General features: G+C 47.2%; 4 protein-coding genes across 4 annotated transcripts in view; 2 read left to right on the forward strand and 2 right to left on the reverse strand.

Moving 5' to 3' along the window:
- Positions 1-13,024: 13,024 nt before the first annotated feature.
- PLD6 (phospholipase D family member 6) lies at positions 13,025-17,894 on the reverse strand. Its single transcript, XM_083152990.1, has 2 exons — positions 17,411-17,894; positions 13,025-13,511 (listed from the first exon to the last, which is right to left on the reverse strand). Exons 1-2 carry the CDS (start codon positions 17,802-17,804, stop codon positions 13,267-13,269), a joined length of 639 nt encoding a protein of 212 aa, XP_083009116.1. The 5' UTR covers positions 17,805-17,894; the 3' UTR covers positions 13,025-13,266.
- A 1,040-nt stretch (positions 17,895-18,934) lies between these two features.
- LOC146020129 (lysosomal dipeptide transporter MFSD1-like) lies at positions 18,935-51,960 on the forward strand. The gene is made up of 14 exons (XM_083152991.1): positions 18,935-19,086; positions 19,185-19,223; positions 30,884-30,984; positions 33,917-34,044; positions 36,386-36,441; positions 43,422-43,565; positions 43,655-43,813; positions 43,894-44,009; positions 44,229-44,329; positions 47,130-47,241; positions 47,582-47,719; positions 49,729-49,868; positions 50,325-50,436; positions 51,507-51,960. The coding sequence occupies exons 2-14, from the start codon at positions 19,202-19,204 to the stop codon at positions 51,621-51,623; spliced, it is 1,446 nt and encodes a 481-aa protein (XP_083009117.1). The 5' UTR covers positions 18,935-19,086; positions 19,185-19,201; the 3' UTR covers positions 51,624-51,960.
- Positions 51,961-59,052: 7,092 nt separating this feature from the next.
- Positions 59,053-95,036, reverse strand: JPT2 (Jupiter microtubule associated homolog 2). Its single transcript, XM_083152992.1, has 5 exons — positions 94,880-95,036; positions 68,170-68,318; positions 61,552-61,694; positions 61,240-61,288; positions 59,053-60,672 (listed from the first exon to the last, which is right to left on the reverse strand). The coding sequence occupies exons 1-5, from the start codon at positions 94,933-94,935 to the stop codon at positions 60,494-60,496; spliced, it is 576 nt and encodes a 191-aa protein (XP_083009118.1). The 5' UTR covers positions 94,936-95,036; the 3' UTR covers positions 59,053-60,493.
- A 34,061-nt stretch (positions 95,037-129,097) lies between these two features.
- CRAMP1 (cramped chromatin regulator 1) overlaps positions 129,098-144,179 on the forward strand; it is a 39,793-nt gene continuing 24,711 nt past the window's right edge. Inside the window, exons 1-6 of the mRNA XM_083154978.1 lie at positions 129,098-129,358; positions 129,799-130,112; positions 140,023-140,222; positions 140,632-140,785; positions 143,012-143,095; positions 143,733-143,781. Coding sequence (XP_083011104.1) covers positions 129,309-129,358; positions 129,799-130,112; positions 140,023-140,222; positions 140,632-140,785; positions 143,012-143,095; positions 143,733-143,781 — 851 coding nt within the window. The 5' untranslated portion in view covers positions 129,098-129,308. The remainder of the gene's footprint in view (positions 129,359-129,798; positions 130,113-140,022; positions 140,223-140,631; positions 140,786-143,011; positions 143,096-143,732; positions 143,782-144,179) is intronic.

Raw genomic sequence — 144,179 nt, forward strand, 5'->3', positions numbered from 1 at the left:
ACGGCTTGGAGGCAGCTGCAGTGGCAGCACGGTCCTGTGTGCCAGAGGGGTTAGGTTTCCTGAACTGACCCCGTCCACCTCAGTTGGCATTTGACGCACCTCTGGCCCTGGAGCGGAACCGAGTCCCGCGAAAGGACTGCTGGGTAGGCAAGGTAAATGGACGTTTTGGCGCAGGAGGGGCTGATGGAAGAAAAGTGGACTTACCAGCCGTAGCCTTGGAGATCCACTCATCCAGCTCACTTCCAAAAAGCCTCTCCCCTGAGAAGGGGATACTTTCCACGCTGCGTTTGGAGTCTGTGTCCGCCACCCACTGTCGCAGCCAAAGGGCCCTCCGGGCTGAGACCGCCATTGCAGAGTTGCGGGCATTTATGGCCCCCAATTCCTTCTGGGCCTCGCATAGGACCTTTGTCGTGTCCTGAATGTGACGCAGATTTTCACCTATCTGCGCCACCGACATGTCCCCCAGCAAACCTTCCTGGATCTGGGTGCACCACGTGTGAATGGCCTTAGCCATCCAACAACTGGCCAGTACGGGACGTTGAGAGGCCCCACTAGCCGTATACATCGACTTGAGAGTTGTCTCCAGTTTCCTGTCAGCCCCGTCCTTAAGTGTGGAAACACCCGGGACCGGTAGTAACACCTCCCACAACGGGAGGCTCCTCCCACAATTTTCTACCTGCAGGTTCAAAAGGGTACGCATTTGCGAACCTCTTTGTGAGCTGGAACCTCTTCTCAGGGTTTTTCAGGCGTTTTTGAAAACACCCTCTAGTTCCGCCTGCTCTGGGAAACACACAGACTGCTTTTTCTGTGTCATAAAGAAAGAGTCACCCTCCGTGACTTCCTCCAGAGGGAGCTCTAAGACCTCCCTAATAGCTCTGATAAGAGGCTCAGGGCCATGTACTGGTGCCTGTTCTTGTACAGGCTCCTGATCCTGCAACTCCTCCCCCTCATCAAGGATATCATCCTCATCTGTATCAGGGGCCACAGCCGACAAGGGCCTTTTCTGAGGCTGGCTAGACTGTCTGGGAAAAGGAGTGATGACATCCACCCTAGCTGACAGGATGGCTAAATCCTTCTGCACCCTCTAAATCTGCTGTGTATTAGCAGCTAGCTGGGATGAGACTGAAGGGGTGTACACACGAAGCAAATGTGTACTATTTTCTAAGCAATCTGACTAGATTGCTTAGAAAGTAAAGTAAGCACAGATCTCTCCGTGTGTATGCTCCGAGAGATTAAATATCTCTTGCTAACTAAGTCAGTTCATGCAGTCACAATCTAGTCAGATTGCTTCGCAAATGACTGCAAATCTCTCTGTGTGTACAGAATGAGAGATACTGATCACAATCTCTCATTCTGAACCATTAACCTGACTTTTTTTGCTTAAAATTGCTTAGCAAAATCGCTTAGCAAAATCACTTCTCTGCATGTGTATGTGCTCCCCATGGGAGATCTTGACACCAGCAAAATTGCATAGCAAAATTGCTTAGCACAGATCTCTACGTGTGTATGCCCCTTGAGTCTAACAGCGTTTTAATGCTGCTGGCCTCATTATCTCCCTGTGACACCCCACTATATTGTGGGGGCACACCACTAGCCAGAGGGGTAGTCCCACTAGGCATTGAAGACATACAGGGTTCACAGGTAACCTGTGACTGAGGCAGGGATAAACTTGGTGCTGCCCACCATGCAGGTCAGTTTCTTCACCATTGTGAAGCTGGACTCAGCCACACACACACAGCCACACACACACACACTCTGATTTGTAAGTGTTCTTTGGCTATGTGTTAGGGCTGTTTCACACAGTACGGTTCCTGCCGCACGGTGAAATCCCGTACGGCCAGGGAGCCGTGCCGCACTCAGCAGTTGTGAATGGACACTATTGTGTCCATTCACACGGGACGGCCACGGCCCGGCCGCACGGCTGCAGCCGGATCCCCCCACTGGAAGGGACGGCTGCCGGGCTGTGGCCATCCCTGCCATTATAAAATTCTGAGTGCGGCGCGGCTCCCTGACCGTACGGGATTTCACCGTGCGGCAGGAACCGTACTGTGTGAAACAGCCCTTAAAGACTAATATCTTAACTAGCCAGTGTGGGGTAAACAGAGCTACTTGGGAATCCAGGGCACCCTGTAACCTGAGCTCACAGATTGGAGAGAGCTGGTTTACAGCAAAACACACAGTAATTCTTCAGAAAAACAGTGCTATGCAATATTCATATGCTAGGCAACACAATGTAAGTGTTAATTAGTGCAATAACTTGCTGTCTCTGCCGGCAGAAAGATCCCAGATCCACCCCACCGATGAGGAGCTGTAATGGCTACCTCAGCATGCAGGAAGAAGCAGGAAGTCTTGCCCAGCAGAGCCTGGTCCCACTCTGAGCTAAGCCCCGCCCCCAAAACGGAGCTGGTGCTTTTAGCATTAAAAAGCTGGCATTTTTAGGCTTATCTGTGTTTTGTGCAAAAACCAGACATTGCCATAGCCCTGGTGGTCCAGTGGCTATCTGTACCTGCCAGCAAATATATAAAAGATGGGAGTTCGCGCGGTACCTGCGGGAGGTCCGCCGCTACGGTCACCGCCATCTTGCCGCACATAAAGTCGGGGTACCCCCTGTGGGGGACCCCGACCAGTACTCACCACTTGTAGTCTTCAGACCCTGCCATGGGTGAGCGGCAGCTGGGAGGTCTGCTCGCCCCAGCGCAATGCTGTGCGGTGACAGAAACCTCTCTCAGGACAAAGTCCTGCAGCAGGGCAGCTCTGCGCCTGAAGAGGCCGGTGACTGACCCTTCCCCTGGCACCCTCGAAGCAGGACTGCTGCCTAGGTCTAAAAGCAGCGCCCCAAAATAACAAACTAAAACAAAATGTCGAAAAATCTCTCTGGAGCTCCCAGAAGTGCAGCCTCTCCTAAGGCACATTTTTCTAAACTGACTAGTGAAGGGAGGATAGAGTGGAGGAGGCGGTGCACCCACACTGAAAGATCTTATGTGCCTGTCTCTCCTGCGGAGGATCTCTATCCCCATAGTATTGAACCCCAGTATTCCATAATGGACGTTAGAGAAATATCATTGTAACTAGTTTACTTAACAATACTTTATTAACACTATATGGAACTGTTGAAATGCTCTTCTCTTTTCAATGTATACTTAGTATGTACATTGTACAGTGCTAATACTTTAATAAAAATATTTAAAAAATAAATAAATAAAATGGAGATTTCTTACCAAATCTCTTACTTCCTGAATCTCTCATCCTATTAAATTCCCCCCATATACTGTTTAGACCCCATATAGAAATACAGATGCGTTTTTCACCCTCAACATGCCATGCCCCGCGAGATGCCTGGCGTGAATGGGTTGCCAGTTCTCAATGCAACTCTGCTAATGTTGGGCATATTTATTTATGAAAATGTATCTAATATTGATATAAAACTATACACCTGCACAGAGGTATACAGACTGGGGCACGCAGGAACGGACATAGAAACACAGACTGGGGCATGCAGGAACGGACATAGAAACACAGACTGGGACACACAGGGAGTGACATATGAATGCCGACTGGGGCACGCAGGGAGGGACATATGAATGCCGACTGGGGCACGCAGGGAGGGACATGAATGACGACTGGGGCACGCAGGGAGGGACATGAATGCCGACTGGGGCACGAAGGGAGGGACATATGAATGCAAACTGGGGCACGCAGGGAGAGACATTCAGACTGGGGCACGCAGGGAGAGACATTCAGACTGGGGCACGCAGGGAGAGACATTCAGACTGGGGCACGCAAGGAGGGACTTTATGAATGAAGATAGGCGTACTTGCATAGGAGGTGCTGCTGACGGCTACTGGCAGAAAGCTACAGGTGAAGTGGGACACAGAGGTAGAGGGTGCCAGACGTGTTCCCGACAGTCGGGATCCTGACAGTCATTTACCAGACGTCGGGATCCCGACTGTCAAAACGCAGACAACCGGGTGCCCGGCGGCCACCCGCTATTTTCCCTCGTGGGGGTCCACGACCCCCATAGAGGGAGAATAGAATAGGTGGCTCGCGTGGCGAGCCACCGTGCCCGCAGCGTGGCGAGCACAGCGAGCCCGCAAGTGGCTTTTTTGCGCTCGCCATGCTGTCTGACTCCGGGCAGTCGGGATCCCGACTGTCGGAGTCACATACCACACCCGGGGTAGATGTATGAAACAGTTATAAAGGAGAAGTAAGCCAGAGGAGAAATGGCCCATGGTAACCAATCAGCTGCTCTGTATAATTTTATATTATGCAAATGATAGATGTTACTTCAGTGCCCATTGGTTGCCATGGGACACTTCTCCTGTGACTCACCTCTCTTCCCAACGTTTGGAGAGCAGCCGATCGCTTTTACAGAGCTCTTTGTACTATATTTCTATTACTTGTGTGCTCTGCAGCCAATACTTTGGATTGGATTTACAAGGTTTTTTTCCTTTGCATTAGTATGTACTGCCACCTGGTGGCTATAGTTATTATTAATATCTCTGTGGTGATGGCATTTTGTCCACTGGTGTGCAGACCCAGTAGTTCATGGGTAGCTCCGGATAAACAAACAAAAAGGGTTATTCTGGCTGATTACCAGCCTTGCGAGTCCACCAAACCCCACCTTGCAAATGGTGGCCTGGCTGCCACCCATTCGCTGTCCGCACGCACTGGCTGCGAATGGAAGTTTTACATAAACACCCATTCGCAGCCAGTGCGTGGGAACACCCACATCATTTGATGGTCGCGGACCATCAAATGATGTGGAAGGCCTACGCACATCTAAGGTTGCTCAGAGCAACCTTAGATGTGCGTGCAAATTCCTCGTTTCCGATGTTGGGGGTCTGTGCATGAGCAAATATGGCGGCCTCTACTCTGTCTGTGACAGGGGCCTCTGTCCTTGGTGCTTTCCGGATGGCAGCTGCCTCTACTCCACAGACAGTTGTGCAATATGAAAAAAAAACCAAGGTAATTCACAACTATCGATTGTCAGCCGGGTGATGGGCCGCGTCTTAAAGATCGGTAAGCAGCGTTTTTCTCTGCTTACAGAGCCAACAGGAATCAGGCCCTTAACAAGTGATAAGTGAAGATAGGTAAAGTACCAGCCAATCAGCCGCTCACTGTCATTTCTCAATCCTGTAACAGGTAGGCAGTTAGGAGCTTATTGGCTGGCACTTTATCACTCTCCACTATATAATTTTCTGCTCGTCGACAGAAAATGCTGCCGGGATCAGTAGCTAGACTTATGTCCCAACCCGTGCCGGGACCATTTACACCGGCCTCTACCCAGGTCCAAACCATGTCCCACCCAGGTCAGGACCTGGGTAAAGGTCCAGTGTAAATGGACACAGTTCTGCCAGGCAAAAACCTGGGTTTTTGCGGCGGTGTAAAAGGGGTATGGTCTGAGTCAAGGCACTTTGCAGATAGTATTAACATGATGCCAAGGTTAGAGCAGGGCTGGGCAATTGCGGCCCTCCAGATGTCGATGAACTACACATCCCAGGATGCTTTGCATTAGTTTTGCTATGTGGCCATGCTGAAACTGATGCAAGGTATGCTGGGATGTGTAGTTCACCAACATCTGGAGAGCCGCAATTGCCCAGCCCTGGTTTAGAGGGTATGGGGTCATTGGGTCGACCCAACAAATGTCGACATACATTGATTGGGTCGACACTTTAGGTCACATGTATTAGGTCAACAATGGGAAGGTCAACAGTCAACATGTCGACACTGGGTTTTCAAATGTTTTGGTCCCGCATGTCGAAACAGCACCATGGATATGACCGAAAAGGTTCACCGCACCCCCTCGCTTGACTCACCATGCGTTGGGCACTATTATATTCTCCCTCCACGCCTGTCGGTGAATGCCAGCACAAAACAAACATGAAAAACCTGTGTTGACCTTTTGACTGTCGACCTTCCCATTATCGACCTAATACACGTGTCGATATTATGACCCTGTCAAACTAAATCCATGTAGACCTTTTGAAGATGTTGACCTAATGGCCATGATCTCCACAATCCACAGCTGTTTTCGGCAAACCGCGCCCGACTGAGGTAGAAATAAAGATCATCTGTTTGTTACTTATTTCCATTGAGGTATCTTTATTTTTCAGTTAACTATTTATTAAAGTATTTCTATCCAGGGAAATCACTTTCTGATAAGCTTTATTTATTAGGTATTTAGGGTAACCTCTTTGTTCATGTCTTTTGCCTGGTATTCAAAACTAGGTGATTCATCGCGCCCTACGGGCGCTCTTCACACCGGCGTAAGGGGCTACGCCCCTTAATTTGTGAACATTTGTATTGTGAGAAATATGGTTAGAATTGTATGAAAGATGCCCTGTATTGCAGCTTCTGGCAGTGGGTGAGGGTCCAGCGTGGCAGCACAGGACTACCGGACGGTGGCCCTGAGTCAGTGTCTCCTCCTAGTGGGTGGGAGTTAGGGTGCATGAGAGCAGGAGGCTGGGATATGAGGCATGATAGGGGTATGTGGGCAACACAGCGTCAGCGATTACCCAGTGGTGGAAGTTACGGTTCAGGAGAGCAGGAAGCTGGGTAGTGATAGGGGTGTGTGGGCATACGGGGGACTAAAGAGGGTGGTGGACACTGTGCAGCTTCTGCCAGTGGGTGAGGGTCCAGCGTGGCAGCACAGAAATACAGGAGTCAGTGTCTCCTCCGACTGGGTGGGAGTTAGGGTGCATGAGAGCAGGAGGCTGGGCGGTAAAGCATGATAGGGGAATGTGGGCAACACAGGGTGAGCGGGTCTCCACTGGCGGAAGTTACGGGGCAGGAGAACAGGAGGCAGGGCAGTGTCCTCCCACATTGATGGCAAAAGTATTCAACATCGGCCATAAACCATCGATTATTTGAAAATCATTGATGGTCGATGGGCATCCCTAGAACTGGAGGAGGGTGGGGGACAGTATGCAGCTCCCGGCAGTGGGTGAGCGTCTCCTCCCACTGGGAGGGAGTGAGCGTGCATGAGAACAGGAGGCTGTATAATAGTGGTATGTGGGCAAGACATTGATAAAAGTTGTGGCGCTGGTGCAGAGGGCAGTGGGGAAACCTGCAGTGCGGCAGCCAGGGCCGGATTTCCCACCTAGGGGCGGTACCTGCTTGTGGTGGTACAGGATCCCCCATTGTCACGGGGGTACGTGAAATGCGGGAGCGGGGGCCGCGGTGGTCCGCTGGGGGGTGGAATTGCCGGAAGGGGGTCTGCAAATTGCGGGTGGGGGGGTGGTGTGTGGGGATGCGCGGTTAGCGGGAGGGGGTCCGCAAATCGTGGGCGGGGGCGCGGGGGGCTTGAATCGTGGGAAGGGGGGTCCGCAAATTGCGGGAGGGGGGTTGTCGGGGTTAGTGAATTGCAGGGGGGGGGGTTGCGGAGGTCCGTGAATTGCGGGAGGGGCGCGTGGGGTGCCGTGAGTCAAGGGGGGGTGGTGCGGGGGTCCGTGAATCACGGGAGGGGTCATGAATCGCAGGAGGCGGGGGTCGTGGGGGGGCTGCGAATCGCAGGAGGGGGGGTGTGGGGGGTTGCCGTGAATTGCATGAGGGGGGCGTGAATCAAGGGAGGGTGGGCGCAGGGGTCCGTGAATTGCGGGAGGGGGCATGAATCGCGGGAGGGGGGGTCGTGGGGGGTTCCGAATCGCAGGAAGGGGGGTATGGGGGGTGCCGTGAATTGCGTGAGGGGGGCATGAATCGCAGGAGGGGGGGTCCCCGAATGTGTGAATTACGGGGCGGTCGCAAATCGCGAGAGGTGCCGAGGGGGCCCGCAAATCGCGGGAGGGGGGCGCTACGGGGGGTTTCGTGAATCGCGGGAGGGGGGGTCGTGAGGGGTTGCGAATCGCAGGAAGGGGGGTGTGGGGGGTGCCGTGAATTGCGTGAGGGGGGCATGAATCGCGGGAGGTGGGGTCCCCGAATGTGTGAATTAGGGGGCGGTCGCAAATCGCGAGAAGTGCCGAGGGGGCCCGCAAATCGCGGGAGGGGGGCGCTACGGGGGGTTCCGTGAATCGCGGGAGGGGGCGGCGCGAATTGCGGGAGGGGGGTCGCAAATCATAGTAGGGGGGGGGGGTGCCGTGAATCGCGGGAGGGGGGGTCGCGGAGGGCCCTTTTAATGCCGGGAGGGGGGGTCGCAGGGGTCCCGCGAATCGCGGGAGGGGAGGATGCAGGGGTCCTGCGAATCGCGGGAGGGGGCTCGCGGGAGGGAGGGGTCGCTGGGGTCCCGCGATTTGCGGGAGGGTCGCGGGGGTCCCGCGTTTCACGGGAGGGGGTGGTCGCGGAGGTCCAGCGAATCGCGGGAGGGGGTGGTCGGGTCTGGGACGGATATTAGACAGCACTTACATCGACAGCCATTACATCGACACCATTAGTTCGACAGCTCAATAGGTCGACATGGTTTTAGGTCGACATGTCATTATATCGACAGCTCATTAGGTCGACAGCTCATTAGGTCGACATGTTTTTAGGTTGACACTGCCATTAGGTCGACAGAGTCTATGTCGACAGTCAAAAGGTCGACACGGTTTATTTCGCTGTTTTTTGGCCGAAATGTCGACACAGTCGACATGGACACAGTTTGAAGTGTACCGCAGCCGCTCGCTATGCTTCGGGCACGGTGCCTCGCTGCGCTCGGCACACTATTTTATTCTCCCACCACGCCCTAGTGGATAGTAGGGCATGAAATACCGCCTGTCGGCACATGTCGGCTCAATAAACAGTGAAAAAACCCATGTCGACATTTTGACTGTCGACATAGACACTGTGGACCTAATGGCAGTGTCGACCTAAAAACATGTCGACCTAATGAACTGTCGACATAATGACATGTCGACCTAATGGTATGTCGACCTAACACCATGTCGACCTATTGAGGTGTCGAACTAATGGTGTCGATGTAATGGCTGTCGATGTAAGTGCTGTCTAACAATAGTCCGGATACCGGGGTGGTCGCGGGGGTCCCGCGAATCGCGGGAGGGGGGTCGCGGGGGTCCCGCGAATCGCGGGAGGGGGGGTTCGCGGGGGTCCCGCAAATCACGGGAGGGGGGTCGCGGGGGTCCCGCGACTTGCGGGAGGGTGGAAAGCGGGGGTCCCGCGAATCGCGGGAGGGGGGGTGCGGGTCCTGCGAATGGCTGGAGGGGGGTTTCCGAAAATCGCGGGAGGGGGGGTCGCGCAAATCGCGGGAGGGGGGGTCGCGGGGGTCCCGCGAATCGCGGGAGGGGGGTCGCGGGGGTCCCGCGATTCGCGGGAGGTCGCGGGGGTCCCGCGATTCGCGGGAGGGGGGGTCAGGGGGGGTCCCGCGAGTCGCGGGGGGTCCCGCAAATCGCGGGAGGGGGGGGTCGCGGGGGGTCCCGCGAATCGCGGGAGGGGGGTCGCGGGGGTCCTGGCAGAGGGTAGGGATGTGCAGGAGTAATGGTGGATGGTGGCTGTGGAGTAATGGTGGATGGTGGGCGTGTACTGTAGCCCTGGCTGGGCGGGGGGAGGTGATGTCAAGGGGGTGGAACGTCAGACACATGAAAGTGAAACTGTTCTACACAGGAACGTTCTCCACAGGGGTTGAGTGACAGATCTGGCTAAATATATAAGAGATTTGTGCAGTTTCTATGGGAAGCGGTCATCTATTAGAATGAACTTAGGTCTACAGTCATTAGGTCGACCCCACTAGGTCGACTGGCAGGAAGGTCGACCTTAAGGTCGACATGACTTAAGGTCGAATTTGCATAAAGGTCGACATGAGGAAGGTCGACTGGTCATAAGGTCGACATGGGTTTTTCACTGTTTTTTGAGCCGACATGTGCCGACAGGCGGTATTTCATGCCCTACCATCCACTAGGGCGTGGTGGGAGAATAAAATAGTGTGCCGAGCGCAGCGAGGCACCGTGCCCGAAGCATCGCGAGCGAAGCGAGCAATGCGAGGGTCCGATTCTCATTGACAACTGTGTCCATGTCGACTGTGTCGACATTCGGATAAAAAAACCGTGAAAAACCCATGTCGACCTTATGACCAGTCGACCGTCCTCATGTCGACCTTTATGCAAATTCGACCTTAAGTCATGTCGACCTTGGCCCATGTCGACCTTAAGTCAGGTCGACCTTCCTGCCAGTCGACCTAGTGGGGTCGACCTAATGACTGTAGACCTAAGTTCATTCTGACAGATGTACCGCTTCCGTTTCTATATAGCCATAAGATTATATTATGCCTGGAAAAGGAGGGACCGGGACTATGACTTCACTTATTGTTTCAGGGATTCCATCTGCGTTGGGCTCCACAGGAGAGTTGGCAGTCGTTTGACTGCACGGGTAACTATTAAACACTAGATCAGGCATGTCCAACCTGCGGCCCTCCAGATGTGCTAAAACTACACATCCCAGCATGCATTGCCATCATTCTAGCATTCCCTAATAGCCAAATTGTGGCAGGGCATGCTGGGATGTGTAGTTTTAGCACATCTGGAGGGCCGCAGGTTGGACATGCCTGCACTAGATTATACACGGCCTCTCCCAGATGTTATTACGTATATATTTTAAGAAATAATTGCCCATATTGCTATTTCGTGGTTTATTTTTATTAAATATATATTTGAAATTACTATACTTGCACACCTCAATTTTTTTAGTGCAGCTACAATTTCTGTTTATACAACAGAGATCAGGTCTGACTAACCCCCTAAAGCTAGTGTTTCCCAAACTGGACGCCTAGGCACCATGGGCCATATTCTAGTTCACTGACAAAATCCTTCTTAGATTGACAAAACCATGTGCACTGCAGGGGGGCAGATGTAACAGGTGCAGAGAGAATTAGATTTGGGTGTTATTTTGTTTCTGTGCAGGTTAAATACTGGCTGCTTTATTTGTACACTGCAATATAGATCTCACTTTGAAGTAAAACCCCACCCAAATCTAATTCTCTTTGCACAAGTAACATCCGCCCCACCTGCAGTGCACATGGTTTTGTCCATCTAAGAAGGATTTTGTCAGAAAGAGTGAACTAGAATAAGGCCCTATGTGAGCACAGTTGTGCGATTTCGGATGTTTTTGACCAAAAATCGCACCCTATTACATCTCACCCCAGGTATCCACTTTTTCTAACAATGTTTAGCCTAGCGCCCATATACCACCTAGGGCCTTTTTTTAGACATTTTTTTGTTTTTAAGCGTACTTTTTTATTGAAGACAAATAGTTACATGGACAAGTGGTAATTAAGGTGAATTAACATACATACATACATACATACATAGGTGTGGCAACAAATAGTGATGATTGTTGTGTTACAACTTCAATCACATCCAGGTTTAGTTCTAAAAGGCATTGGAAGTTAGTTGTGATTATCCAGTACGCTTGGGTGCATCAGTGGAGTAGGTGGTCCAAAGAGGAATGAGGAATTAGGAGGCCACAAAAGTCCGTTGAGGATGTAACCAATATGAATTTCATAGTGTATGAGGTTGAAGAATAGTGACATGTCCAATTGGTAAAATTTGCAGAAAAGATACAAACTTTTTTCCTTTTATATAAAGAATAAACAGTTCTTGTATAACAGACTTAAACAGCTTGTAAGTATCGTACTGTATGCAATTATTGGTACTTGTTTCCTAGCACGGAGCCCACTAAGCTAATTGCTTAGTGGGCTATTCTACGTAGGGAAATTGCATCGCATCGCATGGGTCATTTTAGTGCCGTGCGATGCGATTTTTTATTGTAATTTATTCACTGCTCTGTGTGCCCCAGGGGATCGCATCGCACCTCCTGCAAAATCACATGCGATTTTATAGGGTGTGCAATGCCATTACATTAGCTATACAATAATATGATTTTATGTCATACAAAGAGGTTTTAGGCACCCCCCCACTATCCACGCCACCCCAAGGCGTGGCGAGCGGCGGCGGAATGCGTCCTCCGACTTTCATACCCCCACTATCCACGTCGGCGTGGAGTAGATTTTATATAGTGTGGCGAGCGCAGCGAGCCCGAAGAGTGGCGAGCACAGCGAGGGGACGCGGAATACATGTAAAGTAATCCGCGTGCGCTCGCCACGCTTCGGGCTCGGTGGATCGCCACACTATATAAAATCAACTCCACGCCAATAGTGGGGGTATGAAACTCTGTGGTGGGTTTTGCTGGTGCAGGACAAACTTGCCCTGGTAGGTTTGTCCTGCCCCAGCAAAACCCAACACGCAAGGGGTTAATATTTGTTAACACAAATTGTATCTCTATGAAATACTGGTAGTGGATGCACCATAGTGTTTGGTAGTAGTGCAGCTATGCTAGTAATGTTACACACCCTATTACATTTGTGAGTATTATACAATTTCTACCCTATTAAATGTGCGCTTTTCGGAAAACGTGCAATGTTGGCTGTTTTTGACCAAAAATCACCATTTGTCTAATAAATCGCACCCTATTACATCTCACCCCAGGTATCCACTTTTTTAACAATGTTTAGCCTAGCGCCCATATACCCCGGGCCCCCCGAAGGCTTAATCCGGCCCTGAGTATCGGACATAGCATAAGATGAATAACCAGTAAAGGAATAGGCCTGCAGGCACAAGCACACGCCTATAGATCGTAGTCACAATGGGCCTTATTTTAGTTCACTCTTTCTGACAAAATCCTTCTTAGATGGACAAAACCATGTGCACTGCAGGGGGACAGATGTAAAATGTGCAGAGAGAATTAGATTTGGGTGAGTTATTTTGTTTCTGTGCAGGGTAAATACTGACTGCTTTATTTTTACACTGCAATATAGATCTCACTTTGAAGTAAAACCCCACCCAAATCTAATTCTCTCTGCACAAGTAACATCTGCCCCACCTGCAGTGCACATGGTTTTGTCCATCTAAGAAGAAATTTGTCAGAAAGAGTGAACCAAAATAAGGCCCAATATTATTGCAGACTAGGATTTCATTATTATTTTTTAGATGAAGATGCATCTGCCTCGGTGTTTGAGGAGCAACCACCTAATTCTTTCTGCCCCATCCATCATCCATTCCAAGTACTGGTACCAAACAAACAGAAAGGGCCACGCGGAGACTGCTGGCAATAAAACACGGACTTTACTCTAAAATACATAGAACTCTTATAAACAAAGATAAATATTAGATTAACATAAGAATAGATTAAATGGTCTAATACAGATGTCTGGCCTGAGAAAGCGAATGCTGGCATCTCCTTCGTGTGCATGTTTTCAGGTAATAGAAATTCACTGTTACAATCAGGTTCTTAAAGTTCTCTGTACCAGCATCTGTAGAACTAATAAAAGGCACTGAGGTCAGAGGATTAGTTCTTGTCCTTATCTGGAAAGAACTCATAGGTAGTGGGATCATACTCGTCCCAGAGATTCTTAAACGCCTCTGAGTATGCACTAATGAACACACTGTCATCTGTGATGAGAAGGTTCTCTTTGTTCATCTGGACGGCCTGCATTGTCCAGTTCATGGATCCGGTCATGACCAGCTCCTTGTCTACTACCACAAACTTGTGATGCATGTATCCGGAGCCTTGACTGTGACGAACTTCAATGCCTGGGGAAAAAAAAGGAAAGCTCATTCACTAACAGAAAGGGCAAATACCCCTGGGCCCTCATTCTGGTTGATTTGGTCCCCTGCGTGTCCGCACCGGGGACCAATGTTTCTGTCCTGCGCATTTTCTCTTCTGTGCGGGTGACTTCAGAGACTTGCCTAGGCTCTGTGATGCCCGCACAGGGATGGAGGTGGGCAGCTGAGTTTCCTGGGTGAACCCAGCAAAACGCTGGAAGTGCCCAGGAAAACACTGGGCATCCCCTTGCAAATGTGGACGGGCACCTGCCTTCACAGGACGTCAGCCCATTTCTCAGACCAGGATGCCCCAAGTCTAAGTCAGCCCAGACTGATTTAGATTTGCGAGCACTGCAGAAATCATTCGATGGTCTGCGACCATCAAACGATTTTGGACCTGCAAGCTACCCTGCAGATGGATGTTTATATAAAACATCCATTTGCAAAGCGGTGGATATATTCACTGGGCGGCGGGCACTCGCACAGCTAGCTTGATCAGCAGCGAACTACCGCCGCTTAGCAAACAAACAAGAAGGACCCCCTGGGCTCTTTGCCTGCACTCCTGGGGTGCTTGATCAGAGCTGGACACAGAGTCACCAACAACGGGGGTCATTGAAGAAAGGGACGACCATGCATACAAGAGTGGATGGTGAGCAGACGTTGATGGAGCATATGGTAATGTTCTGCAGAGGATGCCATCTCACATGTGCAGTTTGTCAGTTCTAGATAATGTGCATTTACCAACCTGAAACTATAGTTCAATGCAAACATAGGCACAGGTCAAGCTCCCAAAGATAGCCTCACCATACCATGGGCCGCATTTATTAAACAATATTTGCGGCTAAATCCCTGAAAACACCAGTTTTCGTGGGTTAGCCGCAAATATTAAGTATCACTGTAATGTACAAAGGGGGGGCTGCAGCAGGAATCTCCGATCCCTGCAGCAATCCCCCTGCACGGCCGCAACCCCATAGGTTTCTATGGGGGATGCAAAGCTGCCCAATATTATCAACATCGAGCATTCCGGCTTCGCATCCCTGGGCTATCGCCATTCTGAGATGGAATGCATTTCACAATGCCATCCTGGGTAGTAATATTCTGCCCAGATCGCATTGTAAATGCGATCAATGATAGATAGGCCCCTATACCTTTAAACCAGGACACTTAAATTACACAGGTTTAGTGGCTGGCTGACTTAACACCTACATTTCACCTTGTATTAGTCAGCCACAGAACCGGTGTTCTTCATGAGCATCCCAGTTAAAAGGGATGGTAAGCCTACCTAAAGGTGTACTAGAGACACAGGCATGAGCTGGAAACTGCACAGTACTACAAGGAGCTTACTCAGTTATTCCATGGATGTTCCAAACCCCCTTCCCCCACCCCAATACTAGACTCCACTCCCTATACCACCTCACCCAAGCCTCCCATACTTGACTCAAACCCCCACCTGCATCAATACTAGACTCTGCTCCCAACCTCACTCATCCATCCATCCATCCCCACACCACTAAAACTAGACTCTGTGCTAACCCTCCAACTACACCAACTCAGCAAATAACCACTTAAGCTCAGCTCCACACCAACCCTGCTTCGCTGATACTTGATTTAAGGACCACCAACTCTAGTCTGGATCCAGTGGACACTGCAACTCAGTTGGGTGCTTTCAAGACTTTTACAATTGAAAATACCCTTTGCAATTCCAGACTTACCTGGCATTTGAATGCAGAGTCATTTTGCCAATCCTAGTCTGACCCGCTTTCACACAGAAAAGCAAATTACTGGGTCAAGCATTTCTACCTGTGTGAAAAGGTCAGCACCGGTCTGGTCAAAATTCCTAGGTCTTCAACCCTGGTAAAGACCTAGGAATTTTGTCCCAGGTAGATCTTTAAAAAAAAAAAAAAAAAAAACAGGTTGAACGGCACATTGGTGAGGATGAAATGATTGACTTTTGAAAGGGGTATAACACTCACACCCACAAACTCATGCTAGACACGACCGCCCCTTCACCTCCATAGCCTGTGTACCCTCATCAGTGCCAACCCCACTGATCACAACATGACGTGTACGCCTCTTATCATTTACATGACCTACCTCACCTCAGAGGCCGCAACACCTGCCAAAGCTGTTACCCCCTGACATTGCCCCCAAAGCAGATCAGCTTCATAACCCCCCACCCCTCCATTAGAGATCCAGTCAGCATCTTTAGAGTGAGATACCCTCCAGTACCCCTTTCACATCGCAAAGCCGGGTCAGAGGTCTGGCACTTTCACATTAAACCCGGGTTGCCCATTATACAGTGGGCAACCTGGGTTTAACCCTTCACCAACCTGGCAATAACCCTGGTTCGAGGTGCTGTGTGAAAGTGTGCCATTTACCTGCAGATCACCCCCCATCCCTGAATAAACTCCCCCTTCATATCAAAGCCCTCTCAAAAGACTAGCTACACCCCATCATATCAACCCCCCCTCAAGGACTAGCTACGCCCCATCATATCAAAACCCCCCTCAAGGACTTACTACTGCCCTTCATATCAGACCCCCCCTTTAAGGACTAACCACCCCTTCACGTCAGGACCCCCCCTCCCCCTTTAAGGACTAACTACCCCCCTCTCATCAGACCCCACCAAGGACTAATTAACTTCCTTCATATCACCCCCCCCCCCCAAACACACACACAAGGACTAACTTCCCCCAGCAGATCATCCCCGCCAGACTCAGTACTTGAATATTATCACGGTGCCCATCGCATCGCATGCCACTAATTAAGGTATGCGATGGGACCCGATTTGAGCCTTTTCCCGGGCGTGAGTATACAATTTTAATATCGCGTCGCATCGCATGCCATTATAATGGCATGCGGTGCGACGCGATCATGCCCGATTTGGGCTTATTCCCATGTTAAATGCCAACCCAGACCCGATTTTTAATTGTATACCCACCCTGATGGGTAATGACTATGTTAAATGCCCCCCCCCCCCCCCACTGTTAACGCCACCCCACTATCAACGCCAACCTGAAGCGAGGGGCTGCGGTACGCGTCCTCCGACCTTTTCAAACCCCCACTATCCACGTCGGCGTGGAGTTGAGTTATATAGTGTGGCGAGCGCAGCTCGCCACACTGACTTAAGGTCAACTTGGACCAAGGTCGACATGACTTAAGGTCGAATTTGCATAAAGGCCGACATGATGAAGGTCGACTGGTCATAAGGTCGACATGGGGTTTTTCACTGTTTTTTTGAGCCGACAGGCGGTATTTCATGCCCTACCATCCACTAGGGCGTGGAGGAGGTTATTAAAGCTGTGGCGAGCGAAGCGAGCCACCGTGCCCTGATGCATCGCGAGCGAAGCGAGCGATGCGAGGGTCCGATTCTCATTGCCAACTGTGTCCATGTCGACATTCGGATAAAAAAACTGTGAAAAACCCATGTCGATATTATGACCAGTCGACATTCCTCATGTCGACCTTTATGCAAATTCGACCTTAAGTCATGTCGACCTTAACTCAGGTCGACCTTCCTGCCAGTCGACCTAATGGGGTCTACCTAATGACTGTAGACCTAAGTTCATTCTGACAGATGTACCGATTCCTTCATATCAGACCCCCCCCTCAAGGACTATCTACGCCCCTTCATATCAGACACCCCACCCCCCTCAAGGACTATCTACGCCCCTTCATATCAGACACCCCACCCCCCTCAAGGACTATCTACACCCCTTCATATCAGACCCCCCCTTTTAAGGACTAACTACCGCCACTCATATTAGGACCCCCCCCCCCCCCCTTTAAGGACTAGCTCTACCCCCTTCATAAAAAAAGGACTTACTTCCCCCAGCAGATCACCCCCACCAGACTCGGATTCCACCCCCGCAGTACACGCTCCTCACCTGCCTGTCGCAGGGCTCCAATCTGGGAGCCGGCCGCCGCCATGTAGTCGCTGTCGGTTATGACCCGGACGCGGACCCCCCGGCCGTGGAGCAGGAGAACGGCCCGGGCCAGCGGAGGGCTGGAGAAGGTGAAGACGCAGAGCTCCAGGGTGCGCCGGGCACCGAGGAGCCGCCGCATGAGGCCGGCCAGGGTGCCATCTGTGTGGGGCAGCGGGCAGGAGCAGCGCGACTCGGGGAACAGCAGCTGCTCCATGCAGGTGAGCGGGGCCGGGAAGAACAGCACCTCCCGCACCGGCCTACACCGCCTCAAGAAACGGTACAGTCCCTCCAGGCTCAGCACGATGGCCGCAGCGGCCAGGCCGCCGCACAGCTTCCAGGACACCGCGGGGACCATGAGGGCGGCGGTAATGAAAATGGCGGGAAGCGGCGCATGCTCCGTCACACCACTTATGGTCAGCACTCAGCACCAGTGTCCGATCCCAACTGTGACATGAACACAAGCAAGAGTTGACGGAAATATAAACCTATAACATGCTCAACTTAAGTTTGTTTTTTAATAAATATTTATAAAATCGTGTGTGGATTGTATTGTTGACAGCACTTAGGTCGACAGGTATCTAGGTCGACACAGCGGTAGGTCGACATGGGTTAGGTCGGAAGGTCGACATGTTTTTTTTTTTTACGGTTTTTTGACCCGAATGTTGACACAGTCGACATGGACACAGTTGGAAGTCTACTGCAGCCCCTCGCATCGCTCGCCACACTATTTTATTATCCCACCATGGAGTGGATGGTAGGGCATGAAATACCGCCTGTCGGCACATGTCGGCTCAAAAAACAGTAAAAAAAAACGTGTTGACCTAACCCATATCGACCTAATGATGTGACGACCTAAACCCATGTTGACCTTCACCCATGTCGAACTTGACACCTGTCAACCTTCACCCATGTCGACCTAGACAGCTGTCGACCGAATGACTCACTTGCCTACCTGACCCTCTCCATTTAGGGAGAAAATGCTCTATTTCTGGACTTCCCTGGTAATGTATGATTGCCATCACCTGTGGGGAGCTAGGTAAAGGTGTTTCACCACAGAAACAGAGCATTTTCTCCAGCATGGAGAGGGTCAGGTAGGCAAGTATGCCTAATGACTGTCGACCTAAGTGCTGTCAACAATACGACCGTATCCCATCTAAAGAATACTGGAAGTATACATACAGGTCCATTTTATGCCAAAATATAATGTAAAGGTCCAAAGTATTGTGGTAATGGCATTATGGTGTTTGGCATATTGTGTTATTAGCGCCCTTGTTTCATCCACGATAGGAAAGTAGCATTAAGATAATGATAAAGTTTCGTTAATTATTTATATTTATTTTCTATTTCCTACACTCTTGCTTTCCATGTCCTCTATTGACCTCAGGTTCTCTCAGGCGCGCCCCCATGTGGCCATTCTGTGCACAGCGCCGTAGTGTAGCTACAGATGAGAAGTCGTCAGGGGATGGTGGGCGGAGCAGAGCATGCAGATTTCCTGTACACCCGTAGGCGGCGCTAGCCGCTGCGTCCGTCACCTGCAGCTAGCGCTGTGGTAGTTGGAGCGCAGCGCAGTGAAAGCGTTTGTTCGCTTGTGTTGCTGGTCTGTGAGCTGGGACGGGACTAGTAACCCCTGCGTGCGAGTAAGTCGCTGGGGTTTGCAGTAGGGCTGCGCATGGCTGTTTATGACGGGTACTGTGCTTGAATGCATTGTAATGGTATCCTTGTGTCTCCTATACAGGGTAACCAGGGGGAGTCATGGCTGTCCCAGCGGAGAGAGGTAAGTACATAGACCTGTCTCCTAAACTGCCCAATAGCAAAGTGCAGCCTGTGTAGGTCCCCTGTCTTCCCCATCACGTGATTTAAATGTCCCAGGGATCATGTGATCTGGGAGCTTCCTCCTGGAATAAGAATCTTTTCTTTATTTACATTTAGTTTGTTTTTGCAGAAAGCAGTAACCTTGCCCTTTATTTTAGCAGTGCAGGTTCACTCCTTGTGCCCAGCTGTTGTATTTATTGAAGCAAATATCACTTCTTCAAAGTTTTACAACTGACATAAAGAGCTGAATGGATAAACTGTGTATTACAACTGACATAAAGAGCTGAATGGATAAACTGTGTATTGCAGCTATGCTTGGAATAGTAATATAAGCCATAGCATACTAGTTCTACATTTAGGTTGTAATTCAGACCCAATTGCACGTCTGTCAATGTGCAGCAGCCAGTGATGAACTAGATGCCGGCCTGCAAAAGTGAAATCCCACCTTACACGTTACTGTGTGTGAATTGATGTTTACGGCATAGGGAAGACTTTGCAGCCGTGCAAATGAGTCCATATTCTATTGCAAGCCACACACCATCGAATGATTTTTAGGTACTTGTGTAGTTTCCCGGCGCCACTTACATAGTCAGCGTAGTGTCCCTGTCAGCATCAGCGTAGTGTTCCCGCGGTCAGCGTCCCTGTTAGCATCAGTGTCGTGTTCCCGCAGTCAGCTTGTGTCTGTGGCTGTGTGTACGTTCGCACCTAACCAGAGCTTAAGCAGTTAGCATAGTCAGTCCGTGTTACGCAGTTAGCGTAGTCAGTCAGTGTTACGCAGTTAGCGTAGTCAGTCAGTGTTACGCAGTTAGCGTAGTCAGTCAGTGTTACGCAGTTAGCGTAGTCAGTCAGTGGTACGCAGTTAGCGTAGTCAGTCAGTGGTACGCAGTTAGCGTAGTCAGTCAGTGGTACGCAGTTAGCGTAGTCAGTCAGTGGTACGCAGTTAGCGTAGTCAGTCAGTGGTACGCAGTTAGCGTAGTCAGTCAGTGGTACGCAGTTAGCGTAGTCAGTCCGTGTTACGCAGTTAGCGTAGTCAGTCCGTGTTACGCAGTTAGCGTAGTCAGTCCGTGTTACGCAGTTAGCGTAGTCAGTCCGTGTTACGCAGTTAGCGTAGTCAGTCCGTGTTACGCAGTTAGCGTAGTCAGTCCGTGTTACGCAGTTAGCGTAGTCAGTCCGTGTTACGCAGTTAGCGTAGTCAGTCAGTGTTACGCAGTTAGCGTAGTCAGTCCGTGTTACGCAGTTAGCGTAGTCAGTCCGTGTTACGCAGTTAGCGTAGTCAGTCCGTGTTACGCAGTTAGCGTAGTCAGTCCGTGTTACGCAGTTAGCGTAGTCAGTCCGTGTTACGCAGTTAGCGTAGTCAGTCCGTGTTACGCAGTTAGCGTAGTCAGTCCGTGTTACGCAGTTAGCGTAGTCAGTCCGTGTTACGCAGTTAGCGTAGTCAGTCCGTGTTACGCAGTTAGCGTAGTCAGTCCGTGTTACGCAGTTAGCGTAGTCAGTCCGTGTTACGCAGTTAGCGTAGTCAGTCCGTGTTACGCAGTTAGCGTAGTCAGTCCGTGTTACGCAGTTAGCGTAGTCAGTCCGTGTTACGCAGTTAGCGTAGTCAGTCCGTGTTACGCAGTTAGCGTAGTCAGTCCGTGTTACGCAGTTAGCGTAGTCAGTCCGTGTTACGCAGTTAGCGTAGTCAGTCCGTGTTACGCAGTTAGCGTAGTCAGTCCGTGTTACGCAGTTAGCGTAGTCAGTCCGTGTTACGCAGTTAGCGTAGTCAGTCCGTGTTACGCAGTTAGCGTAGTCAGTCCGTGTTACGCAGTTAGCGTAGTCAGTCCGTGTTACGCAGTTAGCGTAGTCAGTCCGTGTTACGCAGTTAGCGTAGTCAGTCCGTGTTACGCAGTTAGCGTAGTCAGTCCGTGTTACGCAGTTAGCGTAGTCAGTCAGTGTTACGCAGTTAGCGTAGTCAGTCAGTGCTACGCAGTTAGCGTAGTCAGTCAGTGTTACGCAGTTAGCGTAGTCAGTCCGTGCTACGCAGTTAGCGTAGTCAGTCCGTGCTACGCAGTTAGCGTAGTCAGTCCGTGTTACGCAGTTAGCGTAGTCAGTCCGTGTTACGCAGTTAGCGTAGTCAGTCCGTGTTACGCAGTTAGCGTAGTCAGTCCGTGTTACGCAGTTAGCGTAGTCAGTCCGTGTTACGCAGTTAGCGTAGTCAGTCCGTGTTACGCAGTTAGCGTAGTCAGTCCGTGTTACGCAGTTAGCGTAGTCAGTCCGTGTTACGCAGTTAGCGTAGTCAGTCCGTGTTACGCAGTTAGCGTAGTCAGTCCGTGTTACGCAGTTAGCGTAGTCAGTCCGTGTTACGCAGTTAGCGTAGTCAGTCAGTGTTACGCAGTTAGCGTAGTCAGTCCGTGTTACGCAGTTAGCGTAGTCAGTCCGTGTTACGCAGTTAGCGTAGTCAGTCCGTGTTACGCAGTTAGCGTAGTCAGTCCGTGTTACGCAGTTAGCGTAGTCAGTCAGTGTTACGCAGTTAGCGTAGTCAGTCAGTGTTACGCAGTTAGCGTAGTCAGTCAGTGTTACGCAGTTAGCGTAGTCAGTCCGTGTTACGCAGTTAGCGTAGTCAGTCCGTGTTACGCAGTTAGCGTAGTCAGTAAGTCAGTCAGCGCTTATTACATTTTGTGAGAACCATTGACCATTTTTAACCTGCCTTATATGACAGGTGTGAATATGTTCCTGAAACACCCCCACTATCCACATCAGTCCGAAGCGTGACGAGCGCACGCGGTACGCGTCCTCCCGGCCTGTTCATATCCCCACTATCCATGTCGGCGTGGAGTTGTATTTATAAAGTGTGGTGAGCCACTGAGCCTGAAGCGTGGCGAGCGGATGCGTAAAAACGAGCCCGAAGCGTGGCGAGGGGACCCGGATTACTGGACGTGAATTCCGTGCCCCCTCATGGGGCTTGCTGCGCTCGCCACGCTTCGGGCTCATTTTACACTTCCCCTTGCGGGGGATAGTGGGGGTATGAACAGTTCCTGCGCTTGCCACACTTCGAGCTGGTGTTGATAGCGGGGGTTTGAAATGGAAGCATTTGCCGGTATGTAACATGGACCCTTATTCAGATCTGATTGTAGTACAAATTTGTTCTCAAAATGGGCAAAACCATGTGCACTGCAGGTGGGGCAGATGTAACATGTGCAGAGAGTTAGATTTGGGCGGGGTGTGTTGAAACTGACATCTAAACTGCAGTGTAAAAATAATTCAGACATTATTTACCCTGCACAGAAACAAAATAACTCACCCAAATCTAACTCTCTCTCTGTACATTTACATCTCCCCCCCCCCCCCCCCCTGCAGTGCACATGGTTTTGCCCATTTTGAGAACAAATCTGCGATCAGATCTGAATAAGGGCTATGGAGCACTGGCAAACGCGTTGTTTATTGTGCATGAGACGCACTTGCACCCGCACCCCCCCCCCTTTGTGCACGAGGTGCACGCGCTACTGAACCCCTAACCCTGACTGTCTCCCTAAATGCTCGTGCATCTCAGGCAGATGGAGCGCCTCTCAGCCAGCATCCGCCAGCGCAGGGGATCTGGCAAATACCGGCTCTCTGTGAGAGGCACTAGGCTTGCCGGGGACAGGGCTGCAGCTCACGGGGACAGTACGGTAACTACGCTGCCTGATGGGGACACTACACTAGGCTGACAGCGTAGCGTTAGGTGGGGCCGTGAAACTACACAAGTACCGATTTTTACATAGGGCACCAGTCATTACAGGCGCTTCGTAGCCAAAGACTGACTTGGCGGCTGCAATGAATACAGGCATATCCGGGCTGGAACTGACGTCGCACACCCTCCTCTCAGTCGGTTCGGGACACCAAGCGTTTTTTTGGCTGGCCTGCGTTTTTTCTAGCACTCCCACTAAACCGCCAGTTACCACCCCGAGACGCCTACTTCCTGTCAATCACCTTGTGAATGGCCAGCAATCAAAAACAGTAACGAGTTCATAGCTGCCAGGTGTCGCGCATGCACATTTTAGCCCATACGCATGCACAGTCTATCGATAATCAGCCTCCGTGCAAACAGATCTGAATCGTGCACTTAGTACTCTGCAGCTGTGTAGGTTTTTATTGTGTGTTTGCACTGTGATTGCGCACTGTGATTGAGGCTGTTAATGTAAATCAACTGCACCCTTCTTATCCCAACTGTGTTAAGATCAGGGTCACATTGTCATATATGATATTCCTGTTGCACAATAGTGGTGAGCTAAGTGCTCACCACACAAGGAGGTGAAAGCTCAGGCGTTCTGCCTGTTTTGCCATGTAAGCATCTGGTTACATGGCACCAGGCTAGAGGCAAGATGATTCACACTGATTGTGTCACTTCTGAATGGAAGAAGCCGTATTTTCTCCTTAATACTTTTCTGTATATCTCTTGTGCTATGACTTGTGCATGTCCGTACATAAAGGATGCCTCACACTTATTCCAGTACTGATTCCCTAAAATTAATCTGGCAATGTATGGGAGAAAATGACAATCGATCAATTGCTCCCAAACACTGGAAAATGGATAAAAATGATTATTAGGTTAAATTTGATAAATCAAATGACTTTAACCAATTTATTTGAATTACTATTGTTTGTTTTCCATCATTTGGGTGCATATGATTGAGTCATATGCTCCTATAGATGGCCAGATTTTTGTTCCCACCAGGTAGATTGGACAGATAAATGTATTTGCCTATAGAAAAAGTGGGTTTACTCCAGGCGCTTTGGTTTCCCCCCACACCCCAAAAACATACTGCTCTGTTAAATTGCAAAAATATTCACGTACCGCTGAGCGGCATTGTAGGAAATCATGCTGTAAATCAGTAGAATATATATTCCCATCATACAGTGCTGCGCTTTGTTTTCAAACTGTCATACTTCAAGAACCTAATTTTATCCCAATCTTCTAACCCCTGGCATCTCTTTGCCACCATCAACTCCTTCCTCTGCCCACCCCCACGTCGTCTCCCTTCCTCACTATCTGCATTTCACTTTGCCACCTATTGCACATCCAAAATGGACTCTTGAGGGTTTGTTGGGATGTGATGTACTGCCATACAACCGCCTGCCTCCTCTTTTCCCCAACCACCTTTCCCTTTCACCAACTCTAGCTTCTTTTTCCCCTGTATATGGAGATGAAGTAATGGCCCTCATCCTGGCCTCTACATTAGACGCTATCCCCTCCTGCCTCTTCTGCTACCTCTCTCCTTTCCTGTTCCCAACGTACACACCGCCTCAATCTCTCCCTATCATCTGGCCCTGTCCCCTCTGCCCTTGTCTCTCCCATTCTTTTTTTTATTTTTTTATTTATTTTTTATTATGCTTTCACCTTACAATACATTTGTCAAAAGCAGCATTATTTGTACAATGTAAATGTGACATGTCGATGAACACAGAGTTGCTGATATACATAACATTAGCTTGAATCACAATAAAGGAAAAAATAAATAAAAATAAAAATCACTTTCTGAAATACAAACAGCATTGACTATTAACTTGTGTCCACATCAGTCATTGTTCGACAATTGTTCTCCGTGTCGTTCTTTCCAAGTTAGTCTACGTTATCATAGATCATCAGCGGAGAGACCGCGTCCCCAGGAAATCCCCCATACCTCCCATTTCGGACCCTGTTCCCTGTCAACTGCCTGGGGAAATTGGTGGATCTCCCTGTACCACTCTTGTTTCAAAGTATTCTGTGTTCTGGAGGGTTTGTTTGATCCTGCCCTGGAAATCTCTCGGTAATAAATTAATATAACTCTCCCAGCTGCTAAAGTCATTTTTTGTGAGTTTTTTTTCTTTTTGTAGTGTGGTCTCCAACCAATCCATCATGAACAGATGGTGGAGTTTTCCCTTGAATTGTCTCTCCCATTCTTAAAAAAACCTTGATCCTGACACACTCTCCAACTACCTTCCCATTTCTCTCCTACCTTTTGCCTCCAAACTCCTTGCTCCTTGATCGTATTGGAGAGAGAGGGGGTGGGAGACCCGCACCAAATACTTTAATAGGAGTTTGCAATTTGTGGCTGGAAAGACTGTCAGTCAGGAGGGAACTTTAGCATATATGTTTCCCTACTGGCTTATACTGTTTTCACATTGCAGAAATGGGTAATGACACGGTATTCTTAAATGGGACATTAAAACGGGTCAGAGCCTTGAGACCTTTCACATTGCAGGTGAAAACCGTTTTAAAAATCATTTAATACCATTCAAAATTCAACCCGTTTAATCCCCAAGGGACACGTTTCAAGCCATTGAAATAGAGCCATTCAAACTGCCAAAAAAAACGGCTTTAAAACGTGTAGGACTCTGCTTTTTAACCGTGTTGAAATACCGGTTAACTTTAACCGGTAAATCAACTCTGACACTTTCACATTGCAGCCTTAAACGTTTTAAAATGGAAAAAAACGGCAATATACCGTTTTAAAAGTGCAATGTGAAAGGGGTACAAGGGTGCTGTCTACTGATTTGGATCTATATAGTACACAATGAGAAAAAAAGAAATCAGTTTATCCAGACGCACTACTCACCCACATAGTCTTGAATGACTTAAAAACAACAATGTATCGTACCTAAAAAGGTGTATATTTTATTAGTGTATATTCAACTCTAGCTAGTAGGCCATCAATTTCATTTATGTTTAATAATTGTATTAATTATACATGACCTGGTAATCTATTCCCTGTACCAGGGATTAATGTGGCGAAAATTGTTAAAAAAAGAATGGTAAGTATAGAGAAAAAGAAAAGGTACTTGTTTCCTAGCACGGCCACAACGATCATGATCGTGGGCATCGTGAGGAAAAATCGGGGGCATCGTGGTCATCGCATGCACTAAAAAATCGGGTGCGATGGTACCGACGCGATGCCTGTGATTTCCCATAGGGAACAATGTTAAATGGCTCTATTTACCCAAATCATCATAGGGAACAATGGTAAATGGGCCAGAAACCCCCCAAAACACCCCTGAACAGTGAAATGTCCCCCCAAAAGTAGTTGACGCCACCCCACGATCAACGCGAACCCGAAGCGTGGCGAGTGCAGCGAGCCCGCGAGGGGCGGCGGTACGCGTCCTCCGACCTTTTCATACCCCCACTATCCACGTCGGCGTGGAGTTGAGAATAGAATAGTGTGGCGAGCGCAGCGAGCCACTGAGCCCGAAGCGTGGCGAGCGGACGCGGATACCTGTGAAGCCCGCGAAGGGACGCGTTTACCTGTGAAGGTATCCGAGTCCCCTCGCGGGGCTCGCTGCGCTCGCCACGCTTCGGGCTCGGTGGCTCGCTGCGCTCGCCACACTATTCTATTCTCAACTCCACGCCAACGTGGATAGTGGGGGGTATGAAAAGGTCGCTTCGGGTGTTTTGGGGGGTTTCTGGCCCATTTACCATTGTTCCCTATGAGGATTTGGTGAAATTGAGGCTTTTAACATTGTTTCATATGGGAAATCGGGGGCATCGCGAGTAAATTGAGGCATTTAACATTGTTTCCTATGGGAAATTGGGGGCATCGCGTCTGGACCATTTAAGCCTTTTTTAGCCGCGACCGACGCGATTTTGACTTTTTTCAATGCATTTCAATGGGAAAATCGGGGGCATCGCGTCGGTCGCGTCGCAGACCACTAAAAATGACACCCGATGCCCGCGATTGTGGCCGTGCTAGGAAGCAAGTACCAAAGAAAATATGAAAGATTAAAATAATACCCCTTTCACATCGCACTTTTAAAACGGTATATTGCCGTTTTTTTCCCTTTTTAAAACGTTTAAGGCTGCACTGTGAATGCACCACAGCCGATTTACCGTTTCAATTTAACTGGCATTTCGAACCGTGTAAAAAGCAGAGTCCTACGCGGTTCATTGCCGTTTTTTGTGCAATGTGAATGTGTACAGTTTGTCTGAAACGGTATTTCAGGCAAACAACACAAGCACAAGCACAATTTGTGGCGCCCCCTCCCCTCCTATATGTCAGCAGGCACCGGGGATCGAGCGGGGTAGGCTGGACGCAAATAGCCAGCGGAGGTGAGCGCTGGGGCTTGGAGATCTCTCTCCTCCCCAGGACCGTGCGCGACCCCCGCTCCCCTCAGCAGTCACTCAGCTCACTGCCCTCCCGAGCTAATCCCACGGCCATCCTCCCTCTCCCCGACTGGTATTACAGCATCGTCACCCCGCTCCTCGTCATACCCCCGCCCGCTACATGTAACCGAGGCTCTGCCGCACGCCGTCCCAGGGCTCCATCTCCCCTCCGCGGCTCTGTCCCCCTCTACCCCCGGCTTCACTGCGTCACATTTGGAACCGCGGCATATTACGATATGCTAGATAAGGGCTAGAGATGAGAGGGCAGGACTGTGTCTCGGGGATGAGATTGTGTTACAGTAGCTGGGCTGCAGCAAGCATGTGAGACTTCAGTTACATCAGGACCTGGGCTCCGGGTGCTTCTTAATTCATCTGTAATTACACAGCTTGCGGCTGAGGCAGCACTGCTGGGAGCGTCTGCAGAGGACACAGGGAGAAATATGTTGGCTGGCATATCGCCGCACAGGGAGAGGTAGGTAGAATATGGGGACTGGGTGGGAAATCAGAGCCCCGCTGGGACATAGGCAGCTGGGGGACACTCGGGAGGCTGCACGCATCAACGTGCCCGCAGGGTCAGAGGACAAGTGTCTGCCCGGGACTCGCTGCTGGCCGGCTACCCTGCTCCTGTCACCCGCCGCCCTCCTCACACACTGCCTTGAAACGTGTTCAGAATGAAACGTTTCAACTGCAATGTGAATGACACTTTAACCTGCATTTAAAACGGTAATCTGGCCACTATTAAGGCTCTGACCCGTTTTAATTACCGGTTTAAAATACCGGTTTTTAAAACGGGTCTGCGATGTGAAAGTGGTATTAGTCCCTGTAATCTGTTTATTATTTTCAGTTTCAATTAGGAGGGTTTTGTTCTGCCCTATCAAGTTATGCGTGCCAATGTGAGTAGTCTTACATAGACGTTGTATTGCGTCAATCAAAGAAATGTATTTCAGTCAGGTTCCCCGATGATGATTCTGGGTTTCTCTGTAATATTATCCTTTAATGTGAGTGGTGTATACTCTTCACATTTGCAACATTTGTATCTCTGTGTTTATACTCAGCAGAGATATATTGTAGCTATTGCATAAATGTGTCTAATTCAGACGTAGGTGTATCCTGTGATGATTTTTGCTTGTTTCTATGTCACAATGGGCAAAAAATCTATACAGTATATTGTAATTTGATTTGTGGCTATTACCACATTGCATTCATGCTATAATATTGCCTCCATGCCTGGTATGCACCTAGAGGATACACACTTGTTCACATGCACTTTGTGTGCCAGTGCCACAGATATTTGTAATACATATAAGCACAAGACTGATCTAGTAACAGTAATTCAGTAACTCACGCTATGTATACCATTTCCCCTCCCTAGGTAGGGTGTAGTTTGTATTATATTAGCATGCAATAACCAGAAGTGTATGCCGCTCAGCCTGTCACCCTATAGTCCATCTCCCCCCCCCCCGCTCAGCCTGTCACCCTTCCCTCTGTGTCTGCTTTTTAATAATATATAATGTGTTGTATACACACTGTACAATTTCAAGGCGTGAGTCAGATGTTGGATCAGTATTATGGCATTTACGTGAAGATATTCTAGTACCCAAAGCCCAGATAGTGCAGCAGGTTAGTGCCGGGGCATGGTGTTTGTTTTCACGCATACAGTACTGTGGCATGTACATAGAACCATGTGAGTAGTCACTGCACTGTCCGTAGCAGCTATTTTGCACATTCATAGATGATGATGATAACGGGGCATTGGATGATAACAATTCAGAGCATTAATCCAATGCCCCGTTATCATCATAACCTCATCTCCCACAATTTCACTTTCTGTTGATGGAACAGCTATCTCCTCACTCCTCAAGTATGCTGCCTTGGCGTTACTCTTGATTCCTATCTCTCTTCTTTAAACCACACATCCAACACCTTTCACAATCCTGTCATTTCCACCTCAAATGTTTCCAGGATCAGGCCCCATCTCACCCAGGATGCTCCAATCACTAGTCTTCTTTAGATTGGACTACTGTGTAATCTCCTCCTTTCTGGTCTTCCTGACAAACCCCTCGCTTCACTCCAATCTATCCTCAATGCTGCTGCCCGGGTCATCTTCCTCTCCAATGGACTATGTCCACCTAGGCACCTCCCCTCTCTTACAAGTTCTACACTGGGTCCCTTTCCCTTCAGAATACAATTCAAGCTCCTCACACTTATAAAGTCACCACTTATTCTACTCCCGCCTACGTATCTGAGCTTATCTCTCCCTCCTGGTCTCTATGCTTCAAAAATGCATGCCGCCTCTCCTGCCAACTGGTTACTTCCTCCAAGATTTTTCCCGTTGTGCTCCTTATCTCTGGAATTCTCTACCTCTCCCTATCAGACTCGCCACTTTCCCACAAATCTTTAAATGGGCTCTTAAGACCCATTTCTTCATTAACCTGGCCATTTTTCATCCTAGCCTTCTGTTTCTGCTCCCTTTTATCCCTGCTGTGTCACTCATGTCCGCCTGCCCCTCCCCCTTTAAGCTCTCACGAGCATGGGCCTCTCTGCTCTTGTGCTTTTATTAGAATATAAATATATATTTATTTCTGCCACCCAAAAAATTGCTTCAGCGTCCTGTCCCCTGATGCAACTCTCTTTACTTGCCATGTCCTTGTCCTACAGCATTTTTTTTGTTTTGTTCATTTATGTATTGTTAGGCACTGCAGCACCCTTGTGGCGCCATATAAATAAACAGTGATGATGATGATAATAGTATTAATACAGTATTTAGCTTCTGACCCAAAAATGAACCCGTGTGTGTTTTTTGAAATTATAGTGCAAGCTCCACTGAGCGCTATACCGATGATTTTGGATTTGAGCACATGCCCTAGCACTGAGCATATGTATTAGGAGTGATTGACAGGCAGTGGGCATTTTGTTAGAGGTAACATAAGTGGTGATAGAAAGGCAGAAGCAGTTTTCAGGGCTTTTATTTGACATCACCTGCCATTATTTAGGCAGAGAAACACGATGCCTGATTCGCTACTGCTGCTGCCAGTTTGTGTAAGACCTACTCGAGCAGTTGGTATTTCCCATTGTTGCATAATGGGCTTCATTCAACATCCCCTGCGGAAGTGCGAAAATCGCTATAATGTGATTTCTGCACTTATGCGCAGTTCACACAACACGAAGGCTAGAAGTGCACTTGCACCTAGGAAGGATGTGGCTGTAGATTGAGTGATGGCTTTCATTCCTGGGTGTCGGCTTCACTGGCTAACATTAGCAATTCCATAGTCTAGAAAATCGCAAATGCAGTTGTATTGGCATACGACTTTGAATTAGGCCCAAAGTCCATATTTAGTGAATCATTCATTGTATTAATTCTGTGGCTCAGTACGGAAGCTGGTTCCTTGTGAAATGATGATCTGCCAGCGGCTGCCTCCCTTGTGTGTAGTGTCCTCAGTACACACCCACCGGTCCCAGCGGCCAGCATTGTATAAAGCTTCTACAGACTGTGGTATGTTTGGTATAATCCCTCCCTCTTTTTCCCTTTTTAGGGTATTACCGGTTTGTGGTGCTGTTCTTCAACTGCATGCTCACTTTTGGATCCTACTTCTGCTTTGATATTCCCAGCGTTCTACAGGACCAGTTCCAAGGGGTAAGTGCCCAGTATGTTCCTAGATCACATAGGTTTGATGGAAAACCTACCCTATGCTGCTGCTACCACTGGTCTGTATCACCGGCGCCATAGCCGACTTTCCCCCTGTGCGCTGCCCACCTTCCCCCCACTACTTCTACTGTGCTGCTGCTCCTGCTGGGCTGCCTCGCTGGCACCACTGCCCACCTTCACTCTTTGCTGCTGCTCCCGCTGCTTATCTTCCCCCCCCACCACCCTCTCTGTGCTGCTGTGCCATCTTCCTGGAAACCTGCGCACCACCTAGTACTTGGAGCCACTGCTGCTGTAGCGAGACCCCGGAGAGGTGAGTATTGAAAAAATAGGTACAGAGTGTGCGGTGTGGGCCCCTCTACCCAGGGGCCTATGTGCACTGTAAACACTGTACCCATTTTAGGTATGCCACTGCATCTGAGACAGCCATCTGGTGCACACTGGATAGCTTACATCCGGCAGGATGAAGTAGAACATCCAGGTGTAGCAAAAATATTGCACAATACAGAAGTAAGAAATGGCAGTATTAACACAGGTAACAGCAATAAAAAAATGTGTGGTAAAGTTAAAAATAGTGGGGTAAACTGCAGAATGCCACCTGACCTGACCTGCACCTCCCTTGGGGGGGATGCAAAAATGCGGTAAAAACCCTGTTATCTTGGTTTTTACCACATTTTGGTATGCACTAAAGCCCCACCGCTGGGTTAACGCGACGGGAATATCGCCAGCAAAACCTGGCTATACCCCATAGAAGCCTATGAACGTCTTACCGTGACCCACGCCGCAGCTCCTCTCACCAGCTGTGCTGCCCGTACCAGTGACCTCCTCCCTAGCCCCTACATCCCCTTCCGGGTGCAGGGAGGAAGAGGTGGAGCTGCCCGCAGCAGCCGGCTGGAAAAGGGAGCCCCCGGGGACCCACTGCCATCACCAGGAACATGGCAAAGAACAGCTCTTTGCGATAATTATCGCATATGTTCGTGCATATGTGATCATTATCTGTGCGGCGGACAGGGGCTGCGGATGTTAGTGCACCCTCAACCAGTTACACATGACCAGCTGTTGGGTGTGACCGTACCGTAGCATGACACTGCCCCCAAACCTAGATTCTGTGTGGAGAAAGGGTCAGAACAGCGTCTGCCCTAAAACCAGCCTGTGCGTACTGAAATCTGCCCCTTCTGACCAGACCAGAACACACTGCTGCACATTCCCCCTTTACTGATTATTGATACACTGCGCATGTGTACTGCCAGTAGTACGCATGTGCGAGGCTGTGCTGCAAACCTGCTACTTCTTCTATTCGCACGAGGTTCACAAGGTTATGGACAGGAAGCAGGCATCTGGGGGAGGAAACCGGCATAGGAAATGGGGAAAAAGCTAGGAGTTGAGCCTATTGTTCATTCTAGCACCCGCCATCTTTGAAAACCCATGCAGTTCCTCTTCCCGGCCTGGGGTGTCGCTGTCTGCTTTGGTGTTTCTAGCATAGGTCTGGTTTGCATATCAGTGCTGATATACAGACCACACTGTGCTATAAAGCGACATCCCAGGCAAGGAAGAGCAACCGCATGTGTTATCAAAGATGGCGAGTGCTAGAATGAACACTAGGTGAGCCTGTTACCATGGGTTCTGGATGTATTCGCTTGGCTCCTTAGCCATACACATCCATGTGCACAGCTAGCACATTGATTCTCAAGGCGGGATTTCACTCAAACGGGGAGGCGGCTGAACTGAACGTGGGCCGGGTGAACAGTTCTGAATTACCCCCCAAATACTGTACAAGAGAAGGGTTACAGACTTCCAGAAAGAGACAATGGTACTGTCCTGATGAAACTCCTATGCTTGTAATGACAATGGTTCACCCCATCACTACAGTACTTCTCCATAAGGGCTCCCCTATTGACAAGGCCAAGCAGAAGTATTGGTCTAAATGTTTCCTGTATGTGCTACAAAGATGACTATGAAACAACACTTTGTACTAATAGCATTGTGCTTCCGCAGTGGCAGTTACAGTACATAAATAACATTTATTTTTTAATTCCCTTCAAGTTGTGTGTGTTACGTTCATGTGAAACATTAATGCATTATGTGGGTAGACTTGGAACCAGAGTCGGAGTGGGTCCTACGCCCTTCTCTGGGGATCAGTAACTTGGAGGAGCAGGATCTTGGATTAGCTCGGGTGCTTGGCTTGTGTCTACTGTACGATTAGTCATCCAGCAATCAGACTGGGTGGTCCCATCCTTTATAAAGGGGTCCTGTTTCCATCTCCTTTCTAATGGTTGCCCAAGTCCCTATGTGATGGCTGGCCACACCCCCTACACATTGTAAGCTTGGGCCCCTCCCACTGGTTTCACTAGTGTCAGACAACCCTGTCTGACACTGCTTGAGTCCCATACACAAGGTATCTTATTATGGTATGCTAATATACCATTTATGGATAAAATCCAATATTCACAATTTTGGATATGAGACACTCCGCGTGTATGTATGTGTGTGATAGATATAAATGTGGGGGTGGCGGCACTCGAATAAGAAGACTCAGCAGACAAGATTTACAACGTTTCGGAACACGGCGGTTCCTTTATCAAGATGCTGTGAAGAACAATGATACAAACAAGTGATCTTACCTAAATACCCTGGCTCCTGTTCGTGCTGCCCGGCGTGGGATAGGGAGTAGATATATATGTATGTATGTGTGTATGTATGTATATGTATATATATATATATATATATATATAGCGCAGCAGATTTTGTTGTGCTTTGCAATTGTAGACAGTGATAAAACAAACTGGGTAACAACAGACAGACATGGAGGTAGAAGGGCCCTGCTGCAAGCTTACAATCTATAGGGATATAGGAGGGAAAGGACAGGATATATATTAGTGTTTTGCCCTGACACATTTTCTCTGATTTCTTTAACTACCTTTAGAACCTGACCTGCAACAATGGGAGTCACCCGAACAGTGTGCACAGTGGTAACCACAGCTCGGGCTGCGTGGAGGGGCTAGGCATGACCCCAGAGCAGTATAACCTGTTATATGCCATCTACGCCTGGACGTGAGTATAAGTGACATACCAGATTAGGTACTTGTGTATTTTGGCGGCGCCCATCACATCGCATCGCATACCATAAGGCATACAATGGTATGCGACGCGATATTGTACAATGCCATACAATTTTAAAATTGTATGTCATTGTATATGGCATACAATGCCATGCAATGTGCTTATACAATGTTGCATCGCCCTAATGGGTGCTTACAATGTTAAATGCACCCCCACGCTACCCCTCCACTATAAACGTGAACCCGAAGCGTGGCGAGCCCGCGAGGGACGGCGGTACGCGTCCTCCGACCTTTTCATACCCCCACTATCCACGTCGGCGTAGAGTTGAGAATAGAAAGTGTGGCGAGCGCAGCGAGCCACCGAGCCCGAAGCGTGGCGAGTGGACACGGGATACCTGTGAAGCCCGCGAGGGGACTCCGATACCTGTGAAGGTATCCGCGTCCCCTCGCGGGGCTCGCCACGCTTCGGGCTCGGTGGCTCGCTGCGCTCGCCACACTTTCTATTCTCAACTCCACGCCGACGTGGATAGTGGGGGTATGAAAAGGTCGGAGGACGCGTACCGACGCCCCTCGCGGGCTCGCTACGCTCGCCACGCTTCGGGTTCACGTTTATAGTGGGGGGGGTGGCGTGGGGGTGCATTTAACATTGTAAGCACCCATTACGGTGCTTAAAAGCACCCTTTAGGGTGCTTATACAATCTTTCATCGTATAGGGGCCAAAAATCGCGTCGCATCGCATGCCATCGGGTGCATGGCATGCGATGCGATTAAAGCATTGCGCGATGGAAATCGGGGCCGCCGCTATAATACACAAGTACCCCAGATTATATACACTGCACTCCTTACAGCCCCGGCAGCTCGCTGATGACTCTGTATTTTACTGACCAAATTATGTTTATCCTTTGTTCTTAGCCCTTTGAGTGGCAAGAGAATTTGTGAAAATTACCAAGCAAACATTGTTTATTCATCATAATTACCTGTAATGTTACCTTATATAGGAAATATAATCTTTTTTACAAAAAAAAATATTTGAATTTATATAACAAATGTGAGCGACGCCGGCATTTTTATCAGGTATGTTGCACATCTCACAGATGTTGGCACTCAAAGGGTTACTCTAACTAAAGAATGCTTTAATGTGCTGCGTTGTAGGTGGGCACTATATAAATAATGACCAAATAATTTGAGATATCTGGATGGCGGATCGATGGGGCTGAGATCGACAATACCATGGTCGACCACTAGAGGTCAATGGCGTCTAGTTAGCCATCTATACGTGGTCTACTAAGATTACATAGATAAGTGATGCTGGACCGGCGGGTGGCAAGCGTTGACAGGAACCCGGTCGACATGGGGTTTGGACAAAAGAAGGGGGTTTTTGGGGCACTATGTGTCCCAGGGGGGTGCCCAGGGAGGAGCTGTGTTGCTAAAGCTGCAGTTAAAAAGGTCTGGGTGTCAAGCCCAGGCAACAATACAATAGGAAAAAAGGGGGGGGGTTTAAACTGCGCTAAGCTCATAAACATGCAACAGGTGGAGAATAATGACACATTTATTAGACCAAAAACATTTGGTATTAAAAAGGCAATATTAAATTGCTGGATAATAAAAGGTACTGCTATTGTTGAGCAAGTTCAATTTAAAAGATATATATATAGTCACCCACAGTCCAAAGCTGTTCTCCTGTCCAGTGTCCGTTCCTAGTGTGCTTCCCTTAGTGTCCCAATATTTGAGGCAGATATTCTCCAATCCAGGGGCTCTATTTAGGGAGAGACTGCGCTCTCCTGCCGTAGAATTGCTGGCTGTTTGTAGTCCCAATGGAAGTTGGCTGCTGGAGTATGGGAGCTGGTCCGGTCACAATATGTATTAGGCAGGCAGGGTGGCAATGGGTGGGTAGGTCTGCTGTAAGTCACTGACACGTTTCGCTTTTTAGCTTTTTCAAGGTGCTCACACAGCAAAAAGCTACATAGCGAAATGCGTCGGTGACCTACCCACCCATTGCCACCCTGCCTGCCTAATACATATTGTGACCGGACCAGCCAGCAATTCTACGGCTCAACAATAGCAGTACCTTTTATTATCCAGCAATTTAATATTGCCTTTTTAATACCAAATGTTTTTGGTCTAATAAATTTGTCATTATTCTCCACCTGTTGCATGTTTATGAGCTTAGCACAGTTTAACCCCCCCCCCCCCTTTTTCCTGTTTATAATGGAGCCTTTGGTGTAGTTAGAGGGTGAACTCCACAGTAGCCCCAGTATCTGCCTCTGTCCATGTACGTCCCTGTCCTCTTGTATCAGTATGGGAACTGACCGCTTCCTGTCTTCCTCTCTCAGTAACGCGCTAGTGGTCATCATGGCTGGATTTCTCATTGACAAGCTTGGAAACCGATGTGAGTAATTACAGGGCATGTAACAAACCAGCATCAGTGACACTTATTTAAATTGGAAAACATAGATAACATTACACGCATGAGGTCTTGTTGCCTTACTTATTGTGCCACCCTTGTACGACATGTATTTTATTTACAGCCTACATATGTTGCTCCTTCCATGACTGATGCAGCTTTATGGGCAAAGGGCCCGATTCAGCTTTGTTAGGAAAGCAAAAAAGCAGATATCTGGGCAAAACCATGCTGCACTGCAGGTGGGGCAGATGTAACCTATGCAGAGAGAGTTAGATTTGGGTGGGGTGTGTTCAACTAAATCTAAATGACAGCGTGAAAATGAAGCAGCCAGTATTTATCCTGCACAGACCAAATATAACCCACCTAAATCTAAATATCTCTGCACAAGTTACATCAGCCCCACCTGTAGTGCAGCAGGGCTTTGCCCAGTTATGTGCTTTTTTTGCTTTCCTAACTAAGCTGAATCCGCTCCAAAGTTCACCTGGGTGCAGAATCTGCAGAGGAGCAACCATACGGCGCTGCAGCAGTACAGAGAGAAGAATCTGCAGAGGAGCAAACCATATGGCGCTGCAGCAGTACAGAGAGAAACTCTTGTTGTGCATGCCTCGAAAATACTCTTTTCTCTTGCATGTACTGGCTAGCTCTGATTTACACAGCATTTTGGGGTTCGAATAGGCCGCAACCCCTGCTCAACCTTAGAGGTTGTACAATTTGTTTATCCTGAAGCAAAGGAAATGTTATTTTCTTCTACGATCCCCATGGCAGCCATGACAGTGGGATATTCCCCTCCTCCTACCAGATTAGACAGGACTTTTTTTCAGGGACCGCCCCCCTTGGGTATAACAGCTCACACCTCCCTCTCCTCTGTGTCTTTTTCTCCTGTCTCCGTCTAGATAGGACAGGCAGGGCGTTATTTTATTTTTAAACAGGGCTACCTCTTACATATATGGGATGGCTTCCCGGGAAGAAGGAGAGCTGCGGAGGAGTGTGGCCTTTGAGATACCTGCCTCCAGCAGCTACTAAGGGTAAGAACTGTGCTTAGCGCCAGTTACCTGCCTAAAATCCCGGCAGCATGTCTTTTTGCAAAATCCCCGTTTTTGTGTGGGTGTGTAGCGGCGTTACCTGAAGGCTGTGGAGCTGGGTAGTCACGCTGGGAGACAGAGCTGGCAGGGAGGCTGGCGCGTGGCTGATCGCTGGATGGTCAGCGCGTGTAAGCGTCTGGCTGGGAGCCGACGCTGAGAGCTGCCGGGTGCTGAGACGCGTGCGGCGGAAGTGCGCATAAAACGTCACTTCCGCCGGCGTGGTGCACCAAGTGTGCACCTGAATAATGTCCCCGGAAACGGGGACCGGATTTTTGGTTCCGCTTTGCGGAAATGGGCGCAGAAATCGCCAGACAGAAACGCTGCTGGCATACAAGGAGTTAAGCTGTCCTAAATATAAACGGACATGCTTTGCAGAGCCTGTGGTGTTGTACAAGCAGCAGAACCATGGAGGAAAGCCAGCAGCAGCAAGCACCTTCTTCCCAGCAGCCTGACATTGCCCCTTTGAGGTAAGCCCTTTGGTTTTTGGGCATTAGTTGGTTTATTTTTGCATGATACTAGTTAGGTTTCTGCTTTGTTTCCAGTGTGCCTAAATCACCTGTTCATAAGAAAAGGACAGCTAAGAAGAAATTCCTTACCTGTACTTGCATGAGTTGTGACAAGGCATTTGCTAGTGCCGATAAGAGGACTCTGTGTGAAGAATGTGACAAAATCCCACAGCCTAAGGTGGATAAGTCGGACCAATCGGATGTCCTTAAAAAACTGATGGATTGGATGCAAAAGTCGTTTGTCTCCAAAGAAGAATTCTTGCAGTCTCAGAAGCCCAAGAGGTCTCGGGAGCAGGCTGGAATGCTGACAGAAGGGGGTGGTTCCTCGGAGGAGATAGAACCAGTGGAGGCAGAAGACATTGAGGAAGGTGAAATAGAGGAAGATGTAAGGTCTTTCAACCTCGAATTGGTGGAGAGTGTGCTGAAAAGCATTTACAAATCCATGAATTACCCGGAAGCCTCAGACACCGCAGCAGATCCACTTTTCGAAGATAGATCGAAGAAAGGAAGAACCTTCCCGGTTCACAAAGTAGTCCGTGAGATGATCAATAAGGAATGGGTCAACACGGATAAGAGGATGGCTGGATGGGCGAGAGTGGATAAAATGTACCCTTTCAAAGATGAGGATTTCCTGAAGTGGTGTCTAGTGCCCAAGGTCGACGCAGCGGTGGCAGAGCTGACGTCTAGAACAACCATACCACTGGAAGATGGGGCGGCGTTTAAAGATGCTATGGAAAGGAAGATCGAAAATTCGCTTAGGAAATTGCACCAGACCTCTGCGCTGTCGCTTAAATCCAGTGTGGCTATTGCGTCGGTGGCAAGGGCAATGAGGCTATGGTCGTCGGAGCTCCATACAGACATAACCGAGAAGATTTCCAAGCAATATCTGCTGAGAAGCTTACAGACCATACAGAAGTCTATCGAATACCTGTGTGAGGCCTCTTTGGACGCGGAGTCGTTCTCGGCTAAGGCGATGGCGCAAGGAGTGACGGCCAGGAGGGCGCTCTGGCTCAAACCCTGGAGTGCGGATGCCAACTCCAAGAATCGTCTAACGGCACTACCCTTTGAAGGCGGGTTCTTGTTTGGCTCAAAATTGGATTCGATGATCCAGAGAATTTCGGGGGGGAAGTCCGTGAGACTACCCCAAGACAGGAGGAATAGGTTTCCCATCCCTACCTCTAGCAGGCAGACTTATAGAGAGGCAAGAAGTTATCGGCCCGGTCGCCAGTACTCCCGCAGGGGGAATCCGAATATGACTCGCCAGTCCTTTCGTCAACAGTATCGGAGAGGGGCCAAGTTATGACGGTGGTTCAATGGTGAGAGTTGGAGCCCGGTTGTTTCAGTTTTCGGAAGTCTGGAAGACATCGATATCAGACAGATGGGTCAACAATATTGTGGAAAGGGGCTACCAAATAGAATTTCTAAGGAGGCCTTGGAAGAACAAATTTGTCAGGTCAAGAGTTCCAGTGAAGAAACTGGAAAGAGAGACTCTCACCTTGAAGATTCTACAGCTTCTACAAATAGGGGCAATAGAACATGTCCCGAAAGACCAAGTACGTCTGGGGTATTATTTGAACCTCTTCTTAGTGGAGAAGAGTACAGGTGGTTTCAGGACCATCTTGGACCTGAGAGGATTGAATCTCTTTGTCAAGAAGCTAAAGTTCAAGATGGAAACTATAAGCTCTATCCTTATGGGTCTCAGACAAGAAGATTGGTTAGCGTCCATAGACCTGAAAGACGCTTATTATCACGTCCCCGTGTCACTAGAGGACAGAAAGTTTCTCAGGTTCTCGCTTCTCGACCAACATTATCAATTTACCTGCCTTCCCTTCGGGCTCAGGACATCGCCGAGAGTGTTCACAAAAGTCTTGGTGACACTTGTGGCAGAACTAAGGAAGCAGGGAATCCAAATCTGGCCGTACCTGGACGACCTATTGCTGGCAGGAAGATCAGTGAGAGAGGTCCAGATGAGTGTCAAAATTACAATAGAATTTCTGCAGAAACATGGTTGGGTGATCAACCAAGAAAAAAGTCAGCTGCAGCCATGCCAGACAATCAAGTTCCTGGGTGTCCTTATAGACACAGTAAAGTTTTCAGTGAGCCTGTCGGTAGACCGCTGTCTGAAGATACAAAATCTGACGCAACTGTTATTAACGAAAGGAAGATGCCCCCTGAAGGTGGCGCTACAACTTCTAGGGATGATGACATCATGTATAAATATCACTCCATGGGCCCAGTGGTACATGAGGAAGCTACAGTGGCAGTTGCTCCCATTCATGAAGAATCAGACCCACGAGGGGTTCCAGATAATCCTGAATGCCGAGACGAAGAATTCGTTAAGGTGGTGGAGCTCTGGCTTAAGGAGAAGAAGCTCCAGTCTCTCAAACCCAGAATTTGTGGTTATGACGACCGATGCGAGTCTTCAAGGTTGGGGCGCTCACCTTGGGAGGAGCTCGGTACAAGGGGCTTGGACCACAGAAGAGAGTGCAAGGTCATCCAATGTCAGAGAACTGCTCGCCGTTTGGGAAGCAATCTGTTGCCTGCAAGACAAACTTCGGAATACCAACCTAAGGATCATGTCAGACAATATGACAGTAGTGGCACATATAAACCACCAAGGCGGTACAAGGAGCTTACCTGTACTGAGAGTGTTGGAGAAGATCATGTCGTGGGCAGTGAACAACCTGCAATCAATCTCGGCCGTGTACATTCCGGGTCCAGAGAACACGGTAGCGGACTTTCTAAGTCGCAAGAGGATTCTGCCGGGAGAATGGGAGTTGGACTCGAAGGTGTTCAGTCAAATAGTCGCCAGGTTTGGCGAACCCGAGATAGACCTGATGGCGTCGTTCTCCAACAAGAAGGTGAGCAGATTCTGCTCGAAATCCTTTCACCCACAAGCCGCGGCACTGGACACGTTTTCAGTGAAATGGGAGTTCACTCTGGGTTATATCTTCCCGCCATTCCCCATGATCAGCAGAGTGCTCAAGAAAATCAGAGAGGACCGAGTGGAAGTACTGGTAGTGCTTCCATTTTGGCCGAGAAGAGCCTGGTTTACTGCAGTACTAAGGATGGCGGTGCAACCACCGTGGGTGTTGCCGGTGATACCAGACCTGTTGAAACAGGGACCAATATGTCATCCAGAGCCAGAAAGCTTCTCGCTGAGGGCATGGCGATTGAGCGGGCGACCCTGAAGCGCCATAACTTATCCGAACAAGTGACCGAATTGTTGCTGAAAGCAAGGAAAGAAGGTTCCTCGCTAATATACTACAAAACCTGGAAGAAGTTCATCTCATGGGGGAACTTTGAGGGTCAGTTTGCCGATATCTCTACGGCCAAGGTCTTGCAATTCTTGTATGAAGGGTTCGAGTTGGGGCTGGCGGTAGCCACCATTAAGTCACAGATTTCTGCTCTCAGTGTACTGTTGGACAGAAGATTAGCTGAGGAAAAGCTAGTAAAGAAGTTCTGCAGAGCAATCAAGGGAATACGGCCACCAAGAAAATCTTTAGTGGCCCCGTGGGATCTGAATTTGGTGCTAAGAGCACTAATGCTACAGCCTTTTGAACCCCTGGAACACTCATCGGTAAAGTACCTAACATGGAAGGTACTGTTCTTGATAGCTATAACATCGGCGAGGAGGGTCAGCGAGATTCAGGCCCTCTGGATCAAGGAACCGTACCTAGTGATTTTCCCTGACAGAGTTGTGCTGAGAACTCACCCAGACTTCATGCCAAAAGTCATATCAGCGTTCCACTTGAATCAGGAAATATCCTTGCCTAGGTTTTTCCCTGAGCCGATTAATGACGAACAGAAGGCCTATCATACGCTGGATCTGGTGAGAGCAGTTTCAGTGTATCTGGACCGTACAAAGGAGATCAGAAAGTCTGATCACTTATTCATTATCCCTGAGGGTCCGAAGAAGGGCTCTAGGGCTACGAAGCAAACCATTTCGAGATGGGTACGAGAAGTTATCGTATTCGCCTACAAAAATGAAGATAAGAGACCGCCTCCAATCATCAAGGCACATTCAACCAGGGCAGTGGCCACATCATGGGCTAGAAGGGCCAAGGCGTCAGTATCGGAGATCTGTCAAGCCGCTACATGGTCATCCGTCCATACCTTTACTAACCACTATGCCTTGAACGTGTCTACAGCCCACTTTGGGAATCTTGTAATTGAAGAGGCCTTGTCCATAAGATAAGTCTCTTGAATAAATCTCTGTTACATTCATATTGGCTCCCTCCCGTTTATTGTGCAGCTTGGGTATGTCCCACTGTCATGGCTGCCATGGGGATCGTAGAAGAAATATGCGAATTATACTCACCGATAATTCCTTTTCTTCCTAGAGATCCCATGGCAGCCACTTATTTCCCACCCTTTGTGCTAGAAGTTTTTCAGGGACGTTGGTGCGGAGACACTCGAAAGACACAGAGGAGAGGGAGGTGTGAGCTGTTATACCCAAGGGGGGCGGTCCCTGAAAAAAAGTCCTGTCTAATCTGGTAGGAGGAGGGGAATATCCCACTGTCATGGCTGCCATGGGATCTCTAGGAAGAAAAGGAATTATCGGTGAGTATAATTCGCATATTTCCTGGTGCAAATTTTGCAGCCAGATGTAGTTATTGAGTTTGCTCCTGTAAACTACTATACTGTTATGCTCTGTACACATGCTTCGATTTAGGCTAATTTTCGATTCGACTTTATAGTCCATATCGCATCGAGAATGACCTTGAATCGAACAGTGTTTAGCTGCTTAGATGCAGATTCGATCCCAATACGCGGCATCGGGATCAAAAGAAGAAAGACTTGCCTGGCTAGCCTATTTCTGCTTCGTTCTAGCCGATCGAACGCAGTCCCATTCTGCTCAATGCGGCATTCCTCCTTGCGCCATCTGTCTTCTTTGATGCCGGTTCCCAGTGGCCGTCGATATCGAATCGGCCACTGAATCGAAGCGTAAGTACACCCTTAACCCCTTCAGTGGAAATCCCGAGAATTTTCCGGGCTGTGTCTCAGTGCCCAGTCTGGCAAGCCCTGGAAAATTCTCGGGATTGCCTCTGTTTAGAGCCGGGAAGCGCCCTCCCCTCCGGGTTTTCTATTGAAGGCGCCGGCTTGTGACAAGCCGACTGCCGGGGACGGGGTGCGGGTGCAGCCGCTGATTGACAGTTCAGCGGCGCTGCCTGGACCCAGGGAGGCAGTGGTGGTTTTTTTTAAGGGAGCGCTCCCCATAAAAAACCTCACCCAGTGGGGAGCCCTCCCAAAAAAAAACCCCACCACTGAAGGGATAAATAATGTTAATATGCAGTCCAAGTCTGCCATATGCAACACTGTAACGTAGTGGTTTAAATGACCTCTGTAATAATTCCAAATATTGCAACACTTTCAGTCGGCCTGTTCCTGTTTTCCTTCCTGACTGTCCTGGGCTCCTCCATATTTGCGCTGGGTTCACACTTTAAAGGAACGCCTTACCTGCTGCCGCTGATGCTAACAGGACGCCTGTTGTTTGGCTCTGGGAACGGATCGTTGACAAGTAAGGTCCACTTCTCCTGCTCACACCTGAGCGTGTGGTGCTTCTGTGTCTCACTTCACCCTGGTCTCCCATCCTCCGTGTTTTGCCAGTTGTACAGAACCGGATCACAGCCTTCTGGTTCAAAGGCAAAGAATTAGCATTGGCCTTTGGGCTGACCCTCTCTTTCTCTCGGCTGGGCAGCGTCCTGAATTTTTTCCTCACTCAGCGGTTTGAAGATCACTATGGCATGCAGTGGACCCTTTGGGGAGGTGAGTGGTCGGTTTCACATCTTCCCTGCAACTCTATTCATTCTCAGAGAGCTTTAGAAATGTTCTGTCATCCTGTTTAGGCACGTTATTGTGTGTCCTGGGGTTTTCCTCTGCGGTTACAGTCAGCATATTGGATAAAGTAGGAATGAAGCAGTTGGGTCTCGATGGAACAATCCAAGAGGAGTCCAAGAAAGTGGTGAGTAGCCGCCGTCTCAATTTATTTAAATGGTAATTTTCCCAGAATCCTCTGCCGCTCTCAAATCATTGTGCATTGTATTATAAATGTCATTTACAGAGCGGGTAGTGTTTCACAAGTTCTATCCTATTGGCTAATTGGGGTGGTTATAATAAAATATAATGTTAAAATTGTGGGTTGGGACTGATGATAATCTGCTTTGAAATATCTGATTTTCAGCGTGTGCAGGATATTCGTCGCTTACCTTTACGTTACTGGCTCTTGGTTCTGACCATCATGTTCTTCTACAATGGAGTCTTTCCATTCGTCGCAGATGCAAGGTAAGTAATTGCATTTCTATCTGTAACTTCTACGAAGAGAAGACATGGAAACTGGGGGTGGGTATGGATCATTGGGTAGACAGCAACTAGGTCGACATGGTCATAAAGTCGACATGCTTTATGTCAACATGGGGACGGTCAACATTGGGTTTTTCACTTTTTATTTTGACACAGTCGACATGGACACCGAATTTTAGCACCGCGTCCCCTCGCATGGCTTGCTGCGCTCATCATACTTCGGACACGGTGCCTCGCTACGCTCGTCAGACTATTTTATTCTCCCGCCACGCCCTAGTAGATGGTAGTTTATGAAATACTGCCTGTCGGCTCAAAAAAAAAAGTGAAATGCACCATGTTGACCTTTTTGACTGTCGACCTAATGACCCTGTAGACCTTCAGTCATATCGATGGGGATGGGAATCCTGGGGATTTAGGGCACCAGAATTCCAGGAATCTACTATATATTCTGCACTTGCCCTCTATTGGAGTCAATCCTCCCATGCATCCAGGTGAGGACCTCACCTGGATCTGATATGACATGACATGACAAGCCATATTCACAGAACAAAGACAGTTTGTGCATCCTATTATATTTATTATTACATTAGAGTCTCAAAACCACACAACAAATAACTCTGCACAATACGTTACGCATGGACTGAAATTATATTCATTTATTTGCCAGAACACAGTGGTTCGCAAACTCTGTCCTAGGGGCACCACACAGGCCATGTTTTCCAGATCACCCATCAGGAGCACTGGGTATCACCAACTGTCACATTTTAAAAAATCCACTGGCATTTTTATCGGATATTTTGCACATATCTCAGTGATGTTGGCACTCAAAAGAGTTAAAATCCTATTTTCCGGATCTCCGTGTAGCTGTGAGTTTTCACGGACCAGAGGAGGATTTTCCAGAAGGCAACCTGAGTGCCTGCCTAGGGCCCAGCAGGTCCCGAGGGGCCCCATAAAGATATCCTGGCCATCCAAAACCTTCCAGGAGAAACATTGTACAATTACCTCATGACATCACAGGGACCCGCCCACAATCCCAAAGCCCCTCTAATGTTCTTTGATAGAATGAAAAAAATTGTTACACAGGTATTGAGCTACTTCTAAAAGACCTAGGGCCTGCTCCCGAAATGCTGCCAGATGATATTTTGGCTGGGGGGAGCAAAATTTTTAGTTACACCACTGACTCCAGCTGTTGTTGAGGTTTCAGTATGAAATCCCGGCGGTCGAGATCCCGGCGTTCAAAATCCCGACGCCGAAATCCCGACAAGGGGGGGGATGTGGATCGCCCCCCCTTGCGGGCTCGCTGCGCTCTCCACGCAGCGGGCCCGGTGCCTCGCTACGCTCGGCACGCTAATTTATTCTCCCTCCAGGGGTGTCGTGGACAGAGGGAGAAACTGTCGGGATTCTGAACGCCGGGATCCCGACCGCCGGGATTTAAACTGCATCCCGTTGTTGAACTACTCATCCCAGCATGCTCTGCATCAGATTTAGCATGGCCAAATAGCAAAACTGAAGCAGAGCATGCTGGGATGTGTAGTTCAACAACAGCTGGAGTGTCAAGGTTAGTCATCAAAGCTATATACAGGGATTAGGCAAAAATGCTTTTCTGATACCACCTCTATTTGCAGGGTATAGGAAAAACAATGTAACAATAATTAATTAGGTTTCAGTGCTGAGAACGAACAAGTAGTGTCAGTCTGTCCGGGTGAAATGGAAAAAGACATTTCACATTCGCAAAATAATTTTCCCTCCCCTCTTCATTTAGAGCATAGGGTCCAAGTTTTCCAGATGCCGGCCAATGTCAGACATTTATTAAAGTGGCAATCATTAACCAACCAAGTTGGTTTTGCTTCAAAGTTGATCCAACGTTCTGGGATTTCATCCTGGGTCTTGACCAGGGTTGGAACCGGGCAGTCGCTGGGTCCAGGGGCAGTGTGGGTATCCTGGGTCGACACAACCCGAATCCCATTTACTGGACTGTAAAGGCCCCACCTCCCAATTACGTCACCACCTTTGCTTTATGTTGGGTCAGCGGCTAGTGTGAAAGCCCTTGCAAGCCGGGTTGCAGCCGGGATTTTATACCTGGCTTGCAAGCGCTTTCCAGTGTGAAAGGGGTATATAAGAAGGGTTTGGAAAACCAATCCGTTTTGTGACATAGGGCCAGATGTATCAAGCTTCCAAAAGGGATAAAATGGAGAGTGATAAACAGCCAGCCAATCAGCTCCTAACTGCCATGTTACAGGCTGGGCTTGAAAAATATCAGGAAGGAGCTTATTGGCTGGTGATTTATCACTCTACACTTTATCACTTTTTGAAGCTTGATACATCTGGCCCATAGTGTATAAAATTAAAAATGAACACAGTAGATGGAACCACATCTGCTATGCTGGCGGTTATTTCTATACATTCAATTTTGAACTGAAGATTTTTAAGCAGAGGGTATCCACGTGACCACCTCCAAGAGGAAAACGAGACCACCTATTAAACCAACATCTTTAAACCACAATCTTTGTTATGGGCCCAGTGTGGGATCCCGGCGGTCAAAATATCGACGTCGGGATCCCGACTGCCAAAATCTTGACAGGGGAGCAAGCACAACGCTGCCCCTTGCTATGCTCTGCACACTAATTTATTCTCCCTGGACACCCACAGAGGGAGAATATGTCGCTATTGTGGCGGTCGGGATCCCGGCGTTGGTATTTCGACTGCTGGGATCTTGACCGCATGTGCACGCATGTTATGTGCCCCTCAGCTGACCACTGTTTTATTTTATTTTTTTCCCCAGTAAATTCATTCAGGACAAATACTCCGGTTATGATCAGCAGACGGCATCCTACATTGCTGGGGCTGTGTACGACAGTTCTCTAGTGCTCTCTGCAGCTGTCGGGATATTAATTGTAAGTGACTTCTAATTACCCCTTATATGCTATTCTAAGAAATGAAGTGGTCCCGGCCTTGCCCTCCTGTGGCTCTCCAGCTGTTGTGAAATTACACTTCCCAGAATGCCCTCCCTAATTCAAATAGCAGGGCATTCTGGGACTTGTAGTTTCACAATGGCTGTAGAGCCAGGGGTTGGTCAGGCCTGTGTAACTGGTCTCCTAATGAGTATAGTACAAAGTCACTACAGTGAGAGCAAGTATATATGAAGGGAAATAGTCTCTCCTTGTTTGAACTAATCCAGATGATCATGTATTAAGTCACAAACTGTTTTGTTTTTTTGTCATGTCTCTCTTGTAGGACTATGTAGGGATGAGGGGGGTGCTGGCTCTCCTCTGTGCGGTGTCCACGCTGCCAGTGTTTGCCCTGCTGGCGTTTACCTTTGTCCCACCGCTGGTGTCCACATTGTGGCTCGGGGTCACTTACTCCTTTGCTGCGGTAATGTATGAAGTTCCTATAATCTGTGGAAGGTGTTGTATAATGGGTGTCTTCCACTACCATAGTTAGTATAGGTGCCGGTGAAACTCTGACAGTTGCATGATAACCTATGCATGGTAACCTTACAGTACAGGAATCAACAGGACTTGCATGCAAGAAAGCGGGGACCCTCCTGTTTTACTACATATTTGTTTTGTACTTTGTTCTTTTTGAAGAGCAAGAAAATGGCTTCAATATAATTCAACTACTAGGGGCAGTGTTCATCCGGATCCTATTGGTGTGATTATTTCACCCCTTCCTAAAATACATTGATGTAGATCCTGTTCTCCATGCAGGCTGACGCAGCCCATGTACTGAATATGTACCTGTGTTCATTGTCACTGTAATGGACTGATATTTATGTTACCTACAGAAGCAATCAATCTGAAATCAAAATAATATATTGATGGATATGAATCCTTGATCACTATAATATAGCCTGTAGCTCCGCAGTCATATACTGTGGAAGATATTTTAAGGATCAGGTGAAATCAGGAGGCTCAAGACTTTATTGTTATTGTTTATTAATACGTAGATGAGTGAAAAACAAGATACCCTGCTGTGTAACGCTGTGTAAGGCCAGAGCGCAATTACTCTCTACACATCCTCTGTTCTGGAGCCTACCATCCCCATATACCTCCTCTGTTGCAGAGGGTCTGCTCCCGGGTGTGGATCATTTGGTTTACAACAAGTAGGTCAACAAGCATTGGGTCAACATGGGTCTAGGTCGACACAAGCATTAGGTTGACATGGGCAAGGTCGACATGGGGTTTTCCCACTGTTTTTTTTTACCCGAATGTTGACATGGACACAATTTGAAGTATTTTAGCACTATGTTATTTTCCCACCATGCCCTAATGCATGGTAAAAACAGTGAAAAAACCCTTGTCTACCTTGCCCATGTCGACCTAATGATCTGTCGACCTAGACCTATGTCAACCTGCTGCATGTCGACCTAGTTGTTGTAGACCAAATGACCGTATCCCCTGCTCCCCCCCTCGTTCCCCATATACCTCTGTTGCAGAGCCCCCGTCCTCAATGTGGCAGTTTCTCCATAGGCTTATTTAGTGCTTCGTAAGGCATCTGTCTGCAGAATCCAAATGAGCATTGGATGGGTGTTGAGTATTGTACATATCGGTATAATGGTGGCTCATTTGGATTCTGCAGACAGATGCCTTACGAAGCACTAAATAAGCCTATGGAGAAACTGCCACATTGAGGACGGGGGCTCTGCAACAGAGGTATATGGGGAACGAGGGGGAGCAGGGGATACGGTCATTTGGTCTACAACAACTAGGTCGACATGCAGCAGGTTGACATAGGTCTAGGTCGACAGATCATTAGGCTGAAGGGGTTCCAAAGCTGCTATTTTAGTTGAGCCTAAATCTGCTCTGCTCCTAAGTGGAAATCCCCTTATATGCCCCATACACACAGTGCGATTTCAGCCATAATCGCTGGGATATGGTCGCTGAGTGGCTCCTGTGTAGGAGGCGGCGGTCACTGGAGCGCACTCCCGCGACCAGCCCTGGGGTGGTCGCTGGTGAGAGGAGCATGCTCCTGCGATCAGCATCTTCCACAGGCAGTGTCTCATTTTTATCAGCGACCATCTCCGGTCACTACTGAAAATGGGACACTAAGCAATATGATCACTGAGCAATATTAAGCCAGTATTGCTCAGCGATCATATTGCTCCGTGTACGCTGAACTTAAGTCTTAGTTGCTCAGTTCATTTCCCTTATCCTGGTGGAAAGTGACAGAAAAACTTATTTAGATGCATGCTTCACTGTAACGCCTTTATACATAATGTATGGGCAAAGTACCAGGCCAGTGGCAGGAATAGTTCTGTACTACAGGCTAATCTATCACTGGAGCCATGGATGTTGCACCATGCTTGTGCGGCATCTTGGCCAGGTCCTGCATACATCAGACCTATTTGCAGCACAGCTACTGATTGATCCTTATCTCTACAGGCAAGCATGTGGCCTTCTATCCCTCTCGTGGTTCCACAAGCTACTCTGGGAACCGCCATGGGTCTGGCCACCTCTGTGCAGATGATCGGGATCGGCCTTTCTAACCTTATTGTTGGCCGAATACTCGGAACTAAATCTAGGTAAGTGTGGATTTACATTTGGGGTTATTCTGGTTCACTCACAAAGGCAAATTCACTCTCTAATGGACAAAGCCATATGTGCAGAGAGAGAGTTTAGATTTGGATGTTATATTGTTTCTGTGCAGGATAAATACTGGCTGCTTTATTTTTACACTGCAGTATAGATATCACTTTGAAGTACAAACCCCACCCAAATCTAAATCTCTGCGCATATTACATCTGCCCCACCTGCAGTGCAGCATAGTTTTGCCTAGAGAGATATTTTGCTTTTGTGCACCAACCTGAATCAGGCCCACAGTGCGATCCAATCATTTGGCAGTAATTACCACTTACCTGCGTGTTCAGTGTAATGACGATGTGGAAACTGTTAAAGCATTATATGATAGATTCGTACCAACATTTTCCCTTTACTGCAGAATTCAGATGTTTATTTATTTTTTCTTCCTCCTGATGCAGTGAATCAAAGATCCCACTGTGGCGCTGGCAACAAATGATGATTTTCATGTTGGCAAATACCATCGCCTGCATCGTTTCTTCTACTGTCTTGAACATTGTGGACAGGAAGCAGGTAATGGCTGAGAGAAGTAGACTGGTGGGGGTGGGCCAGGGATACTCTGCTTGTAGTAAAGGGTGGAGACAAGTCCATATTTACCAGGAGGCGTGGCCACCCAGAGCATATGTCAGAGCCATTTACTAGTATGGAAGATGGATGGTGCAGATGGTTATGTTAAGCGCAGATATAGGAGATGGTCATATTGGGAGAGATGAGAATCAGGGTGGTGCTACACATGGACTGTAGTAGTCCTTTTCACAGACAACATATAAAGCAATGGTTCACGAGTCACTGCATCCTATAGTACAAGCATGTCTTCCACGGCACTTAGCACATGTTACTTATACCCCTTTCACATCACACCTAATTACCGGGTTCATGCCAGTTACACCTGGTAATTGGTGTGATGTAAAAGGGGTTACTGTTTACAGCAAACCGGTAGCAATACGAACTGGTTAAAAAGAAGGGTACTTACTGGTTTATTGCTTTTGCGGTGTGAACGAGTTTAATGGGTCAAGCAACCCGTTTCCCCTCGAGGAGGCAGCGCTTGGAGCCACGCCAGCTCTAAGCGCTGCCTCCATCCCCGCCTCAGATGACGCTTCCCCGCACCCACCAATATTGACTGTTCGCTGATGCAATGTGAACAGACCGCACATGCAGGGTTGCACGTTTCAAAGTCCCGGTGCGACCCTGCATTTGCGGTCTGAAAACAGTGTTATTGAGAAATTATCAAAATATTGAAGTACCTTCCTACAGGATTAGATTCTATTTGCTCACCTGTATTATGATTGGAAGTCCCTAGCACTGATTTTGCCTGTTCTGTGGACCATAAATAATTTGGTTTGGTCTTGTCTTGGGAGCAACTAACAACGGTTCTGTACATTTTAAAGACATATTCCTTTTACCCCATTCCATAAAAACCGATTTATTATATTGATTTTACGTAAAGCTGTTTGTGTGTTGTACAAGAAAACAGTAATTTTGTGTGAAATTATAGTAAATGTATTTTTTCCCACTTAAATTTCATTGAGAATAATTTTTAGGAAATAAGGTTTGTGGTTCTAATATTCCTTCTTGCCCCCCAGGGAGGAACACTGAACAAAATGACAAAGAAGAGACCTCAAGCAGAGAGAGAACCTGGCTCTGAATCGGATACAACACCTATCCTAAATGATGAGGATGACCAGCGGTCCATAAATTAGCCAGGAGACTGCTATAGCCGGTGGCTAAATCTGTTTCATTTCCTGGTCACACACCTACCACCAACTATTCAGGCTATTAGTTTGGAACTTTGGGCTCTATAACGGAGGATCGTAGCAGCTTATAACAATGGACACTTTTTAGGAGAAGGCTGCTTGTTAGTGACTTTGTTGTTAAAGTACCAGTTATATACTGTAGGGATATTTTGGTATATAATTGGTAAAAGATTCAGGAATTTTGCACTTTGATTTACATTTTTGTATTAATTTAGACAGATCACTTAAAACAATTACCTTTTAGTATTGTTTGCCGTTCATAAAGGAAAGGTTTTATACTGTAGTTCTCGTGTCTGAAGTGGAATTTGGTCCCAAATATTTTTATAATTACATTTCCTGACTTTATGTAATTTGAATGCTATTATTCTGTGTGCCATGTGATTGCACAGGACCCTTAATTTTTAAACTGTTATAACAAACTTATTACCCAGGGAAGATGAAAAGAAAACTATATTAAAATTCTATATAGTGTAATTATGCCAACAAATAGCCTTTGCAGTAATCCTATCCTGCCACTAGATGACACTGCAGCATCCAAAAGGTTTTGTATGCTATCAAGTTTGCCTGGTGAATTACAGTAACATATTTGGGAAATGGTTGTGTCTATGGGAACGGTTAGGATAACTTTATTTGCTTTAGATTATTGCTATAGTGCATAAATATTCTGAAAATTAGAGCGCAATAGACAGGTTTAGCCTCACTTACAGGCAACACAGATGGTGGAATGGTTAGTGTTAATGAATGATGGCACTGAGGTCATGGTTTCGATTCCCACCATGGCTCTGTGTGCAGTTTGTATATTCTCCCCAGGCTTGTGTGGGTTTCCTCCAGGTACTCACACAATCCAAATATATACTTATGGGTTAATATTTTTAACCCAAGTGTAAATGTGCGTGTGTGTACATGCGGTAGGGAATATAGATTGTATGCTCCAATGGGGCAGGGACTGATGTGATTGGCCAAATATTCTCTGTAAAACGCTGCAGAATGTGCGCGTGCTATATACATAACTGGTAATCAATCTCCACAGTTCAATTTTTAACCTACAAATAGGTCTAAAGGCATGGGAAGAAATAGATATTTGGTGGAAATAACCCCACTGAAGTGAGGTAAAAAGAATTGTGGGTTCCTGAGACCCCTCACTTACAAAAATTGGGATCCTACCTGACCTTTTCTGGGTCCCAATGGAATAAAGCACCCACTCCCACCACAGCACATAAAGAAGCCTCCTCCTCTCCCCCATATCCTGAGCCGAGGGTGGGACTGAACATATATTTGGGTGCTCCTCGCTGTCTATTGTGGATGGGGGGGGGGGGGGGAGAGATTATCAATTGGCCCACTTGCATAAAGCACGACAGACATATAGTAGGTGTAAAAGACTATGTGGAAACAGGGTCAGTGTGCATCCAAAATTTAGGGCATGGCTTTGTGAGGAAGCAGCGTGGCACATTATAGTACCAGTTCACATTACACCACACACTTACACACAGTGCCAGCTAGAAACACTGCAACAGGATTATGCACACCATAATGCCTATTAGACGTTATGCCACACACCAATTTGCCCATTAAGTATTCTGACACACAGTAATGCCCATTACACAAAATGCCAGTACACCTACCTGCTAGGATGTGTAGTCCCACAGAGTTCCTGTACCTAAGATATACCAGTGCAAAGCCAGGGGACTGAGCTAGAACTAGTAATCCTCCCCTGTCCTGCACACGTTGCAAGGCGGGCGTACCTCAGCTTGTGGAAAGGGGTTATGCCGACAATGTATAAAGATGCATGCACAGCCCCCTTCGGGGGTGCCATGGGTACAACTGTCCTGGGCCCTCCCGGGGAGGAGTCTGCCAATGGCACGTACATTGACAGCCTCGGGTCAGGGCATCTTGACATCGCTCAACATCAGGGATGCGTATCTGCATATCCCCATCAAACAGGAGCAATGGCGGTTTCTGAGGTTTGCACTGCAGGACATTTTCAGGCTCGGCCTTTCCACGGCACCCAGGGTGTTTACGAAGGTCATGTTGGTAATGAACAGTACGCTTTGCAAATTCTTCCATAGCGGGATAAACTGTTGATCTTAGCATAGTTGCATGAGGTGTCCTGGATCACCACAGCGGGGTTATCAACTGGACCAAATCTTCCATGCTTCCCGCCCAATCCATGATTCATCTAGGGCAGGCATGTCCAAACTATGGCCCTCCATATGGCATTCTCTAATACCAAAACTGTGGCAAGGCATGATGGGACTTGTAGTTTCACAACAGCTGGAGGGCCATAGTTTGGACATGCCTGATTCTAGGGGCCCTGTTGGACACAGTCCATCAGTGGATTTACTTGCCAGAGGTACGCCACAGGGCTCTGCAGTCCCGTGTTCAGCATCTCCTCCCTCAGGTGTGTCTCAATCCATGCATTTATGAGGGTCCTAGGCTCCATGGTGTCAGCCTTCGACATAGCGGAGTATGCACAATTCCACTCTCACCCTATACAACAGGAAATAGTCAGGAAATGGCCGGGTCGTACTCCAATCTACAATTACACCTGATTGTCTTGTCACCGGCAGCATGGATTTCCCTGTCCTGGTGGCTTCTGGATCAAAACCTCTTGATGGGGAGGCTGTTTTGGATCCACCGGTGGACTCTCCTCACCACGGAGGCCAATCTCCATGGTTGGGGAGCGGACACAGGTCAGAAATCCTTTCAGGGGTTGTGGACTTCACAGGAATCCCTACTGTCCATCAATGTCCTCAAACTGTGGGCAGTCCTTGTGGCTCTCCGCCAGGCGGAGCCTTGGCTTCAGGGTTGCCTGGTGCAGGTCCAGTCGGTGGCTTACATCAACCACTAGAGTGGCACTTTGAGTTGGGCGGCCATGGCGGAGGCCAAGATCCCCGCCTTGTCATCAATCTTTATTCTGGGGGTCCTCAATTGGGAAGCAGACTTTAACTGTCAGACTCTGGATGCTGGCGAATGGACCCTCCATCCAGAAGGCATTCCAGATTTTGGCAGACCGGAGGTGGATTTGATAGCTTCACGCCACAATCACCAGGTCACCCTGTACGGGTCCAGGTCTCGAGACCCAGGAGCTTGCATGGTAGATGCTGTCGGCCCCATGGCCTTTTTGCTCTCATGTATACCATTTCTCTGAGAACTTCGCAAGTTGAAGGTGGAGGAAGGCACATTAATCCTGGTAGGCCCAGGCGGATCTGGTTCTCAGATCTGCAAGCCATGTTAATGGAACCTTTGATCAGTCTGCCTGTGGCCAGACCTACTTACAAAAGGTCTGTACCTCCATCCCAATCCACAGTGGCTGTTGAGACCTCCTTAAGAACCAAGGGCTTTAATTCAAGGGTCATTTTGACTATGCTCAGGGCTCCTAGGCCGCCTTCAGCTGGTGCTTATCACATGGGGCGGGCTCACTTTTCCAGGTGTCGCTCCCGTAAATTTAATCCAAAGACTTACCATTTGTTTCGGATTCTGTCCTTTCTGCAAAAGGGTTTGGAGGCTGGCCTCCGTCTGTCTTCCTTCTGCAGGCGGTTGGCGTTGTTGCAGGATGTCCGCACTTTCTTGCAGGGGGTCTTGCACATCCAACCTCAGTTTGTTCCACCAGTCGCACCATGGGATCTTTTGAACCCTTGCTGGCTTACATTGAAAACTGTTGGCCATTGCTTTCGGCCAGGAGGGTGTCTGATTTGTCGGCTCTGTCCTGTCAGGCTCCTCTCCTGGTTTTTCATCCTGATAGGGTGGATCTTCAAACAGGGTGGATCTTCAAACAGGACCATCACACCTTCCCAAGGTGGTGTCCAAATTTGTGAACCAGAAGATAGTAGGCCGGATGCCTCTCCTGAGCAGTGGTCTCTGGATGTGGTACATGCTTTGCGCATCACACTAAAGCCCTTAAGAATTCTGATTCTCTCTTTGTCATCATGGGATTTCAAAAGAGAGATTGGCCTGTTACCAAGCAGGCTTACTTGGGCGCATCCCTCCCGGTTCCTGCAGGGGTCCAGGCTTATTCCATGAGGTCTGTGGGTGCGTCTTGGGCCGTTAATGGCAGCGCAACAGCAAAGCAGCTTTGCAAGGCGACAACTTCGTCATCTTCTAATACTTTCTTACACTTCTATGCGTCAGACACGTTTGCCTCACAGGACTCGTCATTTGGTCAGAGTGTATTAGCTGGGTGGGGGGCTGCAGGAGAGGGACCATAGCAGAGGGGCACCGCGGGGAGTCATCAGCAGCAGGAGCATAGAAGAAAAATTCAATCAGCGGCCGCCCTGTATATTTTTTCTATTATCCAGCTCGCCGCAGGGTCCGGTGTAGCGGCGAGTGGCGGGAGAAAATACTATTTAAAACATTGAGCTGCGGGGATACTGCTGGGCTGCGCTGCTAGAAGGGCAGCGTGCAGGGGACGCTTTGGGGGACAGTGACAGTGAGCCAGACAGGGGGAGGCGGGAGCATTCGGTGCTGAGAAAAAAAAAAAAAGACCATACAATGAATGGGCAGCCTGTGATTGGCTGAGCGCTCTCAGCCAATTGCTGACTGGCTAAGAGCGCTCAGCCACTCACAGGCTGCCCATTCATTGTATGGGCTTTTTTTTCCCAGCACTAAGCTCCCGGCTCCCCCTGCCCTGCTCTCAGTTACTGCTGCCTCTGTTTCCCGCAGCGTCCGCTGCCTCTGCCCTACTAGCAGCATCCCCCGACATCTGCCACACAGCGTCCCAGCCACCCTGCTCCCTCCACCTTCCCAGAGCACAGCTCCCTGCTCTGGCGTCCCCTGCCCGGCTGCACATAAGATTTAGCAAATCTTATGTGCAGCTGGTCCGACCTCCCGACTCCGATCCAATGCGCGCAGGACCGCGCATCGGGTGTCTGGACATGCGATTTTGCCAGATTTCCCTGCCCGATCCATCTGAATCGGGTGAAATGAGGACCAAATCGCATAGTGTATGGGGTCTTTAGACACGCACAGTAGCCCGTGTCCACCTGCCACTCACTACCCACCGAACAATCTATGAGGACCGCATCCCAGGGGACCTGCCTGTTTAAAAAAAAAAAAAAATGTCCCTGCCTGGCATTTGTGGGTAAAATACACGCTATAGCAGATCTTTGCAAACCCTGAATACTGGGTTTAAGTATATTTTAGACAAAAACCATATTCGAGAACAGTGTATTATAGACTGTAAAACATAAATAATGCGAGAGAGAAAATGGAGCACAATTACAAAACTCGTTACAAGTTGTGAATTTGAAAAAGTATTGTGAAAGTCATTGACCAAATAAAATACACTGAATACTGGGTTTTAGATTTCTCTTCAGTAATCAGTGACTACGACATGGGCAAGCCAGGCACCAGGTAGTCAACATTACAGTACATATATTTATAGGGAGAATTCAATTGTTTATCTCCCACCTAAAGTGACAGGAGATCATGGGGCTATATGCAATTGTGCAAAATGCCAGTAGCCGATTGCTAACAATTACATTACCAACATGACATTTTCAGATAGGTACTAAAGGTAAGTGGCTTACCTTCCATTTAAAACTAGTTTGCTCAGATTAGGTTGATAATTAGTAGCCTACAGATGAAGACTTATTAGGAGGCTTGCAGTTATTTGCAATATGCTGCCAGTGTCCTTGGTTACACGACTCCAGTGGTTCTCAAGCGATGGATCATGTCCATCTTAGCATGGTGTTGACTCTACCCCCACAGTTGCATGCCCAGTCCAGCACCTGGTGACTGCTTCAATACTGATTTGCAACTGCTGCCCCCACCACCTTCTCCCTGTAAACAACATCTGAGAGATGTTACAACAGACTTCTCCTGCGTGTCAACCTTGTGGAAATAGTAGTTGTTTTAATGGTTCAATAAAAAGCAAGGCCTCATTGCATAAGTTTGTTCAACACATACATGGGTAGAATGAATAGTATGGCCTTGGTTTAGCTTTTTTCAGTCTCCATACTTGTATTTGTTGCAATGGTACACAAAGGCATCTATCCTGACATAGAAGAATCTAGTGGTAAGCACCTGAAGCTCATGAGCGATGTGTGCAGCAACCACTGAGATGTTCAGTTTGACAGTAATATTCATTCAGATACATCTGTCCTAGAGAAGTTACTCAATGGGCGGTATTCAATGTGAATACCGGCGATGTGCAGCGAATCCTGTTTAGGATTCGCTGCACATTCGCCACTGGTCGCCGCGTTCCGGAGCCTCGCCGGCTTCGGTATTCAACGAGTCAGGGGCTCGCTGCCCCTGACCGGCGAATTTGAGCTCCTGCGGCGAACGCCGCAGGGAGCCTGAGGACGGTGGCAGGCAGGGAGATGGAAGTCTCCCTGCCTGCCCCAGAACGTTTGTGGGGGGGGAGGTGGGCTCCCTGGGTGCCAGGCAGCACAGGCTGCCCCCCGGGGGTGCCAGCAGGGGGACCAGGTATATTCACTACACCCGATCTGAATATCTAATGAGCGGCTCGGCTCCGGCCCCCTGCTGGCTGCTCTGTGTAAAAAAATAGTAATAATTTCAATTAAATATATATTCATGTGCTTACAGCACATTAATAAAAATAGCATGCCCCTCCTCAGAATAAAATTCCAGATTTTTTTTACACCAAATGTAAAAAACAAAAACACTTTATTTTAAAAGTTCACCTTCCACTTCACCATAAAAAGATAGCGATTGCTACTCGGTGAATCATGGCGAAAAAAAACTTGAAATTTATTCGCCATCTGGTCATTGAATAGGGTGATTCACCGTTTTAGTCAGAAATTCGCCTTACAGCACAAAATCGCCATAAAAACCTGGCGAATCAGCCTCATTGAATACCGCCCAATGTGGCAGAAATGGTCATTTGTGGTGGCAGAGCTTGGCCGGCAAGATCACTGCTCATCTTGAGTGTTTGTCCTGCCGTTATTTAAAGCAATTTATAGAGGCAATGTTAGGGCAGATCCATTCCAGAGAACGGTTTAACGAGAACGGTACACTCCGGTAAAAAAAACAAAACTTGTAGGTACAAGTTAACGGTTGCTCCTTGTGTTATCAAAGGAGATTTTGAATTCCCTTTGCTCTATTTGAGGCAGTAACACGTACTAGGAAGCGGAATGAGTATGGCTCTTGCATCACTAGTACTACAAATAGCAACATAAAAAGCATTATTAAACAGTCAGCCATAGCGCAGAGTTCACGAGTAGCTCAGCTATACCACTACTGGGGGCGAAGTATAAAATAAAAGAGGCGTTACTAATGGTTCTCTGCAGTGGGACTTTCATAAACCCCAATTCTTGGAAAACTGCCATGAATGGAGTGCATGCAATTGTACTATGTTGTTGTAGGTTTTATTATAATAGAAATGAGTTATTCCTAAATAAAAGTTACTTAAAACTCATTAATGTTGCATTTCTTTTTATTTCTTTGAAAATTTACACAAGCCGAAGTCATTAACAAAATACATTGTTTATTAAGAGATGCATTAAAAGGTAACAGTATAAATGGCATCAATTTGATAATGCAAAAAGAGATGAAGCCTGCTGCAAAAACATCTTAACAGCAGGATGTGTACATTCAGTATATAGAAAAGAAACAAAAAAAACACCCCAATAACCTATAACCAGCCCAGGGAGTCTATAAGGCCTCAAACTGAACAGATATGTACCGGCTGCCACAGCTAGGTGGTGCTGTATGCTAGGTCTTGGAAAGGGCTGCTTGTAGTATTGGTAAAGAATTTCCAGCATAGCTACTGAACCCAATGTTTGCTCTTTTCAGGTGATAAATCTACACTTTCTAAAGAGCGTATGCATAGGTTCGCAAATAAATATTTTTTTGCTGGAAAAACTAAAAAAAAAAAAAAAAAAAAGTTACCCCTTATCCTAGCACCATTGCAGCATGCAGGCTTGCTGGCTGTACAGAGATGCCAGCTGACTTATAAGGACTCCTTAAACAGAAGTATCTTGCAAAAAGTCATTCAGTTACTCACGGGGGTGTCTGCGCACTTCCCTGGTGCAGAAAAGGCGTCAGACCAGCACAAAACTGGCTCAATTCTATCTAGTCTCCCACAATGTCTATATTTACTACAACATCAAACTCAGACGGACAGCTTCAATTTCTAAAAACAGAATTGCTAACAAGTGTGGCACCTTAGTATTGGCATTTATAGTAACCGCCATGATTACTCTGTGCAAATGGCCAAGCTCCAGTTTCCTGCCAAGTGGCGATGCTCCCATCTGGAATCACACACATAAGATTGCAATGTCCTTACAGTGTGGGAGGCCATTTTGTAGGTTGAGCCTATAGTTACCGGGACTTTAAGTTCCCTAAGGCAGGAGCTATAGGGGGCCCCAGCCAATGTCACTATGCTCATTAACTATGCAGCACTTTAACGTTAAAGTGTACTTTGGTCAAGCCAGCCAATCAGGATTTCCCAACACTAGGGTAATGGTGCAGAGCCTACAAAATGGCTGCCTACACCAAGTACAGGTCACTTGGGGCAATAACCATGTGTAATTGTCCTAAAACAGATTACACCTAGAAAAGGAGGAAACTTTCGCTATGGGGGAGGGGGGGGGGGGAAGCAAAACACACAGGTCAAGTAATCGATGCCCGTTTACAGCCATAATAAGGATCCCACAACAGAGTTACAGTGTGGATTGCTGGCAGAAATGATCGGATAATCTGAAGGAGTTTTCATTTGGTGGCAAGCATGTCTGTATTTGGAATTGGTAATTTAACAGCTAATTGACCCTATTCAAGCCCTCTAATGATGTGACAGAGGCACAATGCCATAGACATGCGTAGGGTGACCCTGCTAACTTCGTTACACCCCCTGGCAGTTAATAGAAGGTGACACTGGATTTGCCACCTGGCGGGTTCAGAACTCTGTTGTGAGAGCGTGGGATCGGCCCGAGGTGTGGCTCGTGTGCAGCGAGGGCTGGGTCAGGCACCACAACGCGCTCTTCTCTGGCAACTGGTGTCTTTTCTTCTGGTTTAGGTGCAGGCGGATCAGCTTTAACTGCAAGAGCATTAATAGAAAAAAATCCAGCTCTTATCCAAACATAGGAAGACCCATCACTGGGCCGTTATCAAACACACAGCACAATAAGATACTACAGCCAGACACACAAATATATCACCTATATACACACCCATCTGATGCATTCAGGGAACCGCAGCAGAAAACAAACGTTTTACTACAAACAGATGGGGATGTAGTTTTTTACTTCGAGAAGCAGCATTATGGCGGGGGAAATTTATTGTTACCATATGTTATAGAAAATTTACTTGTTCTATACCAAGCATTCCCAACCTCAGTCCTCAAGGAATACTAAGTGCATGTTTTAGTTATGTGTTCACCCATTAGTGCCCACAGTAATACTACAGATCTTAAAGGGTCCTACAGAGAGAAAGCTTAACCAAATGCTTACTTTAAGGTTCTAGTCCTACAACACACTGCTGATCATTGCAGTACATGTAACATGTGGGGAGAAATATATATAAAATATCAAACAGTGATTATGTACCCTATCCAACCCAATGACACATACCTGTGTGCCAGTCATATAAGGCAAGTGGTACCTACCTGGGGTTACTGTTTTTGTAACTTCTGGTTCTTTTAGAGTGATGTTATCCTGCAAAATACAAGGGATTGATATTTTTGAAATGTCGTCACAGAGGAAGGAGAAAAATAAATAAAAAGACTCCAACAGTGGCCCAGTTGCAGGGGACTATGGAGGGAAAACACATACGTCTGCTTGGAACACCAGATAACCTAGTAACATGCAGTACTCTATACAACAACCCTCCGTGTTTCTCGGCATCTCTCAGAGGTCTCACAATCACCATTATAGTGGACCTTTAGAAGGACAGGCATGATGCTACAATAAACTGATACCTTAGGTTTATTTGGATGTGCCTTGGGGCTCGTTGGCCTCTGTCCATCACTAAAGATGTCATTGCCCTTTCGTCCAAGCGGGTTCTGCCGTGGGGCTGCAGGAACCGGTTCTGAGTCCTGAAATATGCCACTAGTTTTCCCACCTATAGGAACAGAGCAAACAAGGGTCAGAAAGTGTGACTTCCTATTCATTATATTATATTACCTTTCCATAATCAGTGGGAGATAATACAGCAAGTTACAAGACCTCTGAATAATGCAACTACAGGCACTTTTATAGACCATTATGTTTCGGCCACATAATATGTAAGTTTCGGGATTACCTCTTTGTGGGGTAGATGTATGAAGCAGTGATAAGGGAGAAGTGAGCTAGAGCAGAAGTGGACCATGGCAACCAATCAGCTGCTGTGTATAGTTTTATATTCTGCAAATTATAGAGGTTACTTCAGTGCTGATTGGTTGCCATGCTTCTCCTCCCTTATCACGGCTTCATACATCTACCCCTCTGTCCTGCTTGGCTATTGGTATTACCATCCTAGCATTCCAACGAGAGGTGGTATCGGTGTGTGGGGGTGACCAGTACCTCACACATTCCAAAGGCTGAACACAGCCCTACACACAGTATACAGATCTGTCCAAGCTTATGACTCCCATGAGGTTCACACATCTGGCCAGTTCCATGCCTGCATAACATTCAACTACACGTGCATAAACAGCAGGCTTTAGGATGCAAAGTGTGTGACATGCATACACTAATGTATGTGAGAAATATACTGCGTAACATCGCCACTACATACCCAATGTAAATAACACTAGCTACACCGCGCATATCTTCCCAACAGAGGAGACGTCCTTGGATTCCTCTATTACTGGCATAAGACCCAGTTCCTAAGGCCAGCTCATGACAAGCCCCAGCTGTCTCCGGCACAACCATTCCTTCACAGTCAGGAAGCCACACACCGAGGGATACCAAACCTCACCTTCCTCAGCAGAGCATTCCTGTGCCAGTCAGTAATCCAGGTGCTCATCCGCCCTTCTTTTTACTTGGACTACCACTGACAGCATGCCAATTAAGCAGAATCACCAAGAGCTGGATGCAAGTATACAGCATTCATCACAATCAGACCCCCAAGTCGGAATCTGAGGCCATTTATAACACTCAAGCGAGAGCACATCTAATCCAAATCAGTGTAAACTCCTTATAACTGGGCAGCACACTACAGGATCACACTTGTTTACTCAGGTGGGAGGACAACGACAGAAAGCAAAAAAAATTAAATAAAATAAAACCCCCCAAAAAAAAAAACTGCTAGAGCAGCTAAAAGCATGCCATTTATTCGAGGGGAAAGAGAGTGGGTGCTCTGCCAAATGCTGACAATTATAGTCCATCACTGACTGCAGTGGCTTCTAGAATAGCCGCTAATACCCGTGGCAAGTTATTGCTATTTCGGGACATAAAATGCTGCTTCTGTTATTGTTTAAGACAACAGAGTACTAAAATCTGCGGGCCTCATACCTTTCTCTGCCTAATCTCCTGCGCCTCTTGTATCATCCTGTCCCATTTCTCAGATACACCGACTACACATCCAGACACCCGGAGACAGTACAGCCCAACCCTTCATCACTGGGACGGGGTGAAGGCTGCGGCCATCTTGGATCTGAGGGGTACTGCGGTATCAGGTGTCATTATTTTACCCCTGCCTGTATAAGCCTGGATCAGCTTACCCTTTCTTTAAAATACAAGACTATTGCATTCACAGTCCTCTACGGGGGGTGCCTGTTGCATTGTCCTGGTATACTGTTGCTTATTTATAGTTGAAGCTTGGAGGTGTGCTAGCCACCACCAAGCAAACTTTGCACTTCTGAGTACTATATTGTTGATAACATTGATATGGCTGACCCCACACAAATGCTCATTAAGGCTATTGAGGAATCCACCCAGAGAATTATTACTAAAATTGTGACCTCTGTACTTATATGCTCTGTGCCCAGGCATTGCACATTGACAGAACCCCAAACTTTCTCCGATGCAGACTGTCAAGCGGAGAGGTCTTCTGTAACTCCAGATGCCGGTAGCGTAGCTCCTTTTGTTTCTTTGGATACAGACTTTGGTGTGTCGGCTCAGATTGGATGGCCTCGTTCAGTCCTCTATTATGTGACTGTCCCGGAATCCTTCCCTGCTTGTCTCCAGAACATATATGCAACGCCTAGGTTCCACGGCATGTGTCTGGACTTCATGTCCCAATATTTCTGCTTTTCATGTGAATATCCTCAGGATCGTGATGGAACAAATGCTGATTACTGTTCTTCCTCATGTGCAATGGCCATTGCTGACTTTCTGACTATCTCCTTCTATGAAGCTGAATATTGGCCTGATTAATAAAAGATAACGGTACTTCGCACGGTTACTAAGAACCTGGCTGTCCTGATATCTAGATCCTATACTCCTGTGTCTATCCTTATTACTTTGCTCTACTGCTTGTATTTTACGTTTTTGTATAATAGGGTAAAATTAGACTATTCTCCTGTTTTATTGAATACTACAAGTTCACTGCCCCAGTGGGTCCATATTGATATTATCCTTCAGCTGGGTCTGGGTGGGGGGGGGGGGGGTAGACTAGAATGGTATAAATTAGCTACGATGTAGAGGTTTCCATCCTGTTGGGCTTGCGGGTATCCTATTGTTCTAGCTAAAGACCACTGGTTTACTACCTTCTTTATCGGGGAGGGAGGGATTATTTAGGTTAGTGTAGTGTAAACGTAGTGTAGTTAATTGGGTGGGTTGAAGCTATTTCAGGAGCTCCAGGTGTGCCTAAGTTGGGGGGTTTGGGGTAGGTTTACTTTGGCATTTAGTTTGCTTTTCTTTAATTTTGAATAGTTGGGCACATTTTTCTTTTATTTTAAGTGAATTTGGTTACTGCAAACATCACTATACGCGAGTCCTACTAAACGCGGAGTATATTAGGCATTTTAATATAGAACTTTTATACCACTATACAATAAACATTGTATGGTCATGTCCGAATGTTGTTGGAGTCCAGGCAGACGGGATCCCGACATCGGGCTAATGATTTTCGGGATCCGACAGAACAGATCAAATGACTTTATTTTATTAAGACTTAATCCCTGCTGGATGGATGGAGGAAAAATAAAAACCCACACACCAACCAAATTTCCCAATTTCATGACGGTTTCCATTTTAAAAACGAATTAAGCCGTTTTCCAGCACGCAGTTTTTAAAGCATGTTGACCAAGGCTATGGCAGCCTAATCAAAAGAAAAAATTGCATTGCCGTCAGGCGCCATCTAGTGAAAGCCATAGGGAAAACAACTGAGTTCCCCATTCTAATGTGATCTGTATGCAGGGAACAGGTATACCTTAGTAGCATCACATTGTATTCTGTTACCAGCGAGTCCGCGTGAGGACTGACGACAACTTGGAAGACTGCGGAGACATTAAATATCATCCTTTGTTCGGCGCTGCGGAAACCTTATGGCACCATATGAAGTACAGAAACAAATGAAAAAAAAAAGTGACTTCTAGGACAAGTACATGGTATATAAACATTGCTGCATCACTGGACAGGACACTGAAATAAGCATCAGGGAGGCCAAAATGGAGCTCTAGGTGCATAGGTAAGAAGTATGGCAATAGTCTAATGCTGGCCATACAATAGTGCGATTTGGCTACTTATCACTGATTCCGAAGGATTGGGACGAGAAATTGGGTGAAAAGTGGACTAAATCACATGTGTTTGACATTAGATCCAATCTGTGGTCCCGTGCGCATTGGATTTGTCAGAGGAGGGATCTGCTTGCACGGTTGACCTCCAACTTGGACAGCTGCCTGGCAATGGGGGAATAAGTTTGCATACAATAGATCACATGTGATCCTGCCGCCTGGGAAGGTTGTGGGCAACTCAAGGGGCATCGGCTGCAACTTCACCCCTCCAATAAGTCACAGTAATATATTGGGCTTAAGAGAAACGAGACAGCATGAGGGCGGTAGGGCCCTGCTTGATATGGCTTATACTGTAAAGGCGAGGGTCAAACAGACATGGTCTTGGGATGAGAGATGAGCTGGCCATACACTAGAACGACATAAGTTTGGTCGAATGAGTGATTGTATGGGTTTTGAAAGCACATGACATATGATCTGCTTACGCCCACAACCAAAGCCGATGGATCATATGAGCAGCACATATGACCTGAGGATCAACCTCTCGACCCACGGGAACGCGCATCGTATCGATATTCCTCACAATTCATCGCACGACCCCTAGAAATTGTATGTTGGAGCCTGATATCGTTCAGGTGTATGGGCACCTATAGATGGGTTTAATAAATAAGTAGGTCTTGAGAGCCTACTTGAAGTTTTGTAGAGAGGTGGAGAGTCTGATGTCTATTCTAATGCTACCCATACACTTATACGATCGGATGTGACATCGAAGTGCGATGTCCATCGAACTGATCGCATCTTAAGGTGCAAAACTTGACCCCTTTCAGCACCTAATATACCATGCCATCTTGAGATTGCACATCGGGTGCAGAGTAGCGTAGCGTTAGCGAGCGGTGGGGGTCAGTGGTGGCAGAAGAATTATTTAAAACATTTAGGCAGCCCTCTGATTGGCTGAACTCAGCCAATCAGAGGGCTGCCCAGTGTTTTAAACAATTCTGCCGCCACTGCTCGCTAGCGCTACGCAACTCCTCTGTTCACCCTCTTCCACGCCACCAGCAATCCCTCCGGTCCCCACTCCCCAAAATCCACAATGCCAAAACAGTCCCCTTTGCCCCCCACTCGCGGATTGCATTTGAGCTATCACATGTGATTAAAAAACAACATGCGATGGCTCCTGCCATACGATAAATATTATGTGAAGCACATACCATCTATCGACGCGTCATTCAACGGCAGGTCCGCACATCGTGTCGAATGGTCCCTTAAAAATGCATACAATCATTTAATTTATCAGCCAGATGTGGTCGAAATCGAATGAATGCATGCAATATCACACAAGTGTATGGGTAGCATAAGTGATGTGCAGCATCATTAACCTTGTGCAGGAGAACAGCGTTTACAGTACTACTGCATGTGCTCTCCCCCAGAGTCACACCTAACATACAGAATTACAGTCTGACAAAAGACCCTTCTCATGTTACTACACAGCTGTACCTGCGAACCAGGCTAGTCCAGTCACGTCTTTCTCATGGAAATCATTCAGCAGTCTTTTATCCAATTTGTTCTGAGACAGGAGTGTGTCATTCATCTGCATTTATATTAACCGGCTACAGGAAGCACCTTTATATACACCTAGTAGCCCCGCTGTAACTATCAGGTGGCTTCCTATGCCATGGTATTCTACAAGAAATATCCAGGGGATCATTCAAACAAATAAAAAATCATAGAAGGGAAACAAACCCCCAAATATTCCATCAAGTAAATCTGGGATTACGCAAACCGCTGACACTTGTGGAATTGTCCTGCTGCCAGTACTGCCTGCTGCTTCATACAATGCACACACAATAAAATATATGTTTATTGTAAACAGTCTACCCCCAAGCAGCATCATGCGATGGGCTAACAAACACACAACTATGCTGCTTGGCCGCTTTTTACCAAGACATCATACACACAATAACAATTATCACCAGTTATTTGTATAGCGCACACATATTCCGCAGCGCTTTACTGAGTATAGTTGAACATTCACATCAGTCCCTGCCCCAGTGGAGCTTACAATCTATATTCCCTACCACATGTACATGCATACACATTCATTCTAGGGTTAATTTTTTTGGGAGCCAATTAACCTACCAGTATATTTTTGGATTGTGGGAGGAAACCAGAGTAGCTGGAGGAAACCCACGCAAGTACAGGGAGAATATACAAACTATGCACAGTTAGGGCCATGGTTGGAATGGAACCCATGACCCCAGCGCTGTGAGGTAGTAATGTATATTTGCTAAGGTCTATGGTGTTGCAAACACTTTCTGAAATATCATGAACAGTTTAGGCTTCTGGAACGTAAAGTTGGCACTAGTGAATGACACAAAAGCCCTTATGCCAGCAGTTTCCCTATATGACCCTGAAAAACATTATCAGAGGGAAGGTTTCAGAATCAGGTTTCATACATTAGTCTAGAGGAACAGCAGCCTCAGCTGTATGTATGTAACCATGCAGTTAGCTACAATCACCTCCCACCCGGACAGACTCTCAGAAAGCCGTACCGCTTTACTGCTACCTGTACATCAAATTGCACCAGACACTAGTGGTCACTAAGCCGACATTTCTCTGTGGCGGTCCTCTTTAACACGCTGAAATGGCACCACGAGATGGCCAGTAAACCTTGTAGTATATGTTGGATAAGAGCGCAGCCAAGCTTCACTGCGACTCTTGGTGGCAAATCACTTGGTACTAAACTCCTCCTTAGTGCCCATACTACAATATGCCCGACAGTGACAAGTGTCAAAGAATCCCTTGACTTAATTGCTGCCAGTAGAGACCTTTTATCTCCATCTGTGAGCAAACAGCATGTAAAACCTCCAACTTTAGAGGGATCCTCACCAGGCAGTTTCCCTGTAAGTCTTGGGGTGTAAGCAGTCTAGAGTGAACACTCACCTGGCGGGTTGGAACGCTTTGGTGCATTTTCTTGTTCTGTTGGTGATCCAAAGATGTTACTGGAGGCCTTCTGCTGTCGTCTTGGTGCAGCCACTTCCTCAGCATTGCCAAAAATACAGCTGGACCCACCTCCTGGCGGCTTCAGCACCCTACACGTGGACAAGAAGGAAACACTGATTATTCACGCTGCAACGTTGGGTATAGAAAATGCCTGAATAAATTCTGCAGACACAATGAGGAGACTGCTGGCACTGCCACAGCATATAAATTAACGTCACGCATTAAATAACTTGTCTTTTACATCACTTGTAGTATGGGGCAATTCACTTCACTGCTGTACTCAACACTGGGACTTAAAAAGGCTGCGTGGGGGTGGGTTTTTCATTAACAATATTGACTATGCGGGGGGCGTGGCTTGACCTGCTGGGTGAGAGGACGTGGATCTCCGGGGCTCCGCAATTATCCTGGTATAACCTCCTGACCCCGGGACCACGGCTCTCTCTCCCTTATCCCTCTTCTACATGAGCACCTCCTGCACATCCTGTGCCACCCGCTGACCTTGCGCTGGACTCCCGTCTACTGCTGTGACAGCCCTGGCCTTCCGAGTGTGGGACGCCCGGGCGCCATCTTGGCACCTCTGACATCCGCTCTCAGAGCGCCGATCCTCTGTGCTCCCGGCACTTGAGCACCTGCGCTGATCTGCCCGGCACTTGGTGGCGGTGGTCTCCTGCAGTACCGCCCTGCACATCTCGGCCAGCACCCGGTCAGAGCGCATCCATTAAGTGACGCTGCGGCGGAGGGGGAGTAGCGGACATTTTGGTCACTGAGGGGCAGCGGGCCTCATCCCTTGCTTTTGGCTTGCACAGACACCCACATAAGCGGCGCTGCGCTGGGAGAACAACTCTGCCCATCCTGGCATACAAGGTACTGCCTTTTATATAGAGACACTACGTTCCTCCTGCCGGCCAGTTGCTGCCTGTCTCCCACTGCGGGGCAGCTGGAGACACAGGCCTATATATTGACATATCACTGTCTGGGCTGTCGATCCCTATTACGTGTAACACTCTGGTGATCAGGTGGTCCCTGGTTAGTTGGTCCTCCTGTGTACATTGGTGGTGTGCTAGCTGCCTCCTTGTGTCCTCTGGGGGACTGTCCGGTTGCTACTAATATCATGGATGATCAATTGCAACTGATACTCAGGGCTATTGATACCTCTGCCCAGAGGATTATGGATAAACTTGGAGACGTGATCGATATGCTTATAAATCCTCAGAATATGGCCTACACCACGTTGGAGTCTACAAATATCCTGGATCCGCCCTGTCAGTTTGAGAAGTCCCTCGCTGTCCCCGAGGACGGGTGCCTTCAATACCGGGTGCCGTATCAAAGTGAGATGTCTCCTGTTCATATTTTGCTTCCTAGCAGAGGATATCGTCCGAATATTTGTCCTTCACTTGGGTTATGTGACCCATTTATATTTATGCCATCCTTTACATCAAGTGAGCCCGCGAATCCCCTGGATATATGTGGCAGGTCCGGGATGTCTTCTGCGCCTCCAGATGCCGGTGTCAATATTTCCTTGATTCCATTCTATCTTACTGAGTTGTCTCATCCTGTTCCTGACAATAGTTTGCCTCCTACCAGATGGTGCTGCTCAGTCATTTGTTACATGACCTTGGTGGAAATTTCTGCTCTCCAAGAATCCTTTTATCCCTGCCTCTGGATCCAGTTTACATCTTCTCGGTTTCACTACATGACTCTGCTCTCCTTGCTGCAATACTCCTGCTTCCCGTATGTGTACCCTTGGGTGCGTACTAGGGAAACTACTATCCATTTGGCTCTGGTGCTCCAGAGGGCCTGGCCGGACTAATTAATATTTCTTACCCCTGTGCTTACTATTCCTATTTTATTTTTGGTATAAGATATATTTAGGATAACTAGTACATTTCATTCCCTTTGACATGGACAATTCTGCTAATGTTTTTCCAATACTGTTTCAAGCTTACTTTACCCATGCAATCTGTGTTCATTCATGTTATAATGTGTGCCTTGCACAATGTGGGTGATAGGAAAATAGAGTTAAGTGTTTTCTATTCCACATATCCTGACTCTCTGAGTACACTCAAAATATTTGCGGCTTTATTTGATTCAGACTTCAAGGGCTCTGCTACTTTACACCCGGACAATATGGGTGGGCTACTCCGAGCAGTGTTGGGGGCTTTTAAATATTCTTATTTTAGCCCCTGTCAGATATCCGTATACATATCCTTCCTTACTTGGGTGGGATGGGGTGGGGTAGGGTAGGTTAGATTAGCGTTAGATGGGTATTATGGGAGAGGAAGGTTAGCTTTTTTCTGGCTCAGCTAGCTACCATAGAAGCTAGAGGCCACTAACTTACTTGCTCCTATGGTCCCCATAGAAATAGATATAGTTGGGTGGGGTACAGTGAAGGGATCCAGGTACACCTCAGTTGGGGGCGGGTAGTACAGGGTTTGGGGGTTATAGGGGAGGTTTGTTTTGGGTTAGTGATAGTGGGGTAAGAGTTAGGGGCTCCAGGTATGCCTAAGTTGGGGGTAGGTTATACAGGGTGGGGGGTTTTAGGGTAGGTTTGTTTTGGGCATTATTTTATTTATAATTTTGGGTAATTGGGCATATAATAGGTACTCTAAAGTCTATTTGGACATTGAACAATATAGCAGGAGTCCCCTACTAAGTGGGAGGTTGATGAATACTCCGATCCGTGATTAATATTATAATATATATACGTTTTTTATGTACATGCTTGGTCATCCCCGAATGGCGCCTTCGGGAAATGTAATACCATGATTGCTCTATATGTATCCTGCTGATGATCACAAGACCACTTACTCATACTGTATTTCTTCATGTCCACCTTGCAAGTTTATGTTGTTGCCCTATTTGCCCCTCTATGTATAAGGGGTGCTGTAGTTTTGTTATATGAAAAATCTCAATAAAAATTATTGAATTAAAAAAAAAAAAAAAACAATATTGACTATGCACACAAGACAATAGGCATGCAATATTAACACGTACATATCGCGCAGGGTGTATTCAACTCTAAGTCCATTCGTAAGAATATATCTATCTATCTATCTCATTTTTATGATCTCTATGATTTAAAGACTGACATCATACCACGTGGGAATGTTAACAGACCACCCATTAGTATGTACCCTAGAGAGGTTCCTTTCTTCTGACCTCTCTCTGTATTGTACAGTACATCGGGTTCTCACTTTTGAAGAGAGACAATCCTGTCATCTTGGAATGACAGAAACTATAAAAGCCACACATTTCATCTGGTGCGCCAAGTCAGCCAGAACAGAGCCAGGAAACGGCCACACTAACTGACATTTCTATGAACCAGGAGCGTGAATAAAGTGAAAGAGGAGTTAATAAAACCATACACAATTCTGGCAAAGGACTGCACCGAGATAACAGCGACATATGAAGTGACTGCAGAGTGATGTGCTGGCAGTCGTGTCACTGTGTAATGGAAGCAGCAGCAGCGAGCTGGAGACCCGCAGCCAATGTACAGCCACTGATTATGTGGGGGAGGGAGAAGGGGCCACAACTCACTGTGCAAATATGCCATGTCCAGGACACAGAGCTTTCAGATACATCATTACATGTTGCTCGTGAGAACTTCTACAACTGCATTTTAGGGCATATTATATACACAATTTTGCCTCTGGTTACTGGCCTGTGCTGGAATGGGGAATAGGGCAATGCGTAATATGAGCGCACTAAATAAAATAGGAGAACTGCAATCATATGCAATTCTGCTAAATGCAGTTTAATGTGGCAATTGAAAGCAAGGTGTTGCCGATGATCACTGGGCACTCATGTTTTACGGTTCATTACAGGAGACCCTAATCACCCACTTTCCTGCATTCCTCCATGATGTGTGAGAAAAATAACCCCCCCCCCCCCCCCATCCCTTTCCGTCCTGCAGATAGCAGAGTCCAGCTAGCAGCAGCTGTACTAAATACCAGATGTTTTGGTTTAGAGCTGGACTCATCTTGGTGAGATTACAGTGGAATTTTCTTGGCTATCATACGGATTCTGCAGAATACCCCATTGCTGGCAGAGATCGCTATGGGTAACCTATCCCTCAAAAGGTAATGTACAGCTGAAAATGCTGAGGAATTACTTGCAAGCTACAGCGGAGATCTCCAATGGAAGACAGTGCGAGGTCTGCGTCCTGCAATCGCAGCGTAAAAATAACTCATTCTGTAACGTGCCCGTGATGGTGACACTGAAGGGAAGGAAATATCTAAGATATCAAGAACCTCATTAAAAGACTAAAAGCGGCACCTCTAAAAATAGTGTCTCCTGTACATGACAGATGAATGGAGGGAAGGCTAATAAATACAGTCATACTGTAACCAGTAAAATGAAGACACTCCGGAAGACTGATCTTCTATGTGTTTAAAAGTTTCCCAGCATGTGGCCAACAGGGGAATGAAAGCATCCTGTAAATGGGAGCTGTAAGCGCACAGCTACCCCATATGGAATGATAGTAAGTCACGTGCCTACATTGTGTTACTCACTTACTAGGAGATACAGATACAAAATACTATGATGTACTGAGGGGTCCTTACACACATGTTCAGTCCGATATTGGATACAAGATAAACTCTTCCAGAAACGGCATGTCCAATAAGGAGGCGCAAGCTGCCTTCATTACTGCACAGCGTGTACAGGAAGGAGCAATAGATTTTTACGTTGAAATGAGAAAAGGATTGCACCAGTCATAGAAGAATGTGCCAAATGTTTCTGTGCCATAACCAAACTTCAGATTTATGGTCTTTCATGAAGATACAGGCTGACCGATGTTAGTTAGTTAGGCAGCGGGAGAGCTCAGATAGGCCATTGGGTAGGGTGGTTATGGTATATTAGGCCCACAGTGTCTGGGTCAACAGGAGTTATCCATGCAGTCTATGTTGACATGGACACCCTTTACGTCAGGCATGTCCAAACTGTGGCCCTCCAGCTGTTGCGAAACTACACATCCCAGCATGCCTTGCCATAGTTTTAGCATTCCCTAATACCAAAACGGTGGCAAGGCATGATGGGACTTGTAGTTTCCCAACAGCTGGAGGGCCATAGTTTTGACATGCCTGCTTTAGGTGTACTGTATCCCCTGCGCTTGCTATGTTTCGGGTACGGTATAACTCAACTCTATGCCCAAACGGATGGTTTTTTTTAGAAATAAAGATCACAAAAAAACTTAAGATGCAAACGTTGTTATCTCGATGGTCAGTATGTCAGGGTTAAGCCACGGCTTGGGGTGCGGGGTGGGTTATCGTTGGGCATGGTTAGGCTTAGGCACCAATCATGAGTGTAAGGCATCAGGTAAGGTGAGGGTAAATGGTGTATACACACGGAACAATTTGGAGGACAATATGGGTGTTCCCGATCGATGGGAATGATTCAAATAGTTACGTGCATTGTTAACGATGCTTTTACCCCTCCAATCATTAACGATGGTCTATGATCTTCCCTGCATGCAGGAAGATCATAGACCAATCTTTTGTGAAGATTATCAAATGGATTTGATACTCGTGAATGATGTGGGAACGCTTCCGGCATCGCTCCGTGTGTATGCACCTTTAGTATGCCTACCCAGCCCCTGTTGGGATTCTCCTCAACAGAATTGCCTGACCTCCCTCTGACGCTAGCATCTCCCATACGCATTACACATAAAGATGTGCAAATATAACATCTGACTAATGGAGAAGTAATACAAGTAAACAGTAACACAGCTCAGATTTGGTCTTTTGGGGTAAGATCCTGAAACCAGAGACTGTCTGTTTCCAGCATGTTGTTCTATCAGTGCCAGCTTACATAACTTACTTGCGACCACCACTGAGGGCTTCATATTTTACAACTCCTTAGTGTTCCCAAAACGGCCTTACTGGTTTCAATTATCAGCCAGACCAGAGTATCACGTCACTGAAGGCGTGCGGATTTCTAGGCTCCATAGAGACACTTGTGGTTCTGTCTTTTCCCTGATGTGCTATCTACTAAAGGGCAATAACCAGCTGGATGGCGAGATGAACAGGGGCCCCTCCAGTGTACAATACCACATCTCTGGATGCAGAAACAAAAGTACATGACTTTCCTAAATCAAGAGCTGTGTACAGTGTGACAGACACATGCTCAGCTCAGGCTAGGGAATACACAGGAAGTTCATTAATAACAGCTATGTGTAGCTGGCCCTGGCCAGGACCTAATGTATAGCAGCAAGACACTGAGGACAGGGCCCTTCTTGCAAGGGAGGATGGTAAATTGATCCGCTCCCGGGAAAAGAGGCTGTCCTGCTTACAACAGGGAGGATTCACTACAGGCGGAGGTGATGTGTAACGGATCGGTCACTAATAACCATAGAGACCAACATGGGATATAAAAGGAGATATACTGTAGGACTAACCCAGTACATTGACACCTCAACTCACATGGAAAGTTATTGTTGCATCTATTCTGCCAAGGCTCGCTAATCAGTTTAGCAAACAGGTAAACGCTGCCTGCCCGTGTGTGTGTGTGTGTGTGTGTGTGTGTGTGTGTGTGTGTGTCTCTATCTGTAAATACCTGGTTTGTTGTATCATTTACTTTTCAGATGCCCGCTATCCACCGAATTGGGGACGGGTGCTGTCATGTGATGTCGGACTCCCATCCTGAGCAGGCATCACCACTCCTGCGGTCTCAGTGGTTTTATGTAGATGCCCATAAATCACTAGCCATTCCTCCGCTGCAGCCCCCGACCTCCTTCTCCGGTGACACTCGCTAAAATCGTTCACTCCCAGGGGTTGCACCTGCACAAACCCATAATGTTGGGGGCAAATTTGGGCCCAAATCGGACTCATAGTGTTTTGTGTAATAAGGGTAACCAGGGCAGTCTAGATAATCCATCAGGAGTCTCATAGTTATTCAGCGGTTCCCACATATAAGGCATGATTACATTTAACTTGGTTTCATTAAAGCAAGTGACAAATGTGAGTCGTTTCCTGCGCTGCAAGTAGCGCTACTATCCCACTCTGCGATTCCTCAGTGCTTGGACGGAGTGACGGCAATGCTTACTGTAATGTCTCTGCACAGGTGAGGCTTCAAGGCAAAACTCGTGACTATTAGAACATTAAGCTATAACTTCTTACTATCCGCCAGTACGTGCTCTTATAGAAGCCTGTGCCCCAGAGATCACTACCAGCGACAAGGTCCTTCCTTCCGGTTGGTTATTTCAGTCATTATTTTATTATTATTACTTGCTATTTAGTGCCGTTATATTTATTCTGCATGGTTCATTATACTTCCCTGCGGAGTATCATGGCCAATATACATGATACGGGTATGGATCATATGGGCCACCTAAAGAAGGTTGGCAGTCATTAGTTCGACACCACTAGGTCGACATAATGCAAGGTCGACAGGTCATTAGGTCGACACAAACATTAGGTTGACAGTCAAAAGGTCAACAGGGTTGTTCACTGGTTCTTTACCCGAATGTCGACACATTGGACATGGACACAGGATTAAGCGTTAGGCTTTTTCACTGCTATTTGAGCCGACATGCCCTGTGGAACTTTTGACTGTCGACAGACCATGTTGACCTAATGACCTGTTGACCTTGCAGTATGTCGAACAACCAAACGTATCCCAATGATACGATCACTGTCAAAATGAATTTTTAGGCAATAGTACATATTGTTCCGTCAGCAACCGCACACATTTCTCTATATAGTGCACTACAGTGGTTTATATTCATTCTTCCTGACCGCACCACTAATACCTCCACCTATCAGGGACAGGAAACCGGGTTTGCCTGGTGGTCCGTGTTACATGTATAAACAGGCCAACTAGACTGGGAAATCGAAAAATGCCTATACCTCATTTTTCACCCAAGATCTTAGAACCAAAATGGGTGTCATTAAGAGCTATGAGAAGGACATGATACAGTATTTTGGCATTTGTAAATCTTGGATAAACGTACAATCTAGAATCTAAAATCTAGAAAAAGCAGCACAGCAATATATCAAAATCAGGGAAGACAAAAACACATACAATTTGCCACTTCAGCAGATTTCTCTGTCCGAATCAGACAAAAATTGTACGCCCAGCTTGACTCCTAAATGGAGAATAAGGTGCACTGATTTCTAACAAGTTTGGGTACTTGTGTATTATCAGGGCGCCCGATGTAATGTAAATCGTATAAGATATCACATCCGATCTAGCGGCCGATTTTTAGCCATTTCCTGCCAATTTGCATGCTATTCCATCCTTGCACACCCCCAGGTACTATGCGATTTTCTGGAAAATGCCCCCGATTATACAATTAAATATAGCATAGCATGCTAGCAAGTGGCATGCGATGCGCAATGTTAAATGCACCCCCATTGTCAACGACAACCCCACTATCAATGCCAACCTGAAGCATGGCGAGCGCAGCGGTACGCGTCCTCCGACCTTTTCATACCCCCACTATAGTGTGGTGAGCACAGCGAGCCACCAAGCACGAAGCGTGGTGAGCCCCGTGGATTACTTCACATGTATTCCGCGTCCCCTCGCTGCGCTCGCCACACTATCTAAAATCAAATCAACTCCACGCCCACGTGGATAGTGGGGGTATGAAAAGGTCGGAGGACGCGTACCGCTGCGCTCGCCACACTTCGGGTTGGCGTTGATAGTGGGGGTGACATTGACAATGGGGGTGCATTTAACATTGTAAACACCCATCAGGGTGCTTGTACAATTAAAAATCGAATCGATGCACATGCCGCTATATTGCAATGGAAATATATGGAAATCGGGGGTGTGCAATGATGGAAAAGCATGCAAATCGGATGGAAAACACGAAAAACATCGGCCGAAAATCTCATCCAATTTTTGCATGCGATTTGTGGCCGATTTTCGCGGGCGCCCTGATAATACACAAGTACCCAAGTTTGTTCGTTTGCTGACATTTTATGACTGGCAGTCACCAGCACTGGTTTTGCAGATTACTTAGACCATAAATTATTTGATGTGGTCCTGGACCACCGAAATACGGCACCCCAGGGTACCAAGGCACACCGTTTGGGAACCCCTTTTGTAGAGACTACTGTTGTGCTTCTTCCTAACTGTAGCTAGTGACCAAGGATAAACCCAAAACCACTGAAGTTGCAAATCGCGAAAACACAAGATCACTGTATAACAAAGCAAGTGCAACATTGTATTTTCTCAAACAGAACTTTCACTTTTCTGTTACATTTTACAGTAATAGATGTACTGACTAAATAAATATTCCAAAGTCCACAGAAAAAGTGAATCCTCTGGACATTTTCTACCAATTTAGAATACTAGCCTTCTAGAACTTTAGCCATGACAAAAACTATGAGGGCACGCTGTGGATGGCTGTGCTGTGCCACAAAGCTTCGCTTGTCACAGACATTTTATGTATAACACATACAGAACCAACACTCCCCTCTAATATGTGGTCACACCCTATGCACTCGAATATCTGGTTCTCAATGGTGAGCAAAGTAGGTCCCTATATTTTCAGGCAGGGGGTGAAGTACTTTTGTCAAGAATCAACATTAAAGGGGGCGTGGCTTGGACCGGCATGTGAGCGGACGCTGGGTCTGTGAGCTCCGCTAGAATCTTTGAAAAAAATCCTGCTTTGGAGATCCTGGGCGCTGCCTTCCCCCCCTGTACAGCTCTCTGAGACCCTCCAGATACCTACCAGCCCTCCGGTGCAGTCCAGCGCTGCGCAGGTATCCCGGCACGAGACATCCAGGCCGGGCGCGGCGGCGTCTCCCCGGTCCCGGCGCCATCTTGGATCCAGGCGTGCAGACGATCCGGCTGCCGGCGGTGGCTATCCCGAGGTGTGACTCACCTGGAACGCTACCTCTAGCCTCCGGGCGGCGATTGAAGGACTGGCCGGGCCCCAGGCGACACCAGCAGAGATTCGGGCGGCTGAGGAGAGACCGCGCTAGCCGCGCTGTATAGACGCCACCATCAGACCGCACACGCGACGTGGGGCTGTGACGGAGGGGACCCCCCCGCGGAGACTTGGAAGCCAGACAGCCGGTGAGATAAAACCAGGGGTGAGACAGTGGGTGAAGAACTGAGGGTACCAGACGAGGCTCCCCCCTTATATGCCACATACCACCTGAGCAACCTGGGAGTACTTGGAGGAGGGGAGGCCTCAGAGGATTAATACAGCCGCCATTTCCTGATACCCTGAGAAGCTGTACTTACTCAAGGCAGTCTGCAACAGGTATCAAACATAAGCATAGTTGCAGAGGCCCTTGTCTGGTCAACACCAAACGCCTTCTACTACTACAGCACTGCATCGATCTGCCCCTCTGTCCCCTGCTGTACACCCCTTTGCCTATCAAGACACAGTCTGCACTTTAACTCTAACTATAGTGAAGGATCCGTCCTGCACCCTTCTAATACCCCAGCTGCAGTGGAGTCTGACTGCCAACACTGCCCACTCAAGTCACATCACTGCATAAATCAGCTTCAGACCGGGGGCGGTTATCAAATACAGAGAGGTGACGAGCCAGTACAGCTCAGTTTTACCCTACTCGCTAAACATGGGCAAAACAGGACATGCCTCGGCAGCTTCTAAGCTTGAAAAATTTGCCAGGGGCCCACAGTCTACCACCCCGCCGCAACCTGAGGACTCCCCGTCCCCACCTGATGGAGACACTGGCTCTGCATCCGTGGCACCCCCAGCCCAATCCACCCAACAAATCCTTGAGGCGATAGCAGCGTCTGAGCACAGGGTCACAGATAAAATAGGGCAAGTCCAGTCGGATATTACCCTGATAAGGCACGATATGCAGAAACTTCGTGAGAGGGTTGGTGAGACGGAACACAGAATATCAGACTTGGAAGACATTGCCACTCCCCTTAAAACCACGGTTGCAGAATTGGCGGCGCAAGTGGACACTGTAAAGGCCAAATTGTCTGATATGGAGGGCCGTCTTAGACGTAATAATGTGCGTCTGGTGGGTCTTCCCGAGAGGGCCGAGGGACCTGCTCCGGAACAGTTCCTAGAATCCTGGCTGCTCAAGCTTTTTAGACGTGAGGACTTTACCCCACAGTTCTCGGTTGAACGGGCCCACCGTTTACCTTCTAGAGCTCCGCCACCGGGCTCCCCGGCCCGTACATTTATTGCCCGCTTTCTCAACTACAAGGATAGAGACGCCTTACTACGCCTGGCCAGGACACAAGGCCCACTAAAATTTGAAAACCATACTGTATCGGTCTACCCAGACTTTGCAGTCGAGGTCCAGAAATCAAGATCCCTGTTCATTAACATCAAGAAACGTCTGAGAGAAAGACAGATCCAATACTCCATGATATTTCCGGCTCGCCTCCGTGTGGTACATGCGGACACTACTCACTTCTTTAATACAGCCAGAGAGGCTGAGGTGTGGCTGGAACGCATTCCTAGACCACGGAACTGAACTCTTGGGTCTCTATCTGATGCTGCTGTCACGTAATCCTGTTCTGCTGTGGTGGTAATGTTTGACAATATGACTACTAGTTAACATATCGCAGTAGACAGGAGGGTCTTTACTAATAAATATAATGGATATATGATATATGGTGGGTGGGGATACGCGCTTAGGGTATCCAACGATACCAGTACATATTATCTAGCGGAGCCCATGCAGGTCAATAGCTTGTAGGAATAACTGTTTCCTATACCCTCTTGGGTTCCATCTGGTAGTGCACAATTTCTTTTCTTGTGTAACTTTAGGGTTTGTTAGTTTGGTTTAAGGGAATAGGTATATCTAGTTGGGTAGATATGCAGGGAGGGGGGTTTGAGGGTTTGTTTCATATAATAGGTTTATTGTGTCTTGGTCTCTATTTAAGTGTTGCGAGTAGCTATGTGAACATACTTGTGTTTGGGAGGGAATGTGGTCTGGGCCTGGGTGGGGGGGCGGATGGGCGGAAAATCTTTTTGCTGGGTCAGGACTGGGGGCCGTTTCTTAGTATAGCAACTGCATATAATAATCTCTTGCAACTAGGTCCATGGCTGGTCACGGGGACGGCTTGAGGTTGCTTAGCTGGAATGTAAGGGGGATGAATCACCGTATTAAACGGGCCTTGGTCTTTAATCAGCTTAAAAGTCACAAAGTGGATATTGCCTGTATTTCAGAAACACACATCACAGGTAGCAAAACCCTAGCACTGAAGAAACCGTGGGTGGGCTTTATGTATCACTCAACCTTCTCGAATAATGCTAGAGGGGTCTCTGTTTTAATTAGAAAAACCGTTAATTTTCAACTGGTTCATAGTCAAATTGATCAGTATGGTAGATACGTTTTCTTAAGAGCCTATGTTAACCGCAAGCTATTAAATATCCTTGCGGTGTACATACCGCCCCCCTACAACAATGAGGTAATGAAATTAGCTATGTCATTTGTTTCTCTGTCCCCTGGCACTCCAGTGTTATGCTTAGGCGACTTCAACAACTATTTAGATAAACAACTTGATAAATGGAATGAACTGACGCCCCCTAGCATCTTACCTCAGACTCAGCCTACCCCGTTTGCTAGACTGATAGACGAGTTGGGCCTTATAGATATATGGAGAGTGCGGAATCCCCTGACGCGCCACTTCTCGTGCCATTCGGCCAGCGTTAATGCCCTATCCAGAATCGACCTCGCTCTTATATCCCCTGACCTATCTCCAAAAATCCTGGAGGTTATCTACCTGCAAAGGGGTATCTCCGACCACTCACCGTTGATGGTGGTGTTGGAAAATCAAGGGACCTCCCCATCTGGTAGATGGAAGCTCAATCCCTTTTGGTTGACACTACTGAAGGACGACAGGGGTTTGACAGATGACTGGCAGACTTTCGAGACTTGCAATGAATCATACAATGACCCAACTGTAAAACATGACGCCTTTAAGGCATATATGAGAGGGACTTTTATAAAAAAAATAGCCAACATTAAGAAAGCTAGCAGGCGGGAAGAGCTAAGATTGGAGGCAGAATGCAAGACTAGGGAGGAGGGCTATATTATCTCAAGGACCCCGGCCGACCGCATACTTTGGGATACTTCGAGAAGACAATGGGCCACCTATTTGCGAGACAAGGCCAAGCGTAAATTATTATTCAATCAACATTCTATGTATGCTCAGGCGGAGGTGGGGGGCAGCTACTTGGCGTACCTTAGCAGGGATGGGAGAGGAGCGGGCACCATTCAGTGTGTCAAAAATAGCAATGGCGAACTTCTGTACTCCACCCCAGAGATAGCACAGGAATTTAAAACATATTATGAAAAATTATATGCCACCAAAGCCAATTATAGCTTGGAACAATTAAGCGGCTATTTAGATAAACTTTCTTTGCCCCAGCTGTCATCCTCCTCGGTTGCGGCCCTGGAGGCCCCGATCTCCCATACTGAGATTGAGACTGCATTGGCGTCCTTCCCTAACAGGAAGGCACCAGGGGGAGACGGCATTCCTATTGAAGTGTATAAAAAATATAGAGAACATTTTATTCCCTATCTGCTGAAATTATATAATGCCCTATTTGAGAAGGGAGCTCTCCCCCTCTCTATGAGAGAGGCAACAATTATAGTTATCCTTAAGCCAGGCAAGGACCCCACAGCCCCGGAATCCTATCGCCCTATATCTCTTCTCACCTCAGATATTAAAATACTGGCAAAGATCCTCGCCCTTCGGCTCAACACTGTTATTTCATCGATCATCCATAGTGACCAGACTGGCTTTATGCCTAATAAATCGACCACGCAGAACTTGCGCAGACTCTTTTGTCATCTGCAGAGAGGTGACGTGGCCGGGTCGGGGGCAGTGGTGGTGTCCTTGGACGCCGCCAAGGCCTTTGACTCGGTCGAATGGACATATCTGTGGGAGGTCATGCGTAGGTTTGCCTTCGGCCCCAACTTTATAAGTTGGGTAAACCTGCTCTATTTTGAGCCCAAAGCTCGGTTATCTGTTAATGGCGGTCTGTCTGACGGGTTTGAGCTGGGAAGAGGGACTAGGCAGGGCTGCCCGCTCTCCCCGACCCTGTTTGCTCTTGCAATAGAGCCACTGGCTTGCCTAATTAGGAATAACTCTGCGATTAGGGGGATACGGGTAGGGGGGCATCCGGATGTTGTAGCATTGTATGCAGATGATATGCTGTTGTTTCTGGATGATGCTGGCCCCTCCCTTGCGGCCCTACTTGATACAGTCAATACTTTCGGAGTGTTCTCCGGTCTATTAATCAACTGGGATAAATCCAACATTTTCCCACTCTCAGGTAAAGTACCGGAGCACCCACCGATCAGCTCCCCCCTACAGTGGACTACCCGCTTTAAATACCTAGGCATCTGGATAACCCCTGTTAGTAAAGACTATGTTCTCCATAATATAATCCCAATTACGAGCACTTTTCAAAATAAAATACATGTCTGGAAAAAACTTCCCCTGTCCGTGACCGGTCGAATTAACCTACTTAAAATGTCTATCCAGCCTAAATACCTGTACGCCCTCCAGCATGCTCCTGTATATGTACCTAAAAAAATCTTTACTAAAATTAATAGTTTGATTATCTCCTTTATCTGGGGGAATAGGGCACCAAGGGTGGCTTTCAAAACTCTTACTAGAACCCGCGATGAGGGTGGGCTGGGCCTTCCAAATCTTCGCTTGTATTATTTGGCATCCCAGTTGGTTCACATTTCGGAGTGGATTAGCGGAAAAGGGGGCTCCACTTTCCCTAACATGTGCGATGAACTTTTGGGGATAGGTCGTCTCCCGTTGCATTTCCTATTGGCAGATGGCTCAATAAGGGGACTTCCTCCATTATTTAGACAGTGTAGGCTAGTGTGGAAACAGGCCCACATCATGTTTGACTGGAAGGACATAGATTGTGAAGCTCCTCTCTGGGACAACGCTACATTTAATGAGCTCCTTACCATCTCCGATGACAATATATGGCGGAGGGCGGGGGGAATTTCTATACAACAGATATTTGTGGAGGGCACCCTTAAATCCCTTCAACAATTATGTACGGAATTTCATGTCTCGAATAGGGCCTTCTTTAGGTATTTTCAGTTAAGGCACGCGGTACAGACTCAGTTTCATGGCAACACGCCAGTTATGTCTAACTCACCGGTTAAACAAATGCTAATGGGATTAGGGCAACGTAAAAGGGTCTCAACAATATATGCGGTTCTAAACTCTCGGGCGAACCTCGAAACATTAGTTAAACTAAAGGGAGGTTGGGAGGAGGATCTGGGTCCTATTACCGACGAACAATGGACACAAATACTTGAAACGGTCAAAGCCTCGACTCCATGTGTGAGATTTCAACAGATATCATTCTACATTTTACATAGGTCCTACCGTACCCCATCACTACTATATAGAGCTGGGCTCAGGGACAACTCGAACTGCCCCAGGTGCGGTGCAGAAAACGCCAACTTCTGGCATATGCTGTGGGTTTGCCCTAGGGTGCTTGACTTCTGGGAAAAAGTGTGGAGTGGTATTCGCTTGACGGTGCCCTCTCTCCCTCCATTCACGCCTCCCCTGTGCATATTTGCGCTGGACTTGGATGAGACATGCTCCCCTGCTATATATAAATATATATTATGTCTAATTACTCTGGCTAAGACAATTGTAGCACGTAACTGGTGTGCCGTGTCCGCTCCTAGTGTTCAACATTGGAGTGCCCTAGTTAACCAAGTTTCAGAACACGAACGATTTCTCTTTCAACAACGGGAGTCCCTCCCAAAATACCATGCCAAATGGGACAGCTGGAATGACTCCGCTCTGGCCCTTGGCCCTCCCCCTGATCTGGGTGATGACTAAGTGGCCCCACTACGATATTCAATTGGCTCCCCCTTGCCGCCCCCCCCCCCCCTCCTATAGGTCCGACTCACTGGGACCACACCGGCCTGGGTGTGGCCCCCCCGCCTCCTCGTAACTTTAACTTTAACGCTATGCTCGCTAATTAACCATCCAAATGTATAAAAAAAAAAAATTTTCTTTTTCTCTATCTACTACTCGGGCTTACCAAGCCACTTAGTAATAGACAGTATGCCAAATAAAAGACCAAGACACAAATTGTTGTTAGGGTAATTCACAATGTTTTTCTTTCTTTTTCTCTCTTTCTTTTCTTTTCTTTATTGTAAAGGTTTCATTGATATGTTTAAGTACAAAGTGCACAATGTCCCATTTGTCAATTTTTGCTCTAGATTGTTCAAGAAATGTATAATACAACAGATATTCCACAAGACCATATAACTGTAACTCTACAGCACTGTACTTAATACAACAGATATTCCACAAGACCATATAACTGTAACTCTACAGCACTGTACTACAATGCATTGTCATGCTTGTTATTTCTTTCTTTTCTGTATGTTTGTTAAAAGAAAAATTTTTTTTTAATAAAAGACATACCTGATTTAAAAAAAAAAGAATCAACATTAAAACAAATTTTAGGGTTGGATTAAGTTAAAAGTTGTATATTGACATTATTTACCAGTCAACACGTTGTCATCATGGCATATATGTAAACATAAAGTATATAGATTATGACTGTCAACAAAACATAAGGATGGTGTAATAGTTAGCATTATTGTCTCATATAGATGAATTTCCCACCAGAGCACAAACTGTGTGGGTTTTCTATATAAGTGCTACTCTAGCTTCTTCCCACAATACTAAAAGATATTGGCGGGCTTGCTCCCAACCCAAAAAAATATCCCTAGTGTGCATGAACATGGACGGACTAGATGGGCCTTATCAGCCGTTACATTCTAGGTTTCTATACTGGATGGTGTAATGGATACCATTACTGCGTTAAATGTATACACTGTACAAATATAATACGGAGCGTTATTTGACTTTCATACCAGACATTTGTTTAGTTGAGGAGCGAGGGAAAGGAGAGGTCAGGGCTGCCTGCAAATAACTGTCTCCTGCAGAAGTGTCTGTAGCCAGAGATAGAATCAGTTTTCCTTTTAGTGCTGCAGGAGACCCCACAACATGCAGCTTCAATAAAAAAAAAAAAAGGCTCCCCACCTTCCTGATCTTCTGCCAGAAACAGATCTTTGCAGATTTACTAGGTTTTTAAATTTACAGTCATTCTCCCCATTAATCATTCCAGTCAGCATGTTTAAGTACAGAGCATATAGGTGTCTTTTCCTACATTAAACAGAATCACTTCATCGCTCTCAGACCGTTCATGTGTTCTTTATGAAGAAATAATTAGAGAAGACTTGGCAACAGAAGAGCTTGATAAGCACATACCGAGAAAAATAGGAAAGGTCTAAAAATAAGACTGTAAATTCCATCCGCAGCTAGGGCTGAGAAACAGAGCACCTTTATTCCTGCCATGGTGCTGACCACACCCAGACGTCTCCTACCACGGGGCGACGCTAAAACCTGACAGAGCGTGTAATGCATTAGGAACAAAAGCTGCCGTGTAACGAGCCAGGGGGTGAGACGGCTGCCCGGCCACTGTTCTGTCAGATGCCATTGTTCAGACAATGCTGATTTACTAGCTGTTGACTACAAAACTATAATTAACCAACAGTGCTCAAAATACACGGCTGCAGACAATAAAACATCATGGTGATGGACCCAGAGGGCCCGCATGTTAGTACTAGCCAGGAGCGCTTAGTGAATTATCTCCTGGGTAACAATTATGATACATGACCTTAGCCTGCCATTCAATACATGACTATTGTTTAACTGTGGGTGGCCAAATCAGACAAGACCTAGCACAATCAGCCTAGACCCGTCAGTCTGCTGACTGTACATCATCCGGTCACCAGTTTACATAAATGCCATTAGACAAATGAACTCATTACATACGGAGCCATTTTTGATAGCGAGCGACTTTGACGAAGCGATTTGACTAGCTGCAACAGTGATTTTGACTAAACGATTTTGTCTACACTAGAATTGACATACTAGGTATTTAATTGCAGATCGCCTAGTACATATATCTCCCTCAGCAGTGACTACCAGCGATTCTGACCAGAAAGCCAGCAATCTAGACAAAATATTCTTGCCTGGCAACTCTTTTTTTACTAAGCGATATTATAGGGCGATTTGTCTAACTTGACAGCGATCTTCACTAACAGTCAAAGCAATTTTGACTATGTAGTCAAAGTCGCTTAGAAGGATCGCTCTGTGTGTACCCCAATAGAGTTCCATCACACGATGAACAAAAGGTGCTGTAGTCTTCTACATTTAGAAAAACACTTGCAACAAATCTCTGGTATAATCAAACACAAGAAGATTGAGTGAGGCAGTAACAATAAGCTTATTTCACTCATAGCCCTTTCACACAGAAAACAAAAATTACCGGTTGAAGCCATTCTACCTAGTAATTTGCCGTTCAACACCGGCCCTTTTTCTGTATGAAAGGGTCAACCCGGGTTGAACCTTTCATACAGAAGAAATACCCATGTTATTCAGCAAATCACTGTTTCAATTTTTTACAGTGATACCCCTTTTCAGACATGCGACCCGGCATTGTGATTGCCGGGTCATTTTCCAGGAAGCAGTTTGACTCCCTTTCACACATAGCAGCAAATTACTGGGTAAAAAACGGTCATATGCTGAAAACGAGGGTTATTTGTGTAGTGTGAAAGGGTCTAACCCGGGACGACGACCCGAGATTTAAGACACACATAGACCCCTTCACACTACACAAATTACCGGGTCAAACTGCTTCACCCGGTAATTTTCTTTTATGTCTGAAAATGACCTGGCACTCTAAATGCTGGGTTGTAGGTCTGAAAAGGGCATCACAGATCATTTATCTTAAGATGCATACAACTGGAGGATGTAGGCCCTGAAAGACATTGGTGACCAATGTCACAAGACATGTGGGGCATACACACTAAACAATTTGACAAAAGACAAACGACCCATCTACGCTAAGCTTTCTCTGTAATATATCCAAATTGAGCCGCCTGTACAGTCGACGATCAACCTTGATGAACAAGCGGTGGAACCATACATGGTCAATCACGCATACACATGCCCTTCTGAACGATATTAGTAAAAAAAAAAAAAAAGGGGGGGGGGGGGGGATTTTTGTAAGAACTTACCATTCAAATCCTTCTCTCTGATTCTATCCTGGTGACAGCTCAACCATGGGATGTAGGAAGGTCCGAAGGAGCCGGGCACCTATGCTAAAGCTTTGAGAGGCAGGTTCCTCCCTTCTGCATCCCAGACTCCTCAGTTCAACTTCCAGAACACGCTAGGATACATTAACTCAGTACTACGCCTGATCATATTAATATGCATAATTTACATAACCATTATAACATAACACATGAAACGGTATTACTTACTGAGCGTAAGGGAGGGATCGCTGTGTCACCAGGATAGAATGAGAGAAAAGGATTGGAAGTTCTTACAAAAGCTTCCTTCGACGCAAACTCATGGAACCTATAAAATTTGGTGAAAGTGTGAACAGATGACCAAGTGGCAGCCCTGCATACTTGTTCTGCAGTAGCCCAGTGACACACTGCCCAAGAGGCAGCAACCAACCTGGTGGTATAAGCATTGATTCTGGAAGGCACTGGTCTGCCAACTCTGGTATAAGCAAAGGCAATTACTGACCGTAACCACCGAGCAATGGTCTGCTTAGAAGCTGGCCAGCCCCTTTTGTGAGTATCATACAAGAATAGCGAATACGTTTTAAGGAGTTCCTTCACCCTGTCCACATAAACATGTTCTTCCGGTGTTCAGTCCTCCAGAGGACACCAAAAAAAAGGGACAATCTCTTGTTTAAATGAAACGAAGAAACAACTTTTGGCAAAAACTTAGGAACTGTTCGCAGCACAGCCCTATCATGAAAAATTAAAAATGGAGACCTACAAGAAAAGGCCCCTAACTCAGAAACACGCCTAGCAGAGAGGATTGCCAATAAAAAGGTCAACTTTCATGTAACAAATTTCAGGTCAGCCGACCTTAACTGTTCAAAAGGAGGTTTCTGAAGGACTGGCAACACCAGGGACAAATCTCAGGGTGCCACTGGTTGTTTATAAAGGAGGCTTCAACCGTGTAACTCCTTGAAGAAAAGTCTGTACCTCCGGTAACAAAGCTATTCTCTTTTGAAAAAAAATTAGGCAAGGCTGAAGACTTAGGCCCGAAGAGAAACCGTCCTGTAAAATTTATTTTTGTTGTTCACACCACCTAATGTATGTCTTCCACACTCTATAATAGTTAGCAGAAGAAATCAGTTTCCTTGCATTAATCATGGTACGGATAACTGCTTCTGAGAACCCCTTCCTCTTTAAGATAGAGGTATCAAGAGCCAGGCCATCAAATTTAGTCAAGCTAGGTCCTGATGCAAGAAAGGACCCTGTCTGAGCAGGTCTGGCTGAAGAGGAAGACACCACGACGCTAACGATAACCTCAGAATTTTGTAGTACCAAGATGTCCTTGGCCAATCCGATGCCATCAAGATGACGCATGTTCCTTGTGACCTCATCCTCTTCAGCACCCAGGCAATTATTGGAAATGGGAGGGAAAACATATGCAAACTTGACATTCCAGGGCACTGTCATGGCATCCACCGCCCAAGCTAGTGGATCCCTGGTCCCCGCACAGAACCTGGGTACTTGATAATCGTGCCGGGATGCCATCAAGTCCACTTCTGGAAGGCCCCAAAGGGCTACAATCTCCTGGAATACTTGTGGATGCAACGCCCATTCCCCTTCCAGAAGCTCCTCTCTGCTTAAGAAATCCGCTTCCACATTCTGAATTCCTGAATTTAAGAGCTTGGATCAAGTGAACTTTGCAATCAACACAGTAGAATGATCATATACCTACAGGTCACCTTTACATAATCACTCTATGGCAGTAGTACCTAAACTTTTTTTGGCACCCTAGAGCAGGCATGTCCAAACTATGGGCCTCCAGCTGTTGTGAAACTACAAGTCCCAGCATGTCTTACCACAGATATGCTATTAAGGAATGCTAAAACTCTGTCAAAGCATGCTGGGATGTGTAGTTTTACAACAGCTGGAGGGCCACAGTTTGGACATGCCTGCCCTAGAAATTTTTATCACAGCACCACATGCCAAAAAATCATTGCTGAGAATTCCAGAAGTATAATATTAATGAAACTATCTTTAGAACACATCCTTAGGGTCAGTTATGTGGCGAGGCACACTATATGCTTCCACTTGTCCACATTTTAGAATTGGTTCCCTGTTAAATTCAATATACACAATTTGAATGGGTCCTGGTCCACCATACCAGGGCACCCCCTGTATGTGTCCCAGAGCACCCCTGGGTGCCGCAGCACACGGTTTGGGAACCACTGCCCTATGGAATCACAAAGAACATCATGCCTCAGTACTGAATGTCTGCCGTTTCCTTTCCTCGTAGAGCGTGCGGTATGCTGTGTTAGTGGGTTTCATAGAAAAAAAATAAACATTATGCAATGTAGCACTGCCCCGTGACATTACTGCAGATGCCCTGAATGGTTCTCATTGTGGAACACCTGCTTATAGGCTTTCCAAGTTATTGGTACACGCCACAATGATGCAATAATACTCAGATACTAGAATTTAACTATGAAGGTGCATAAATACACCTAACAGGCCATAGCCAACCCTCTGCTGTAACAGATAACATTTCTTCTGCCCTGCATTCTTCCACAATGCATCCAGCTAGGAGGACACGTCCAATCTGTTTTGTTGCAACATACTGGCTGATAGTCACGTCAGGACAAGTACTGCAGATCAGGCACATTTTATAAAGAGAACATGTGATACACCGACTACTGATGATACTAAAGTCAGTGACTGCAAGAGGCATAGAAGTTTTGCATAGTGCCGAGCAGAGTGATCATCTGCACAGCTCATAGCAAAGCACCAAGGAGCTCAGAAACATGTGACAGGGGCTGGCCTACTATGTACTCTAGAGCAGTGGTTCCCAACCTCATTCCTCAAACAGTGCACGTTTTCCAGGTCTCCACAAACAAGCAAAGGTGAAATAATTATCTCCACCTGTGATCTTTTAAAATGTGTAAAAAAAAAAAAAAGAAGTTTGAGAATTTTTAGCCACTTTACCCTATATATTACTAACCTATAGGAAAATCAGCATATGGTCCTACTTATTGCATTAACAATGATTATTGAGAAAAGCAATAACAAATAGATGTATAGGATATAAGGAATGGTGGAGTTATGTCACCTGGAATAACAGAAAAACAATTAGATTCAGTATAATATAATAATCTTCTTCTGCCTCAAAGGGGAAGATTCAATTTGGCAAAAGAGGTCATATGACATGCAAGAACGACAAATCGTTCCAGCAGCATCTCTTACACTCCATAGAGGCACATAAGAAAACTTTCTGGCTGATATGAACGCATTGGGCATCGCGGCAATAGCCAGCAGATAGTGCTGAGAAATTCCTCCAAACACTGTTATATGCAGAGAACTGCAACAGGCAGGGATGTAGATGCCAGGCCTTCCCCTCACATAGGGAAATCCTAGGAGATTTTTATTGTTTTGATGAAACAGTGTTTCCTGTTATCAATAGGGGAAGTCTCCACTTCCTCCACTTAGCTGTACACCATGTGCTATATAAAGTGATCGTCTAGGCCAGGACAGGCAAACCTGTGGCTCTCCAGATGTTGTGAAACTGCAAATCCCAGCATGCCTTGCCACAGTTTTAACACTCCCTTATAGCAAAACTGTGGCGAGGCATGATGGGATTTGTAGTTTGACAACATCTTGAGAGCCACAGGTTGGCCAGGCCTGGTCTAGGCCATGAGGTTTAACCTTTTAAATGGCAAGATCTGTAAAATGTGCAAAATATCTGCTAAGCATCGCTCACATTAGTTATATAAATTCAAAGAAAAAATGTTGTGTAAAAAAAAAAAAAAAAAAAAAAGATTTCCTATATAAAAAAGGTAAACATTGCAGGTCATTATGATAAATAAAAATGTTTGCTTGGCTATTTCACACTTATTTTGACAAATTCCTGTGGCACTCAATGGGTTACATTCTTGGCATATCACAGAAGATTCGTGGTGAACATTTAATGGTCCGCCCACGGGCGATAACTATACAGTTGGCAGCATGTATCACTTAAATACCACAACTTTTCATTACAGGAGACTGTGTAAATTTCTACAGATGCGCGTTCCAAATCAATGTTAAACGAAGCGGTTGAGTAAAACTATTTTGCCTCACTTTCACAGCGCTCCACAATGATACTATGGAACTTGCATCAACGCTTCCCATAAGGGGAGAGAGAGGGAGATCATCTATCACTTTCTGACTATCTGCATCACAGGGCATTTAATAGGCTTTCAGGTCACTAGTTAAAAGCTTTTATTTAACACCCATATGTGTAGTCTTATTTAAAAGGGAGGGATGGATTACTGCACTGGATTTCGTCTTTCAACTTGATTTTGAGAGACAGAAATGTAAAGTTCAAACTGGTTAACAGCTACTTAGGAGAAGCTTCCAAGCGGTTTAACCCCTGAAATAGTATAGGGGCAGAATGCCTATAACACTGTGTAAACACAGATGGCAAGGATTAGTGTATCTAGTTTTGTGCACACAAAATGGACATAATGATATATTAATGAAAACCGTGTTAAACCATTGTGCTCACTAAACACTGCAGACAGTTTTTTGCAAATGTACAAAACCATATTTCAAACACTCCACTTTATCACTATTCTAGATGTATAATATATCTGCCCCTGTACTGTAGCTTCATATAAGTCTGTCCTATATTTATGGTGGAGATGACCTGAGCCTCCTCACCATCTCATTACACACACACACACACACACACACCCCTTTATGGAGCTGCTGCTTTCAGGAAGCAGTGTCTGAGCATGTCAAATGTCCATCATTCTCAATGCTTATAAGCCTCTATTCTTGAGAGCGGGGAGGGAACGGAACATGATGTTTGAGCTGCTTTCAATATATATTCAATTGATGCTGGATCCATTCCGATATTGTTTTCCAACATCCATTATTCAAATCAGCGCGGATGACGGATTTGGCCACTGATTGATGCTCACACAGCCGGCGCAGGAACCAGGTGAGCGCAGCCCAGCAGCGGGACAGGTAAGTTAGCAGGCCGGGTACGGGCGGCAGATGGAGGGTACGGGTTGTGGCGGAAAGTGGCAAGTAAGCTGCTGCTGCTCATCCGGCGCCGTCCTTCCTGACTCAATCCGGCATGTTTTCATGTCAGATTGAGATTTCCGGAAACATGTACAAAACCTTTCAGTTTTACCTGCGTTTCCGGCAAAAGCAGGTGGATTAGCGGCTATTCCGTCAATCCACCTGGTTGTCGGCAGGTCGAAACATTTTGACCTGCTTAAAAAAAAAAAAACAGCCAGGATTGAATAGATCGGAACCCCTTCAGATCTACTCATGTCAAAAACGGACGTCTTTTCGGCAAGACGGCAGTTTCGACATCAATTGAATACATACCTTCAGCTCAAAAGCCACCCAGTGTGTACGGGCCAGCAGTGAGCGCTGATGTGCTCTCCCGCATCACCACCGGCGGCCTACACTCATCTGCTTGAATTGCCAGCAGATGAGCGATGGGGTGGAAGGGTTTCCATAGCGTCCTGTTGTGGAAAGTCGTCTACCCCCCCAGGAAAATCACTGGCCAGTGTGAAAATAAAGCGTGTATACCGGATTCAATGCGGCCGGCAAGGGGTTAAATGGCAGGGATTGCAGAAAACAAGCGATTCTCTCTTATTAACCCCCTCGTCCTATTCTACTTTCTGGGAAAATCATCGCTGTCACAGGATTCCCCCAAACAGCGATGCTAGCTGCATTTAGGGAAACCACTGCATTTAGCCTGCAAGTCTCGATGTTTCTGCGGCCGCATACGCCAATTCCCCCTTGCTCCAAAAACAGAGAGGGGGAAATTGGGGTATGCAGGGGGTCAGTTGAATAATGACAGATTTAGCTGTGACAGTGAGCAGGCATCCCTGCTCACTGTCACAGCTTGCCCTAGGCACTGAATATACCCTTAGTGATTTTCAGCCCAGCGATTTTCTCCATCATCGCTGTCCATGAACACTGGGCAAAATCACCCAGTGTGTATGGACCTTTAATCTGCTCGTTTCACTGTGTATACTTAAGGTGCATCCACACTTGCCGATTTTGCCCAGCTTGTATGCAGACAGTTGATTTGAAAAATTGCTTAGCGCATACATACAAAGTGATTTTTCTCTGGGGGTGGATGACTTTCCATAGCAGGATGCTACAGAAAGCCATCCAACTTGTCGCTCATCTGCTGGTAATACCAACAAATGAGCTGCGGTGGCCAGCGATAATGCGGGAGCAAGCATCAGCGCTCATCACTGTCTCATTTCAGTGGGCCGGCTTTTCATCTGAAAGCAGCTCAAACGCCAAAACTGAGCTGCTTTCAGTTCAAAATCACCCACTGTGTATGGGCCTTTATACAGATGTGCCCACATACATCTAGCCATCTTGCACATCAAACAGCCCTTTTAGTTGAGCCATGCACGCTGGTGGTGACTCCATAACACCAAGCCTCTCTTTGTGCTACTTTTTCCAACAAACTGTTGTATTTGCAAAGTGTTGCTTTTGACACACAAGCAGCTTATGCAGATGAAACTGCTATGCAGCAGGCTTATATTTTGTCTGATCATGACTGTATCTGCATACGCAATGCTACTTTTCAGGGGTTTCCAGTAAAGCACGGATGTAGCATTTCATAAAACATTGTAATGTAGCAAATCTGCTGCAGACTCACACAGAATATAGGCATGCCATATAACACTGTCATCCGCATTAGATTTGAATGCTTCCTATTCACATAATTTCAATGGAAAAAGCTGCACGAGAATCAGATCCAAGTCACAGATCTTGTAACACAGGGGATAGAGGTGTGCGAATGCATCTGTAGCAACAATTACCTACAGGAAATGGAAGATTATATTTTAAAAGGGAGTGTATGCCTGATTCTGTATAAAGTACACTGAAACTACAAGTACAATATTTTATAGTAAACTGCAATTGATGTAGACAAGCTAGGCGTGGTCTTGCAGTATAGAGAATAAATGGTGGTGCCAATTCACATTATTATGTTTGAGGTACACACACACACACACACACACACACACACACTAATCATATCCAGTCCTGCATCACTGCAGCAAATTAAGCACAGGCTGATACAGGCCTCTGGAAGGCAGATGATGCTAGCAGCAGAAGGTGGTGGTAACCAGCTTCCTGACCTCAGCACACACACCTAGTGCAGAACAAAGCCTATGCAGAGCAGCAGCAGCATGCACATGGCCACCAGGAAGCCTCTGCCAACATTAACCCTATCATCGCCCTGCAGGAGCCAATACCCGGATTGCAAAAGCCCATGATTTCCCAGCCAATGGGCCAAGGTCGCCTGTCAGTCTGTGCTGCAACAGCCTACAGCACTGCCTGGACATGCAGGTACTTGTAGTCCCACAGTCACAGGTGTCAGCATGCCAGCAAGGGAGGGATGGGGCTGCGAGGGAACGCTGGGATTCCTGGTTCCACCTCACTGACCTAGAGCATGAGCCTGACATAGCTAAACGAGGATGGAAACCGTGGAGGGAGAACTGACACGCCGGGAGCCGGCAATAGACAGCACTGTGCTACCTCCCCTCCCCTCCCCTGTCACACAGCAGCACTGATAAGGGGGACAGGGGCAGCCTTACCTGGAGCTAGGCTTGCTGTCAGACTCCAGGCCGAGGAAGGTGTGTGTGGAAGTCATGTCTGCGCCCGACTGGTCTGCACTCTGCAAGCAAACGGAGAAAGGTCCGGAGTCTGAGGTAGCGACACTCAGTACTGCTCACGCACAGCTGGGGGAAGAGCAGGGAGCGCGGGCTGCGGCTAGATTGGCTATTCCAGTTGCCTGTCAACCTTCCAGCCAATCAACGCTCGAGTCTGGGGCGACAACCCCCTCCCCCTGTCCTTGCCTGTTACAGCTCGGATGTAAAATGTCACTCACTGGCTCCGGTATTATCATTGGACGGAAGGCCCTACAGAGGCGGGGCTTTCATCTGACATACATCGATTTATCCACGAGGCTGAAGTTAGCTTATTCGGCCAGCTTCTTATTCACTTCTTATTCAAGCTCCAGCTTCTTATTCACTTCTTATTCAAGGTCCAGCTTCTTATTCAGGAAAATCAGTCTTGCAAGGGTTAATGAGTATTGGGACACAAATTTGACACCTGATATCATCAGAGGGGTGTCACTTACATGTGACCCAAGTGTATTTTGCCTGGCACAACATTAATTTGGGCATGAAATATGCTGGCAAAATATGCACATGCACAATATTTAATGATTTGAATAAGTAGCTGTAGTTTTACAAGGGTTAACCAGTCTTGGGCCACAAATTTGACACCTGAAATCAACAGAGGGGTGTCATTTACATATGACCCAAGTGTATTTTGCCCGGCCCAACGCAGGTTTGGGCATGAAATACATGGGCAAAGTGGGCACATGGACCATTTTATCATATCGAAAAGGCTGCAGTTTTGCAATGGTTAAAAAGTCTTGGGCCACAAAATTTACACCTGAAATCAACAGAGGAGTGTCTCTTACAGATGACCCAAGTGTATTTGGCCTGGCCCAATGCTGATTTGGGCATGAAATACATGGGCAAAATGGGTACATAGACATGATAATGTCTCATTTTGAATAAGTAGCTGCAGTTTTGCAAGGGTTAACAAGTCTTGGGCCACAAGTTTGACACCTGAAGTCAACAGAAGGGTGACACTAGCATATGGTCCAAGTATATTTTGCCTGGCCCAACGCTGGTTTGGCCATGAAAAATGTGGGCAAAGTTTGCACATTCACCATTTTATCCTGTATCATTTTGAATAAGTAGCTGCAGTTTTACAAGGGTTAACTCGTCTTGGGCCACAAATTTGACACCTTGAATCAACAGAGGGGTGTCATTTCCATGTGACCCAAGTGTATTTTGCCTGGCCCAACGCTGGTTTGGGCATGAAATACCTGAGCAAATTGGGCACATGGACCATTTTATCATATCGAAAAGGCTGCAGTTTTGCAATGGTTAAAAAGTCTTGGGCCACAAAATTTACACCTCAAATCAACAGAGGGGTGTCCCTTACAGATGACCCCAGTGTATTTGGCCTGGTCCAACGCTGATTTGGGCATAAAATACACGGGCAAAATGGGCACATAGATATGATAATGTCTCATTTTGAATAAGTAGCTGTAGTTTTGCAAGGGTTAACAAGTCTTGGGCCACAAATTTGACACCTGAAGTCAACAGAAGGGTGTCACTAGCATATGGTCCAAGTATATTTTGCCTGGCCCAACGCTGGTTTGGCCATGAAAAATGTGGGCAAAGTTGGCACATTCACCATTTTATCCTGTATCATTTTGAATAAGTAGCTGCAGTTTTACAAGGGTTAACTCGTCTTGGGCCACAAATTTGACACCTTGAATCAACAGAGGGGTGTCATTTCCATGTGACCCAAGTGTATTTTGCCTGGCCCAACGCTGGTTTGGGCATGAAATACCTGAGCAAATTGGGCACATGGACCATTTTATCATATTGAAAAGGCTGCAGTTTTGCAATGGTTAAAAAGTCTTGGGCCACAAAATTTACACCTCAAATCAACAGAGGGGTGTCCCTTACAGATGACCCAAGTGTATTTGGCCTGGTCCAACGCTGATTTGGGCGTTGATTTCAGGTGTCAAATTTGTGGCCCAAGACTGGTTAACCCTTGTAAAACTACAGCTACTTATTCAAAATGATACATGATAAAATGGTGAATGTGCCCACTTTGCCTGCATTTTTGATGGCCAAACCAGCGTTGGGCCAGGCAAAATTCACTTGGATCATATGCTAGTGACACCCGTCTTTTGATTTCAGGTGTCAAATTTGTGGCCCAAGACTCGTTAACCCTTGCAAAACGACATCTACTTATTCAAAATGAGACATTATGATGTCCATGTGCCTATTTTGCCCGTGTATTTCATGCCCATATCAGCGTTGGGCCAGGTCAAATACACTTGGGCCATATGTAAGTGACAACCTTCTGTTGATTTGCGGTGTAAATTTTGTGGCCCAAGACTTTTTAACCATTGCAAAACTGCAGCCTTTTCAATATGATAAAATGGTCCATGTGCCCACTTTGCCCATGTATTTCATGCCCAAACCTGCGTTGGGCCGGGCAAAATACACTTGGGTCATATGTAAATGACACCCCTCTGTTGATTTCAGGTGTCAAATTTGTGGCCCAAGACTGGTTAACCCTTGTAAAACTACAGCTACTTATTCAAAATGATACATGATAAAATGGTGAATGTGCCCACTTTGCCTGCATTTTTGATGGCCAAACCAGCGTTGGGCCAGGCAAAATTCACTTGGATCATATGCTAGTGACACCCGTCTTTTGATTTCAGGTGTCAAATTTGTGGCCCAAGACTCGTTAACCCTTGCAAAACGACATCTACTTATTCAAAATGAGACATTATGATGTCCATGTGCCTATTTTGCCCGTGTATTTCATGCCCATATCAGCGTTGGGCCAGGTCAAATACACTTGGGCCATATGTAAGTGACAACCTTCTGTTGATTTGCGGTGTAAATTTTGTGGCCCAAGACTTTTTAACCATTGCAAAACTGCAGCCTTTTCAATATGATAAAATGGTCCATGTGCCCACTTTGCCCATGTATTTCATGCCCAAACCTGCGTTGGGCCGGGCAAAATACACTTGGGTCATATGTAAATGACACCCCTCTGTTGATTTCAGGTGTCAAATTTGTGGCCCAAGACTGGTTAACCCTTGTAAAACTACAGCTACTTATTCAAAATGATACATGATAAAATGGTGAATGTGCCCACTTTGCCTGCATTTTTGATGGCCAAACCAGCGTTGGGCCAGGCAAAATTCACTTGGATCATATGCTAGTGACACCCGTCTTTTGATTTCAGGTGTCAAATTTGTGGCCCAAGACTCGTTAACCCTTGCAAAACGACATCTACTTATTCAAAATGAGACATTATGATGTCCATGTGCCTATTTTGCCCGTGTATTTCATGCCCATATCAGCGTTGGGCCAGGTCAAATACACTTGGGCCATATGTAAGTGACAACCTTCTGTTGATTTGCGGTGTAAATTTTGTGGCCCAAGACTTTTTAACCATTGCAAAACTGCAGCCTTTTCAATATGATAAAATGGTCCATGTGCCCACTTTGCCCATGTATTTCATGCCCAAACCTGCGTTGGGCCGGGCAAAATACACTTGGGTCATATGTAAATGACACCCCTCTGTTGATTTCAGGTGTCAAATTTGTGGCCCAAGACTGGTTAACCCTTGTAAAACTACAGCTACTTATTCAAAATGATACATGATAAAATGGTGAATGTGCCCACTTTGCCTGCATTTTTGATGGCCAAACCAGCGTTGGGCCAGGCAAAATTCACTTGGATCATATGCTAGTGACACCCGTCTTTTGATTTCAGGTGTCAAATTTGTGGCCCAAGACTCGTTAACCCTTGCAAAACGACATCTACTTATTCAAAATGAGACATTATGATGTCCATGTGCCTATTTTGCCCGTGTATTTCATGCCCATATCAGCGTTGGGCCAGGCCAAATACACTTGGGTCATCTGTAAGAGACACCCCTCTGTTGATTTGCAGTGTAAATTTTGTGGCCCAAGACTTTTTAACCATTGCAAAACTGCAGCCTTTTCAATATGATAAAATGGTCCATGTGCCCACTTTGCCCATGTATTTCATGCCCAAACCTGCGTTGGGCCGGGCAAAATACACTTGGGTCATATGTAAATGACACCCCTCTGTTGATTTCAGGTGTCAAATTTGTGGCCCAAGACTGGTTAACCCTTGTAAAACTACAGCTACTTATTCAAAATGATACAGGATAAAATGGTGAATGTGCCCACTTTGCCTGCATTTTTGATGGCCAAACCAGCGTTGGGCCAGGCAAAATTCACTTGGATCATATGCTAGTGTAACCCGTCTGTTGATTTCAGGTGTCAAATTTGTGGCCCAAGACTCGTTAACCCTTGCAAAACTGCAGCCTTTTCAATATGATAAAATGGTCCATGTGCCCACTTTGCCCATGTATTTCATGCCCAAAGCAGCGTTGGGCCGGGCAAAATACACTTGGGTCATATGTAAATGACACCCCTCTGTTGATTTCAGGTGTCAAATTTGTGGCCCAAGACTGGTTAACCCTTGTAAAACTACAGCTACTTATTCAAATCATTAAATATTGTGCATGTGCATATTTTGCCAGCATATTTCATGCCCAAATTAATGTTGTGCCAGGCAAAATACACTTGGGTCACATGTAAGTGACACCCCTCTGATGATATCAGGTGTCAAATTTGTGTCCCAATACTCATTAACCCTTGCAAGACTGATTTTCCTGAATAAGAAGCTGGACTTTGAATAAGAAGTGAATAAGAAGCTGGAGCTTGAATAAGAAGTGAATAAGAAGCTGGCCGAATAAGCTAACTTCAGCCTCGTGATTTATCCATCGACCTATCTATAGCGCTCTATCGATATATCTAATGTACACGTATAAAACTGGAAAATAAATAAAAAGATCCTTTAGGATTACAGTTTTTTTTTCTTTTGTTAATCACATAACTTGTAAATGTACAGCTGCAGCTACACTAGTGATTTGGCTCTGCGATGTCTGTGTTATCTACAGTAGTTTGACGACTCTCTGTTCTGCGTCTTTATAGTCAGTAGGATTTGTGACTCGTGAAAGATGCAACACCAAAAGGCTGCTGCTGTGTGTAGCAAGTCAGTCTCCTTCACAGCAGGTAGTGCCTGGGCTGGTTCACCAATAGGCTGATATTAGGCTGCAGCCTAGGGCGCCAGCACTGTGGGGGGAGGGGGTTGAGCCTCATCCACGCCCCTCTGACATCTAGCATCTGGTCTAGTCTCTGGGGCAAATATGCCCCCCGCATCTTGCTAGAGACTCCTGGTTTATTGTGGAGTATTTTGCTGCCCCACACTATAGAGCAAATACCCAGATTATCCTTCTATATATGGCATCCAGTCTGGCTTTGACAGGGCAGGACCTAGATGAGAGGACCTCCGAGCTAAATGATGGGTGGGCTTCCGCCATCAATTTTTTTTTCGATGCAATGGTCACTGACCATCGCATCAAAAGAAGTCGATAGAAAGAACTATTCATTTGATTTGCGCATGTGCAAAAAAATACTAATTTTGTGCATGTGTAAAAGCTCTGCCCTTAGGTAACCTGCGGATGGGCCTGAGGACAGGACCAGTGCAAATATTGGAACACCATCAAATGTTTCCCATTCGATGGTGGCAAACATCGGAATAAAGTAAAAATGGAATAAAACCATTGATGGGCTACCATCATTTAAAACATATAGGTGGTTCAGAAACATTACAATGCGATGTCCAGCCCTACTCTGAGCCCTGACAGGCATCCATGGAGGCAGCAGCCTAGATCCTGATACACCAATGTTGGTTACCCCATGACATAGTTGCCTACCCTCATGCATTCTGCAGGAGACTCCCTGAAATAGCAGCAATCTCCCTCTCTCCCTCAGTAGTCTAGCAATCTCCCTCATTTCACCTAACCCACATTACACTGTTACATTTTTGGGGAAAGAAGGAATGAGAGATAAATACATTTGCATTGAATCATCAGCACCATTTCCCAGCACTTTACCAAGTATAGTAGCTCTGACTAACTGCTTTGGGGCTCATCTACATTTGTATATAAGTCATTTTAAAAGATTCCTCTCAGATACAGCAGTACACAGCCACGATTCTAGGTGCCAAGTTCACAATCTCTTTTCACAATCTCTCCCTATATGGAACTAGACATGCCCTTTGGGTGCAGCATGACACGACCCCTCAAGGGGGCGCTGTGCAAAATTCTACTACCAACTATAATCTCCCTGAAACTAGTTTTCAAAAGTAGACAAGTATGTCCCACGACAGGGGCTGTCAGAGTTTTCCCTTCCTGTACAATGACAGCTCTCTATGTACTATATATTTAGTAAGGAGGGCAGAACATCGTTAATCGCTATTTAGCTAAATCCTATATTTTGTGCATGCGCAAACATCACAGCGCGCATGCACGAGAACTTAAACTGCAGTCCCATTGCAAAAAATGTGACCCCAGTCTACGGGCCGGCGGCGACGTAGCATCAGGGTGACGAAGGAGCTTTGCAGGGGCGCAGTCCTGTCAATGCAGACGTGTCCAGACCATTTGCGGGGCCTGCGCCCTCAGGTGATGCTGGTAAATTGGTCCCTAAATCCATAAAAATTTAATTTACCAATTCACCAGGAAGTTTGATCCTCATGCCTCAGTAATATGACTATAGTCTAGTAATGAGCAGATAACTAAAGATTACAGTATGTCTGCAGCCAAAGGGGCTGGAACCTAAATATTTGTCTTTGCTTAATTATGGCTAGCATAAAGGAATGTCTATGGGAAACATCTAGTTATGTTATCTCTCTGTCTATGCTATGAGCTCACTTCCGTTGTAGCTACTAAGTATAGAGCTGCTACAGTTATGGGGCGATTTCATGGCATTTTCTAATCGATCTCACTTAGGGGCCCATTTATCAATCAATATTTGCGGCTAAATCCCCAAAACACCTGTTTTTGGGGATTAGCCGCAAATATTAAGCATCACCCTAATGTATGTAGGATGACCGCAGCAGGAATCTCCAATCCCTGCTGCGATCCCGCCTGCATTGCCGCCAGCCGCCTCCCCCATAGGTTTCTATGGGGGATGCGAAGCTGCCCGATGTATTAACATTGGGCAGCAGCGCTTCACATTCCTGGGCTACCGCCATTCTGAGATGGCGGTAGTCTATGGGCTACACACTGCACTGCTGCCGGGGCAGTGCGGTCAGCGGACTTGGCAGGGGGGGTCAGTGCTAACCGTGCATGCGCAGACCCCCCCGGCGTCCGGCTCAGCACATCACAGGGACGGGTTCCTTTTGGAGCCCTGTCCCTGCGCCTGGAGGATGGTACATGCAGGTCATAGGATCGCATTTTACAATGGGAGGTAACATTCCAACCAGATCGCATTCTAAATGCAATCCATAGTCCATGGGCCCCTAGATCACTTCGAAAATGCCCCTGCAATGCTCCGTGCTTAGGGGCCATAGCGATAGTGATGCGCGGCCAGGGGTGTAACTATAGCACCGCAGCCCCCGTGACTGCGGGGGGGGGGGGGGGGGCGCTGTGCATGTGCGGGCGCCGGGGGCTGCAGTGCTATAGTTACACCCCGCCCGCCCCGCCGCCATCCCCCACAGTCTTTACCTATCAGTCTTCAGTACGCGCTGGTCCCGGCTCCCTTCTTCTGCTATGAGGACCACCACAAAATGTCCGCCCCCATGTAGCAGAAAGTTCTCTGAAACTGTCTGCTGCATGGGGGCAGACATTTTGTGGTGGTCCTCATAGCAGAAGAAGGGAGCCGGGACCAGCGCGTACTGAGCGTAGCCAGGTAAGACTGGGGGGGATTGCATGGGCGGCGATGCGGGGGTTAGTGCGGCGGGGCGGGCGAGGGTTGGTGCGGCGGGGCGGGCGGGGGTTGGTGCGGCGGGGTGCGTGGGTGGGTGGTGCGGCAGGGTGCATGGGTGGGCGCCCTCCCTTTAACGGCGGGGGGGCGCCCAAAAGCTAGTTGCGCCACTGTGCGCGGCCCCGTGCGTCGATATCACCCTGCTATTAATATCCAGCAAGCTGGCTAAATCTAGTTAATTGCCGGGCAGGGCCAGTGTTCTCACTCATATCGCATATCGCTGAAGACGGGGCGGGAGCTGACATATGACATCAGCCGCCCGCAATGAGCAGGCATCGACCCGTTGCTTTCCCAGGGGAACGCCCAGCTTTTTCATGGGGACCCCACTGCTCCAGGCCGGTGTCCGCTGCCACCCTCCCACCCCATAGGCAAATGCAGGGGGGGGGGATTCTGGTTGCCTGGAAACCACCCTTTATTTATGATATTTTTAACCTTTTCCTGACCACTTATCTTATTTAAATGTTTGAATCAGCCTATACTAGAGACCATCTGTACTGTTAAATATTAATTATTTTCAGGGCTGTTACCACTCGCCCAGACTCGCGTACTTACTCCAATTCGCTGCAGAGTGGGAGATTTTGGATTACATTGGGAAACCCCCCTCTAAAAATCTGTTTGCCACTGCACCCCTACCCAAACAAAGCCTCGCCGATTGTGATACTCGCCGAAGGCGTTCGCACAGTGGGTCTGCACATGAGCAAATACCCGCATGCGCAGACTTACCCACCTCGGAACGGGGCCCAATTCGATCCCGTATTATCTATGTTGAATCACCCTCATAGCTTGTACAAGTTACTAATGATTAGAATACAAGCAAACTAACGTTCTAGAGGCTGATTGAATCCTGCTTCAGCAAAGCAGTGTACAGTAGTTCTTAAGTGCTGTATTTCATTCATAAGACGCCACAAAAAGAAAAATAAACATCTCTCAATGGTGTATGGGAAAACGATTGTGGTCTTTAATTCATGGCAAAACACTACTTTAAAACACAAATGAAAGTAACAGGTGAAAAACAAGCAACAGAGGCTTTATTGTCTGCAACCTGCAATAAGATTGCCATTATTTCAGTTGTAATGTAAACCACTGAGAATCTAGTACATGACCTACTTGGTGTCAGGAGCGGAGTGTAATTAGGGCAGTAGCACTGGGCTCCACTGAGTACTCCTGCCATTATCAGAAGTATGGCTGTGAGGTAGAAGCCAATTGTAATAGCAATGGAGTGATTCATGTGTGATTGTATGTACAACGTGTCAGTAAGTTGCCCATCGTCCCGGAATGTTCGGGAGACTTCTGAACACCAGGGGGGCTTCTGGGGAACTGAGCTTAATGAATCACATTGTTGTGATGGCACAAGGCAGCATGGCACAGCAGGTGGCAGGGTTTGAAGCACAAATCACTAAACCCATAGGCACGCACTTTGGAAATCCCAGATGAAAGGCAGAAGTCAGCAAGTACGCCGTAACCCGCCATCTTTATGGAAAAGAACCCTAGTAAGACACCATAAAACTCCTGTGGGAATCCAGCATACTTGCTGATAATGTTGGCTGTTCCCTCAAGGAGGAGTCAGCCCGTTTAGCATGTGGGTATGCTGGAGTGGGGTGACATTGTGTAGGGATAGGCAGGGCCGGCGCCACCACTAGGCAAATCAAGGCATTTGCCTAGGGCGCCGGCCACTGGAGGGCGGCATTTTGCCCCCCCGTGCCGCCCGGGTACCTGTCCTGCGGCGCTGTGTATTTAAAGCTGGCGGTGGAGGCAGCGGGGGTCCCTGCAGTCCATTAGAAATAACGAGCGCTATCCGCCGGGCTATGCGGAAGCGCTTCTGTTGTGAAAACACTGGCAGCACGGCGCACGCTGATCTCAGCCAATCAGCGTGCTGCCAGTGTTTTCACAACAGAAGCGCTTCCGCATAGCCCGGCGGATAGCGCTCGTTATTTCTTTTTTTTTTTAAACAACTTTTTATTGAGTCAAAGCATCATATCAAAACATACTACATTGCTGTATATCAGGAATGCAAGTCATATGTCAAGTAGTCATATACATGAGGTAGGGATTTATAACAAACATGGATTTCCTTATTATCATAACATGTGTACAGGATATCAATTTTAGCAAAAGAAGTGAACATATTATTCCAGGACTAGTGGAGGGTCATTAAGTAACATCTGTTCTTCGTACCAGCGGGTATTTTGGAAACACTGATGGAGAGTTCGCTTTGTCGATATAGGTAGTGTTTCCATGTAGCTGTTCCAGGTTGCAAAAAACTGTTTGGTACGGGACTCCTTTTGGAGGGAGGCCTCCAACCAATCCATGTGGAAGATGAAAAACAATTTGTCTTTGAACATCGCCAAGGCTGGAGGAGGGGATTGGATCCATACCTGGAGGATCGTTTTGCGAGCGGCAGAGGTGATCGCCAACATCAATTTCCTGATGGGTTTGGGGGCCCTAGTTTCTTCCGGAAGGATGCCAAATATGGCCCACTCCGGGGTGAACGGGGTGTAGTTTACCAGATGTTCATTGGCGAAGTCACGAACGTCTGCCCAGAATTTCTGAACTTGTGGGCAGGTCCAGAAACAATGATATAGGTCTGCTTGGGGGTTGTTGCATCTGATGCAGCCTGGAGAATCTATATTTTGCATCTGATACCCTCGTGAGGGAGAGATGTATGACCGGTAGAAAATATTTAGGTACATTTCTGTAAATTTGGCCATAGGAAACGTTGTGATGGAGGTCTGTAAGGTCTTCAACAGAATGTCTGTTGTTAGGGAAGGGAAGTGTTCTAGCCATTGGTTAAGACCTGTGCGTTGTGATGAGTAGTCGATAGTCTTGTGGAGAAATTTATAATAAGTAGAAATCGCTTTTTTAGATAAGGGGGGAGCCAAAAGCACATTGTCAAGATCATTATTCCAATCCCTTTCCGGAATGAGTTTAGAGACTTTGTCAGTGTACGATTGGGCTTGGATAAAATTTAAGTTTAGGGCAGTTATTATTGGATAGTTTTTAGAGGCTTCTAGGAAAGTGAGTGGTTTGTGAGTCTGTGTGTCCATCAGTTGTCCAACTCTATTTAATCCCGCTCTGCTCCAGCATGTAAAGAGGGGCGGAGCGTTTCCATCATGGAATTGGGGGTTTTGTAGGAAGGGCAGGTGCACAGTATGATTTGGGTTTAGGTGGAAAGAATGACGTAATATTAGCCATAGTTTGCGGGTAGACATTAGGAGGGGGTTAAGGTGTATTTCCGGGGGGATGTCTTTATCGGCTAGGTGTAAGAAGGCTGTTAGGGAGGTATTGGGTAGAAAGTTTTGTTCCAGGGCAGTGTTAGCATACGTGTGATTTGTGAGTATCCAGTCCTTAAGGTATCTGAATATCGCCGCCTGGTTATATATCTTAATATCTGGGAAATTTATGCCGCCATTCCACTTGGGCTGAGCCAATTTTATCATCCCAATTCTCGCTCTTCCCTTGTTCCAGATGAAGGTTCGGAACAATTTCGTTATAGCGAGGATATCTCGTTTGGTAAGTAGAAGAGGCAAGACCTGGAGTTGATATAAGAGTTTGGGGAAGTATATCATTCGCAGGAGATTAGCCCTGCCCAAGTAGGACAGCTGGAGATGGCCCATCCTGTTCAGGTCTCTGGTGAGATTTTTAATAGTTTTGCTTATGTTATATGCATACAGATTTTGTGCATTTTTGGGCAAGGTAATATATATAGAGTAGTTAAGGGGTTTACCCAGTTAGTATTAGCAGCGGGGATATTTGCAATATTCAAATGATGAGCACCTTTGTGCCAAATACAATTTGTTCTGAACCGTGACAGGTAAGTTAAAACTTAGGTTCTGTCGCAAGCTGGCAGTAGAATGTCAGTACACAGGTAATATACAGAGCAGTAGGTTTTTTCAATATCTTTGCAGAGTGTGGAGAGTGAGTTGTTAAATCTGCAAACCTGGGGCAATCTCAGTATTCACCACAAGGTGGCGACATATATCAGGCTATCAGATGAGCTACTGCTATTATTCCTCGCTACCTTGTTATGTTAGTTAGTATAATGCAAAACCGTTTCAGAGCAAAACAACACTGACAACACTTATACAGTATGGAATAAAAGTAGATCAGATAGGCAATATTAATATAATTGTCCAGTCTGTGCCAGCTTGCACAGAGTTACCTGTGAATGGAGGTTTGCTCCCTTGTGAGCGTGAGCCTGCAGGAGTGCTTAGATCGAGATAGCTCTGGGAGGTTGAGGGAGGTGTTACACTGCTGTCCCGGACCCGCCGGGACAGACAGTGTAGACGAGTGCCGGGGGAGACGTTGGGGGCGTCGCACAGCAACGCCCCTAGCTTCCGTCCCCACGACATCGTCAGCAGGCATCGGGGCGTTGCCGGGCAACGTCCCCGAGCGTCTCCGTCGGCGTGCCGGCGCGCTGACGTCATGCGCCCGGCAGCGCGGCGCACGTCAGCGTCAGCGGGGATTTCGAATAAAGAGCCGGCGTCTGCCCAGGACAGGCGCCAGTTATAGCTTTTGCACCTCAGGGTCTCAAGTGTTCCTGGTTCCCACTTATCCTCCACTCCTGGTTCCTGTGCCCAGTCGTCCTGCGTCCTGTCGTTGATTCCCAGTCGTGTCCTCCGTTTTGTCTCCTGTTCCTCCTGGTGTCCGTGTGTTGTCCAGTTGTCCGTATCCTGGTTCCCGCTGCCGTTGCCTCCTCGGCGCACAGATAAGTGGGGTCTACCCCCAGACTGCCCTTACTTGTATCTTGATATATATAACACCTCTGTGTATTGTTACACCTGTTTGGCATAGTATTGTGTTACATCCTTACGTATTGTTACGTCTACCCTGTTTGCTACAGAGCAAGGGTGACCTCGCCTTCTTGGGTTAGTTAGTTATCCCCTTGTTCATCCTTGACATTGGTGGCAGCGTTGTCAACCCTTAAGACCTGGTGGCATCGGGGGCGGAGCCTGACTAACGGGCTCTGTCGAACGCGGCTATTATAGGCGAAGCCTAGCACTAGCACGCAGCCGCCAATCTCATTCGGTGACAACGGAGTCAGAGTGGGCGAGGACACCCAGGTATCATAACATTATAACCGGCCAAACCACACTCTGAGACTGTTTGTTGCCCCTACAGCTCAGAGGTTCGGTAGTCGTGGGGAAACCCAATCATGGATCCGTCACAACAGGCTGCTGCCCACTCTCTTGCAGGACAGATGCACACGCTGACGCAGAAATTGCAAGAGCTCACCCTACGGGTAAACTCACACGAGCAGCGGTCTCAGTCTAGCTCCTCCTCCGGTGGGGGTCTGGAGCCCAGGTTAAATCTCCCTGACCGTTTTTCAGGTGACCGGTCTCTGTTTTTTAATTTTAAACAGTCATGCAGGCTTTATTTCAAATTACGCCCAGGGTCTTCCGGTTCTGAGGCTCAACGGGTAGGAATGGTTATATCACTCCTGCAGGGAGATCCTCAGTCTTGGGCCTTCGGCCTTCCTGATGGTGCTGAGGCTCTCTCTTCAGTGGATGCATTTTTCTCAGCCATGGGGTTATTATATGATGACCCGGACCGGGCGGCCTCGGCTGAGTCAAATCTTAGGGCCTTGCGTCAAGGGCAGGACACAGCTGAGGCATACTGTACAAAGTTCAGACGTTGGGCTATTGATTCTGGCTGGAACGACCCAGCGCTTCGTAGTCAGTTTCGAATTGGTCTATCCGAATCCCTTAAGGATGCATTAGTGCAGTACCCCACTCCCAAAGACATAGATGGGATCATGCAGTTAGCCATTAAGGTGGATAGGAGATTTCGGGAGCGGCAGAGGGAGAGACGGTCTGGAGTGTTGCCTTCCTCATCTGCAGACGAGTCTACCGAGGTACCCGGAGACGAGCCTATGCAATTGGGGGCCACTCGACTATCTTCCTCCGAAAAGAACCGCCGACGTCTCAAGGGCCTCTGTTTGTATTGTGGGGGTCCCGGTCACCTTGCTGTTGCTTGTCCGCTGAAGGCGGGAAAAGACAGGGCCTAAGTGATACTTGGGGGGTTCACTTGGGCCTGTCGAGCTTTTCTCCCTCAGATTCCGTATTAATTCAGGTATCCGTCTCTGTTACCGACCGTTCTTGGAACGGATCTGCCTTTGTGGATTGTGGGGCGGCCGGTAACTTCATGGATGAAGGCCTGGTGCAACAATTGGGCCTCATGCCCATACCCTTGGCCAATCACGTCTCTGTATGTGGGTTGGATGGCCGTCCACTGTCCAAAGGCGGTATATCTTTTAGGACTCCCTCCCTTCATCTGTCGGTGGGGGCTTTGCACTCCGAAGATATCACCTTTCTTATTTTTCACTGTCCTCTCACTCCTATAGTCCTGGGACTGCCCTGGTTGAAAAAACACAACCCTGAATTTAATTGGGAAACTGGTGAGATCACTCGGTGGGGAGGGTCCTGTTCGGATGTTTGTCTCACTCTCCCTCTCCGTGGCCCTTATTCTGATTGATGCGGACTTTACCGCGTTCTTACGGATCGCGTCTTTACGGCGTCTGCGCATGCGTGGAGAACGCTACGCGCATGTGCCACGCCTTGACTCGGTACCAGTTCGGACAAAGCCCGTCCAAAACTGGTCACCGCAATCAGTCGGGAAATAGGGGCGTATTATGGGCGTCATGCGGAATGACACATGGGCGTAGTTTCAAAGTGGGCAAAACGGGGCGGAAACATGGGCGGACACGGGGGAGTACACTTATGTTGGGGGGCGTACATTCGGAAACCACTCCGAATGCACGCGAGCAAAAAGGGCTGAAATGTGCGGTGTCCACAAGTGTACTATTGCTTTGCGGACACCACTCGTTCATGCGGTAGGCGAACGTACGCCTAATGACTACAACCATTAACACCTGAACCCAATACAATCTACTCCTTTACTCATTACTCACTAATAGGACGCTTGTCAGTGCTTTAATTGAAACCATTGCTGCTTCAAGGAAACCTTAGTAATCCCCCACATATGCTGTACTTGTCCCACACTTAAAAACTGCTAACAATTGACATGACAGAATATTAATACTAGCAATACTTGATTTTTATATTTTTTAAATTATGTTAATTGTGGCATTAATAAAATTGTTTATGCAAGTTCACAGTTGTTGGTTTTATTTGCACTTTAAATAGTATATGTGTAGATTGTTTATAATCTTTTACACAGGGTGTAATACAAAGCATTGCACTTACATTGCTGTAAGGGTTAATGTGTGCTATGCATGTGTTAGGCATGCTTGTAAGGATATATTGGAATCTAATTGAATCCAATTCCAAATAAGCAGTTTTTTATGAGGATAGGTAATTGAATAAGTGGGTCATGTGATGTCTTGCAGAAGATACTTCATAGTGGGTTGTTTGGCGTAAATCCTCCGCTTACGTGCGGTAGCACCGCTTGGCTCCCGTTCGGATGCGGTATTCCCGAGCATACTCTGTAATACTCTGTAATACCGTGCCGAATCGGAGTGTTTCTCCCGCACACGCATGGTTTGTATGTCGTCCGTAAACACGCCCTGTTCTTAAAGAGTGAGTCCGTCCGAATGCGGAGGACACGTGGGCGTTTCTACGGACGATGGCCGCATGCGGCAAAACACCGTGGCGTGCGGACCGCTCCGTAAGAATGCGGGAATATCCGCACAGATCAGAATAAGGGCCCGTGTGATGCACCCTGACTTTCAAGCTCTCCCTCCTCAGTACCGTGATTTTTCAGATGTTTTTTCTAAAAAAGAAGCCAACACCTTGCCTCCTCATCGCCCCTTTGATTGTGCCATTGATTTAGTGTCTAATGCCAGACTTCCTAAGGGTCGTTTATATGCGTTATCCGCACCTGAGTCCCAAGCCGTGGACCTCTACATTAAAGAAAGCCTTGAAAAGGGGTTCATTCGGCCCTCAAAGTCACCGGTAGGGGCGGGGTTTTTCTTTGTAGAGAAGAAAGATGGGTCCTTACGGCCCTGTATTGATTACAGAGCCCTTAACAAAATTACGGTAAAAAATTCCTACCCATTACCCCTCATCTCCGTTTTATTTGACCAGATTCGGAAGGCAGTGATTTTTTCCAAAATAGACCTCAGGGGGGCCTACAACTTAATCAGAATTAAAAGTGGTGATGAGTGGAAGACCGCGTTTAATACCCACTCGGGGCATTTTGAGTATCTTGTGATGCCTTTTGGTCTAGCTAATGCCCCGGCAGTCTTCCAAGACTTTATTAATGAAGTCCTTCGACCGTTTTTAGGGGGTTTTGCCGTAGTCTACTTGGACGACATTCTCATTTTTTCCAAATCTCTTCCTGAACATCGGCAGCACGTCCGCCTGGTGCTGCAGAAGCTACGGGAGAATCATCTATATGCCAAGTTGGAAAAATGTGAATTCGAAGTGTCACAAGTGACTTTCTTAGGGTATATTATTTCCCCTCAAGGTTTCTCCATGGATCCATCTAAGGTTCAGGCCATTCAATCCTGGGCTCGCCCAACCACGCTCAAGGCCATTCAGCGATTTCTTGGTTTTTCCAACTACTATCGCAAATTTATCCGCTCCTTTTCGGACATCGTGGCCCCCATAGTGGACTTGACTCGGAAAGGGGCTGACCCAGGACAATGGTCTCAACTGGCGATGGATTCTTTTGAAAGATTAAAGAAGGCGTTTTGCTCAGCCCCAATTCTGCACCACCCAGATCCCAGGCTACCCTTTTTAATCGAAGTCGACGCCTCTGATGTAGGTGCTGGAGCAGTCCTGTCTCAGAAGGGGCCACAGGATCTAAAGATTCATCCCTGTGCTTACTTCTCCCGCAAATTCTCTCCTGCCGAGAGAAATTATGATGTAGGCAATCGTGAGTTATTGGCCATCAAATGGGCGTTTGAGGAGTGGCGTCACTGGCTTGAGGGAGCTCAGCATACCATCACCGTGATCACCGATCACAAGAATCTCTCTTATATCGAGTCCGCCAAACGCCTCAATCCACGACAGGCTCGGTGGGCACTCTTTTTCACCAGATTCCGGTTTATCATCACCTTTAGGCCAGGTTCTAAGAACGTGAAGGCGGATGCCCTCTCCCGCAGTTTTCAGACTTTCCAGGGGTCTGAGGTGAAAGCATCTCCCATCGTCCCTTGCTCGGTAATCATGGCGGGCCTGACCCAAGATTTAGCCACCTTAGTTATTGCTGCCCAAGCGTCGGCTCCTCAACAGACCCCACAGGACCGTTTATTTATTCCCCAGAAATTACGGGAGGCGGTTCTCAGGGACTTTCACTCGGCAAAAAGCTCCGGGCATCCAGGTATTGCCAAAACTTTTGAACAGTTAGCCAGGACTGTTTGGTGGCCCTCTATGAGGCAAGATGTCGACAGATTTGTGGCCTCATGTCTGGTCTGTGCGCGACACAAATCGTCTCGACAGTCTCCGATTGGGCCGCTGTTTCCCTTGTCCATTCCTAAAAAACCATGGTCCCATATTTCTATGGACTTTATCGTTGACCTGCCTCCGTCTAGCAAGTTCACCACCATCTGGGTTACGGTGGATAGATTTTCCAAAATGGCTCACTTTACTCCATTACATGGGCTCCCTACTGCTAAAATCCTAGCGAATTTATTCATCACCAACATCTTTAGGCTTCACGGACTCCCGGTTGATATTGTCTCGGATAGAGGTTCCCAGTTCGTGGCCAGGTTTTGGAGACAGTTTTGTGCAGCCTTAGGGATTCAGGTCAGTCTCTCCTCTGGTTACCACCCGCAGTCGAATGGACAGACCGAGAGGGTCAACCAGGCTTTGGAACAATACCTCCGCTGTTTTGTTTCAAAGTGCCAGGACAATTGGGCTGAGCTTATTCCATTAGCGGAGTTCGCATACAATAACTCTTTTCATACAGCTATCAAGAGCTCTCCTTTTTTCTGCAACTCAGGTTTTCACCCCAAATGTAGTTCGTTCATGCCCCCGGTTGATCCGTCAAGATCCTCGTCCACTGTCTCGTTTTTTAGGAAAGCCTGGAAGAATGTACACATAGCCCTTAGACAATCCTCAGCCCGGTCTAAGATTTTCTTTGATAGGCACAGAAGACCGTGTCCCTTTAAAGTGGGTCAGAGAGTATGGTTATCCACACGCCATATTAGACTTCGACAGCAATGCCCCAAGCTGGGTCCCAGGTTTATCGGTCCATTTCCGATTATCGGACAAATCAACCCGGTGGCATTCAGACTTCAGCTTCCCAGGTCTCTGCGCATCAATAATGTCTTTCATTGTTCCCTGCTCAAACCTGTCGTCGGAACCCTTCCATCCAGCTCTACACGTACACAAAGACCTGTCTTGGTTAGAGGGCATAAGGAGTATGTGGTGGAACATATCTTGGATTCCAAGGTAGTCAGGGGTCAGCTCATTGGTTGGAAGGGGTTTGGAGATGAGGAAAGATCTTGGGTCCCAGAAAAGTTTTTGCATGCGCCCAGGCTAAGAGCGGAGTTTTTTAGAAAATTTCCCTGGAAACCGGGTTCTAAGGGTTCGGTGACCCCTCCTCAAGGGGGGGGTACTGTTACACTGCTGTCCCGGACCCGCCGGGACAGACAGTGTAGACGAGTGCCGGGGGAGACGTTGGGGGCGTCGCACAGCAACGCCCCTAGCTTCCGTCCCCACGGCATCGTCAGCAGGCATCGGGGCGTTGCTGGGCAACGTCCCCGAGCGTCTCCGTCGGCGTGCCGGCGCGCTGACGTCATGCGCCCGGCAGCGCGGCGCACGTCAGCGTCAGCGGGGATTTCGAATAAAGAGCCGGCGTCTGCCCAGGACAGGCGCCGGTTATAGCTTTTGCACCTCAGGGTCTCAAGTGTTCCTGGTTCCCACTTATCCTCCACTCCTGGTTCCTGTGCCCAGTCGTCCTGCGTCCTGTCGTTGATTCCCAGTCGTGTCCTCCGTTTTGTCTCCTGTTCCTCCTGGTGTCCGTGTGTTGTCCAGTTGTCCGTATCCTGGTTCCCGCTGCCGTTGCCTCCTCGGCGCACAGATAAGTGGGGTCTACCCCCAGACTGCCCTTACTTGTATCTTGATATATATAACACCTCTGTGTATTGTTACACCTGTTTGGCATAGTATTGTGTTACATCCTTACGTATTGTTACGTCTACCCTGTTTGCTACAGAGCAAGGGTGACCTCGCCTTCTTGGGTTAGTTAGTTATCCCCTTGTTCATCCTTGACATTGGTGGCAGCGTTGTCAACCCTTAAGACCTGGTGGCATCGGGGGCGGAGCCTGACTAACGGGCTCTGTCGAACGCGGCTATTATAGGCGAAGCCTAGCACTAGCACGCAGCCGCCAATCTCATTCGGTGACAACGGAGTCAGAGTGGGCGAGGACACCCAGGTATCATAACAGGAGGGAGAAGTGTAGTTAGGGACAAGGTGGGGTGAGAGCGATCTTGAAAGGTTCACTGCTTTTTGTTTATGAGGCGCTTCAGGTTGGTGAGGTATGTGGTAGAACACGTGGGGTTAGGCTGGCCAGAACTTGATAGTCCAGGTTCTTTGTAGCAGGTACTGTGGGTATTCACCCTGAGTGTCCACAGGTCCTGGGGGGAGATTAAGGAGTCCTCACTCCAGGGCTAAGTATATAAGCTATTAAGGGGGGCGTTCAAGGGTGATTTGTTGCAGAAGTGATGCAGGGTCAGAGGAACTGGCTGCCGACTGTGGGGTTTACTTGAAGGGTCACAGTGTCCGGGGTTTTCCTTTTTTTTTTTTTTTTTTTTTTATTGAGGCAGGGGCAGCCTGAGCAACAGAATAAATTCCTCAGTCCCCCCACGTTTACAGGGGCTGTGCTGGGTGTTCTGTGGGGCGCAGCCTGATGGTGACCAGCACTACCAGCTGTGTAAGCTCTGGGGGCTTCTGGTTTCCAGACCCCGCTTCCGTGTCTTTCAGACCGGCTCAAGAGTGGTGGTCTCCAGGGTTAGGGCTGAGAGCAGGGGGTGGGGGGGTGTGTGAGGGGTTATGTCTCACCGTGTGGGTCTCTTCGGCGGTCCTCAGCTAAGGGTGCCCGGGCTGTGTGTGCTTCCGCAGTCGCCTCCGGAGCCTGTCACAGCTTCACGGAGCGTTGCCGGGTCTGTGGGGGAGTTCAGAGGTCTTCTAGCGGGGCGCCGCACCGATGTCGCTCCCCTCCTGACGACCGTCACTGTTCCCGGCACGCCGCTGGGTGGAGGCTTGCTGTTTACTCGCGGCTCCGTCCGCCGCCACAGGATTCAGCTCGTCTCGTCGCGTCGGTATCCCACAGCGGGGAGACGGCAAGGTATGCTGGGTGAGGAGTGGGCTCCGGTGTGACGGGTGTTTGCAGAGGGGGGAGAGCCGGGTCTCTCCCGGTCTCCAGTCCGGCGGCGTCCCACGTGAGGGCCCGATCACGGGCCAGACTTCAGTGGAGGTAGGCTCTCCCAGGACCCAGGTCCGCAATAGTGGTATTAATCAATTCCCCAGGTGATCAGGGGGAGTCCCAGCGTGGTTACCAGTTCGAATCTGGGTAGATTGCGGGTGGATTAGGTGGGATGCTGCCTGTGTGAGCAGAGCTCTGTTAAAACGTGGCCATCTTGGATGCGCCACCCACCGGAAGTCCGCGCTCGTTATTTCTAATGGACTGCAGGGACCCCCGCTGCCTCCGCCGCCAGCTTTAAATACACAGCGCCGCAGGACAGGTACCCCCCTCCCCCGGCACCGGACAGCGCCGCAGGACAGGTACCCCCCTCCCCCGGCACCGGACAGCGCCGCAGGACAGGTACCCCCCCCTCCCCCGGCACCGGGGCGCCCCCACCCCGACTCGCCTGGGGCGCTCCGGTGCCTTGCACCGGCCCTGGGGACAGGTGCATGTCTGCACCATCGTGTCCCCTTCCCATGATGATGAGGATGGGATAGCAAGACAGTCCCCCCCCCCCCCCCCCCCCCCCAAAAAAAAAAGGGACTGTCCTGCGAGACAGTTGGAAGGTATTCAAAAGTCAGATTAAGGAGTCTAGTCCCTTCAGAATGGGGCGAATTCGGCCCTGTTCCGATGATTTGGGGACTGCGCATGCACATGGTCTTCGTCGGCTTGCATAGTTGGGCCATGGGCAGACAATGGCGGGGTCGGGTGTCACCCATGGCAACACCCAGCATTTCATGGGCATCCCCATTAAAACGCTGGGCATTCTCATGGGTATGCGGATGGGCCAATGTGTGCCCGGGGGTGGGGAGGCGGGAGACCTCACAGGGCATCAGCAACCCACCCTGTCTTCGGCCCAGAACACAGTTCTCATTGACTTTTATTTGCGTGTCCAGGAGAAATAATTCGATAGTTGGTGACCATCGAATGATTTCTCCTGTAGCGGACACATGCGAGGGGATATGTCTTTAGTAAACATCCGCTCGCATATTTGCGAGGGGAAACAGCAGCGGGGAGGGTTGGATTTTCGGCGGGGCGGGCTCTTGGCCCCTATGATTACTGCCCAACTCCATAAAGAAGAAGAGAACCTACATAAAGGACCGATAAAGAGAGACAGGGAAAAAAATCTAAACGTTTAGCTCGATGTTAAATATAATATCTCCTCCATTTCCCGGTGTGATTCATATAAGGTATGGTTGTAATAAAACAACGTTATAAAGGTGTGTGTGTTATTTATAATGAGACATACATGAATAGTCAACTGTGTTACTAAAAACAGCAGGATGTAGTAATTAGACTGATCGTTATATCATAATGCCACCGCAATCTTCCCGCGGACTAATTACCTGGACCCGGGTTTGTGTAAGGTGCCAACTATGTAGGGAGAAGAATGTCACCTCTCTGTTGTGTAATTTAAATTGATTCATTTTTTTTTTTTAGTACATATGGCTTATCCCACAGGATTTGTCCATACATCTCCCTTCACCTATGACCCCGCGTCTCTCTATAGACCTTCTGCCATGTTCGGACACAACCGTCAAGCTGCGCAGATCTACAAAATCTCCTGCATTAAAGGTTGAGTGATGAATGCCACTTAACGTAATGCCACTTACCATTTTATTCCACAACTCCACTTTCAAGTGGAGTTGTGGAATAAAATAATTCAACAAGTAGGCGCTTTCGTGAAGCTAATTCATTTTCTACAATCTTCAAGGTCCACAAAAGCCCCAAATCTACCAGTTGTCTGTATAATGGGGACCATGGAATGATTTCTCTTTCCTTCGGCCGCATGACAGGGGATGTTCTCTCGTACACATCCCGCCGCATGCTAGCAAGGGGATGCGAGCGGCGCAGCCAGTGGTGAAAGGGAGACAGGGCGGAGAGGATACGAAGCTTAGGGAATCGGCCTGAATCAGACCCTTAATTAGTACCTCAGTCAATTTGGACTGTTAGAGTACTTCATTTTGCAAACCACTGGAATAAGGAATATATAATAATCTCTTTAATAATAAATTATGTTTGTGGTTTAGGCATTGTGTTGTAGAAAGAATGTTATGAGCAATTATTGGGGTTTAGAAAACCAGAACGTGTTGAGTGAAAGTCAAAAATTTGTACACTGATATACTCTACAATTAATCATACCTGCCGACTTTGTAAAACTCTCGGCTCTAAGAGTAGTGAAAGGGGGGCAGGACAGCTGTACGTTTTGGGGGCGGAGTGAGGCTGAAGTCACCAAGCTCCGCCCTCACGACAGGTAGCCGCATTAATTTGCGGGTCCGTCGATGGTGGGAGGGCCTAAGATGAAGCAAAATGACGTGATTTGCAGGACCCTACCGGCCATTCCAGGAGGGTAGGCAAGTATGCAATTAATGCATACAGGTAACTAGTATATATAAAATATATTCGCACTGGGGACCGATGTTTTGCATGGCTGTTTATGCAAAACATCCATTTGCAATGTGCCGGAGATCTTTACACGGCGGCGGGTGTTGTGCATTCGCTCACCCGGCGTACGGCGTTAGTTAGCTCACTAAGCAGCGAATTTATGCTGCAAAGCGAGTCATCCAGAATCAGGCTATAAATGTGCATGGAAACTGTTTTCGGGGCTTGCCTTAGCCTACAACAACAATCCCGTATTCTGTGCAACCAACTCAGATGGCTGATTATCACCCCTGTGTTTATGTACGCAGTTACTTGGATCTGTGGGTGAGTCACTACATTTCCAAGCTGCTATAGCTTTAGCATATTTTCGGACAACCACCGCGTACAATTCTGCAAATGCATTAGCGCAAATCACTGAAGCGGGCTCAAATATAAATACACATAACAAACGCAGTGGCAAATGTAACGTTTTTAGATCTCCCTCTCTGCAGCACATTGGAGTAAAGCCCAGTACACACTGGGTTACTTTCATGTGAGAGCCGCTCAGTTTTCTCGTCTGAGTCGCTTTCCGCAAGAAAGTGGCCCAGTGTGTACGGGGCAGTGATAAGCATTGAGCGCTGCTGCTAGCTCCCACATCATCCTCTGGCATCCTCACCATTGCCCCCTGGTGATACATGTGCGAGCACTATAGGATAAGGGCGAATAGGTACTGCACAATAGTTCAGGCTGGTACAGTTCCCTTCGGCCAGTGGTTCCCAACCTTTTTTCTCTCCCGTACCCCTTGATTAGGCTTTTCATTGATAAGTACCCCTCCTCTCATTTTGAAATATGGACAGTACTTTGCGGTATGCGGATCCTTATGCATGTCCTTATATTAAGGAGGAGCGGGGGAGTAGTATACAGCAAGGAATCATGCCCTTCTGTGTCTAGACACTGGTTGTGTATTATCTCCAGAATTCCCACTAACTCCGATTAATGCCGCTGCTTCCTCCACCTTTTTCAGTGCTGGGCAGATGACTGCTGATGTCTGAGGGCAGCATGGGAAGCTCCCAGTGGATTGCTGGTCAGGCATATGACACAACATGGTTTGTCTCCATGGCAATGGGTCTTCAGCCATCAAAAGACCTTTTCATCGCCCGCCATTACCAATATTATTTTCAAGTACCCCCAACTGATCTGCAGAGTACCCCCAGGGGTACTAGTACCCCAGGTTGGGAACCACTGCCTTAGGCTATGAAGCATACTTGATGCTCTCCGTTTCTGTGGAAGACACACCATTTTTTTTTTTGGGGTAGTCCTCGCTCTCCTGGAAAAGTAGGCACCGCACCTAAATTCTGCCCACTTCCAAGTGCTCGGTAGCAACTGGAAAGGTCTGAAGCATAAGTAGAGGGGTGCCGGACTGGGTCCCGACAGTCGGGATCCCGACAGTCATTTACCCGACGTCGGGATCCCGACTGTTAAAACACTGACAGCTGGGTTCCCAATGGCCACCGGCTATTCTCCCTCATGGGGGTCCACGACCCCCATAGAGGGAGAATAGAATAGGTGGCCAGCGAAGCGAGCCACCGTGCCCGCAGTGTGGCGAGCACAGTGAGCCCGCAAGGGGATTTGTTGCACTCGCCATGCTGTCTGAGTCCGGCCAGTCGGGATCCCGACGTCGGGCTAATGACTGTCGGGACCATATACCACTCCCAAGTAGAGAGGATGGGCCATTAATGATCTTATTAGAAGGAGCCGTACATCACTGTGAGGATACTATTACTGCGCATAATCAATACCGATATAAATATAACCAGATGGACAATAAGTGAAGTGCTCAGTTTACGTACTCTGTCCGTAACTTTCTTACCCTTTAAGCCTAGCTACGTGCGAACAAAGCGTAGCGAACCTATCTCGTGTATTGTACACGCTAGACCAATACTTGTAATGGAGTATCCTTTCGCAGTACCTAAACTGCGAATACCTTTAAGGACAATGTCCGTATTACACCTTGGTCGCTATATGCAAATAAGAGTCAAGGCAAGTGATTAACTCAAAGTAAAGAGATAGATTCTCCAAATAATGTATTTAGTCCCTAGCGGACAACAGGGGGTTACAGAAAGAAGAACACAGTTTAAACACAAGATAACAGTGTAATTAACAATACTAAATACACTTTAAACTACTAAGGGAAAAGAAACAGATACAGAATATAATCAGCCACACTACATAGGAATACAATACAAATGTTATCGTCATATCAAATAGCGCAGCGCAGTCCGGTCGAGCTCGCTAGGTTCAAATAGAACTTAGCCCGGTCAGGATGGTGGAGGGGAAGAAAAGCAGTGGAGAAGTGACCGAGCCAGCCAGGGATTGCTACTTTTATAGAGTCCACACAAAGAGAGATCAAAGGAAGTTTTCATTGGTCCAAGAGTTCAAATGTCAGGTCCTCGTTGATTGGGGCAAAGGGGATGCACTTTAAGTGGATTGGTGCAGAGGGAATGTGCTCCTGTGTCCTTTCTCAGCTGGCATCGTCATAGGGGGTCGTAAATCAACCACAAGAACTGGCTACATCCTGATCCTTTGTCTTCCTCAGTTCACATGGCAAAAGTACATATAGAATAAGGATTTTGTCCGTAATTATCAGACCTTAGGACTTGCGAACATTTAGCTGCGACCGGAGTGCTGCGCACGAGACACGGAACATAAAGATACTAAACATTTACAGAAACAGTCGTGTATTATTGGTTAAACTATGTGTTGTGCACTTAATCTACATTTAACTATATCTTATTTCGTGTAAGTGTGGAATATGAATTTAAGTGTATTAGTATGGCTGCGCTCAAGGCTCGCTTTGCTATGCAGAACTTGGGTATTATACTTTTTTTGCGCAACTCTGCGAACCAAAATGGCGGCCATACTAATCTAAAATGGCATGTATGTAATTCGACTTTAACAGCATTGTATGCCAGTATTAAGGCTAAGCCGCACAGACACTTGCCTGCAATAGTTCCTACACCCGGGAGCTACATACTGCCCCTTGCAGCTTTATTATGCGGTAACCTGATGGTACCTTATGTGACTCCCTCCTGCTGCAGCATTATCTGGGCTGAATAATATGCCAGTAAGATGGATGTGTGTGTGTGTGTGTGTGTGTGTGTGTGGGGGGGGGGGGTGTGTGTGTGCACTATTAGCGCTGCACTGCTTCCCTCATGTCAACTGCAGCGCACCACTGATACAGCGCTGCCTCCCTTCTCATAAGCAGTTCTGGGCAGGCCGGACACAGTATTCAGGATGTCCGGCTACAGTGGTTGGGACACACAGCTAATGCTGTCAGCAAAAAAGAAAAAAAAAAAAAACACTTTGTGGTTAGGGTGATTTTCCAGGTTACACCATAGGAGCCCATGTTAAACTCTTAACATGGGCATCTATAGAGCTCGGCCCTGATAGGCTGAGGGGAGTCTCATTGACTAATGTCCTGGGGAGGAGCCACATGTGTAAACACACATGCGGCTCCTCAGGTCTGCTGGATACGGGACACTTTTTTTTTTTATTAACCCATGGGATGCCTATTTTGGACTAAAGAGGATGTGATCTACACTGGAGTAGGTGAGTGTCATGTTATTTTCACAGGACAATGGGACCAAACTACAAGATAGGTGAGTATATGTATGTATGTTGTATGTGTACATGTATGTTAACTACAAGTCCTGGTAGGCCCCCTTATGCCCCACATGCAGGGACTTGTAGTTCTTGGAGGGAGGCTTGCTGGGACTTTTAGTTTCACAGCAGGATCCAATGCTATTTATATCTTTATTTTACACTAAAACTATCAACCCGGCACTCACTATGAATTTTGAAAACATTAGGTCGACCACTAAAGATCAACAGGACCGAGGACAATACTGGGCTGCAATCGTGGCGGGGAACAGCTGGGACCAACAGCGGAGGGGGGGGGGGGGGGGCAGCATCACGGTCAGCGGCAGCCCCCCTCCTACACTGAGGTAGGAGCCACGCCTATCCTTTCAGCTTACCAGGTGGCGCTGGTGCACAGTGCCCATGACAAAAGTGCACATACAGTAGCTTAGCTTCCAGTGTCACTGTTGAAGAGCAGCCTCCAAGCATTGTGTCCTCAGTCCCTGCCTGGGATGCTGAATCTGCCAGCTGTATATGTATACTTTAGAGCAGAGAAGGGAAAGGGGGGACATGATAGAATCTTTCAAATATATCAAGGGTTTTAACAAGGTACAGGTGGGAGACATTCTTCACAGGAAGAGGAGCAACAGAACACGAGGACATGCACTGAAACTAGAGGGAGGAAGATTCAGGGGAAATGTGAGGAAGAATTACTTCACAGAAAGAGTAGTAGATAAGTGGAATAGCGAACCATCAGAGGTGGTAGACACAAATACAGTAGTACAATTTAAACATGCTTGGGATAAGCATATTGATATCCTTACAAGAAAATAAGGATCAAATATGGTTTGAGGTAAAAAAGGGGCAGACTAGATGAGCCAAGTGGTTCTTATCTGCCATCAAATTCTATGTTTCTATGTTTCAATACCCACCCCATTCCACTGTGCCACGACACCTGGTACCTGACAATATACATTTTGTAGAAGACAGGGTACTGCCTTGTGGTCAGGAACAGGAAGTATTTTTTTTTTAGGAATGAATAATATAAGTAATAACTCCAGGAAGCATTTCAGCCTTACACGCTGGATGCACAGATAAACTAGGGGAAGTTGCAATATAAATGTGTACAATTTAAATGGATCACAATGACTGAAAAAAGTCAGCTAAAGTTCTTGTGATCTACTGTGAGTACATGCAGCAGTGACCAAGAGACTAAAGCAAAAGTCTTACATCAGCCCCCATCTGTCCTGCGTATAACCCAGCGTGCTTAATAGCATTGCCCGCTACTGAGCTATCAATGCCGTCACCTTATGTGCTAAGCTGCACTACTACTGTGGGCATTATGTGTAAGTGACACTATTACTGTGGGCATTATGTGTAAGTGGCACTACTACTGTGGGCATTAAGTGAAAGCAGCACTACTACTGTGGGCTTTGAGTGTAAGGAGCACTAGTACTGTGAGCATTATGTGTAAGTGATACTACTACTGTGGGTAATATATGTAAGTGGCACTACTACTGTGGGCATTATATGTAAGTGGCACTACTACTGTGAGCATTATGTGTAAGTGACACTACTGTGGGCATTATATGTAAGTGGCACTACTACTGTGAGAATTATGTGTAAGTGACACTACTGTGGGCATTATATGTAAGTGACACTACTACTGTAAGCATTATGTGTAAGTTGCACTACTACTGTGGGCATTATTTGTAAGTGACACTACTACTGTAAGCATTATGTGTAAGTGGCACTACTACTGTAGCCATTATATGTAAGTTGCACTACTACTGTGAGCATTATGTGTAAGTGACACTACTACTGATGGCATTATATGTAAGTGGCACTACTACTGTGGGCTTTATGTGTAAGTGACACTACTATTGTGGGCATTACATGAAAGTGGCACTACTACTGTGAGCATTATGTGTGACACTACTACTGTGAGCATTATGTATGACACTACTACTCTACTACTTGGCATTATGTGAAAGCAGCACTACTACTACTACTACTACTGTGGGCTTTATGTGTAAGGAGCACTACTAATGTGGGCATTATGAGTTTATAGGCCACTACTACTGTGGGCATTATGTGTTTATGGGGCACTACTACTATGCCCATACCCCCAAACCTGCCTTACCCTTCCGTCTGTGGCTGGGACCCGCAGATCTACTTGTCTGCGGTCCCAGCATTCTTCCTGGCTCCTGCTACTAATAAAAAATGACCCTTACAAAATGACTGCCACTTTCCTTCACAGTCCGTCTTCCTCTGTTTGGTCTGACCTGGCTTACCGTGACTAATCCTTCTGGGAGTCCACTTGGCTTATCCTCAGTCCATCTATGTATCAGATCTGGCTTCTCCTACCTGTCACCGGCATGCCACATCTGAGGATGTGGAAAGGGCAGCAATCTGAGGGCCTTCAAATGGTGAAGCCGTGTAGCCCATATCGCTTTGCAGGCTCCATGGTGTAGACCTGGGCTTTGTTATATTTTGCACATCTACCACTAATACCCCTTTTACACCACCGAAAAATCCGGGTCAGCGGCGGTTCAGACCCGGATCTTCGGCGGTGTAAATCCCTAACGCCGTGTCCCTTTACACGGGACTTCTACCCAGGTCCTGACCTGGGTAGAACACGGCTAGGACCTGGGTAGAGGGCGGTGTAAATGGGAACGCCGGGTCGGATGACCCGGCTCCCATTTACATGAATGGGGAACGTCCAACCTGCGGACCGCAGCGTCCGCAGGTTGGACGGGTTGTCAGCCTGACAGTCACTGACAGCCGGCACTGCTGTCTGCTATACCCTGCAGACAGCAGCGGCAGCGGGGGAGGGAGGTGAACGGATGCATGTGTGCGGCATCCATTCACCTCCTGTGCGACGGCGGGGGGTGCGCGGGGACTGGGGGCAGCCTAGCAGCTTACCTTAGTGCTGGGCTGCCCCCAGCAGCGTTCCGGTCCGGCGGCGGCACGCGGCGGTGATTGGCGCTTGGAGATGACATTGCGCTGTCATCTCCAAGCTCCGGGGGGGGGGGGGGGGGGCGGGCGCGGGTCGGGCTATCCGCCCGGTGTAAATGGCACTAAACGCCGGGTCGAACCTGGGTCTAAAAAAGCCGGGTGCGACCCGGCGTTTTGGTGTAAAAGGGGTATTAACCAGCTTATTTCTCTAGATCCACCTGATCTCCACTTCCTGTATTCATATGAGTGACCCAAGGTTCAGTCCTAGCCTAGGCTCACAGGTCTACCTGTCCTTTGGGTAATAAATTCCTTTGTATTTTACTATCACCTCTATCATGTGATTGACACCTAAGGGGGATCTATCACCTACACACTAGATTCTGGAGCACGGTCCATAACCGATGTGCGGGAGAGCATATATACACCACACTTCTGGGATTACACTTTTCAAACTTTATTTTTTTGTAGCTCTCTCAGGACCAAACCCTTTCCAATCTTCAGGCTGATGTGTGGGAAATAAGGGGCATGACCACATTATGCCACACACAATAGCGATCTTACACTAATGGCACAAACCGTAATGCTCATTACACATTATAACACGCACCATCATGACCATTACATATTGTGCCACACGCCATAATGCCCACTACACATTATGGGAGATATCACAGCTATGCTGCCACCTTTTATTGGTTGGTAACTTAAAATATAAATCTCTTTGCTCTTTATGTCTGTCTCACTTTTCTCTCACGATTCAGGCCCACCCGTTGAATTTGGCCCCTTCCCCAATGTTTGGGGTTTGCGCATGTGCACAACCCAAGAGTGAACGTCTTTGGCAAGTTTCACACTCGCCGAAACGTTCGCTCCAGAGGGGGCATGCGGGGGGCGGACACGGGATTGGAGCAAGGGAACGTAGGCGGGCCAATTCCTGCTTGGGTGTGTGGCTGACATTACATGACGGCAGTGCCCTCCCCCTTTCTTTCCATCTCCAGCTGAAATAAAAGTCAGTTTTCATTGACTTTTATTTTCGATGGGGAGATAAATCATTCGATGGTCAGCGATTCACTACTTTAGATTGCCGATGTCCCTGCCGGTGTCCCTGGGGTTGCACTTTAATACAAGCTTCCTGTATAATCACATATTACTTTGCAATTTGGGGGCTGATATTGCACCTAGATCACAATGCAAATGCGATTATTGATAAATGGGCTCCACAGTAGCCCTGAAATTACAGTATTTTATGGGTCTGCCAATTGAAATAAGCAATTTGGGTGCAAAATCGATTTGATTTAGGGATTATTTTGAGTGCCATTACTGGCTTTGTAACGCCACTCCATGACAGTTATCATCGGTAATTAATTCACCCCCTATATGTCCACTCCAGGCCTAATTTTCAAAGAAAGAGAGAGGCCCATTTATCATTAAATATTTGCAGCTAATTCCTCAAAAACACCAGTTATTTTGGGTTAGCCGCAAATATTAAGTATCGACCAAATGTAAGTAGAAGGGAATGCAGCAGGTATCTCCTGTTCCACACATAGCCGCTCCCCCATAGCTTTCTACCCATAGGTTTCTATGGGGGGATTCCATGCTGCCAGATTTACCAAAATCCAGAATGCAAAGCATTCCAGGTATTGGCCTCCATAGCTACCGCCATCTCAGTATGGCAGTAGCCCATTGTAGTCTAAGGGCTACTTTCCTCACTGCTGGCTGAACAGTGGCTGCTGTTTGGAGTTGCAGAAGTCCGCCAAGGGCCAGCACAATGCAGAGCAGATTGCAAGGACGGGCTGCTTTTGGAGATCATGTCCCTGCGTCTGCACAGACATACATCCCGCCATTAGGATCGCATTGATCCAGGGTTGCAGATTTTTAATTGTGCGTCTAGCAAAAATCCCGGAGAGGAGACCAAATGCTGTGGTCTGGGGACACCAAGTCATGTCCACATTACACCCAAACTCAATTCGCGGGTCTGCAAAAAAGGGGCAAGGCTAAAAGGAGGCAAAATTCCACAATTCGTGTCATTTTAGTCCCACGCCGTCGCCAAAGGGTGAGGATTTGTTTCAGCGACTCCGCACGGGGAGAATATATGGGGTACGTGCCCACCTTCCCAGGGGGCCACGAGGGGACCGGATTTTCAGAAGCCACCCGCCCATTCAGGGAGAATAGGCAACCATACATTGATTCTGCCCAGATCGCATTGAATATGTGATCCATAATAAATAGCCCCGAAAGAGAGAAATAAATTAAAATTGGTAGTCAGCAAACAGCGCGGCTGCCATGTTGACACACCCTGTACTCTGGGCAACCACAGTAATGAAATAATAATTCACACAGTAGCTGATAAACACACTAGAATAGAATTAATGGAAGGGCGCCCTCTGCCGGCCAAGGACAGCCTGGTAGTCAGGCAACTTGTGGCTCTCCCATGTATAGGCTACAAGTCCCAGCCTGCACTGCAGTCCTAACATCCCGGCAGTGATTATTGTTGCCCAGGAAGAGTTCCGGTGACCACGCCTTACTTAGGGCGCATATTAGCACGCCCTGCCCTTGCACTATGTTTACTTCAGTCCGGATTAAGCATTAGTTTCGGCACGCCCCTAGTGTCAATCAACCCTCCTGCAGCCAATAGCAGTCCCCAGGAAGGAAAACACAAGCACGACTCGGCATCTCGTCGATTTGAAAAACATAATCCAATTGGACAACCGGCCAGCCAATCCGGTGGCCGGTCTTCTCCCACCTGACGTTGCTGATCTCCGCCTTCTATGCCCATGACTCTCAGCGCTGCTCTGGCGTTGCGAATTGTGATTGGTCATCGCTTCCAATGCCACGCCTGCCTGGGGCATCGGACCAATCAGCGCGTTTGTTTGGGTTGCGAGGGGCGTGGTGTGTTTTGGCAGGTCGGCTTGGCGCGGGTTGTTGTCAGAAGTGGACCCGGGCTTGGGAGAGAGAGACAGAGTGGTATGGAACGACGTGAGTTAGAGCTTCGGATCTGGCCCCTGGGTGTCTGACTGCGTGCTGTCACATCCCCGGCTTCTGTCTGATCGGCCCGCGGGCCTGGGCTACCTGGGAGCGGTCAGGGAGAGAACCCATCAGCCTTCATGCAGCAGGTAAGGAGCAGCTACTGCTCAGCTTGCTGCTCTTCTCATTCAGACACTCTCCATCTGTGGCACTACAAGCCCCAGCATGCACTGTGATGGCATGCTGGGACTTGTTGTGCCTCAAGAATTGAAGAAGCAGAGGTTCCCTACTCCTGGTATATGGACTGATACTTGCAGAACCTTCTCTACTGCCTTCACTGGTGTCTGCAGCTCAGCCCTATAGTGTCTGTCTGTGTTTGGGTGAGAGCAGTGCTACTGCCCAGACTTTAGTGCCATGGCAACCTGGTGCCCCTATGGCTGTCACGTGATGATTAGTGCTCTGCAGGTGAATGTCTGCCCCCCCATAGAGCAGTAATTCCCAGTGCCACCAGCCTGTTGTATCCTGACCACTTGGCTGGGAGTCACATTGCTCTGAGGATAATGGGGCTATATAGAGGGAACAGGTGCCAGTGACTGGGGGGCAGAGCTAGTAGCAGCTGTTCAGCTGGTAACTTGTGGAGAAAGGCTGTGTATCTGATCCATAATGCAGACACCTCATCATATGTATATTTAAAAATTATAGTATGACTAATAATTACCAGGTTATGCTGGTGTACTTTACTGCGTTTATGTAGTGCGCATTGGGCAGTTGTAATGCTCCAGACATGCCATTATAGACACATATCCAGTGCACACATACACAACAGTGTACTGCATTGTTGTGTACCCAGCGCTGGGCTTATTTATGTTACTGTATGTCACTTCTATGCCAATCTGTGCTACTGGACATGTCACTGACACATATATGCCAATCTGTGCTACTGGCCATGCCAATTCTATGCCAATAATATGCTCAGTCCTGTGCTAAGCTTGGCAGTGAGTTTACAGCAGTGCAGCCAGTGTCATTAGTCTGAGCTGGGCTGGGCAGTGGGAGCATACAGCAGCGCAGCCAGTTTCACCAGTCTGAGCTGGGCAGCGTGAAAATACAGCAGTGCAGCCAGTATCACCAGTCTGAGCTGGGCTGGGCAGTGGGAGCATACAGCAGCGCAGCCAGTTTCACCAGTCTGAGCTGGGCAGCGTGAGAATACAGCAGTGCAGCCAGTGTCACCAGTCTGAGCTGGGCAGCGTGAGAATACAGCAGTGTGGCCAGGGTCACCAGTCTGAGCTGGGCAGTGAGTGTACAGCAGAGCAGCCAATGTCACCAGTCTGAGCTGGGCAGTGAGTGTACATCAGTGGCACCAAGTAGAATCCCTTTGAAAACAGTGGCACATTGAAAGGGTAATAGGAAATGGCACCTAGTAAATTGTTTGAACTTTTTATAGCCAGTGGCACCAGCCTGAGCTGGGCAGATGGTGCCCCCCTTACTGGTGCCATGTCTGTGCTGATGTCTTGCTGTTTGTATTTCTGAGTTCCTAATATTGTTATGTATCTGTTGCATTGTGCTTCTATGTTCTGCCCCTGCAGTGTATACCACTTATCATCATGCTGGTGATTATCTGTGGGTGATGGGCACAGTGGTGATTACATTGTAGCAGGGACAGTGCCAGCTGTGTGTGCTCTGGCTGGATCCAGCAGCATCTGGTGCCCAGAAAGTGCCAGGTACTCCCAGCATGGGCTGTACCCACCTTTACATACAAGAAGATGGAGACATTGTGCCCCAGTGGCTGCCTATACAGCTTACTGCCTCTATTGGTGCTGCCCCCATGCCCTCAGCCCTCCCTGTCTGTGCTGTGCCTGGTTGGGGGGTCCTAGTTAGGGGGTAGCAGTATTGGGGGGGAAGGGGGGTGTTTATTTTTGAAAATAGTAATTTGGGGAGTTGTTGCGAAGCTGATGACGTAGCCAAAGCAAAGTTCAGCTCCCAACGCCCTCCCTGGGGTGACCCTAAATGTGTCGGGGTCCTGTATTATCCCCCTACTCCCCACAGGCCGGGGGCCGGCACCGCCGGAAAGCCCAGACCCCCCTCTTCAGTTTGCCCCTGGCCCCGCATCCCTGCGACCCCCAGATCGGCAGCAGCATAGCGCTGAGTGAGCGGTCCCCCCCGCGCCCTGGCTGCAGGAGCAGAGTGCGCTTGGTGGAAGGAGCAGCAGCCAGTCCCCAGCAGCCGCCAGAGAGAGCGGCGACACCAGGCTGCCGGGGGAGAGGAGATGAGCTGTCCCGGGCGGGAGGAGGAGGCTGCAGACGGCACGGAGCCGGGGTAAGGTGCCGGGGGAATCTGAGCGGGTTTCTGGCGTAATCGGGGCGGACAGGGGATCGGGGAGAGTCGGGACACTTCTGGCGTGCGGGGCGGCTGCTGCCTTGGCGTCGTGTCGGGGCAGAGAGGCCGCGATCTGCCGCTTTTCTTGGTCCCGCACGACGCCGGGAGTTAGTCCCGGGCTCTCTACGCTCCCGGGCCCGACGGGGCAGCCGCTCCCCGCCAGTTTGCAGGGGTCTCCAGGCCGGGCTGCGCCGCCGGGACAGTGGCAGAGGATTTGTCAGTAACAATGGCGGCCATGTTGTGCAGGATCTCTCCCTCTCCTTCCCCAACTTCTTCTCTGTACCCGGGGAACGCTCTATTCTGGGGGGGCTGCTGCTCTGTCTTTTCTGCTTTTCCAGCTTCTTATCTGCCCGGGGTGACCCTGTGCTGCTCTATTGCAGGATGACAGTGAAGCTGAAGAGTGGGGAGGACAAGCTGAGGAAGCCCAGCAAGAGGGCACCAGAGTCTGATCTGCTGCTGCTGGAAGAGGAGGAAGAGGCACCAGTAGAGGTGGAAGATCCAGGCCAAAAAGGGGGTGACCCCCTTATCCCCGACACCCCTGACCAAGACCCTCAGCAGGAGTTGACCCCCAGCCAGCCCTCCAGAGCCCAGCAGGACCAGCACCACTTTCTGAGGTCCAGCGTCCGGCCGCACAGCAAGAGGCAGAGGAAGGATTCCTGTGGCAATGGAAAAGGCACCAGCGCTAAAAGCAAAGGTACATAGATACTAAATGCACCCCCACTGCACACTTTGGGGACGGGGGGACAGAGGTTATGCACATTCTCGGCTGGGATTTAAGGGTTTTCTTTCTTTTTTGTTGCTTTTATTTTTTATTTTTTTAGGGAATTTGTACAGTTTCATCTGTTTTTAGACAACATGCGCCGGCAAGTTTGGATCGTGGTCTTTGTGCCACTTTGTCATCAAAGTGTGCTAACTCAGTGTAAAGGAAAATGATTACTTTTCTAGGTGTTGGAAAATTTGCGTTCCCCAAGGGAATAAAGTGTTTGTTTTTTTTGTTTTGTTTTTTTGTTTTTAGTAATTTTCTATCCAAACACAGACCTCCAGTGTCAGAATGCCATGCACACAAGCAATGGCTGCTGATGTTATCAGACCAGGCAATGCAGTCTGCACATGATAATTACTGTAGGATATAGCATGTATGGATGTGTGTTATGTATGTTTGTGTGTGTGTGTATATATTATATTTATTTATTACACACACAAAACACCTTCACTATATTAGATCTACAAGAATTGTGTGGAAATTACCATATTGCTAATGTAATTCACCCCCATTAGTGGATGTAATTACAATTTTTGCAGGGGAGCGATATTCCCCCCCCCCCCCCCCAATTTTTTTTATGGGGAACGGAGTGCGCAAATGCAGGAGTGTTGGGACCCTTTCTGCAGCGTGTCACTGAGGGCTATGATCATCTAGGCAGTTACAATGGTACCGGCGGCTGTGCTGTACAAGCTTATTGTTACTCAGATAGCCAATGGTTGTACTCCAGCATCTGATCGCAAACACCAATTGTGGATGACTTCCCAGCAGCTGCAACATTAGCCTATCTTTGCACAGCTGTTGCGTACAAATTCACAGCTGTGAATGCATTTACAGACAGCTCTGAATTAGGTCTACATTTCCCTTTGTAAGACGCCGTGGAACCATTGTGGCACCATAGAAATACAGGATATTAATAATAATAATAATAATTAATAATACATACACACACACACACAATTTTCTGAATACAAACAACCTATGCATAAGTGGGTTCGATTAAAGTGTACACCAGCGTGAAAATTACTTTTTCTTACCGTATAGGGTTCGATTTATATTCAAAACGATGTGAATAGCGCCAGGCGATATTGTAGTTGGTGTGGTGCTTAGTTGGAGAATGGTGGTACTCGTGGGTGCTTAGCCGCGCGTTCCGTCAATTTTCAACTTAAGTGCCTTACAGCGATGCTGTTTGTGCTACGCTAGGGCTTAAAACCGCATTGTCACCCTCGTTTTGCCACAATTCTGCTGGTACGAGTGCGAGCAGACATCCACTAGTCGGTATTAGCAGCGATCTGAGTAGAATAGCGGCTCCCGGCACTATTCACATCGTTTTGAATAAAATCTACCCCATTGTGTTATTATCCTGTTGCCATTCGGGAGTTTTACTTGTTCAGGAAGTTACAAGATATACAGAACTTGGATGGTATTTAAGGACTTGTATTTAGTGTTCGGCTTAATGGAGGGCTCATGACTTATTTAAGTCAGAAACACTAATGTCCTCTGACAGCTGGATAAAGAGCCCGCACCCGACCTTTTTCCATACATTTTCTCCCATACATTTTATACAGGCAGCCATAAGGGAGTTTGAGCAATTTACTCCATCCACTCTAAAGCCTTGCGGATGGACGGAAATCTCCAAGCCTTGTGGCAATGTCATGTGTATGCTGTTAATGCTTTTCCAACTAGTGGTCATAGCACTCCACCAGCCCCTTGTGTTCTGCATTTTCAGAGCTTAATTCCTTCAGCAAATCTTTACGCATAGCTGAAAAGGTGCTAGTAATGTAAGGTTAGTGCTCTGATGTCAAACTGTCTGTTATGTGCGATGGGTTCAAGACCATAAAACTGCTGGCATTTCTGTCAAACCCCCAGAAAACCGCTACTTGATATATCTGTCCATCTAGAACAGGCCTGTCCAACCTGCAGTGCTCCAGCTGTTGTGAAACTACACATCCCAGCATGCCCTGCCACACTATTGCTGTTAGAAAATGCTGAAACTGTGGCAGGGCATGCTGGGATGTGTAGTTTCACAACAGCTGGAGGGCTGCAGGTTGGACCGGCCTGTTCTAGAACATAAGAGGAAGCACAGGACACTTAATTATGGGTGATCAGTATTGATTGATCAAGGGGTGAATTCATACTCATAATTCTATAACAAAGTTAATAATCTGTATATAAGGGTGCCATATTATTAGATACTTACATTGAGGGGTGTGCAGTTGGCATAATGACTATAGTTTTATATACGATCTATAATGTTATATTTAGGAATTACCACAAAAATGTACTTCTTACGCCCGGTTACTTCCAGGTTTCTGGGATTTGTGCAGCCTGAGTATTACACAGTAAGACTTACACACAAAATGGAGGATGCCATTTTATAGACTGAACTAACACTTGTGCGAATGTTACCTAGTGATGCCAAATTATTTCCATAATACGAAAAGGCATTTATATTCAGTATATGAATTCCTGCGTTCATCTGAATGTAAAACTTTCACCCAGCAGTTTACAGCATCATGTATTGTCTTTGTACCTGGTGGCAGTTCACTGTGGTGAATAATAATAATAATCGCAATAAGCGCTAAATGTTACATCATTTTAGGACTATAATGCTAAAAATGTAGGCTTGTCGCAAAATATTATTTATACATTCGCTACCTGACTGAAAAACAAATCAGTTCCGGCAGCCATTTTGTGAAGGAGCTGTATATTTGAATAAATGCTATGGATTCAGGATTAATTCACTCTACTTTCATTTTGCTAATCTTTTTCACATAGTATTAATCTGCCACCACTATTTAATTTGTTTTCTGTGTTAAATTTAAGTAGTCAGATTGTTTTAATGCCTTTTCACTACACTATGATAAAACAAATCTGTGGCAAAATGGCCTCTCAGCACTGAAATGTCTGCTTATCTAAGGATGTGTTATTTTAGCTTTTTGAGTGGTACTTTCATATTTACTTCCCCCAAATGTTTTTCCACATACTTTAATCAGAAAATTAGTAGGATATTATTGTAGTTTTGTGTAATTATTGTTTATACATGCACGTACACACTTGCTTTGGTTTTCTAAACTACTAAATAATGATCAGCAGTTGGTGGTGTTTTGTTTTGTTATTTATATAATATATATATATTTTTAGCTTTTTATGCCATTTTCTGAAATAAGTCCCATTTATGTTTATTCCGGCCCGGTACTTTTGCCATTTTTGAATTGTTTATTCTTCAGACATACTGTATTTCCCAAGGCTGAGGTGTATTGTGAGATTTCCAAGTGCTGGAAGTTTTTTTTTTTTTTTTCAAATGTGTGGTTTTTTTTCTCCATAAAATTACTTTTTTTTAATCTGTGAGTGTCTAAATAGATTCTGCCATTATTTGACTTTTATATTATTGTAATATTGCACTTTTTGTGTTTCATTTTGTACCATATATTATGGACTAGTTACCAGGCCGCCAGAATGACCAAACAACTTAATGGTAATGTCAGCGCTGGCGGCTGTGTGCGCCCAAACGGCGCAACACTTGAATTGCTACCTCAGGATGCCATCTAGTGGCCGCCGGCATGCACAACACTTTCGTTCTCCCCATAGAGTTAAGGAGTTGCGTTAGCCTTTTATAATATAGATTTCCGTTCAAATTTATTTCAAGTAGGAACACAAGCCATATGTCAACTTATATTTTGCCCATTAATACAGATGAACAAACATTTTAGGCCAAATAATAATAATTATAAACATATATATATTTTTTCATGCACCTATTTTCTACTTTCTCGTTGCTATATATTTTTGGCAAGTTGTTATTTTTGGGCAAAGCTACTGAAAGCTATGGGCTATAAGGCGGTAACTAAAGAAGGTAATGTTCTATAACCCATAGCATTCTGTGACACATTCTAATGTTCGGCTGAATTGGTTGGCTGATGCAGTTGCTCGACCCAAGCACCAAGAAAAAGATCTGGGGAAAACTCATCAGTACGGACAGCACTTAAACTGTTGGGTGATCTGATCTGCCCATGTATGGAGAGCTTAGCGTACTGCAGATCTGCAGAGACTACAGAAATTGAACCAATCGTACAGTATAATTGTGTTCTTGTGTATTATATGCAGATTTGTTACAGGATGAAATATTTCCTTACAGAGAAATTATTAAATGTATTTATTTTTATTTAAAGGCAGCTTATGTTCACTACAACCATTTCTGGGGTATAAAGTGGTGGTGATTGCTACTTCTAGTCATTAAATGAAATGTAAAGCTGGCCATACTCTTGTCTGATTTGTTCGCTTTTTACACGATTCCGACAGATTGGGCCGAGGAAAATGGGTGAAAAGTGGCCAAATCACAGGTGTTTGACATCTGATTCGATGTGTGGTCCCTTGTGCATCTGATTCAGAGATCAGACCTTCTTACACGGAGTCGGAGATCGACCTCCGGTACGGGCAGCCTCCCGGCAGCGGGAGAATGGGATTGCATGTGATATATCATGTGCAAAAGGAATGCATGCGATATATAGTCACAGCCGAGCCGCCCGGGAAGCTCCAGGTGGATCATCTGCAACTTCTTCAGGGGAGAAGTTGCAGTAGTGTATGGGGTCATCAGCCGATGTTTATTAATTATACACCTACCTATGGTTTGCAGGATGTAGCCTTTTTGGAAGCATGTTTGTATAGGATAACGTAGCTTTTAAATGACATTACTTATTCTTGATGTGGCGTTAGTCTGCTTTATTCCTGCATACTGCTCATAGAAGTAACATGACGGATAGTTGGGAAACCTCTGTACATTTGCCTTTTAAAATATATAGTAGCTTAAGAGATATATGGATTTAACACGTGGTTCAGTAAGATCATAGCATTGCTTCATCTTCATCTCCTCATCTGTGATGTCTCAATTCTTTTTATTTATTTTTTAAAACCCACCAGATTATGGTAATGCACACAGCAGTACAAAGTGTTTCAGGAGGCATGGTGATCTTGTGAAATGCAGTGACCTGTCCAACGTCTGAAAACCAATGTAGAGGAAAAACAATGTCTTCACTCATAGCAACCGGGCACATTTTCATTTTCTTACTTGTACTAGTAAAAAAAGAAAAGTTCATATTTTCCAGTGCAGTTTTATTTGTGTGTAAAAACACATCAAGATTGGGAGAGCCAATTTTGGGAATTGCACATAGTTTGGCACGTTGTAACAGGTGACAGTTCTAGGCGGAGCCTTGAATAGATTACGTGTATGCATAGGAGCGGTTGATTATTAATACACCTCCACCTCTGATGACACGCTCGGTCACATCCCCATGCTTGTGTTCTGTACTCCTAATCTGACATCTCATTATAGTACTCAGGATAACGCTTGCAGACTGATTGTTCCTTAATTTCATGGAATATTACGATGGCCGCCCTTTCCCATGATGTTTATAATGGGAGACCCTTAAAGGAAATAAATTACACTAGTTTTTTTTTTTTTTTTTGGTGTGGGTACTTGTGTATTATCACGGCGCCCCCGATATTGATCGCGCAATGTTTTGATCGCATGCCATGCACCCGATGGCATGCGATGCGATTTTTGCCCCCTAGACGATGGTTACAATGTTAAATGCACCCCCATGCCACCCCCCCCCCCCCCCCACTATAAACGTGAACCCGAAGCGTGGCGAGCCCAGTGGTATGCGTCCTACGACCTTTTCATACCCCCACTATCCACGTTGGCGTGGAGTTGATTTTATAAAGTGTGGCGAGCGCAGCGAGCCACCGAGCCCGAAGCATGGCGAGGGGATGCGGATACCTTCACAGGTATCCGCGTCCCCTCGCGGGCTTCACAGGTATCCGCGTCCGCTCGCCACGCTTCGGGCTCGCTGCGCTCGCCACACTTTATAAAATCAACTCCACGCCGACGTGGATAGTGGGGGTATGAAAAGGTCGTAGGACGCGTACCGCCACCCCTCGCGGGCTCGCTGCGCTCGCCACGCTTCGGGTTCACGTTTATAGTGGGGGGGGGGGGGGGGTGGCGGTGCATTTAACATTGTAAGCACCCATTAGGGTGCTTATACAATTTAAAATCGCATCCCATCGAATTGTATGCCATATACAATGTCATACAATTTTAAAATTGTATGACATTGGTTAACATTGCGCGATATCGCATCGCATACCATACCATCGCATGCCAAATGGTATGCGATGCGATGGGCGCCGTGATACTACACAAGTACCTTTTGTGTGTGCTCCAGGTATAGTCCGAAGACACATCCCCTCGCATGTGCCTGCAGCAGGAGAAATCATTCCATAGTCAGCAACCATCAAATGATTTCCCCTGCCTTCGTGAATATAAGTCAGGGGAGCGGCTGTCGCCATGTGATGTCAGCCACCCGCCCCGGCACACCTTGTTCCGCCCACAATTCCATGGGAACGCCCAGCAGTTTCATGGGGGCGCACGTGAAACTCTGGGCATTCACATGGGCACTACCTGAGCCCCACGCCCCTTGGCCGCACGCTCTGTGTGAATGGCTTGGCTGCAGTGAGAATCGTCCCCGGCCGTTCGCAGTCAGGCTTTGCACAGGAAATTCTCTCTTCTGTAATTTATTAGTACAGGTATATCCTTTGAACCCATTGCTGTTCCTTAGAACCGCTGTATCAAGTTTCAATGTGCCAATGTACCTTGTTGAAGATTCTGGATTGGCCTGTCCATCTGTACAGCTTTCATAGTGTTGTCACTAATCAGAAGCTATGGCATTCTGCCAGACCTGCCCATTAATAGCATTAAATGTTCCCTTCTGGGGAAAGTATTTGTGTTTTGTCCTTATGCGGTATGGGGCACAGATGGTGGGTTATGTCCCACCCCCCATTGAGTATTAGTAGATTAACAAAATGGCTTATGTTGTCCACTCCGCCTCTATTGGTGTTCATTCTAGCCCCATGCACATTTCAAAACGGATACCGTTCCGCTTTCCTGCCTGGGGTGTTGCTTACGGCTGTGGTGCTTGCAATACAGTCTGGTCTGTATCTCAACAGTGACAGCCGTGGCAGGAACTGCACGAGATTTGAGAGGGGCAGGCTGCTAGAATGAACACTGTTCATTTTGTGAAAATGCATGGGATATGTGCATTGGACTTTGCACCCTGTTATTATTTTTATGGATCCACAAGGGACATATAGTTTAAGACCGTAAAGGACAAGTACAGGGTACATAAACGTAAGTATATCGGCAGACAACACTGAAATAAGTATCCGGGTGGCAGAAAATCACAGTATTTGGTGCCATTGAAGATGGTTTACGTAAGAGAAGGACAAGAGGAAAGAGAGCTCTGCTCATGAGAGCTCATATTCTAAACCAGGAAAACCTTTGGCCCCCCAGCGGTTGCTGAACTGTACATCCCAGCATGCCCTGCTACAGTTTTGCTATTTGGCAATGCTTAAACTGTAGCAGGGCATGCCGGGATGTGTAGTTCAACAACAGCTGGAGGACCAAAGGTTTCCCATCAATGTTCTAAACATTCTACTTACATTAACCTTTTTGGAAGGCATAAGAATGGATCTTTCCTGGGTTCAACCATTCTCACTACCTGGGTTAGATTTACCAGGTTCTTGGATCCAGTTTATTTTTGTTATACCGAGTCGCCACCTGGGTCGAACTGACAACTACCTGGCTTATTGTGTTGGTGTACAAGAGGAGGTATTACTCGCTTTTTGGATTCTAATGGCAAGTCATTGTGCCTATTTTGGGAATGGGGTGCTTGTCCCCACTCGCCTAACAGCACACTTTTCCTTGGGGGGGTTGATATGAAATCCCCACAGTTGGGATGGGTGCCGGACGGGATCCTGACCGTCATTAACCGTCGGGATCCCGACTGTTAAAACACAGACGGCTGGGTTCCCGACGGCCGTCGGCTATTTTCCCTCGTGGGGGTCCACGACCCCCATAGAGAGAGAATAGAATAGGTGGCGAGCGTAGCTCACCACCGTGCCAGCAAGGGGCTTTGTTGCGCTGGCCACGCTGTCTGAGTGCGGATAATTACTGTTGGGATCCCGGCTGTCGGAGAAACATACCACACCCGTTGGGATACAGACATGCAGAAAACGACAGCAGTATCTTGATGACCAGAAACCCAACACATTCCAGTAAGTATTTTTACCCTAGCCCTAACCACCCCCTCCTGCAGCCATAACCTCCTCTAAGTGTTTAACCCCAGCCCCGTATTTAGATCTGGCATATGTTTGGATCCCGCTGTCTGTCTTCTGAATGCCGGGATCACGACTGATTGTATTTTGACCACAGTCCGACCTGGACGTTTAGTTCCCCTTGGGTGGCGCATTATGGAATGTCCACTGTGTTCTTTGCATTTTCTTTCCGAAGTTGTAGAAGGCGGATGAGTGTGTGGATTGTATTTTTGTAAAATTCTACCTATACACCGTTATTTATCTTGCTACCTTAAATCTGTCGCTCCTATCTGTAGCTGATATTGGCTTGGTGCTAGTTGGAGCCCCCATGCTTTGTCAATAGAACTCAAATGAATTAAAATAAAATTTTGAAACAATACATTAAAACATAATTTTATAACAGTAAGTCAGACCCCACATCATGTAGCATCTCTTGGATCACAACAAAACAATTAAATGTATCCATTTACATTTTAAACTTTAAGTTTACATCCCTGGTGGACTTTTCTTTTTGACCATTTCTTTGGGGTATGTACAGTATACCTTTTTGTATAAAGGATACAATTCAGTTAAGGTAACTTGTAGACGTCCATGATAAAAGCCTACATTGTTTATTTTATTTTTTTATTTTATTTTAGCAATGACAGAGTTGACATTGCAGCTGCATATAAATGATGTGGTTCTTGCACAAAAGTTGTTCTTGCACACATCCAGGCGCTGAGTGACATGCTGTGAGGAGGTGGTTGCCGGAGCTGATTGTGTGCGCTCACAATGTTAGATTTTTCAGTCTAAAAATACTCGCTGACTTCATTCTGCAGTCCCACTGTTCTGCTTTGGTACAAGTTAATAGCACACGTGGGAGCTGTCCTCCTGGTGCGCTGTTCTGTATTAGGACGCTGCCTCCTTAGTCCGACCGTCTTGTCAAGTGCTGTGTTTTTTTTAGCAAGGAAAACAGTCTAGAAATGTTTTTGTTTATTTATAACATACATTAGATCATGGGTCCTCAAACTGCGGCCCTCCAGATGTTGTAAAACTACAAATCCCAGCATGCCTTGCCACAGTTTTAACAATCCCTTATAGCAAAACTGTGGCAAGGCATGCTGGGATTTGTAGTTTCACAACATCTGGAGGGCCGCAGTTTGAGGACCCATGCATTAGATATTCACCCTCTGAGTTAACATATTGTGTTATTAAGTGGTGACCCATAGCAACCATTCTATATGGGTGTATGGACTTTCTTGAACACATTTGCCTCTCGTATGCTTTTGTTTGGACTGTCGCGCATTCTGTTGGTAGCAATTTTATTCATGTACAATAGTAATTTTGTGATAAGTGTCATTGTGACAGATCCTATATACCTAGAAAGGTCATCTATGTCTGCTTCATTACGGATGATTAGAAAAAGCCCTGGTTAAATAGAGAACACTGAGGGGCGATTCAATTGCTTCTCCATCAGGTGCCCATTACTTTTGTCAAGACCAAAACCATCAAGTTTCGCTGCGTAAAGCGGCTGAATCCTACTGAAGTCCTGGCTGTGATGCAAAAAGTCCCATTGGGAAACCATAAATGGACACTTCCCACATTTCTGCTCCCTTCTGCGAGCAGAATTGTCTGTGCCAGCGGCACTGCTGCCTAAACTTCTGGCAAATTTGAACAGCACCTTAATGTCCATACCATTTGTTTTCGGTTTCAGCACTGGACAGTGCCACCCCATCGTCGCCAAGTTGCTCCACCGGTTTGGCATCTAGTACCGCAAAAGCGCCTGGCCGCAATGTTGCGCCCCCTGCTGGAGAGAAGGGAGAGAAGGATGAGGGCAGTAAGAAGAAGGTGCGGAGGCAATGGGAGTCCTGGAGCACGGAAGACAAGAATACCTTCTTTGAGGCGCTTTACGAAGTGAGTACAATTTCCAGGGCTATGTAAAGTAGTTGGGCACTTGATCGAGTGGTTTATAAACTTGGCCATCAAGTACCCCTAACAGTTCACGTTTTCCCAATCACTTGGTACAGTAGGTGCACAGGTACACTTGTTGCTCACTGACACATTTTTAAAGATCCAGAAGTGGAGCAAATTATTTCACTTGTGAATCTATGAGGAGACCTGGAAAACATGTACTGCTGAGGGTCCTTGTGGACTGAATTTGGGAACCACTGCTGTATTGCTTCAATTGAGTTTAATGACCTGCGTATTTAACACTTTCCTGGTGTCTCCATAGCATCTCTCTTGAACACAGAGTAGTTGCAGCTATTGCATTGGCTGAACATCTATTGAAATGACATTATCTAATGTACACTTTTTGCTACAGCATGGGAAGGATTTTGAAGCTATTCAAAACAACATTGCCTTGAAGTATAAGAAGAAAGCTAAACCGGCCAGCATGGTGAAGAATAAGGAGCAGGTTCGTCACTTCTACTACAGAACCTGGCACAAGATCTCCAAGTACATCGACTTCAACAATGGTGAGAACGCAAAGTTTTATGTTTGTCTCATATGTATAATATAAATTGTAATATATTCTTACAAATCGTTTGTTCTTTTACATATTAGGACACCATCTAGTCCTCCCTATTTCTAAATAGTTATCAGTCTAATGTCCTGTAACGATTATCCTAGAATAGTCTTCCCGCTAGGCTGTTTTAGCGGGGCGCTGCGCCCTGCCCGATTTTTTTAAAGGGCAAAATGCGCCCTGCCACCCCCTAAAACAGCCTGGTGCCTTCCCCGATGGTGTGCATGGGGAAGAGCAACGCCGCCTTAGACAGCGATTCCCGGCGCGTGTATGGCAACTTCGGCGGGGCCCGCCCTTTAGTGATTGCGGCGGCCGGGCCCGCCCTCAACTGTGACGTCGGCGTGCCCGGTCCACCTTTTTCATGACGTCGCGGCCCGGGCACGCACTTTTTGTGACTTCAGCGGCCCGGGACCGCCCACAACTGTGACGTCGGCGGGCCTGGTCCACCCCCCCTTGCGCTGCCCCCGTGCAGCGTCACCCTGCCCGCCCGCATTTCTAGAAGGAACACTATAGAACAAATACTTTGTAATTTATTCATTTTTAATTCAAGTTAGAATAAGTCGACATGAAGAAGTCCCTGGTGAAAAGGGAAGTACACCTGATAATTCAGTGTCTTATAGCAGTATTAAGTACTTATTCATTGCGTTCCTCAGTCTCCTACATAGGACTAAATGTATTGGTCCCCGAATGATTTCCAGTGATAAAGCAGCAATTAGTTTTAAGGCAGAACTGGTTTGCTTTTAGCTTCTACAAAACTCATTGGCAGATGTATTAAGCCTTAAAAAGAGATAAACGCAAGGGTGATAAAAGAGTGATAAACGTCTGTTCCCTGCCGCCACCCTAATAATCTTCCCTCAAATATCACACCTCCTGAAGATTTGTGAAATGGAAGTGCTGAGGAGTCCTCACACCAAGGACAGGTTTGTGCAGGGGATCTGTTGAGGACCTCCTCTGCTCAGCTGCTGCACTTGGTGGGGTAAATTTACAAAGATGGGATGTTGCCCATAGCAACCAATCAGAGTTAACTTATTTATTTTGCACCTTCTAGAAGATAATAAATATAATCTGATTGGTTGCTATGGGCAACATCCCATAATCAATAGAATTCCCATCTTAGCAAATTTACCCTGGTGAGTTTAGCTGTTACTACCTCTGTTCCTCCTTTGGAGATCCCTACTGTCTCCTTGGTGACCGCAGCTGCCACTGGATATGGGGAACATCTGTCTTGGTTTTGCCTCTTTTTCCAGCAGCATAGATTATGTCCATGTAGGAGGTTGATAATTGTGTTGTGCCCCAAGCAATGCTTGTGCAAATCTTCTTTTTCAAAACCAAAATCACAGCTGGCATGAATGGTTTGTTACGGTTTTATAGTGCCCCCCTTGTTTCTCAAAAAGTGGCCACTGTCACTATAACATAGTGACATCCTTTACTATGTAGGTGGAGAGGCAGCCAGAATGATAGGACTGTGACTACAGCAACCATCTGTTCTTACCTCAACTAGGGGTCTGTGTACTAAGCTGTGGAGAGTGAGAAATCAGTTGGGCGCTGAGTAGCTGGTACTTTATCTGAGACTGCTGTACCATGGCACGTGGGAACAGATTGGCTGCTACTGGTTTTATGTCATTCCACTAGATGTCTCTCCTACACAGACCCCCAAGTGTAATGCCGCTGCCTTTTATAACACGTTTCTCTCTCCTTCTACCCCTTTCACAACGCAAAAATAACCATGGTCCGACCCAGGTTACTTTGTGGTGTGAAAGGGCCTTTTGAAAAATTGCATGTCCAGCAATCCGACCCAGGATAAAAGAAGGCTTTTACCCGGGATGGACCCAGGTTGCTTGGCAGTGCGAACGGATGACCCAGGTCATCCCGTTCACACCTCCTCTGCCCCCCTGATGATGGCGACTCAGCTCAATGCCGGGTTGCTGCGGGGAGCTTCACCTTGCAAACCCCCGATGAATCCAGGGTGTGACCCGACATTTTTGCGATTTTTGAAAGGGGTATTAGGTTGCAAATGCCTTTGGGCATGTCCAAATATTATTTTCTGGTTTATGTGATAAGTTTGCCATGTCCTGCTCCCCCTCAATGTACAGCAGGATATAATGCATTGGTGCTTTATAAATAAAAACATAACAGTGATCGTAGTATCCTGACACATTAGCTTTATTTTATCTCGTAGTATTTTCTTGCGGTCTTAAGAAGTCCTCGCAGGAGCTGTATGGACTCATTTGTTACGGCAAACTGCGGAAGAAGATCGGTGGCTGTAAGTTGTGTCTTTATATCCGGTAACACCATTTCTTTAGAGTGATGTATTTGGCCATATGGGCACAGACCATTCTGTCTATGGGACAGTTGCTGTAGAATAAAAGTACAGTTGGGAAACTCTCTGGCATCTATGTAGCACTTTCATCAGTGATCCTCTTGGAGGACTGTATAGAGCAGGGACGGGGAACCTTTGGTCCTCCAACTGTTGTTGAACTACACATCCCAGCATGCCCTGCTACAGTTTTGCTATTTGGCCATCCTAAAACTGGGATGCGTAGTTCAACAACAGCTGGAGGGCCAAAGGTTCCCTATCCCTAATATAGAGCACTGTCAGGTATGCTGGGACAAAGCTGGGATCGGGGACCTTTTATCACCAGAACTGTTGTAACGGTGGTAACGTATTCGGCAGTATATGATGGAATTCATCAATAATCTTATTTGAACAGATTTAATTAAATAGCAAAAACTGTTATTTACAAAATATGGAAAGCGGCTGATAACCGATAATGTGCGCAATGCAAAGTGATTTGTTTGCCGTTTTTACTTATTCTGTTATAAAGTGAATATTAAGGTCGATTTTTCCTAAAACCCTCAGCCAACTAATGGCACAGATGTCTCTTCTTTCTGCCTTTCAGGTATGGATGACAAGAATGCTGCCAAGTTGAATGAGTTAATACAGCTAGGGTGAGTATGTCTTTTCAGCTTTGTGTTAAGGCCCCCCATACACTAATGCAATTTGGCCTGATTCCAACTATTCAGGCCAAATCGCATGTGTCTGACATCCGCTCTGAACTGATGCATGGTCCCATGTGCATTAGGTCGGAGGACGGACAGGCTGCACATAAGATAAATCGCATGTGCAGCTGTTAGCAGCATGTGGTGGGTACTTTTTTTTTTTGTATCCGCAATGTATTACATCTGACTTCCCTTGAACGCTACCGGCATCTCCCCAGGATTTCTTTTACTTTCGATAAATCGCATGCGATACAGCCGTCTTTGAATACAGCCAAGCAGTGGATCCCAGTCCTCTAATCCTGGCTGCTTGTCTGCCTACATAGCAACGGTGGACTTTTCGAGAACCA

Source organism: Crinia signifera, chromosome 7, assembly GCF_055691185.1.
Source record: "Crinia signifera chromosome 7, ASM5569118v1, whole genome shotgun sequence".
NCBI classification, from domain to species: Eukaryota; Metazoa; Chordata; class Amphibia; order Anura; family Myobatrachidae; genus Crinia; species Crinia signifera.

What these genes read in the sequence shown, in the direction of transcription:
- PLD6 (XM_083152990.1), bottom strand. Translation starts at nt 17,804, where the DNA reads ATGGTCCCCGCGGTGTCCTGGAAGCTGTGCGGCGGCCTGGCCGCTGCG. An exon ending in TGGAGCCCTGCGACAGGCAG is followed by an intron (nt 13,512 to 17,410) that starts GTGAGGAGCGTG and finishes TTTTTTCCCCAG; the next exon opens with GCATTGAAGTTCGTCACAGT.
- LOC146020129 (XM_083152991.1), top strand. Translation starts at nt 19,202, where the DNA reads ATGGCTGTCCCAGCGGAGAGAG. An exon ending in TATGCCATCTACGCCTGGAC is followed by an intron (nt 34,045 to 36,385) that starts GTGAGTATAAGT and finishes TTCCTCTCTCAG; the next exon opens with TAACGCGCTAGTGGTCATCA. An exon ending in TGACAAGCTTGGAAACCGAT is followed by an intron (nt 36,442 to 43,421) that starts GTGAGTAATTAC and finishes CAACACTTTCAG; the next exon opens with TCGGCCTGTTCCTGTTTTCC.
- JPT2 (XM_083152992.1), bottom strand. Translation starts at nt 94,935, where the DNA reads ATGACTTCCACACACACCTTCCTCGGCCTGGAGTCTGACAGCAAGCCT. An exon ending in GACAGCAAGCCTAGCTCCAG is followed by an intron (nt 68,319 to 94,879) that starts GTAAGGCTGCCC and finishes GTCCACGTGTAG; the next exon opens with GGTGCTGAAGCCGCCAGGAG. An exon ending in TACAAAAACAGTAACCCCAG is followed by an intron (nt 60,673 to 61,239) that starts GTAGGTACCACT and finishes ATGCTCTTGCAG; the next exon opens with TTAAAGCTGATCCGCCTGCA.